The 144,179-nt window shown below is 48.0% G+C and overlaps 1 protein-coding gene and 1 long non-coding RNA gene across 3 annotated transcripts; one reads left to right on the top strand and one right to left on the bottom strand.

Moving 5' to 3' along the window:
• Window positions 1–39,386: 39,386 nt before the first annotated feature.
• Window positions 39,387–109,249, bottom strand: LOC119955278. The gene is made up of 3 exons (XR_005458421.1): window positions 109,037–109,249; window positions 62,924–62,973; window positions 39,387–39,901 (listed from the first exon to the last, which is right to left on the bottom strand). It is a non-coding gene; the product is annotated as an uncharacterized LOC119955278 (long non-coding RNA).
• A 98-nt stretch (window positions 109,250–109,347) lies between these two features.
• Window positions 109,348–113,381, top strand: LOC119955163 (amphoterin-induced protein 2-like). 2 transcript variants are annotated; one of them, XM_038781117.1, is made up of 2 exons: window positions 109,348–109,682; window positions 110,112–113,381. In XM_038781117.1, the coding sequence occupies exon 2, from the start codon at window positions 110,190–110,192 to the stop codon at window positions 111,741–111,743; it is 1,554 nt and encodes a 517-aa protein (XP_038637045.1). In that variant the 5' UTR covers window positions 109,348–109,682; window positions 110,112–110,189; the 3' UTR covers window positions 111,744–113,381. The 2 variants fall into 2 exon arrangements, with proteins under 2 accessions (XP_038637045.1, XP_038637044.1); XM_038781116.1 differs by having other exon boundaries at window positions 109,349–109,682; window positions 110,068–113,381.
• The last annotated feature ends 30,798 nt before the right edge of the window (window positions 113,382–144,179 follow it).

Raw genomic sequence — 144,179 nt, 5'->3', positions numbered from 1 at the left:
GGTGAGTGGTTTAGGTCTCCATGGGTGGATTCAAAATGTAGGAGGGGCAATCGGCGCCCATTCTCATTCTGGATGATCTTTTCTCCTCTTTACTGAGGAGTATATCTCCTAAATGCTATGAAGGAAAGATTTCAGGGATAGCCCCACAGGTCCTCACATGTATTGAGGAATGTTCCCTTAGAATTAGTGTCATTGCAAATTTTTTGTATTTTATTATTTTGTGGTTAAAGAATTATTCACTGGATGTACGAGGAATACATCACCTTATTAAGAGAGAAAAAAAATGTCATGCCTTAAAAAAGAGAAAGTTGACATAATTTTATTGCAGAACACTCGTTTAGATGACAAAGAGCACTTAAACTTTAGACGGGACTGTGTAGGGCAGATTTTTTTTAAGCTTCATTCCCGACTGGTAGCCAAGGTGTAGCAGCGTTAGTCAACAAAAATGTGCCTATCAAAATAGAGAACTGTGTGAAGGACAAGGGGTTAGCAATGTGATTTTATATGGGGATTTTTTTCTCGCTAATGAATGTGAATAGTCCTCCAAATTATTCCCCCGATTTTGTTACTTCATGAACATTGCTGACCTGGAGTTGGTTAATTCTTTACAGCTGGTGACTTTAATTGTCACCTTAGCCCCTTGATGGACATACTCCCAATAAACAGAACTCCGCCCACACCCCCATACCCAACAGGCAATGTCATCAATGTCATACTAGAAGTGACTATTTCCTCATGCCAAGAACAATCCTGCACTTGAAGGCTTTCTACTCCATAGACAGGACCGTGATTTCTGATCATGCTCCATTTTTCTAGAGTTTGTACTTGAGGACTGATTAAAACTGAGGATATCACCAAAGCATTGAAGAGTTTTTCATCTGATTTATATAAATCACACCAGTCTGAGGATGCATTGACCACTTTCTTCTCTTAATATCCCAGCCATCTCTGAGGGCCAAAGGTTGGTCCTAAACACTCCTATTGAAGGAGATTCAACCTGCTAAGGCCCCAGGGCCTGATGGGTTTCAATGTGAATTTTACAAGGAATTTAAAGACTGATTGGTATGAATAGTCTGAAAATTTATGTCTCGAAAGAGGGACTGGACAGAGGTGCCTGTTATCCCCGCTATTGTTTACAATAGCCATTGTGCCCCTTGCAGAGGCAATTAGACAGGACCCTTCAGTTTTTGGGCTACAAAGCAGGGGAAGCAACACAAGATCACGCTATACGGCTACAACATATTGCTGTTTGTGTTGAAACCGAATGTTTCTGTCCCCAGTATGATTGACATAGTTTGAAAGATTTAGCCTTTTCTTGGGCTACAAAATTAATTTTACAAAGGTCACTTGGTGGGCTCAGAGGGAGACATCCCCCATTTCCTAATTTTCCTTTCAAATGGTCCACTTTGGGATTTACTTATCTGGGTACAATGGTTACCCCCCTCCTTTAAACATTTGTATGGAGCAAGTATCCCCCCGTTAATTGCGTCTATTAGGTGGGATCTGCTCTATTGTTCCTTCTTGCCAATTTCATGGTTGGGCAGGATAGCATTGATTAAGATGAATGTGTTGCCTAGGTTATTGTATTTACAACACTGCCAATCTTGCTTTATGCTAAGGTCCTGAAGGAAATTAACCGGCTGCTTAATTCTTTTAAAAGGAACAAGGAAAAACCTTGTTTAAAACTAGCCAAACTGCAGCTTCCGAGTTCAAAGAAGGGGTTGGGGTGTGGAATATTAAAATGTATCAATTAGCCTCACACGTAGGTTTAAAAGGGATTGGGTGAGAGGGGATCCCTCCTCTATTTGGCTCAACATTGAAGCAGGCCAGCCAGTACACTCTTTACAGGGGTTTCATGACTGGGTCCTATAATTATCAACATTAGTGTGGAGGATGGTCGTTAGCTGGAAGGGGGAATCAAAATTAACTTCCGCTTTTTCTCCCATTCAGGGCAACCTGGATTTCCCCCCAGGTCTTATGGACCACAAATTCAATATCTAGAGGTATTTGTAGGCTGGGAAATATGCTCAGTGGTGCTTCCTTGTCATCTTTTGAGCAGCTATGCCTGCTGGTTGACATCCCGAGATACTCCTTATTTTAAATATCTGCAATTTAGAGACTTTATCCTTAATGAGAGAACTGTGCATCTTGACACTTCAATCTCCCCAATGGAAAAAAATCCTGATTTCAGTGGAAACTAAACAATTAGTTAGTAAATTTTATGACACTCTGTCTTCTAGATCCTGTGTGAGTTAAATTAGAACACTGCAGTCTTAGGAAAAATACTTCTTAGTGAGTATTGATGAGGAGACCGGGGGTAATCAATGGGAATATAATGAAATATTTCAGCCTGCAATAGAATGAAAGAGACTCAATTTAAAATATTACATTGTCTGCATATCACACCAAGCTTGAGATGTAGCTTTGACTCTGCTATATCCTTGTTGTTCCAAAAGTGCAAGGTAGTCGACGGTGACTACACTCACTGTGTCTGGTCCTGTGTCAAAGTTCAATCCTACTGATCTGACTTAAAGAGCTTGAGAAGATATTCAGTACAACATTAGAATTTGATTCTTGGGCAGCACGGTGGCACAGTGGTTAGCATTGCTGCCTACGGCGCTGAGGACCCGGGTTCGAATCCCGGCCCTGGGTCACTGTCTGTGTGGAGTTTGCACATTCTCCCCGTGTTTGCGTGGGTTTCACCCCCACAACCCAAAAAGATGTGCAGGATAGGTGGATTGGCCATGCTAAATTGCCCCTTAATTGGAAAATAATTGGGCACTCTAAATTTATAAAAAAAAAACAAAAAAAAAAAAAAAAGAATTTGATTCTTTATTCCAAATTCTGGAGCTCCAGATAGGAGAATCATTGACACTAATGAAAAAAGGCTGTTTAACATCCTCACCATTGTGGGATGGAAGATCATCATTTGCTCGAGGATTAGCGATAATTATTCTTCAATTCAGAATTGGCATAAAATTATCATGGAATGTATCCTAACTTGTACATTCCATTTTAAATTGAATGCATTCCAAAAAGCAAGGGGCTCCAATCTCAAATTTATGGGCTCCGCTCTGTCTGTCTTGCCCCTACAATGTTTTTAATAACTCATGTAGCACCGTGTCGAACGTAATACCAATAATATTTATTATTGTCATAAGTAGGCTTACATTAACACTGCTTTGAAGTTACTGTGAAAATCCCCCAGTCTCCACACTCCGGCGCCTGCTCAGGTATAATGAGGGAGAATTCAGAATGTCCAATTCACCTAACAGGCACATCTTTCGAGACTTGTAGGAGGAAACCGGAGCAACTGGAGGGAACCCACGCTGACACGGGGAGAACATACAGACTCCGCACAGTGACCCAAGTGGGAATCGAACCTGGGACTCTGACACTGTGGATCAACAGTGCCAACCACTGTGCTACCGTACTATACGTGTTGGTGTATAAAGAAGTGCTGCTACTGTTCTTTTAAAACTAATATGTGGCCAGCAGTACAATTTGGAACTAGGAGATGCACATTGCACCCTGTAGACATCTGTATCTTTCATCTGTAACATCAGACAGAAAATTCACATTCCTAGATCAGGATAAAAGATTGCATCCTTTTAGCTAATTGACTGGGCACTACTTAAAAGTAAGGAAAGGATTAGCACAACAAAGTTTAGTTGATTAAAGTGGTCAGGATAGATTAGAATTTCTTTATACCTAATGTGATGTAATTCTGTTGCATTTTTTACAAATGCCGACTCTTTGGCTTGATTTTACTCTTGGATCTGAAACTCAGGGTTGGAAAAGTTCTGGCGTCGCAATGCTGACTCGGGAAAAAGTGCCTTGGTCCTTTGAATATTCATTCAGGAGGGAGGCGATAGCAGATATTAGCTGGACTTTTGTCTGCTACCCCCAAAATCAGTTCAGAGACTGTAAAAGAGTTGCTGGATGGGGAGATGAGCTGCGTGAATAACCCACCTTAGTGGTCAGGCACTTCCCATTAAAACCAGAAGCAGCCCTCATCCTTCATACGCTCTCATCCCAATATGAACTCCCCATGACACATTCATGGAAACATAAGCCACCTCATACCACCCCCCCCCCCCCCCCCCCCCACCTACCTTCCCTGCCGCCCAGACTCTCCAAGCCAACCAATGACCCTCTCTCCACTCTCTTTGACCCTTTATGGCCCCTATGCCAGCCCATGCCCCCACCAACCTTTACCCTAGAACACTCCATGCAAACTCATCAACTATACATCATTAGCAAACATCAGGATTCATATTGAGAGGGCATAAAATAAAGTTCTAAGTGTCTTTTGGTGAATTCACAGTTTAAAAAGCACTCTCATTAATTAAAATCCATTCACATATTTAACTTCCCTCAACTATTTAATCCCTGACAACAGCAAGCGTTTGTATTCTAAGCCCCACATCAAGCACTTTAGAACCACTTGGAGCTGTCAATCAAACTGTGAACCCCACTGTGATAACGAAAGGTTGCAAAATCAATCATACAGCACAGTCATCATGAGAATACCACTAAGCCACTCACCATCCTGATTTGGAAAGTATATCACTGTTCCTTCATTGTCACTCAGTCAAAATTCAAGCAGGAGAGATCAGTGCTGACTCAGTTTGAGTAACCTGGCTGGACTTTGCAACGAACCAGTGATGATTTGTTCTGATTTCAATGGAACGTTTCTCAGTGTAATAAGGCTGGGTTTTTGGTTTTGATTTTTGTTCTGAAGCTGGAAGGAATAGTTCTGCTTCTCTCCCTCTCTTTGCTATAATAAAATCTCTCTAAATATCCAGTGTAAGAACTCTTTCCTCTCCCCAGCAAAGCTGCATGTCATTTTATTGAAATTGCAAAGGATTAAGATTAATACTCGGGCTAGAAGCTTGGTTTGATGCGAGGCAAAGAGTCTTAAGAGTGAGATAGACTCTAGGTGGAGCTTAGAATTGAAGGATGAGTTTAATAAAGGTTAAAGTGTCTCTCCAGAAAAAACCCTACTGTCTGGGAGTACTGAATGAATGTTCCTGCAAGAAAACCATTGGCAAATGAACACCAGTGGCTTTGATCAATCAGTGTGCTGGGAGAAAGCCTACTGAAAAGAATTACAATATCAAAAGTACAGACCCTTTTTATCTTAATCCTTATTAATTTGACCCCTTTCCATCCCTCTTTATCTTAATCCTTATTATTTTGACCCCTTTCCACCCCTCTGTGATTGCCTGTCCTGTGTGTGTGGGTAGAGGGTGGGGGAGTAGAAGGTGGGTAGTAGGTTAGCTTGCCATTATTCAGTTGTAATTACTGCATATTTCATCTTTATTCCTATGATAAACAAACAGTAATTGTATTTCAACTTACAAACCTGCTGACGTAAATTATTGGGATGTCAAGGCCAAAGATTTCGGGAATTTTTTAATGAATTATTGGTTAATTCACTGGGACTCTGGGGCCTGTGGGACTGGAATTGATTGCACACCAGCCCGGGGTGGCGGAACAACTCCATTAACAATTTGACGGTTTCTTGATAGTTTACTTGTGAGCTCCTTTGATAGTTCTCTTAAGAGCTTGACAGTTCCCTTGACAGCTCCCTTATCCCTTCCTGGGCAGCTCCCATGATAGCTTAACCGTCCCAACAAGTTTACCCACTTTGTGTCCAGGGTCTAGGGATTCCTTTAGGAGAGGTAAGATGCCCTTTGGGAGAGATCAGATTCCCTTTGGGATTGTTAAAAGTGGCCAAGAATCTGTGTAATAAGTGAATAAACCAAGAGATTTCTGTCCTGAGATTACACTAAGACACAAAAAACATTTGTGTCAAACAGGACATTTACAACCTCAGGATAGTTCGAGGAGGTATGAAGAGACAACCTTGTTGAATTAACTCAAGAAATCTCAACCCTAATAGGAATCTTCACAGCTGTACTCAGACCAAGCTAATTGGTCTGTGGCTCTAGCTAATCAATCTGGATGACAAGAAACTCTGCATAAAACATGTAATGCTGAATTTTACCAAAAAGTGGTAAAGTGTCAGTTCCGATGAGAAAAAATGCAATTTGGAACCTCTTAAAGAAAAGTTATTTTCTCCCATGTCAATCATGCCACACTCTTGCAGTCCTCCCACTGATTTGCTCGCCACAGGGAGACTTGATCACTGAGCGGCTCCATTAAAAAAGCTGCCCAGCATTGCCCAGCACTTGTTGCAGATCCATGGGAGGATGTCACCACGATAGCCATCTCTGAGTTTCTTAGAGGGAATCCCTGACCAGACTGCTGATGGAGTGCATTGGAAGTGGGATGTCCTGTACCAGCACTCCAGGAAGCAGTCCATCAGCAAAGTGGCCACCCCTGCCTGGGAGGCAATAGCTGCCTTGGTGAGTGCAAGACCATTGCCTCTGTCAATGGAGAAGTGGGGACAATAATAAATCATTAGAACCCTGAGGACAAACAGTCATTCCTCAAACCTCAAGCGAGTGAACATCTCACAACATTTATCCCACATGATATACTTATTGTCATCTCCTTTTCAGGGCAATTAGGAGAGCAGCCCAGGCCATACTCACGCCCCATGCAAACTACAGACCAGAGCAACTCAGGGGGAGTTCTCAGACATCATCACAGAAGAGGCGTCACATCTGTAATCCGTACCCTCCACCAGTGCAGACACTCACACCTCGGTGGGATTGAGCAGTAGGCAGGCTTCTGCTGGTCACTCATTGGTGGGCATCTAATGGCTGATAATCTACATCAGGTGGAGACAGGGACATCCCAGGGAACCGGCACTCGGAGGGATTCCGGAGCCCAGGACACTGCTGAGCCCCGAACCGATGACGTGCCCCTGGATCCAGTCAGCCCTGAGTTGCTGGAGCTGCAAAGGAAGAGTTGCGGGCATTTGGAACGTGTGACAGCATCCATCCTCAGATTGGGCGGCACGATAACACAGTAGTTAGCACTGTTGCTTCACAGCTCCAGGGACCCAGGTTCGAGTCCCACTGGGGTCATTGTCTGCGCGGAGTCTGCACGTTTTCCCCGTGTCTACATGGGTTTCCTACGGGTGCTCCAGTTTCCTCCCAAACTACAAAGATGTGATGGTTAGGTGGATTGGCCATGCTAAATTGCCCTTAGTGTCCAAAAAGGTTAGGTGGGGTTACTGGGTTGAGGACCTCAAAGGCCTGGTGCCAAAGGATTGAGGGGCTTATGGATCCCTGGACGAAGTGTAATAAACTGTAGGACCTAGTGAACACATCTGGGCAGAGGCACTAGTTAAGATAGGTCACCTTTAGAAAAAAATACTTGTAAATTAACATCACCTTGTTCACCAGCAGATCCTCCTCCCAGTCATTCCATGGTGCCAAGGTACATGAACCCCTGGACATACTCAGCGATTCATGCCTGTACAGAATGAGAGCCGCTCTCCTCGACATCCTCATCATCCAAGGATATGTGGTAGTTCTCCATCACCTCCTGTTCCAGGTGGTCTTCCCTCAATAGCACCAGGTGGACAGTGCAGCAACCCACAGTTACACAGGGAACCTTTGGGGGCTGTATTGGAGGGCACCCTCCGACTGGTCCAGGCACCGGAATCACATCTGGAGCAACCCAATCGTCTGCTCCACCAGCACACACATTGAAGCATCAGCCTCATTGTAGCCAATCTCTGCCTCAGTCTGGGGCCTCTGAACAAAGATCAAGAACAAAGAAAAGTACAGCATAGAAACAGGCCCTTCGGCCCTCCAAACCCATGCCGACCATGCTGCCCACCTAAACTAAACTCTTCTACATTTCCTGGGTCCGTATCCCTCTATTCCCATCCAATTCATGCATTTGTCAAGATGCCCCTTAAATGTCACTATTGTCCCTGCTTCCACCACCTCCTCTGGCAGCGTGTTCTAGACACCCACTACCCTCTGTGTTAAAAACTTGCCTCGTACATCTCCTCTAAACCTTGCCCCTCGCACCTTAAACCTATGCCCCCTAGTAATTGACTCCTCTACCCTGGGGAAAAGCCTCTGACTATCCACTTTGTCTATGCCCCTCATAATTTTGTTGACCTCTATCAGGTCGCCCCTCAACCTCCGTCAAACCAAGTTTATTCAACCGCTCCTCATAGCTAATGCCCTCCATACCAGGCAACATCCTGATAAATCTCTTCTGCACCCTCTCTAAAGCCCCCACATGCTTCTGGTAGTGTGGCGACCAGAATTGAACACTATACTCCAAGTGTGGCCTAACTAAGCTTCTATACAGCTGCAACATGACTTGCCAATTCCAATATTCAATGTCCCGGCCAATGAAGGCAAGCATACCGTATGCCTCCTTGACTACCTTCTCCACCTCTGTTGACCCTTTCAGTGACCTGTGGATCTGTACACCTAGATTTCTCTGACTTTCAATACTCTTGAGGGTTCTACCATTCACTGTATATTCCCTACCTGCATTAGACCTTCCAAAATGCATGAGATCACATTTGTCTGGATTAAACTCCATCTGCCATCTCCCCGCCCAAGTTTCCAAACAATCTAAATCCTGCTGTATCCTCTGACAGTCCTCATCGCTATCCGCAATTCCACATACCTTTGTGTCGTCTGCAAACTTATTAATCAGGCCAGTTACATTTTCCTCCAAATCATTTATGTATACTACAAACAGCAAAGGTCCCAGCACTGATCCCTGCGGAACACTACTAGTCACAGCCCTCCAATTAGAAAAGCACCCTTCCATTGCTACTCTCTGCCTTCTATGACCTAGCCAGTTCTGTATCCACCTTGCCAGCTCACCCCTGATCCCGTGTGACTTCACCTTTTGTACCACCTTCTGCACTGGCATCATCAGCCACCTCCTTATTGGATAGCCCTTGTCGCCAAGGAGCCATCCCTCTAGATTCTACTCTCTCTCTCAAACACGTCTGGGATCTATGAGCACTCCAAGATATACCTGTCATGGATGCTCACCAGGAAACGGGCATACACCTGCATGATTCACATTGTGTGGTCACAGATTCATTGCGCTTCATAAATGGTGCAGCATGGTGCCATGGAGAGCTCAGGGCCACGTCGGTGCAATCTATCACATCCTGCACCTGGGGCATGCTAGCTGAGCGGGCAAAATCCATGGCTCTGGAGTCTTGGCTCACCTGATCACGGTCCAAATTGATTTACATGTGGGCCCTTAAAGGTCATCTGCAACTTCCCTAATATATTTGTATGCGGCTATCTGAGAGATGCTACACATATCACCAGTGCTGCCCTGAAGCAAGCCGCTGGCATAGAATCCTTACAGTGCTGAAAGATGCCATTTGGCCCATCGAGTCTGCACCGACTCTTCGAAAGACCACCTTACCTTTTCCCAATCCCCCGCCCTGTGGTGATCCCACCCTAAGGGGCAATTTAGCATGGCCAATCCGCCTAACTTGAATATCTTTGGACTGTGGGAGGAAACCACAGCACCCGGAGCAAACCCACGCAGATACATGGTGAAAGTGCAAACTCCGCACAGTCACCCAAGGCCAGAATTGAACCTGGATCCCTGGTGCTGCGAGGCAGCAGTGCTAACTACTTTGTCACCATGCCCCCTAACCCCACGTGATGCCAGTTCTTACAAGACATGGAAAATGTGGTCCACCATCCCCCGGGCAGATGCAGTCTTCTCCGGCACTGTGGCTCTGACAAATGTAGATAGGGAGCCAAACGTTGGAATACCCTTGGCCGGTGCAGTCTCAAAAGGGCTGTTCCCTCTGTGGTGCTGCTCCTTGTACAGCCATATGCCCAACCTCCCCCCCTCAGCAGGGCACTGATCCTGGCTGCTTGTCACAGCATGTCTCTGTCTCTGCTGCTGCTCTATCACAAGTAATAGAAATACCAAGTCGAGAGGCTCCATGATTCTCCAGAAACATGCACTGAAAAGAGAAGAAAACCAAAGTGAGGATTGAGGTTCCCGAGAAAGCCCCACCCCACAGCCCTCTACTCTGGGTCCTCCACCCCTGCACCTTCTGCTTAATGAGGACCCATTAACTGTATGGAAATCGGGCTTAAGTGGTGATAACTGGTTTCTCAACACACTACGCCGAAATCCCGATTTTGCCTACGGGAGTGGGCCTGTTGCATTCGCAAACCGTTTGGCTCCTGGCACGATTCTCTTTTTCTGCCTCTCCTGCTATTCAGCGGCCTCGTTTCGCTTGAGCGAGAACATAATGAGGCCGGAGAATCATGCCGAGAGTCCAGCTATTAGGATTCAATTTCTTTGATTTTAGCATAGTAAAATTAGTTTGTTTTAGACTGTGAACCTTGTGGCCTCATTCTTTGAATAAATAACTGGATTTTCAGATTCTAAATTTTTTTTTTAAAAACCATTACAAATCTCCGTTGAGATCATAGCCATAATGAACTTGCAAACATGGTTGCATTAAGACATTAATTTTGAATCTGAACTAGAAATTAGGAATGCTTAAATTTCGATGTATTCATGTTATACCCAAAACCCAGACAATCGCATGGAGTAGATGTACATACAAATAAATCTTCCATCATTTAAACGGGCTTCAATCCTCAATCTCTTCTCCTCCTTCGTCTCAGTAATGACAAAGGTAAATCTTAAGATCTAACAGCAGCTCTGAAGAAGAGGCATAATTCGCTAAGGGTTAAGTGAAGTATCTATTTGTTTCTGTCTTACTACCAACCAGCTTTGCTATTAACAAAGTGGTTCCTTTTCAAGTGTTTAATTTCCTTCACATATGAGTGCAAATCATCTTTGCGTGGACACCTGTTTCTGCATTGAATCATCAAACGTACAGCACAGCAAATATCTGCTAAATTAAAGAGCTGCTTCATTACGAGTCATGTCGCCGGAGTAAACCTCTCCCCAATATTTTAGTTCAATTTATGTGGTAAATAGAATATTGAAATTAATGCAAAAGTATTTCAATATATTGAAGAGATCACCTTAAAATTGGTAAGTCAAATAACTATGTTCACATAACTAATGACAATACAAATAGTTCTGAAGCTAAGGCAATCTATTATTTAGTTTGATCGTGTGACTGTGAGATAAAAGCCGCTGTACAAATGAATCATTTTGACATTATATTGAGCATTGATGATGAATGATACAACTTGTATTTATGCATTTCCTTTCATAAATAAAACCACTCCAAGCAATTTACAATGTGCGAGTTAATAATGACTAAAATCACAAGAAACAGACTCCCATCACTGCTGTTAACTTTTAAGATCATAAAGTACATGCATTAGTATAATATTAACTAATTATCTTTTAGGTTGATGGTGCATTGTTCTCAGGTCCCAATCACATTAGTTTTGCTTCTTTAAGGATGCTTCCAGGGGGTAGTGTGAGGGGCAGTGGCGGGGAAAGTGCCAGGGGGCGCTGCTGGGAAGGGGGCTTCCGTTTGGGAAATCCATGTTTGGGGGGAGGGGTTCTATATCCATGTGGGAGGAGTGGGTCTCCTGTATCCGTGGGTGATTTCCCTGGGGAGGAGGGTTTTCTTTTCTTTATGCGCTCATGGGATGTGGGCGTTGCTGGCCAGACCAGCATTTGTTGCCCATCCCTGAGGGCATTTAAGAGTCAACCACATTGCTGTGGGTCCGGAGTCACTTATAGGTTAGACCAGGTAAGGATGACAGATTTCCTTCCCTAACGGACAGTAGTGAACCAGATAGGTTTTTACAACGATTGATAGTACATTTATGGTCATTAGACTTTTAATTCCAGACTTTATTGAATTCAAATTCCATCATCTGCCCTGGCAGGATTTAATCACATATTCCCAGAACATTACCCTGGGTCTCTGGATTACTAGCCCAGTGAAAATACCACTACGCCACCGCCACTGGGTGGGAGGGACTGTTCCCTGTGTCCAGGGAGAATCCTTTTTTAAAAAATCTTTTAATGGCACCGTGATCTCTTGAAAACCAAGGTTGCTGGTGGGGCGGGGCCTTTCACAGCCCACCCTGCCAAAGAGATGTCGTGAAACCCGCCTCCAGGATTTTTTTTCTCTCAGTGTCAAAAAATATGTTGGAAAAAACTGACCGTAGAGCCAACGGGCGATCACCGCTTTCCCGCCTGAGTTGTCGCTTAGTCAGAAAATTATAAAATTCCGCCTAGTGTGATTTTGCATCCACACTAAGATTAAAAGCATTGATAAATAGACAGAAGTGACCACACATAAACAACTGATGCATTCTGTGTTACCATTTTTTTTTCCATTTTTTAAAGAATACATTTAGAGTACCCAGTTCATTTTATTCCCAAATAAGGGGCAATTTAGTGTCGCCAATCCACCTACCCTGTACATCTTTGGGTTGTGGGGCAAAACCCACGCAAAACCCACGGGGAGAATGTGCAAATTCCACACGGACAGTGACCCAAAGCTGGGATTGAACCTGGGACCTCGGTGCTTTGAGGCAGCAATGCGAACCTCTGCGCCATCGTGCTGCCCAACATTCTGAGTTACTATAACTTCAACCATACTATAACCCTTTATTTAAAATGAAAATGTAACATATAGGAGCATATATGGTTGAATAAGTTAATTGATTGCTGGGCACTGTTGAATATGACAACTTGAATGTGACAACTTAACTCAATATAGGATACGGAAAAATTCTTCATGTGCCAAAACTAAATCCAACAACACGAAATCTGTTCCATTATTTTAATTTTGGTTTACTTATAGAATTAAGCAATTAGGGTAATTGTACCAGAGTAATCTTATTAGGAGGTTCAGATGCTCAAGTTTCAACCACAGTCTGAACCCATTTTCTCATGGCTGCTGATGTATTCTCACTTACACAGTTTCAAACATTCCACCAGTTTTATATTGTTTGTAAGATCAGTTTTTGCCAACCAGCAAGGGGCCTACACCTCTAACACCTAGTGATACTATTTATACAGCAGACTAATAAGTTGTGACAGCATTACAAAATTGGCAATTGGTTATGCATTCTGTATGAAAGCTGAATGACTTTGATACTCCAGACATGAGTTTTCTTGTGCTTCAGTTTAGGAAATCAAATGAACTGCTCTTTGAATTTGCAAGTCCTAAAATATTCTGTTTTGAGTCAAAATGCAACACATTTTCTTTTTTTTCCATAAATTTAGAGTACCCAATTATTTTTTTCCAATTAAGGGACAATTTAGCATGGCCAATCCATCTAGCCTGTGCATCTTTGGGTTGTGGGGGCGAAACCCACGCAAACACAGGAAGAATGTGCAAACTCCACATGGACATTGACCCAGAGCCGGGATTGAACCTGGGACCTCGGCACTCCCAGGCAGTAGGGCTAACCCACGGCGCCACCGTGCTGCCCTGCAACACATTTTCAATACTAATTCTGAATCCAGAAACCAGGTCTGAATTTGGTTGAATTATTCAAAATACAAGCGTGATTGCTGATTTGAATGAGGTAGAAGGAGGAATTTCATTCCGTGTGTTGGAAAGAAAGCACGGTAGTACAGTGGTTAGCACTGTTGCTTCACAGTTCCAGGGCGCCAGGTTTAATTCCCGGCTCAGTAACTGTCTGTGCGGAGTCTACATGTTGTCCCCGTGTCTGTGTGGGTTTACTCCCACAAGTCTCGAAAGATGTGCTGTTAGGTAATTTGGACGTTCTGAAATCTCCCTCTGTGTACCTGAACAGGTGCCGGAATATGGCGACTAAGGGTTTTTCACAGTAACTTAATTGCAGTGTTAATGTAACCTGCTGTGCGAATCATAAAGATTCTTATTATAACAAACAGCTGACCTCTCTCTGAATGACAGCAGCCAGGCTTGGCTGATTTCAATCATCGACTTGTCACGTGAGGACCTCTGACCAGAATGGCCAGGAAATTGGTGTTAAGTAGCTGTCTGGCTGTTAAAAGTATAAGACCTAAGGATGTAGGAGCCGAAGTAATTACTGAACCCATTGAGTCTGCTCCACAATTGAATGAGATCATGGCTGGTCTGATATAATCCTCAATTCTGCTTTCTCAATTTATCCCCATAACCTTTGATTTCCTTTCTGTCTATCTCAGCACTTGAACACACTTACTGACAGAGCCTCAAAAGCTCTCCCAATAAAGAATTCCACAGATTCAATCTCTGAGGTAAATAATTCCACAGATTCATTACCCTCTGAGATAAGAAAGTCTACCTTATCTCTGGCTTAAGTGGGCTTACTCTGAGATTCTTCCCACTAATACGAGACTCTCCTACAAGAGGAAACATCTTCCCAGCATCTACCCTGCCAAGCCTCCTGAGAATCCTATATGTATTAATAAGTTCATCTCTCAGTCTTCGATACTCCACTGAGTACAGGTCCAACCTACTCAACATCTCCTCATAAGAAAATCCCTCCATATCCAGGATCAACCTCATGAAACGTCTCTGGGCTACCTTCAATGCCATTATATATTTTCTTAGAAAAGGGACAAAAACTGTTCACAGTATTCCAGATGTGGTCTAACTAGTGCTTTGTATAGGGCGGGATTCTCCGAATCCCCGTCGGGTCGGAGAATCGCCGGGGGTGGCGTGAATCCTGCCCCGCCGCTCTGACGCCGGCTGCCTAATTCTCCGGCACAGGTTTTTGGGCAGGGGATCACGCCATGCGGGGGCCGTTGGCAGTGGCCACCCCTGCCCCCGCGATTCTCCGGGCCCCGATGCGCCGAGCGGCTGCCCGTTTTCGGCCAGTTCCACCGCCGTGAATTAGACAAGGTCCATACCGGTGGGACCTGGCTTTGAGGGCGGCTTGCAGAGTCCTCAGGGGGGCGCAGGGGGATCTGGTGGCCTGGCCCGCGATCGGGGCCCACCAATCTGCGGGCGGGCCTGTGCCATGTGGACACTCTTTCCCTCCGTACCAGCCTTTGTAAGGCTCCACCATGGCTGGCGCGGAGAAGAAAACCCCTACGCATGCGCAGGAAACATGCCAGCAGTTCTGCGCATGCACCAGAACATGCTGATGCTCCTGCACATGCGCCAACTCGCGCCAACCCTTTGGCGCTGGTTGGCGCGGTGCCAACCACTCCAGCACCGGCCTAGCCCCCGGAAGTGCGGAGGATTCCGCACCTTCTGGGCGGCCTGATGCCGGAGTTGTTCACGCCACTCTTTCACGATGGTACGGCCCACCCTGCCGATTGCGAGAGAATTCCGCCTATAGTGTTAGCAAAACATCCCTATTTTATACTCCATTTCCTTTGAAATAAAGGCCAACATTCCGTTTACCTTCCCATTTCCTGCTGAATTTGCATTCTAGCTTTTTTTGATTTATGCACAAGACCCCAAATCACTCTGTGCTGAAACTTTCTGCATTTTTTCTCCATTTAAATAATATTCAGCTCCTTTATTCTTCCTACCAAAGTTCATAAATTCACATTGTCCTACATTGTATTCCAAGTTTTTGTTCACTCACCTAACCTGTCTTTGTGTCTTCGTCACCACTTGCCTTACTACCTATTTTTGTGTCATCCGCAAACTTGGCAATAGTACATTCATTTCCCTCTTCCAAGTAATTAATATTATTTGTGGCTCCAGCACGGATGACTGTGGCACCCCACTAGTTACAGGTTACCATCCTGAAAATGCCTCTCATCCTAACTCTCTGTCTTCTATCAATTAGCCAATCCTTTATTCATGCTCCTATACTACCTCCAACACCATGGCGCTTATCTTATTAAGTAGTCTTTTGTGGACTTTATCAATCTCTTTTTGGAAATCCAAGTATATTACATCTGCTGGTTCCCCCTCATCTACCCTGCTCGTTACCACCTCAAAGAATGCTCATAAATTTCTGAGGAATGATTTCCCCTTCATGAAGCCATGCTAATTCTGCTTGATTATATTATGCATTTCTAACTGCTCTGCTTTACACCCTTTATAATGGACTCTAATATTTTCCTAATGACAGATGTTAAGCTAACTAGCCTATAGTTATAGTTTTTTTGTCTCTCTCTCTTTTTGAATAAAGATGCTACATTGGCAGTTTTCTATTCCACTGGGACTTTTCCAGAATTTAAGGATTCTTTGAAAATTACTACCAGTGCATTCACTATCTCTGTTACTACTTCGCTTCATATCCTGGGATGAACCCATCAAATCCAAGGGATTTATGGGTCTTTAAATTCATTTGTTTCCCCAATACTTTTTTCAAGGATCACTAGTGATTGCTAATGTATTTATTTCCTCCCCCTCTCTCCCACCCTCTCTATCCCTTGATTATTAACTTTTGGAATGTAATTAGTTTCTTTCACCATGACGACTGATGCAAAGCATTCATTTAGCTCCTCTGCCATATCCTGGTTCTTCATTACTATCTCCTTAGTCTCATTCTCTATGGGCCTATGTTCATATTGATCTCTCTCTTCCTTTCTATGTATTTAAATAAACTATCGATGTCCATTTTTATAATACTTGCTGATTTACCCTCATAGTTTATCTTCTCCCTCTTTATTATTTTTCTGGACACCTTTTGTGAGGGCCACGAAGAATCCAGCACAAGTTTGCAGAATAGAAAGAAATAACATTTATTTACAATTACATATATATACACCACAGCAGCAGCAGTACTCTCTTGCTGCTCACTCCTCTCTAGCTGGTTCCATACTGGTCACCTCTATTTAGCCCCAAAATCTATACCTAATTCCTTATTGAAATATCACAATGTTACGATCTCAACTACTTTTTGCACTAGTGAATTCCACAGGTTCACCACTCTCTGGGTGAAGAAATTTCTCTTCATCTCAATCCAAAAAAGTTTACTCCTTACTCTCAAACCGTGACCAGAAATTCTGGACTCCCCCGCCATCGGGCATCCTGTGTTGGTCATCCCGTAAATTGGAAAGCCATTTTCAGGGTAGGCATGATTAAATTTCAGTTCAGCAATTAAGAAAGAATGCAAATAAAAACCTTGCATTTAAATAGCACCATCCAGTCGATGAGGCTCTTTGCATGGAACTTTATAGTCAATAGAGCTCTTTTGAAGTGTAGTCCCTGCTGTAATTGGACTTTACACATTCTGCGTTATGATCTTTTGTGTCCATGTTAAAGGAGCAGACACCAATTTCCCATGCTCCTAAAATTGATTCAAACAGCAAATTGAGTTTACTGTGCCCTTAATGGATGCACCATATTTCACACAATGGGCAAGTGCCCCAGATGACATAAACACCTACATGTAGGCGGTAGAGCCTGTAAGATCATCAAGGTCAAAGCCATCAATTGTATTGCTGTGATAAAGCATATTTGTACACAAAATTCTGTAAAATTGCAAGGCTCTTATTGTGTATGTTAGCACTGTTGCCTCAGCACCAGGGACCTGGGTTCAATTCTGGCCTTGGGTGACTGGCTGTGGGAGTTTGCCCTTTCTCTCCGTGTGTGCATGGATTTCCTCCGGGTGCTCCGGTTACCTCCCACAGTCCAAAGATGTGCAGGTTAGGTGAATTGGCCAAAAGGTTAGTGAGGTTACAGGGGTAGGATCGGGGCACGGGAATAGGTAGGATATTCTTTTCAAGGGCCGGTGCAAACTTGATTGGCCAAATGGCCTCCTTCTGCACTGTAGAGATTCTATGATAACGTACTCAGGGGAGACGATTCAACGGGACAAAAACAAAGTCCCGTTTCGGATGCGTTTAGTGGGGTGTTTCTCAGCGTCTGCAGCACCGAGAAAGGCCCCGCTGTTCAACGGCACTTTGCCGATTTTTTTGGCCTCGGCGGTAAATGCCCAATCGAGGCTGCACTTACTCAGCCCGCCAGTGCAGGAAGTGTACCCGCAGATCGGAGCGCCATTATTAAAGGCAGCCCCAGTTTTTCGACACTGGATGTCCGTGGTAGTGCCAGAGTCTGCCATCCAGGAGTTTTCAATGGCCAGGGAAACCCCCTCAGGTGCCGTTATGTCTGATCCATGTTTGTCTGAACCAGTGCTAAATGGTGTCCTGGTGAGGTCTCCCAGCGAGGGTGAAATCCAGAACATAGTGCCTCCCGAGATTTAGCGTTTTAAGCATCGCCAATCTCCCAAGAGGCCTCTCTCGATATTCAGCGTCTTTGCCGTGTCACCATGTCGGGCACGTCGAGGCCCTCAAATCGAGGCCTGCAAGTGATGTCTCTCTCTCTCTCTCTTCAGGTAGCACACTGAGAGGCGTTGGCAACTATGGATTTCTATGTTAATCTTGCTCTGGAGGCGTGAACCTGTTCTCAAGGCTCTTTAAAAGAGCATTTTTTGTCCATCTCGAGCTCTCTCACCATCAATAGCTGGGATTTCTGCTCAGGGCCTAAGTCCTATGGCAGGGCAGAGTTCAATGGGAAACTACACTGAATTGTGTGGAGCTGCACTCATTCGTTATACAGCCAGAGTTTCCCCAACATTTTAGTCGTCAGGGCAGGCAGATGTCCTACCGTCAGGTCCAGGATCTATATTTAAGTGGAGCCCAGTTAGCTGCTGCTCTTGCCAAATCTGAACAGCGGTCTCGGAAATGGCCTGGAAACAGCAAGCTGCACTGCCACCCAGATTTAGTGATGCATCCCTGGCGGTACTGCTGAACACAGTGGAGGAGAGGAGGGATGTCGGTTGTATTTCAAGGATGGAAGGAGGAGGCCCACTTGACTCACCTATCCTGCACGGCAGCCGTTGCCAGGTGATGAGAGCAAACAACACATACAGAGGCGAGCTCTGCAGAGCAGGAAAAGCAGATGAATGCCCTCATCTGTGTCGCAGGGTTAGTGACCCCTTTTCTGCTCCAACCTGCCTGCAAAGTGGGAAATGGGTGCTCGGCCTCAGTGGACACCATTGGTGTTTCACATGCATAAAGGGCGTCTCAACGTGAAGCGCTGAGTCCTCAGAGCTATTTTTTAGTCCCTCTAGTCTGCAGGTACAGGGACGACTGTGCTTCACTGACCCTGCCACACAAAGAGCACATCTGGTAGAGGGGGGTGCCAACTGATTCCATGCCTCCTCAGGCCTATTCCTGCCATGCATAAGCTCACCATTATGGAGGGTGCTCTAAGAGAACCCTAGTGGTCTAGGTACAGTGGACCTTTCACATGACCTGCCAGTGGGCTATTGCTGTTGACTAGCAGCATCTGTACACCACCAACTGCTCTCACTCAAACTTTCTTCTTAAATAAAATCTTATTATTGTTACAAGTAGGCTTACATTAACGCTGCAATGAAGTTACTGTGAAAAGCCCCTCGTCACCACATTCTGGCACCTGTTTGGGTACACTGAGGGAGAATTCAGAATGTCCAATTCACCCAACAGCACTTCTTTTGGGACTTGTGGGAGGAAACTCGAGCACCTGGAGGCAACCCACACAGACACTGGGAGAACATGCAGACTCCGCACAGACAGTGACCCAAGCTGGGAACTGAACCTGGGACCCAGGCACTGTGAAGCAACAGTGCTAACCACTGTGCTACCCTGTCTCCTTGTGCAGGACAAATCGGCATACCACATGCAAGAAGCGAGAGAGAGGACTTGCGGGGGTTTGACTGAACTCTCCAACGCCATGCAAAGAGCAAGATGCTGAGCTGGCAGGAAAGGATTGGGACTGGGCATGTGGAGATGGCAAGGTTGGTGTCTGGCCTTCATCCACTGAGGTACAATGCTTAATGACTATCTAGAAACCTGGCACCACATTGGACCCAGCCCATGCAGTCACTCACTCTGTCCTCTCACAATGGCAAATGTCACCAAAAACAAGGTGAGACTAAACCAAGGTGAGCGAGGACGATGAGGGTGAAGAAGAAATTTCACCTGGAGAGCCAAACAGTCACCTGAACCCTTCACCAGCCCAGCCACCCACCCACACACACACACACACACACACACACCTCAGCAGGTTCCAGAGTTAGTCCAGGGAGAGTCCCACATTCCGCTGTCAGAGCACATGTATGTTTCTGCAACTGCTGGAGCACTGCTGAGGAAGAGGCCGTACAGATGATGAGCTTCTGAGGGCGGTCCTAAACAAGATGCATGAGATTCTGCAGGAGGCAGGAGAACCACAGGCAGAGTTATCAGAGGTCCTCAACAGAGTGGCACGTGAGATGGAGGAGTCTGTCCACCTTCTCTCTGATGAAGTGGTACCAACCTGCGGGCACATGAAATGAAATGAAAATCATTTATTGTCACAAGTAGGCTTCAAACGAAGTTACTGTGAAAAACCCCTAGTCGCCACATTCTGGCCCCTGTTCGGGGAGGCTGGTATGGGAATTGAACCCTGCTGCTAGCCTGCCGTGGTCTGCTTTAAAAGCCAGCTATTTAGCCCAGTATGCTAATCCAGCCCCTAATCGAGGTCTCCATGGGGAGGGTGGCGGATGCCACAAGGAATCTGGTCCAGGAAACAAACAGTTTCTGCCAGGGATGCACACAGACCTTCATTCGATGCTCCTCAAAATTACAGCTTATCCATATCCCGCGTGTCAGAGACTTTCAACTGTAATGGCCAAACCACTTATGTGGATAGCACGTTTAGTGCGTTGGTCACACCGCAGGTGAAAATTACAGCGGGAGATAGAAAATGTGTGACCAAAAGACAGAGCAAGAGTAGGAAGGCAGTGCAGGTGTCCCCTGCGGTCATCTCCCTGCAAAACAGACATAGCGCTTTGGATACTGTTGAGGGAGGGGAAAGCAGCAGCAGCCAGGTTCATGGCACTGTGGCAGGCTCTGCTGCGCAAGAGGGCAGAAAGAATAATGACAGGGCTATAGTGATAGGGGACTCAGTCGTAAGGATAATAGGCAGATCTGCGGACGCAATCGAGACTCCAGATTGGTATGTTACCTCCCTGGTTCAAGGGTCAAGGATGTCTCGGAGTGGCTGCAGGACATTCTGTAGGGTGTGGGGGGAACAGCCAGATGTTGTGGTGCACATAGGCACCAATGATATAGGTTAAAAAAAAGCAGGATGAGGTCCCACAAGCTGAATTCACGGAGTTAAAATAAAAAGTAGGACCTCAAGAGTAGTAATCTTAGGATTGCTACCAGTGCCCCGAGCTAGTCAGAGTAGGAACGTCAGGATAGTTAGGATAGGGGAAACCCCGGAGCGCAGAGACCCGACCGCATGGGGAGAGCAGTGACAGTGGCCATCCTGCACGGCACCCTAACAAAGGGAAACCTCGGAGGGCAGGGGCGCGTCCACCAGATAAGTATGGTTAATCCCACAGGAACGAGGGGGCAGAAGCCCCCCACCAGGATAATCACCTGGAACGTAAGGGGACTTAACGGCCCAGTGAAGAGATCCAGAGTCCTCACCCACCTCAGAAATATGAGGGCCGACATAGTCTTCCTCCAAGAGACGCACCTGAGGGAGCAGGACCAACTGCGGGTAAGAAAGGGTTGGGTGGGACAAACCTACCATTCCTGTTATGGGACAAGAGCCAGGGGGGTGGCGATCATGATCGGCAAGAGGACACTGTTTAGGGCGACAAAGACGGTTACAGACCCAGGGGCACCGGTAGTTCTAGTCAACGTGTACGCGCCCAACTGGGACGACACAGCTGTGATTAAAGAGGGCACGATAGAGGATTCGAGCCCTGAGGCAATATGGGTGGAGCTAAGAAATAGGAAGGGTGCAGTAACATTGTTGGGACTTTACTGAAAAAGTGAGCATGAAGTAGAGGTACAAATATGCAGACAGATTATAGAAAAATGTAGGAGCAATAGGGTGGTTGTGATGGGAGATTTTAACTTCCCCAACATTGAATGGGATTCGTGTAGTGTTGGAGGCGTAGATGGAGCAGAGTTTGTAAGGAGCATCCAGGAGAGTTTTTTAGAGCAGTATGTAAATAGTCCAACTCGGGAAGGGGCCATACTGGACCTGGTATTGGGGAATGATCCTGGCCAGGTGGTTGCTGTTTCAGTCGGTGATTACTTTGGGAATAGCGATCACAGTTCCCTAGGTTTTAGAATACTCATGGACAAGGACAAGAGTGGTCCGAAAGGAAGAGTGCTAAATTGAGGAAAGGCAGAGTATAACAAAATTTGGCAGGAGCTAGGGAATGTGAATTGGGAGCAGCTGTTTCAAGGTAAATCCACATTTGAAATGTGGGAGTCTTTTAAGGAAAGGTTGATTAGAGTGCAGGACAGACATGTTCCTGTGAAAATGAGAGATAGAAATGGCAAGATTAGGGAACCATGGATGATGGGTGAAATTGTGAGACTAGCTATGAAAAAGGAAGCATATGTAAGATCGAGGCGACTCAAAACTGATGAAGTTTTGGAGGAATATCGGGAAAGTAGGACGAATCTCAAACGCGCAATAAAAAGGGCTAAAAGGGGTCATGAAATATCTTAGGCTAACAGGGTTAAGGAAAATCCCAAAGCCTTTTATTCGTATGTAAGGAGCAAGAGGGTAACTAGGGAAAGGATTGGCCCACTCAAAGACAAGAGAGGGAATTTATGCGTGGACTCAGAGGAAATGGGTGAGATTCTTAATGAGTACTGTACTTTGCATTGGTATTCACAAAGGAGAGGGACAAGACGGATGTTGAGGCTAGGGATGGGTGTTTAAATACTCTAGGTCAAGTTATCATATGGAAGGGGGAAGTTTTGGGTATTCTAAAAGACATTAAGGTGGTCAAGTCCCCAGGACCGGATGGGATCTATCCCAGGTTACTGAGGGAAGCGAGGGTCGAAATAGCTGGGGCCTTAACAGATATCTTTGCAGCATCCTTGAGTACCGGTGAAGTCCCAGAGGACTGGAGAATTGCTAATGTTGTCCCTTTGTTTAAGAAGGGTAGCAGGGATAATCCGGGAATTATAGACCTGTGAGCTTGACATCAGTGGTAGGCAAACTGTTGGAGAAGATACTGAGGGATAGGATCTATTCACATCTGGAAGAAAATAGACTTATCAGTGATAGGCAGCATGGTTTTGTGCAAGGAAGGTCATGTCTTACAAACCTAATAGAATTCTTTGAGGAAGTGACAAAGTTAATTGATGAGGGAAGGGCTGTAGATGTCATATACATGGACTTTAGTAAGGCATTTGATAAGGTTTCCCATGGCAGGTTGATGGCAAAAGTGAAGTCGTATGGGGTTCAGGGTGTACTAGCTAGATGGATAAAGAACTGGCTGGGCAACAGGAGACAAAGAGTAGTGGTGGAAGGGAGTGTCTCAAAATGGAGAAGGGTGACTAGTGGTGTTCCACAGGGATCCGTGCTCGGAACACTGTTGTTTGTGATCTACATAAATGACCTGGAGCAACGTATAGGTGGTCTGATTAGCAAGTTTGCAGATAATATTAAGATTGGTGGAGTTGCAGATATCGAGGAGGACTGTCAGAGAATACAACAAAATATAGATAGATTGGAAAGTTGGGCAGAGAAATGGCAGATGGAGTTCAATCCAGGCAAATGCGAGGTGATGCATTTTGGAAGATCAAATTCAAGAGCGGACTATATGGTCAATGGAAGCGTCCTGGGTAAAATTGATGTACAGAGAGATCTGGGAGTTCAGGTCCATTGTACCCTGAAGGTGGCAACGCAGGTTGATAGAGTGGTCAAGAAGGCATACAGCATGCTTGCCTTCATCGGACGGGGTATTGATTACAAGAGTAGGCAGGTCATGTTACAGTTGTATAGGACTTTGGTTCGGCCACATTTGGAATACTGCGTGCAGTTCTGGTCGCCACATTACCAGAAGGATGTGGATGCTTTGGAGAGGGTGCAGAGGAGGTTCATCAGGATGTTGCCTGGTATGGAGGGTGCTAGCTATGAAGAAAGGTTGAGTAGATTAGGATTGTTTTTGTTGGAAAGACGGAGGTTGAGGGGGGACCTGATTGAGGTATAACAAATTATGAGAGGTATGGACAGGGTGGATAGCAACAAGCTTTTTCCAAGAGTGGGGGTGTCAGTTACAAGGGGTCACGATTTCAAGGTGAGAGGGGGAAAGTTTAAGGGAAATGTGCATGGAAAGTTTTTTATGCAGAGGGTGGTGGGTGCCTGGAACGCTTTACCAGCGGAGGTGGTAGATGCGGGCACGATAGCATCATTTAAGAGGCATCTAGACAGGTATATGAACGGGTGGCAACAGAGGGAAGTAGACCTCGGAAAATAGGAGACAGGTTTAGATAAAGGATCTGGATCGGCGCAGGCTGGGAGGGTCGAAGGGCCTGTTCCTGTGCTGTAATTTTCTTTGTTGTTTTGTTGACACGGGTTTCATCAAAAAGACTATGGCAGAAATCCCGGACATAGCGACACATCGACTAATCATGGGGGGGGACTTCAACTGTGTACAGGATCCAAAGACGGACAGATCAAACCCCAAAACAGGGAAAACCTCAAGCATGGCAAGGGAACTCAGTCACTTTATGGAGCTGATGGGAGCAGTGGACCCCTGGAGGTTCGCCCACCCGGGGGAGAAAGAATTCTCCTTCTTCCCCTCAGTACACAACATGTACCCCAGAATTGACTTCTTTGTGGTGGGGAAAATGGTGCTTCCAGGGATAGACAAAGTGGAATACTCCGCAATTGTGATATCAGACCACGCTCCACACTACATGGACGTGCGGCTAGAGACGGGAAGGGCCCAGCGCCCCACATGGAGGTTGGACGGTGCCTTACTAGCTGACAAGGCCTTCAGCGAAAGGATAGCGCGGGCCATACATAGTATACGGAGAACAACCAAAACGGGGAGGTCTCACCCTCCACGTTCTGGGAAGCGCTTAAGGCCGTACTAAGAGGGGAAATCATTGCCTTCAAAGCGCAAAGAGATAGGGAGGAAAGGGTGGCTAGGCAGAAGCTGGTCGACTCCATACTGGAGGTAGACCGTAAATACTCCGAGGCTCTGACCGTAGAGCTCCTGGCGGAGAGGAAAGAACTACAAAGGAACTTTGACCTGCTCTCCACCAGGAAAGCAGTGCACCAACTCCGCCAGGCGCGCGGGACCCTGTACGAACACGGAGACAAAGCCAGCCGCCTGTTGGCACACCAGCTGAGAAAGCAGGCAGCCACCAGAGAAATTGCGCAAATCTGGGGTACCGAGGCACGTTGGAAACAGAACCAGAGAGGATTAACAAAACCTTCAAGGCCTTCTACCAAGAGCTGTACACCTCAGAGCCCCCAACGGGGAAGGCTGAGATGAACCGGTTCCTTGATGGACTGGACATACCAGTCGTGGGACAGGGCAGAATACGGGACCTGGAAGCACTACTAGCACTGGGTGAGATCATGGACAGCATTAGCTCCATGCAGACGGGGAAGGCGCCGGGACCGGACGGACTCCTGGCGGACTTCTACAAAAAATTTGCGACAGCGCTGGCCCCGCACCTGTGGGAGATGTTCACAGACTCGCTAGCTAGGGGCACACTGCCACCCACGTTAGCACAGGCCTCAATCTCGCTGATACCTAAGAAAGACAAAGATCCAACGGAATGTGGGTCATACGACCCATCTCTCTGCTGAACGCAGACGCCAAAATACTGGCCAAAATCCTAGTCAAAAGGCTAGAAGACTGTGTACCTGAGGTGGTCACAGAGGACCAGACGGGCTTCGTCAAAGGTAGACAGCTTACCGCGAACATCAGGCGCCTGTGAACGTGATAAATACCGCCTCCGGGGAGAGAACACAAGAGGTGATCGTCTCCCTGGACGCAGAAAAGGCCTTCGACAGAGTCGAATGGAAATACCTCATATAGGTACTGGAGCGGTTCGGGCTTGGAACAGGGTTCACCGCTTGGGTAAAGCTCCTATACAACGCTCCCATGGCGAGCGTACGGACCAACAAGACCAACTCCCAATACTTCCAGCTGCACAGGGGCACCAGACAAGGATGCCCAATGTCCCCGCTGCTGTTCGCACTAGCAATCGAACCGCTCGCAATCGCGCTCAGGGCAGCAAAAAATTGGAGGGGGATCCGAAGGGGAGGTAGAGAGCACAGAGTCTCACTCTATGCAGGTGACCTGCTCCTCTACATCTTGGACTCACAGAGCAGCATGGACGGAATCATTGCGCTCCTGAAAGAGTTTGGAGCCTTCTCGGGCTACAAACCCAACATGAGCAAAAGTGAGATCTTCCCAGTTCGCCCGCAGGGGGGCAGCACTAAAGGGGCTGCCGTTCAAACAAGCCCGACACAAATTCCGCTACCTGGGGATCCAAATAGCCCATGACTGGAAAGGGATCCACAAATGAAACCTCACCAGTCTGACGGAGGAAGTAAAAAAGGACCTGCAAACACACTCCCACTCTCCCTCGCGGGGAGAGTCCAGACGATCAAAATGAAAGTACTGCCCAGGTTCCTCTTCCTGTTTAGATATATTCCGATCTACATCCCCAAGGCCTTTTTCGAAGTGCTGGACAAACTAATCATGGCGTTCATATGGGGGGGGGGGGGGGGGGGGGGGAAGAATGCTAGGATCACAAAGAAGGTCCTACAAAAAACAAAATCCAGGGGGGGGCTAGCCCTCCCGAATCTACAATTCTACCACTGGGCGGCAACAGCCGAGCGAGTAAGGGGATGGATCCAGGAGCCAGAAGCCGAGTGGGTGCGTGCGGAGGAGGCCTCCTGCATGGGGACCTCCCTCCGGGCCCTCGCCACGGCAGCACTCCCATCCCCACCCAAAAAACACTCCAGCAGCGCAGTGGTGACAGCCACCCTCCAATCCTGGAACCAACTGCGGCAACAATTTGGCCTGACCAAAATGTCGGACAAGGCTCCCATCTGCAACAACCATAGGTTCACACCAGCACTAACTGACGCCACCTTCAAAAGGTGGAGGCAGGACCGAGGGACACTGACAGTCAGGGACCTATACACGGACGACAGGATCGCAACACTGGACGAACTGACAGAGAAATTTTGACTAGCCGGGGGGGAACGAGCTACGGTATCTGCAGCTCAAAAACTTCTTACGAAAGGAGACAAGGACGTACCCACAACCGCCACGACAGACACTACTGGAAGACCTACTGGACGCAAGTATCCTAGAGAAAGGGAACTGTAGCGACATGTATGACCGACTGGTAGAAAGGGCCGACACCGTACTGGACGCAACAAGAAAGAAATGGGAGGATGACCTGGGGATGGAGATAGGGTGGGGACTCTGGAGCGAAGCACTGCATAGGGTCAACTCCACCTCCACGTGCGCAAGGCTCAGCCTGACGCAACTAAAAGTTGTACATAGAGCCCACTTAACAATAAACCGTATGAGTAGGTTCTTCCCGGAGGTGGAGGACAGATGTGAACGGTGCCAAAGAGGCCCGGCCAACCACGCCCACATGTTCTGGTCTTGCCCCAGACTTGTGGAGTACTGGACAGCCTTCGAGGCAATGTCCAAAGTGGTGGGGGTGAGGGTGGAGCCATGCCCGATAGTGGCGGTCTTCGGGGTTTCAGACCAGCCAGATCTATTCCTGGGGAGGAGAGCGGACGCCCTTGCCTTTGCCTCCCTGATCGCCCGCCGTAGAATCCTGTTTGGCTGGCGGTCAGCAGCACCACCCAGAGCTGCAGACTGGCTGTCCAACCTCTCGGAATCTCTCCAAATGGAGAAAATCAAATTCGCCATCCGAGGGCCAGACGACGGCTTCCACAGAATGTAGGAGCCATTCATGCAATTGTTCTGGGACCTGTTTGTGGCCAACGAACAAGAGGAAGAATAGTCGGGTGGCCAAGAATCGGGGGAAAATGGACGGGAATTGGGAGAAGGTAGCCCCGGGGGGGGCTACGGGTTCGTTATGGGGGTTTGTTCTCATGGTTTTATGCTTATTTCTTTTTCTTGTTAATTTATTGTTTTTGTATTGGAGGGGAGGGGTTACTGTTTTTCTCTGTTGTGATAAAATTTGTTGTTGAAAACTTGAATAAAAATTATTCCAAAAAAAAGGAAGGAAAAAGCCGCAAGCGGCAGTCTGATGGCAAGCTAAGGCCCAAAACCAAATTGTAAATAAATGCCTATAAACATGTGCCTCGCCCATATTGAGGAATGTAAAATATGTATGCCGGTTAAAGGGGGTGGCCACATTTGTTATTATGAAGATGATTGCCTGTAAATATACATGTTAATTTTTGCGTGTTTTTTTTCTAAAAAATGTGCTGTGACCATCAATTCACACGAGACACGATTGGAAGTAATCTGTGGTTTTAATAGACTTACAACTGAGCCTGCCTGCGACCAGAAGAACTGAGGGCAGGCTCACATGGCTGCAGCACTTTATACTTCCGGTAGTGGGAGAGGCCATGGGCGGAGCCATGGGCGGAGCCCAGGGTGGAGCCCCGTACAAGCTCCTCGTCTCCCCCTGTGGGCAGAGCCGCGCAACGGCTCACAGACAGGGCCCACAAGGACACAATACAATACAATACAATACAGTGTGAATTACATTCACCACATTCACCCCCTGTAAAAAAATCAAGTCCGGCGGGGGTGACGGGTCTACAGGTTGAGCCGGTCCGGTGGCGGAGTCCTCCTTTGGGATCGGCGGAGCACCGGGGTTGCAGCCTCTTCGGGTGGCTGGGTGGTGGCGGTCGGTTTGGATAGGGTGGACTCCGGGAGTTTTTCGGTCTGAGCTTCGTTCCTGTAACGGGCGCAGGGGGGGGCGCAGGAAATCTATATGAGTGGGGCGCAGGGCATGGGGGGTTGGGTGGGGTGTAGTGTGAGGGGTACCTCGGCAGTGGTGGTGGTAGTGGTGGATCCTGCAGGCACCAGGTCCCGGAAGGAAATGTTGTCCTGACGGCCATCGGGGTGTTCAATAAAGGCGTAGCGTGTGGGTTCGAGTGAAGCAGTAGTACCCTCTCTACTAGTGGGTCCGTTTTGTGTGTCCGGACATGCTTCCGGAGGAGAACCGGGCCCAGTGTCCTCAACCAAGATGGGAGCGAAGCCCCCGTGGTAGTGCCCCTAGAGAAAACAAATAGTCGTTCGTGAGGGGTCTGGTTAGTGGCAGTGCACAGGAGGGACCTAATTTGATGGAGCGCGTTGGGGAGGACCTCCTGCCAGTGGGAGGTCGGGCGATTCCTGGACCAGAGGGTCAGTAGGACGGTCTTCCAGACTGTCGCGTTCTCCCTCTCCACCTGCCCGTTCCCCCTGGGGTTGTAGCTGGTAGTCCTGCTCGAGGCGATGCCCTTGTCGAGCAGGTACTGATGCAGCTCATCGCTCATGAAGGACGAACCCCTGTCGCTGTGTACATAGCTGGGGAAACCGAACAGGGTGAAGACACTGTGCAGGGCTCTGATGACTGTGTGGGAGGTCATATCGGGGCACGGGATGGCAAACGGAAAGCGGGAGAACTCACCGATGACGTTCAGAAAGTACACATTTCGATTGGTCGAGGGGAGTGGCCCTTTGAAATTGATGCTCAGGCGTTCAAAGGGCCGGGATGCCTTTACCAGGTGGGCCTTGTCTGGTCTATAGAAGTGCGGTTTGCACTCCGCGCAGATCGGGCAATCCCTGTTGATGGTTTTTACCTCGGTGGAGAAAGGCAGATATCGGGCTTTGAATTAGTGGGCGAGCCGGGTGACCCCCGGGTGGCAGAGGTCGTTGTGGATAGCCTTTAGGCGGTCGTCTTGCGTGCTGGCGCATGTGCCGCGGGACAGGGCATCTGGGGGCTCGTTGAGCTTCCCCGGTTGATATATGATGTCATAATTATAGGTGGAGAGTTCGATCCTCCACCTCAAGATTTTATCGTTTTTTATTTTGCACCTTTGTGAGTTGTCGAACATGAAGGCAACCGATCTTTGATCGGTAATGAGGGTAAACCTCCTACCTGCGAGGTAGTGCCTCCAGTGCCGTACGGCTTCCACAATGGCTTGAGCTACTTTTTCGACTGAGGAGTGTCGAAGTTCCGAAGCAGAGACGGCGGGAGAAGAAGGCGACTGGTCTCCCTGCCTGATTCAGAGTGGCGGCGAGAGCGACCTCTGAGGCGTCGCTCTCCACCTGAAAGGGGACAGATTCATCCACCGCCCGCATGGCGGCTTTGGCGATGTCCTCCTTGATGCAGTTGAAGGCCTGGCGGGCCTCTGCTGAGAGTGGGAAGAGTGTGGTCTTAAATAGTGGGCGGGCTTTGTCTGCATACTGAGGGACCCACTGGGCGTAATAAGAGAAGAATCCCAGGCACCTCTTGAGGGACCTGGGACAATGACGGAGAGGGAGTTGTAAGAGGGGGCGCATACGGTCCGGGTCGGGGCCCAGGACTCCGTTTTCCATGACATTGCCGAGGTTGGCTAGTCTGGTAGTGCGGAAAACGCATTTCTCCTTATTGCAGGTGAGATTGAGTTTCTGAGCGGTTTGGAGAAATCGGTGAAGTTGGCGTTGTGTTCCTGCAGATCATGGCCGCAGATGGTGACATTGTCCAAGTACGGAAACGTGGCCCGCAGCCCGTACTGGTCCACCATTCGGTCCATTGCTCGTTGGAACACCGAGACCCCGTTTGTGACGCCAAAGGGGACGCAGAGGAAATGGAAGAGGCGGCCATCTGCCTCGAACGCCGTGTAGTGGCGGTCCTCCGGGCGGATTGGGAGCTGGTGGTAAGCAGACTTCAGATCCACCGTGGAGAATATGCGGTACTGGGCGATCTGGTTGACCATGTCTGCAATTCTGGGAAGGGGGTACGCATCGAGGTGCGTGAACCGGTTAATGGTTTGGCTGTAATCAACCACCATCCGGAACTTTTTCCCGGTCTTGATGACCACCACCTGAGCTCTCCAGGGGCTGTTACTGGCCTCTATGACTCCCTCACATAGGAGCCACTGGACTTCGGCTCGGATGAATACTCTGTCCTGCAGGCTATACTGCCTGCTGCGCGTGGCTACTGGTTTACAGTTAGTCGTTAGGTTAGCGAAGAGTGGAGGGGGGTCGATTTTTAGAGTCGCTAAGCTGCATATATTGACAGGAGGTAGTGGTCCGCCGAAGCTGAGTGTGAGGCTCTTGAGGTTGCATTGAAAGTCGAGCCCGAGTAAGAGTGGGGCGCAGAGATCGGAGAGTACGTACAGCTGGAAATTAGTGTTGCTGGCGCCCTGAATCATTAGGGTCGCAACGGTGAGCCCTTGTATGTGGACTGAGTGTGAGCCCGAGGCAAGGGAGATAGTTTGCTGCGCAGGGAAGATAGGGAGCAAACAGTGTCTTACCAGGTCAGGATGTACGAAGCTCTCAGTGCTCCCGGAGTCGAAGAGGCACGGTGTCTTGTATCCGTTGATCTGAACAGACATCATCGAGCTCCGTAGGTGCTTCGGACGCGACTGGTTCAAAGTGACTGCGTTGAGTTGCGGGTAGTCGGCGGCTTGATCAGCAGTGCTGGAGTGGCCCCATGATGACTGTCCGCTGAGGTCGTAGCCGTCGAGGTGAACATCGGGTGATGGCCATGATGGCGGCCCCCGTTGATCGCACGTGGCGGGCGGCGAGGAAGATGGCGCCCAAGATGGCGGCCCCCATGACTCGCACATGGCCGGCTGCGTGGGGGAGGATTGCCAAGATGGCGGCCCCCATGAGTCGCACATGTCGGATGGAGGCGGTGTCGGCAGACAAGCTGCAACGTTGCAGGGCCTGCGAGTTGGGGGAGTGATTGTTCTGGACTGCGGAGGAGTTAGAGGGTTTCGATTTCGCCAGGCATGCTTTGGTATGATGTCCTTTTCGACCGCAGCTGCTGCAGGTCACGTTGCGGGCCAGGCAGTGCTGCCGTGGGTGTTGGGGCTGGCCACAAAAATGGCACGCTGGCGCTCCATAGTGAGTGGGTGGCCACGCGGCGCAGGCCTGGGGCAGTCGCTGGTCGGGGGTCCACGATGGGGTCACTTGGTCTGCAGGGAATGAGTTGAGACTTTGGAACGTGACCTCCATAGTGGTTGCTAGCGCTACCATGTCCTCCAAGTTCTGGGCCCCTTTTTCGAGTAGTCGCTGGCGCACATAGTTAGACCGGACCCCCGCAACGTACACATCACGGACAGCGAGTTCCATATGCTGGGAGGCAGTTACAGCCTGAAAGTTGCAGTCCCGAGCAAGGGCTTTTAAGTCGCGCAGGAAGTCCTCTAGCGACTCTGCGGGGCTCTGGCGGCCGGTAGCAAAAATGTGCCACGCGTAGACCTCGTTTACCGGCCGCACATATACTCGGTCGAGCATAGCGAGGGCCTCAGTATAGGAGTCGGTACAGTTGAGTTATGTAGAGATGCGATGGCTCACCCGTGCGTGCAGTAGGCTGAGTTTCTGCTCCTCTGTAGTCTCGGAGGTGGTCGTTGCAGCCAGGTAGGCCTTGAAACACCGAAGCCAGTGTAGAAAGATTTCCTTCGCCTCTGCAGCCTGCGGGTCGAGTTCTAGTCCATCAGGTTTGAGGGCTGATTCCATAGTAGTTTTCTTAAGTCTATTAAACTGATGTGACCATCAATTCACTCGAGACACGATTGGAAGTAAACTGTGGTTTTAATAGACTTACAACTGAGCCTGCCTGTGACCAGAAGAACTGAGGGAAGGCTCACATGGCTGCAGCACTTTATACTTCCGGTAGTGGGATGGCCATGGGCGGAGCCATGGGCGGAGCCAAGCGTGGAGCCCTGTACAAGCTCCTCGTCTCCCCCTGTGGGCAGAGCCACGCAACGGCTCACAGACAGGGCCCACAAGGACACAATACAATACAATACAATACAGTGTGAATTACATTCACCACAGCAGGGTTGCATTGTGTGTAAGGAATGAAGTTAAATGGATAGCAAGGAGCGATATAGGATCACAAGGCAGTGAATCTCTGTGGGTAGAGTTGAGGAATCACAAAGGTAAAAAGACCATGATGGGAGTTATGTACAGGCCCCCTAGCAGTAGTCAGAATGTGGGTAGAAAATAAATCATGAGATAGAAAAGGCATGTAAATAAGGCAATATTACAATAATCATGGGAGACTTCAACATGCAGGTGGACTGGGAAAATCAGGTTGGTAGTGGATCCCAAGAAATGGAATTCATGAAATGTCTAAGAGATGGTTTTTGGAGCAGCTTGTGACAGAGCTGACAAGGGAACAGACAATTCTGGATTTGGTGATGTGTAATGAGGCAGACTGTATTAGGGAACTTAAGGTGAAGGAACCCTCAGGGAGCAGTGATCACAATATGATAGAATTTACCCTGCAGTTTGAGAGGGAGAAGCTGCAATCAGATGTAACGGCATTACAATTAAATAAGGGTAACTACAAAGACATGAAGGAGGAGCTGGCCAGAGTTGATTGGAAAAGGAGCCTAGAAGGGAAGCCAGTGGAACAGCAATGGCAGAAGTTTTTGGGGTTATTAGGGAGGCACGACAGGAATTCATCCCAAGAGGAGGAAACATGCTAAGGGGAGGAAAAGGCATCCATGGCCGACGAGGGATGTCAAGGCCAACCTAAAAGCTAAAGAAAAAGCATACAAAGTGGCAAAGATTAGTGGGAAACCAGAGGATTTGGAAGCCTTCAAAAGTGAGCAGAGAACAACTAAAAGGGCAATAAGAGGGGAGAAGATCAAGTATGAGTGCAAGCTAGCTAGTAATATAAAGGAAGAAAGGAAGAGATTTTTTCAATATATAAAAGGTAAGAGAGAGTCAAAAATTGACATTGGACCACTAGTAAATGTGGCTGGAGAAGTAATAATAGGAAACAAAGAAATGGCAGATGAACTGAATAGTTACTTTGCATCAGTCTTCACGGTGGAAGATAGCAGTGGGATGCCAGAGCTCCAGGAGAACCAGGGGGCAGAGGTGAGTGCACTGCCCATTTCTAAGGAGAAGATTCTGGGGAAACTGAACAGTCTGAAGGTGGATAAGTCACCTTGACTGGATGGACTACAACTCAGGGTCCTAAAAGAGATAGCTGAGGAAACTGTGGAGGCATTAGTGATGATCTTTCAGGAATCACTGGAGGCAGGAAGGGTCCCAGAAGACTGGAAGGTGGCTAATGTAACACCACTGTTGAAGAATGATATGGAGATGCCGGCGTTGGACTGGGGTGAGCACAGTAAGAAGTCTTACAACACCAGGTTAAAGTCGTACAGGTTTGTTGCAAACACGAGCTTTCGGAGCGCAGGTCCTTCCTCACCTGAGGAAGGAGCTGCGCTCTGAAAGCTCGTGTTTGAAACAAACCTGTTGGACTTTAACCTGGTGTTGTAAGACTTCTTACTGTTTAAGAAGGGAGAGGGCAGAAGACGAGAAATTATAGGCCAGTTAGCCTGACTTTGGTCATTGGTGAGATTTTAGGGTCGGTTATTAAAGATAAGATCGCGAAGCACTTGGAAGTACATGTTGAAATAAGACAGAGTTAGCACGGCTTTGTCAATGGGAGGTCACGTCTGAGAAATCTGTTAGAGTTCTTTGAGGAGGTACCAAGAAAGTTAGACAAAGGAGAACCAGTGGACATGATTTATTTAGGTTTCCAGAAGGCCTTTGACAAGGTGCCAAATAGGAGACTGTTAAGTTAAGAGCCTATGGTGTTCAGGGTAAGATCCTGGCATGGATAGAGGATTGGCTGACAGGCAGAAGGCAGAGAGTGTGGATAAAAGGGTCTTTTTCAGGAAGGCAGCTGACTAGTGGTGTGCCTCTGGAGTCTGTGCTGGGACCACAACTTTTCACAATATACATTAATGATCTGAAAGAAGGTACTAAAGGCACTGTTGCTAAGTTTGCAGATGATACAAAGATCTGTAGAGGGTCAGATAGTATTGAGGAATCAAGGGGGCTGCAGAAGGGCTTGGATAAGCTAGGAGAGTGGGCAATGAAGTGGCAAATGAAATACAATGTTGGAAAGTGTGAGGTTATGCACTTTGGAAGGAGGAATTTAGGCATAGACTATTTTCTAAATGAGGAAATGCTTCGAAAAGCAGAAGCACAAAGGGATTTGGAGTCCTTGTCCACGATTCCATTAACATGCAGGATCAGTCGGCAGTTAAGAAGGCCAATGCAATGTTAGCATTCATGGCAAGAGGGCTAGAATACAAGACCAGGGATGTACTTCTGAGGCTGTATAAGGCTCTGGTTAGACCCCATTTGGTGTATTGTGAGCACTTTTGGGACCCATATCTAAGGAAGGATGTGCTGGCCTTGGAAAGGGTCCAGAGGAGGTTCACAAGAATGATCCCTGGAATGAAGAACTTGTTGTATGAGGAACCTTTGAGGACTCTGGGTCTGTACTTGGAGTTTAGCAGGATGAGAGGGAATCTTATTGAAACTTACAAGATACTGCGAGACCTGGATAGAGTGGAGAGGATGTTTCCACTTGTAGGAAAAACTAAAACCAGAGGACACCATCTCAGACTAAAGGGATGATCCTTTAAAACAGAGATGAGGAAGAATTTTTTCAGCCAGAGAGTGGTGAATCTGTGGAACCCTTTGCCGTAGAAGGCTGTTGAGGCCAATTCGCTGAGTGCCTTTAAGACAGAGATAGATAGGTTCTTGTTTAATAAGGGGGTCAGGGATTATGGGGAGAAGACAGGAGAATGGGGATGAGAAAATATCAGCCATGATTGAATGGCGGAGCAGACTCCATTGTCCAAGTGGCCTAATTCTGCTCCGATGTCTTATGGTTTTATGGCCTCGCATATTTTGTCTCGCTGTCTCTGTCCCCGTGTTGAAAACAAAAATTGCCCTTATTTCTGCAGAAGTTCTTCCAATCCACGCCACCCAAATCACTGAAGGCAGAATTTTCCGAATCCAGTTGAAGTGAATTGAATTTGGAACAGCTCACTACATTTCACAGCCCTGCTCCTGCCATGATGGGACTGTAAAATTCTCTTCTGAATACTCCATTAATCCTCCTCATGGGAGATCCATGAAGAGATCCGCCATAAAAATTCCAGATGCTTCACTTTCTGCTAACAGTCCATTTTTCCTTTCTTGTATTTGAGAAAGTCTTCATAAATGTATGTTATTGAATGTTGTTACCTCCTGTGATGGACGATTATGTTGGCAATAACGTTGAGGGGGGGATTTTCCAGGCCCGATCGCCATGGATCGCAAATCCAGTTATCGCCAATAACTCTCGCCAGAGGGTCAAAAGGGGATTTGTGGAGGGAGATCAGTGAGATCTTCCCCCCCCCCCCCCATCCCTCCCCCTCCAGCAACAAAATCAGGATCATGCCCAGCGAGTGGCGTGAACCTGATTGCCATCCATCGAGTTAAATTATTTTAAATAATGCTGTATCTTCCAGGGATGTCATATGATTTACAACCCCACCCCAGCCAGTTTGATATCACGACAGCAGGAATCACAATGCGATTCTCCAAGCCCCGCGCCGGGCCGGAGATTCGCTGCAACCGCGCCATGACGCCCCGACACCAGCATGCGATTCTCCGAGTTGCGGAGAATCAGCGCCATTTGCGCCGGCGCGGGTGGCACGGTGCCAGCCGTAGGAATCACCAGAGCCGCCTATTCTCTGGCCCAGATGGGCCGAGCGGCCGCGCGGATACGACAGTTCCGCCGGCGCCATTTACCCCTGGTCGCTGCGGGAACTCTGCGCGAAGGGCCGGGGGGGCAGCCTGTGGGGAGGGGAAAAGCGATCCTTCACCCGGGGGGGGCCTCCGATGGGGTCTGGCCCACGATCGGGGCCCACCTTTCGGCGGGCCGGCCTCTCTCTCCCCCCCCTCCCGGGCCTACTTTCCTGCGCGGCCGACCTCTGCACACTGACGCCATGTTGAGCCGGGGCCAGTGCGTGGAAGAAGTCCCTCACGCATGCACAGGTTGGCGCAGCCCAACTGCGCATGCGCCAGTTGGCGCGGCACCCATTTGGCACCGGGAAGGGAGGCTGAAGCGGTGTGAACCACTCCAGCGCCATGCTGGCCCCTGTGGGGGCCAGAATCGGTCAGCCCCGTGCCCGTTTTGCGCTGTTGTGAAACACGACGGCGCAAACACTTGGGCTCCATTTGGGTGAATCGACCCCCACTGCTGCCCTTTAGCAGCCAAGATTATCACATAGGGGGTGCGAAGGTGGCATAGTCCTCCGGTGATCAAGGACACGGCCGGGCACTTGCCAAATGGGACCAGAGGTGGGACCAGGTATTTGGATTTGTTTATTGTCACGTGTACCGAGGTACAGTTGAGCGAGCAGCACAACAGATCATTAAGTACATTGAAAGAAAAGTGAATAAAAGAAAATACATAATAGGGCAACAGAAGGTATACAATGTGACGACATAAGCACTGGTATCGGATGAAGCATACAGGGATGTAGTGTGAATGAGGTCAGTCCATAAGAGGGTCATTTAGGATTCTGGTAACAGCGGTGAAGAAGCTGTTTTTGAGTCTGTTTGTGCGTGTTCTCCGACTTCTGTATCTCCTGCCCGACAGAAGAAGTTGAAAGCGTGACTAAGCCGGGTGGGAGGGGTCTTTGATTATGCTGCCAGCTTTCCCCAGGCAACGGGAGGTGTAGATGGAGTCAATGGATGGGAGGCAGTGTATTGGACTGGCCGGTGTTCACGACTTGCTGAAGTTTCTTGCGGTCCTAGGCTGAGCAGTTGCCATACCAGGCTGTGATGTAGCCAGATAGGATGCTTTCTATGGTGAGGATGCTTTCTATGGCGTGAGCGGGGCAAGGGGGCAGAGCTTCCAGGGAACCCCAATGCCAATACTGTTGGTGGGGGGGGAAGGGACAGTGCGGTTACTGAAGCCCTGATGCCAGCAATAGTGGTTGGGGGGGGCACTGAAGCCACGATCCCAGTGGGCGACACCGAGTCCCTGATGCCGACAATGGTGAGAGGATGTGTGGGGGGAACTTAACAGAGATCGGAGCACCATTTTTAGAGTTGGGCTTGCCAGCTTACCACCCTACCAGAGTGACTGCGCAAAACACGCCCCCACTATTTTCTTTTGACAAAGGGTCAGAAGACCTGGAGAGTCAGCCTGGCTGTGTGTCTGTGGATAAACACGCAGGGAGATTTTTCTGCGTGCCAGTAGAACCTTGTGGTCCTGCCGAAGGTACAGTTCCGCCGCAGGTTTCCTGGCGCTGTCGGATAGATTCAATGGGAAATCCAATTGACAGCGGCGGGATCAGAAGATCTCGTCGATGGCCAATGGATATCTGCCGCCTGCCACCGAGAAACAAGCCATGGAAATGGACAGAGAATCCCCCCACCAATTTTCAGTCAGAATCCAGCACTTGTCATTTTCGGGAAAATTCTGCCCATTATTTGCTTTTACTGATCGGTCATATTTTCCACTGTTCTTCTCATGCATTATACATAATTGGTAATTGTCAGTCCGACAGATGTAGTTGATTAAAATTTAAATTGAGTACCTAATTCTTTTTTTTTGCCCAATTTAGCGCAGCCAATCAACCGACCCTGCACATCATTTTGGATTGTGGGGGGTGTGACCCACGCAGACACGGGGAGAATGTGCAAACTCCACATGGGCAATGACCCGAGGCCAGGATCGAACCTGGCTCTTCAGCGACGTGAGGCAACAGTGATAACCATTGTGCCACCCTGAATAAAATAAACCTAAAATCTATACTCTATCTTAAGTTAATTTATACACCCATGCAAATAAGTCACAGTTACAACTGAGATAAACAGACATGATAAATTTATTTGCAATTATATTACTTGCATTCATATTTGTAGAATCTTCAATTCGCTAACAGTGGCTTCACAATAGCAAAAAGATTACATATGGCGAGGTGGATGAATAAAATCTCCTGAAAGAATTTATTGACAATGTGCACACATATTGGCTTTAACCAAGTTGCAGATTGTTTTATGCTACTGCCTCTTTGTAAATCAACAAAAGGTATGACACAAAATCTAATTAGATACAAGAAGTCAAGAGAACTCTGCTAATGAGAGCTACACAATGACTGTGTTCCTCAGGCTGGGGAGTATCAGGGAATCAGTGCACCCAAGATTTACGCCATAGATGCTTTCTACAGCTAACTACTGTTATTATCCAAAGGCATCTCATGAAAACGCACTGCACCTAAATTGTTTGTGCCGATGACTAGAAAGGAGGGGATCTATTCAATGAAGACACATGCTTTTGTGTAATGTGTGCAAGAAATACCCATCCTCAGTATGTGAGTCATTCATTCTGTCCCAGTGCAGTGAAAGGGGGAGGTGACAGCCAACACGGACCATCTACTGGGAGATTGCAGGTTTGGCATGAAGCCATCATGGCCAATGGACTGCACTGTGTCAACCACAAACTCCTGCAGAGCACAGATAAGAGGAAGTACATAAATCCATGTGGTCATTAATTGATTGTGGCCAGTTCCTGAAAGAGCATTTGAATTTCTGTAGGTGCGGTCCCATTGTTTGGATCGTTCTTCAGTGCCAGGAACAAAAGGTCTTCATAATATTCTCCAGTATGCCCCTTCCAATTTGACTACAGAATCTTATATCAGTAGGGATCTATTAGCGAAAAGGATGTAATCCTTAACAATGACAAGCTACAATAGTTTAATTATGGTGATGCATTTGCATTGATCAGGGACATATAAAAAATTTCTATCCACGCATGTTTTTTATTCACGGAGAAAAAACAGACAAAAACTGCATGGATTATAACTAGCTTTCCTTTATTAATCAGTTAATATTTCCAATGAAATATGAATAAACGTCCTCAATTTTATCATTCAAACTATTTTTTTGACATTCAGAGTACAATACAACCAGTGAAAATATTAGGCAAACGTTCTTAATACTTCTTCATTTCAGTATACATAAATCCTACTCCGATCAATACATTTTGACATTCACATTATACTGCAACGATATTTCCATTGTAATAGTGCTTTTAAAAAAAACGACAATGAAGTGTATTCAATGCCTTTGTTTCCACGTACTCCTCCTCACTGGGTGCTCAGTGGGTTATCTTTGGGTCCCTTTTGTGTTACTGATGATGGTGCGATGACTGAAGAGAATAAATGCATCAACCTCCCTTGTAAATAACTGGGTGAAGGCAAACAGATGGAATAATGCTGTTGATCACCGCCTCACCCTTATCATCAGTCCTTTGTCAATATACAGGAGTTGGACAATCCTGAAATAGGCCATTACTCTTACCAAGTATATTTCTGCAGAGAAAGGGTTTGAAAAGAATGCTTAAATGTCATTTTTAGGCAAAACATATTCTTGCATTTTCTTTTCAAAAAGACAACTAAATAAAAGATGGTTGTACTAAAATGGAAGCTGATTTTTCCCAAAGCCCAAACACCAGTTTGTCCGCGTAGCCATAAAACATTCCAAACCCATTACATTTGAAAGTCATTTGATTCCTTCCTATATGCGAAGAGAGAGATAAATCAAAAGACATAAGGATACAAGGAGAGAACAGCTTATTGATACAGGAGACATATGAAGAAAGCTCAGTTTGTTCAGCCGAAATCTGGAAGAGCTTTTGCTGAGACCGAGAGGGTCAGAATTGTTGGAGGATTTAAAAATTGATTCAATCTCTCAATGGTTGACCGAGGTCAACTAATAATATGGGCACCATTTGATGGAGACATTTAAGTATGATTTTGGGCCTGTTTGGCGGGATGTTTCTCGAGGGAGACTTCAAACCACTGTCGTCATCTTGGTTGCAGGCCCTGGGTTGGTCTCCAGTGCTACCTCCTCCCTCCTCCCTGATGGTGTCCATACGGTGCTGGGGGTCTCCATGGGACGGAGGGGTAGTTGGAAGGAGCTCCAGAGGCCTTTGATTCTTCTGGTTCTGCCAGCCCTAGTGGTTCCCCACTCAAGTCACGGACATCGTCCTTTCCACTGTGGTTGCCACCCTAGCAGTGTTGCTAGGGCCGTGTTGGCGAGATCGTGGAACGCATTTTATGGCACGTAAGTGCCGGAAATGAGCGCACGCGAGCTTCTTGCCATTACTGGCTGTCTCGTTGAATGATTTACCAGACTCATGCCTCAGCGTCTCGCCACTGACAAAGGGATCCTGCTTTTAAAAGCTCTCTCCACTCACTCCCAGTCAACACACAAGCATGGCAGCGCACAGACCTGCCCCTTGATTTGGCGGTGCCGACCTGGTCAGTTTTATCAACGCGGTCAATGCGAGACGGGACATCCTGTTCTCTTGAGGGGGTCAGAGAAGAGCAGCAGGATCACCAATGCCACCTGGGAGGCAGTGCCAGCAGCTGTCAGTGCGGGCAGCATGACTAGGAGGGCCATGGCAAATGTCGGAAGACGACAAATGACCTCCACTGAGCTGCAAGGGTAAATTACCGCCTCTCTCCTGGCATCAGTTCTGCCTGCTACCCCTCAAATTCTCAAACACCCTTCGTCCCCCTGCAATCCACTGGCTGACACCTCGCAATCTTCCCACATCTGATCTTCATACTTGCTCACTAGAACGCACCGGCACCCATCAGCACAACTCCTTCATGCCCAGATGTGGTGAACACACATGAAAACTGCGGAAGGCCCCCTGATCCTTCAAACATGGGGCTCACAAAGCCCCCGCAGGAGATGATAGAGCCCACAGTAAGCGGAAAAGGGGAAAATGGTCAAGAAGGAGGTCGGCGTGGCAGAGACTTGAGTCCTCGCAGCCTATGAAGAACAGACCCTAGAAATCACAGGATTATCAGAGGAGAGAGTAACCAACAGCAAGGTTGGCCTGCACCAGAGGTGAGGATCCACTGCCCCTTCACCCAGATGACCAGTCTCTAGTGAGTTGTTCATATCAGACAAAATGATCCTCCCCTCTCACTGACCACATTTCCATTGTCTCAGAGGATCCCCATCTTATGGGGCCTGGCCAACAGGAGTCATCCCAGCACTGACACCCAAGAGACCACCTCAGAGGAGAGCTCCGAGGAGACCACCATCGAGGCATCAGAGCTATCACCGCCACATTCCACCACTGCCAAATGCCACTAATGCCGCCCACCACTGTGGGCCACATTAGTGGACAGGCTTCTGGGGTACAATCTGGTGAGCTCCACAAATTTGCTGATGCACATCAGGTGGAGGCAGGAAATACAAGCGCCTCAGCAATCAGAGATCTGCTGGATCCCAGGACTCAGCTGAGTCTCAGGCAGATGCTAAGCCTCTGGACAAGGTTCACCCAGAATTGATGCAAATGATAGGACAGAGACCTGACATTCATGAAGGGAATGTCAGCAACATTCCAGCAAATGCTCAGCCAATTGGAGGAGTCCCAAAGACTATGGGCACATGAGATGATGACAACAATGTATGGCACTGAGGCCAACACTGCTAGGGTGGCAACCACAGCGGAAAGGACGATGTCCGTGACTTGAGTGGGGACCCACTAGGGCCGGGAGATACAGAAGACAAAAAGGCCTCTGGAGCTCATTCCGACTACCCCTCCGTCCCATGGAGACCCCCAACACTGTATGGACACCATCAGGGAGGAGGGAGGAGGTAGGACTGGAGACCAACCCAGGGCCTACAACCAAGATGACGACAGTGGTTTGAAGTTCTTCCGAATCCCTCCCTCCTGACACAAGCACATCTCATGGGCAGCAGGCAGAACAGGGTGGTATGGCGATGCCAGTGACATCAATAAGACGGACAGAACCCCATGGCTCTATGCCCTCCAGAGGACGGCGCCAAGTGACGGTTCTCAGAGTTGAACACAATACTCCAGTTGTTGTTAAAGTTCATCATACTTCCTTACTTTTGCGCGGTGGTACAGTGGTTAGTCCTTCTGTCTTACAGCACCAGCGACCCGGGTTCACTTCTGGCCTTGACTGTCTGTGGAGTTTGCACTTTCTCCGTGCGTCAGCGTGGGTTTCCACCAGGTGCTCCGGTTTCCTCCCATAGTCCAAAGATGTGCAGGTTAGGTGGATTGGCCATGCTAAATTGCCCCTTAGTGTCAAAGGATATGCAGGTGACAAGGATAGAACAGGAGAGTGGGCTTGAGTAGGCTGCTCTTTCAGAGGGTTGGTGCAGACTCGATGGGTTGAATGGCCTCCTTCTGCACTTTAGGGATTCTATTCTGTTTATAAAGCCTGTAATGCCCTTTTCTCAGGTTTGTAAACCTGCCTGGTCACCTTCCGTAACTTTTTGAATTTTGTTTTATTTTATTAATCAAAGTACAAATTATATTTTGAACTGTGCCTAAATTGGTACATTTTTGAAAAAGGGCATAAAAGAAATTACTATCAAGCCTAGATCACGAGGGATTGCTACTCTTATGATGCTGACTGTTCTATTGCACAAGTTAGAAGGAAATGAGTCAGCTCCCATAGACGAAAAGACTCAAGGCACTAACAATTTGTAAAAGCATGACAGATCAATATGAAAGTAAAAAGTCCAAAGCATCCTACACCTGGAATTTGAGAGATAAAACCACTGGTCCATCGTCCAGCCACTGGCAGTTTATGCAGGAAATTACATCTCAAAATTGAGAGCAATGTTTTTTGGGTCCGTTAGCTGCCGGTTCAAATCCCAAGAGAGAGCCATAATGGGATTTGCGCTGGCGAGATCTCGGTTTGAGATCTGCCCCACCCACCTTCCACCCACGAGTGAAATGGTCCCACATGCATTTAAATATAATGAAACACTTTTATTACACCATAGCTTCTAACCCTGTGGAATGCTCACCTCCCCCCTCCAGCAGAATTTCTGATAATTAAACCAGTTGTGATGACCATACCAGGGGTAGAGAGATGCCTGGAGGACCCAGGGTTGAGGACTAAGGCTGGGCACAATCCCTTGGCATCCTGGCATTGCCCCAGCACCAGCGAGCAATGCCAGGGGCGAGAAAAGTAAACTCACTAACAGAAAGCATAGCAGAGGAGTAGGCCAGCTAACATTCCCATTGTCTGACTCCAAGCTACAGAAGGAGAGCAAACAAACTCTAACCCTTCAGGCACTTTGCAGCAATCAGCAGACACACCCTGCCATCATTTGAGAGCTGTGAAGTGCTCATATAACTAACAATGCCAATTCCCTATTAGCACTGGCCTTCAGCTGCTCAGCCTGTGGCTGTTCACAGTCAGAAGGAGTTAAAGTGACCTCACTATCTTACTATGCATGGGCTCTATCCTGGAGGTGTTTGGCGTGACAGACAGGCAGTAGCTGCCCTTGTTATGGGTACACACAATTTGGGGGATGGCCTGTAGGACCCTCAGGCGCTGAGCTCCTCAACCTCCCCACCCAGGGCGATCTCCCTAACTGCCGCCACCCCCCTCCCGCCCGCCCCCGCCACCAGCACTGCAGCAGCAGCTCTAATGCCCAAAATCGAAAATGGATACTCACCTCCTCCAATCCCCATTACACTAGGTTCCCATTTTTAAATAGGTGTTCTAAAGCAAACTTTTCCGTGCAAGGGCCACATTCAGAAATTCACGATTTTAAAGGGCCGCATAGTATATTAATTAATAGTCCCGGTTGTAACCAATTAGCGTGCGGCATATACCTCAGCGCTTCCCCCGGCGGCATCCTGCCTTTAGCCCTTTTTTTCTCTACTTTTCAAAAATGGCGCTTCACCCGGTTATGATTCTGGGCGCCTCATATAGAACATAGAACATAGAACAGTACAGCACAGAACAGGCCCTTCGGCCCTCGATGTTGTGCCGAGCAATGATCACCCTACTCAAGTCAACATATCCACCCTATACCAGTAACCCAACAGCCCCCCCCCCCCCCCAATTAACCTTATTATGACTTGATCTTGGTGGACTGCATAAAAACCTTTGGCGGGCCGCATGCGGCCCGCGGGCCGTAGTTTGCCCACCCCTGTTCTAAAGGGTGCCTGGGTGACCACCCGCTGGGGAACTTGCTAGAAACCAGGGGGCCCATCTCGTTAATGAGATTGCCCTTAATTGGTGTAATTAGTTTCTCGCCACATCCATGTGGGATCCAGAACCAGCCAGCAGGAGCTGGCCGGTTAGACCGCAAACCGATTGGCGTCCGATGCGGATCCTTATTTCGGCCTATCCAGCGATCTAACTGGCACTACACGACCGTTAAATTGCACGCAACGCGTGGTGAATACCAGTCTGGATCTCATCCACCAAACTCACCCAAAATGACACTTAGAAATGATTTCTTTGAACTGCGCCCTTTGCATTTTTTTTGGAAAATTCTGTCCTGAATGACTAATTACGGCACTGTATATGCTTTTGGAAGATGGCAATTGATAAGCTGTCAACTGAATTATTTTTGTTTTATGAAGATGTTGTTCAGCAGCATAAGGTTCAGGAAACAATGATTCCTGAACCGAATGATGGCCTATTCAGATCCATTAGTGGTTGTACAGAACATACACTAGGGAGACTATGTAAACCTCCCCTTGACATTCAACGGCATTGAATCACCCACCATTAACATTACAGGGATCAGTGAGCCGGAACCTAATTGTACCAGCCGTACACATACTCTCTCTGGAAGAGCAGATCAGAGGCTGGGAATTCTAAGCCGGAACCTAATTGTACCAGCCGTACACATACTCTCTCTGGAAGAGCAGATGAGAGGCTGGGAATTCTAAGGGGTGTAACTCATCTCCAGATTTCCCAAAGTCTGTCCAAAAAACACAAATCAGTATGTGACGGAATACTCGCCATTTGCCTAGATTAGTGCAGTACCACCAACAAGCTCTAAACTATTCAGGAGAAAGTGACCCACTTGATTGGCACTCCACCCACCATTAAACACATTCACTTCCTTCACTGCTGATACACAGTGACAGCAGTGTGTGTACCGTATTCAAGATGACTTGCAGCACCTCGCCAAGGCTCCTTTGACAGCACCTTCCAAACCCATGCCTCTAACACTTAGAAGGACAAGGGAAACACATATGTGGGAACTCCACTACCTCCAAGTGCCCCTCCAAGTCATACAACATCCTGACTTGGAACTAAATCACCGTTACTTCATTGCCACTGGGTCAGAAAGTTAGAACTCCCTCCCTAACAACTCTGAGTATAACTTCATCACATAGGCTGCAATACTTCAAGAAGACAGCTTATCTCCCACTCTTCCATATAGCCAGCCCACTCGGAATCCCATGTGATTTTAGTTTTTGAAACTATCTGCCATTGGGGCCTTGTCAAACCCCTTACCAAAGTCCATATAAACTACATCCACAGCTCTCCTCTCATCAATTTTCTTTGTCACCCCTTCAAAAAACTCAATCACGTTGGTAAGACTAGATCTTTCCTGTCAGGGAAGCGCAGTGGTTGATAATCACTTATTGTCACAAGTAGGGTTCAATGAAGTTACTGTGAAAAGCCCCAGTCGCCACATTCCGGCGTCTGTTCGGGGAGGCCGGTATGATTATCACTGTTGCTTCACAGCGCCAGGCTCCCAGGTTCAATTCGCACTTGGGTCACTGTCTGTGCGGAGTCTGTACGTTTTCGGCGTCGCTGCATGGGTTTCCTCCGGGTGCTCCGGTTTCCTCCCACAAGTCCCGAAAGACATGCTGGTAGATAATTTGGACATTCTGAATTCTCCCTCTGTGTACCCGAACAGGCGCTGGCAACTAGGGGATTTTCCACAGTAACTTCATTACAGTGTTAATGTAAGCCTTCTTGTGGCAATAAATATTATTATTATGATTATTACTTCGAATGGACATTTAGGGTCGGCAACAAATGCTGGCCTTGGGAATGATGCCCACACTCCACAAAAGATTCATATTCATATAGAGTATGAAGTAGCACCATTTATTTATTTTTAAAGACCAATAGTTCATCTGGACAAATATGAGGAAACCTCATTTCGTGACTCACACTCTGACTGAAAGGGAATAATTTGAACAAATTGATGACTTTTTACTTGGTTACCAATTTTATTTTTAAGTGGCGATAGTAAGGAAAGTGGGGAATCAAATGGCTGAAACTAGATATTTTTAAAGGATTTTGATTGTATGAAAGAAAGGTTTTGAGTGGTAATAAATCAATTAAGAGAGTCCAACAAGAGAGGATCTAATCATCGGCCCTTGACATTCACTGGTACATTACCATTGCTTCATCCTCAACTAACAATATCCTGAGGATTGCTATTGACCAGAAAATGAACTGGACTAGCCATACAAATACTATGGTGACAAAAGATCAAAGTCTAGGAATCCTGCGGTGAGTAACTCGCCTCCTGACTCCCCAAAGCCTGTCCACCATCTACAAGTCAAAATCTGGAATGTGATGGAATACTCTCCACCTATGAAGATGAGTACAGTTCCAACAACACAACACCTTCCAGGACAAAGCAGCCCGCTTGATTGCTCCCCCTCCCACAAAATTCAATCCCTCCACCACCGATGAACAGTGGCAGCTGCGTGTATCATCCTCAAGATGCACTACAGAAACTCACCCAAGGTTTCTTCAGCAGCACCTTCCAAACCCATGACCACTACCATCCAGAAGGACAAGGGCAGCAGATACCTGGGACCACCACCGCCTGTAGGATCCCTTCAAATTCACATCCCACTGTGACTTGGAAATACATCGCAGTTCCTTCACTGTCACAAGGTCAAAAGCCCAGAATACCCTCCTGCACAGCACTGTGCGTGTACCTACACGTCAAGATTGCAGAGGTTCAAGAAGACATCTCACCATCAGCACCTTCGCAAGGGCAGCTATGGGTGGGCAATAAATGTTGGCCTAACCAGCAATGCCCATCCTTTAAATTAATGAAAAAATAAGAATGTTGCAGTATTTTATTGATTTTTAAAGGAATATGGAACCTGGGCCAATCAGTGTGATTTGTGATCTGGTGAAACATCAGACATTTTGCCCTGTGAATATTTTGTCATGTTGGCTCTTTCTAAAATGTTTAATTAGTTATATAGGTCACAGAGAATTTGGTCTCAGGATACACCTCCAGGGGCATCTTCCATCTAATTTTGTTTGAATGGACAGAAAATGTATCTCAATATAGTTTTGCTGGTCTCGACGGGGAAAGCATTGTAAAATTATTTGCAATATTCTGTAAATGATTTGTCATTTGAATGCTGTGACTGGGAGCTATTTAAATGGTCCGTGACATTGTTGCTGTGATGTGCGACTCCCTCTACTCCAAGGCAAGGTTTCCCAGTGAAGCAAAAAAGGGGCTGAATTTTCAAAGGCCTGTGAGGGTGGGGTCAGGTGAGTGCACACTTTGCGTATCAATCTTCCAACATCTCCGGATCACGTTGCAATGTTCAAGCGAAAGATCGTTGCCGGTAACCTATATGCTTCCAATTAAGTGCCTGCAAAGCTGCTTGAAGAGGTTGTTAACAGGCTGGATGGGCACAGAAGGCAATTTTCACCGCTGAGTACGGGAAAAGTGATTGGTTGGTTCACCTCAGGGCACAGCTGTTGGGAGCACAGAGGGCGGAATTCTCTGATCCTGAGGCTAAGTGTTAACACCGTCAGAAACGCCGTCGCGTTTCTCGACGGCGTCAACACGGCCTCAGGATCAGCAATTCTGGCCCCTACAGGGGGCCAGCACAGCACTGAAGCGGCCCACGTTGCTTGGCGGGGGGGCCGCGCAGAATGGCCCCCGACCGGCACCGTGCTGACCACGCCGGCGCCATTGGAGAATCGCGTCCCGGCATCAGGGCAGCGTGGCCCGATTCGCGCAGATTCTCCGGCCCAGCCCGGGCTGAGAGAAGTCGACCAGAATTCGTTGCTGCTGATTTAAAGCTTTGGAGCGAAGGGGAAGTTGGAACGGAGATGATCAAGCAGGCAGACAAATTTGTCATCATTTGAGCAGACTGGAATAAGAGTATTTCTGACCATTTGGACACATGTTTGGACCACAAGGCTGCTGGTTTGTTGCTCTCCTACCTACTCCATTCCACAAGGCAGCTGCACTCATGGGGTGGGATTCTCCCAGCCCTGGGCCAGGCCGGAGAATCCCCACGAACGGGACACGCCACTCCGACGCTGGATGGGCCGAGCGGCCGTAAGAAAAGAGCTGAAACCCGCCGGCGCCGTTCTAACCTGCTCTGGGCCAGCGGGACCTCGGCGTGTAAGGGTCAAGTGGCGGCCTTTGGGGGGGGGAGGAGGGAGGGTCCGACCACGGGGGGGGGGGGGGGGGGTCCTCCGATGTGGCATGGCACGCGATCGGAGCCCACCAATCGGCGTGCCGGCCTCTGTAGCTGGGGGCCTCGTTTCCTACCCGCCGGCCCCTGGAGTCCTGCGGCATGTTGCGCAGGGCCGGCGCGTTGAAGGAGGTCACTGCGCATGCGTGCATTGGTGCCGGCGCAACTGCGCATGCATGGATCACGCGGCACACAGTTCGCACTGGGATCTGCAGCTGGAGTGGCGTGAACCTCTCCAGCGCCGTGCTGGCCCCCTGTAGGGGCCAAAATTAACAATAAGTCGTGGGAGCGGCCCGTTCACGCCGTCGTAAAACGTGGCGCCGTTTACGACGGAGTGGACACTCTGCCACGGGATTGGAGAATCCCGCCCATGGTTCCTGTCTGCTTTTGTTTTACCTTCAGAGCCAGCCCTGTCTATTTTCCATAAAACAATTAACCTGAATTAAATAAACTGAGGCAGCCCCTTAAAGGAGTGTTGCCTTAAATAAAAACAAATCACAAAAGGAAGCTTAAAACATCAAACTGAAATGTGATTAAAAAGGTCAATAAAGCACCCCGGTTCCTGTGGGCCCAGTGGGCATGGATGGCCTCGATCATGCCCTTGAACACCACATGTGGACACCAGGGCACCCGGTCACAAATGTAACTGCAGTCAGTCAAAGGGCAGACAGGTGGACGACCCCAGCCCTGTCTTTAAACTTGACGCCAGCTAAAATTAGTAATTTTTTGGATATAAAAATAAGATGTCAGTGTTGCAGACACAGCGTTAGGGTCAGAACACAGAAATGATCCAGGCATCAAGTTCCCGATCCTGGATTGAAAATCCAGTCCTAAATGTCATTGAGATGGGATGCATGTCAGCTGTGGCTCAATGTCAGCTATGGCTCAATACGTAGCCGTCTTGCATTTAATTAAAAAGAATGGGAGTTCAGATCTCACTCCAGAGACATGAGCGCAATGTCTAAACTGGCATTCCAGAGCCATACTGAGGGACTATTGGAAGCGTTGGGTGGAACTTCCAAGAAGCCAAAAATTAATTTCCCGATCACAGGGTGAACTTTAGTAACTATTGTCTCGGAACTTTAAAGGTGGGTGGATTTTCCCAGCAAATAAAGCTCCCCCTCCAAATTAGGTTCCCCACCAATGGGATATTAGAATGTTCACTCTCACGCAGCAGATAGGTGGCGTGCATCTGGTCAGTTTATTTCATCCATGGTGAACAGTGAGAGCGGAATCTTCCCAGAATTTGGCAAAATGTTAGGCTCACACAAAACTGGCATGTCACTCTCCAGTTTCACAGTCCAGCTTTCTCAGAGAACCTTGAGCCCCTTTTGCAAAAGAAACTGAGTGGGCCTGGTTTACACCAGCACTCTGGTGGGACGGGGCCACTTAGAGTCAGGAACCAGCTCCAAACAGATTGGGGCACTATCTTTAAAGGGTACAGTCCAAAGATGTGCAGGTTCGATGGATTGGCCATGCTAGATTGGCCCTGGATTGTGGGGATGGGACAGGGGAGTGCGCCTCGATGGAGTTCTCTTTCAGAGGGTTAGTATAGACTCGATGGGCCAAATAGCCTCCTTCAGCACTGTAGGAATTATATGGTTCTATGGCGCTCCAACAAGCTTTGAATTCAAATCGCCCCCAGCACATAATGGAGGTCACATGGGCTCTCCTCCTCCCCCCTCTCCTGCCGCCCAGAAAAATTCATCTCAGGTATCCACTTCCCCCCACCTCTCCTACATTCAACGCCAGCACCTCCCCACCATCAAATGCCACTCCCTCCCCTCACTGCCCACCACACATCAGGCCTCCCACCTGGGCTCACCCTGGCACAGGTTAGCATTTCCAGGTCAAGCTGACAGTGCAAGCATGTGCTGGGGGTAGTGCCAAAGCACTGGCCGGGTATATCCTTTACCCCCCCCTTCCCCCCTTCCCGAGGGACTATACTTGCATTTGCACGCCCAGAAAGATCCTCTTGTCTGCCTGACGTTGACCCAACCTGTTGTAAACCTCGCCGAGGTGAATGAATATTTAGTGAGGGGGGTCATTTGCCAGGAGGGCCTCCAAGTACATGGAACTGTATTAACATTTATTTAAAAATTCATGTCCCTTCATGGGCATGAATCTCATGATGTTGCCGGCAGGGGGAGAGGAAAATGGGTAAACGTGATCTCTCCGACGAGAATTGGGATTCCCAATTTTCCACCTCACCGCTTATCCTGCGGGCAGCGAGTACGGGCTCAAGATTCCGCTCTGAGTTTCCAATGCATGGTCCCCTTTGGAGAATATCTGTAAATGCCAGTCTATGCACGAGACCAAATGGTGGCAGGACAAGTTGTGTGAAGGATGGCCAAGGAAGGCGGGGGGGGTGGTGGAAGAGTTAGTGGAGAATATGGAGCAAAAGTGTAAGGCTGTCCGGGTGCCCTTTAAATATGGCACCCATACCTTCAAACTCGTGAGATATTGGCAGAGACGGTAACTTCCTGCCGGACCCAGCACAAGAATCGGCGAGCTTCTGTTGGACGCCAATGCCATGGGCTGAACAGCGCAAGATTAGCTGTGGACAGCCATCCTGCTACTCACAAGTGAAAATCACTCCCACTTCCACAGCCACCACCGAACATAAATTCCAGAGAGGAAGCTCCTGGCCAGTGCCTTTTGCACAAACCAAGTTGGAAATGTGGAGTTAAAGGACACTGCTGAAAATTTAACCCCTCAAACTCTCTGTTGAGGAGTCTGGTGAGGGAGCGGATTAAAAACAAGGTTCTACTGTAAAAACTTTGGAATGCTGTAAGCGTCCATATCACCATTCATCCCTCAAACAACATTACTGAAACAGATTATCTGTTTCATTTATCTCACAGCTGTTTGTGGATATGTCCTGTGAAGAAATTGGCTACCATGTTTCCTTCAATACACTTTAAAAGTAATTCAATAGCTCTGAAGAGTTTATGGGTGTCCCTGAGCCATGGAAGGAGGCATATGAATACAAGCCTTTCTTATTACATAGATACATAGATACAGAAGATAGGAGCAGGAGGCCTTTTGGCCCTTCGAGCCTGCTCCGCCATTCATCACGATCATGGCTCAATTGCCTAATCTTGCTTTCTCCCCATAGCCTTTGATCCCATTCTCCCCAAGTACTATATCCAGCCGCCTCTTGAATATATTCAAAGTTTTAGCATCAACTACTTCCTGTGGTAATGAATTCCACAGGCTCACCACTCTTTGTGTGAAGAAATGTCTCCTTATCTCTGTCTGAAATGGTTTACCCTGAATCCTCAGACTGTGACCCATGGTTCTGGACACACCCATCATTGGTAACATCTCCCCTGCATCTATCCTGTCTAGTTCTGTTAGAATTTTATAATTCTCTATGAGATCCCCCTTCATTCTTCTGAACTCCAGCGAGAACAATCCCAACCTAGTCAATCTCTCCTCATACGACAGTGCCATCCCTGGAATCAGTCTGGTAAACCTTCGCTGCATTTCCTCGAGAGCAAGAACATCGTTCCTCAGAGAAGGAGACCAAAACTATATACAGTACTCCAAGTGTGGCCTCACCAAGGCCCTGTCCAATTGCAGCAACTCATCCCTGCTTCTATACTCAAAACCTCTTGCAATGAAGGCCAACATACCATTAGTCTTCTTTACCACCTGCTGCACCTGCATGCTTACCTTCAGCGAATGGTGCACAAGGACACCCAGGTCCCGCTGCACACTCCCCTCTCCCAATTTACAACCATTCAGGTAGTAATCTACCTTCCTGTTTTTGTTTCCAAAATGAATAACCTCATACTTATCCAAATTATACTGCATCTGCCATTGGTTTGCCCACTCGCCCTACCTGTCCAGATCTTGCTGTAGGATTCAATTCACCTCATCACAATTCACCCTCACACCTCATTTGGTATCATCTGCAAACTTTGAGATGTTACATATTGTTCCCCCATCCAAATCAGTAACATATATTGTGAATAGTTGGGGTCCCAGCACCGATCCCTGTGGTACCCCACTGGTTACTGCCTGCCAATTCGAAAAGGACTCATTCACCCCTACTCTTTGTTTCCTCTCTCCCAACCAGTTTTCTATCCACCTCAATACATTTCCCCCAATCTCATGTGCTTTAATTTTGCACAATAATCTGTTATGTGGGACTTTGTCAAACGCCTTCTGAAAGTCCATATATACCACATCAACTGGCTGGTCCCCCTTGTCGACTGTATTGGTTACCTCTTCAAAGAATTCCAACAGATTTGTCAAGCATGATTTTCCCTTCATAAATCCATGCTGACTCCGACTGATCCCGCCACTGCTTTCAAAATGTTCCGCTATAAAGTCCTTGATAATGGATTCAAGCATTTCCCCCACTACCGATGTTAGGTTTACTGGTCTATAATTCCCTGCTTTCTCTCTACCTCCCTTTCTTTGAATATCGGAGTGACGTGAGCTCCCCTCCAATCTGCAGGGACAGTTCCAGAGTCTATAGAATACCGGAAGGTGACCACCAATGCATCCACTATTTCCAGAGCCACCTCCTTTAGCACACTGGGGTGCAGATTCTCGGGCCCTGGGGATTTATCCGCCTTCAATCCCATCAGTTTTCCCAGCACTGTTTCTCTACTAATGTTGATGTTATTGCTTAAATTTAATCTGTAACCAGCTTGATCTGTGGTATTGACAAGTTTACATGGGGTTTTATAACCATATTAACACATTTTCCTGTGAGAAACACACCCTTTGTCATTGAGTTGCCACTATTTGCTGACACCGGGTTTGCCTGTCCGTTGTTTGGGAAGGAAGATTTAAATATACCAGCTCCAATGTTACTCAATGCGGTTCATCATTTCTGAAGTGGACCAGTGCCTGAGTGAATGGGGACCTAAATCAAAACCAAGGACAAACATGTACAACCATCTCACTTGCAGTTTGATGGGTCCATGAATTGGATGAAAATTGTACAAACTAAACTTACAGCAAACACCACTTCTATTTTAAAATTAACTAGACAATCTCTGAAATCCTGTATTCCTCTGACATTTGAAGTCAAGTGATTTCATTTCCAAAATCAAGTGCACATCAATCAAGACTGGAATCAAAATGGTGAAATAATTAATTGCATGCATTTGTACTGAGCAATTGAATGACTATTTTCGAAGCAGACAATTAGAAAGTGCTAACTATAGATTAAGTATAATTTACTTCATGACAGTCACTTCCATGATGAGTTGATGCACAACATTGCATATACCCAGCTCTCCCTCCCCCCCCCCCCTCCAGTGAATGTTCCAATTGCACAATGTTACTCAATGCATGACGTTTAAAAATACTTTAATTTTCAATAAATAAAAAAAGTTGCAGATGTTATATTTTACCTGGCAGCATTGGTATGTTGTCCAGATTCACGAGTATATCACATGAATAGACATTGCCACAAGCTTCAGTTGCGCTTTCTCTCAAAGTTCTACAAGATCACTGATCAAAGCCAAACACTTTGCAGTTTGATTCAATATGGAAACCTTTTAATTCTTTATCGCTTCTCTGGACATGCTTTCCAGGTGTGTGTGTCACTAAAGTAAATGCACAGTGAAAGCCATTTATGTTGGACTCGTTACAAATGGCATATTATCCTGAGAGGCGGTTATCCAATATATCCATCAATGAGCTTTGATCAGCTTTTCCAGTGTTAGGAGGATAAGCTGCAGTTTCAACTGTCACATGTCTCTTTTTAGCCTGGTGAGATAGGGAGTACTGTAGTAGGCTAGATAGAACAGCTGTTAAATACTAGGAGGATCAGATGTGACATCAAAGTCCTGATGGATAACTTGGAAACCAGAGTTGAGCATGGGACAGGTGTTCACAACAGCTTGCTCCAACATGCTGGCATCAGTATTGCCTGACCTTGGTGGCAAAGCTGCGTTGCCTGGTGGGTGATAGATGGAAATTCTTTAGAAGCAGGCAGCTGTTAAGGACCAAGGAAAATGGTCTTCAGCAAGACAAGTGACGAGAGTGAGATCTGGTGGGGGGATTGCAGGGTATAGGATATACGGTTAATGGAAGGACAGTTTTGGCAGGTAAGGACAGGGTTCTCTTTGGGGCCCAGAGGAGAACATGTGCTCATCCTGGCTCATAGAATAGAATAGAACCCCTACAGTGCAGAAGGAGGACATTCGGCCCATCGATTCTGCACCAACCCATGCTGATGAAGGAACTCATTCAATAAAATGTAAATGTGCTTACCTGGATCTGATCAAACCAAAATTTCCCAGGTGGCACTGCATGTGACTCACATGGCCCCAGGAACATTATGGAACTATATTAGTGTGACTGGTCGAATGTTAGCATAGCACCTTCCCTTGGCAGTAGAAATGGCAACTAACAGTAAAGTGGAATGAACAAGCAATAAAAGGGTAATTTTAACACTTCCAATTCCATCTGTTTAAATCAGGGCTCAGCTATAAAAACACTTGCAGCATACAACAAGGAGCATCAAGAATAACTGTGAGTAGATTAGTAACAGTCATAGCTGTGCGCCTCCGAATGAATCACTTACAACTCTCTGAAAAATCAAACTTCTCTTCAATTGCAACACACTGGGAGGAGTAACAGTAGACACTGAATGGAACAGCTAGCAACTGGGTCGATCAACTGTAGCCACTGAGTTGATAAGCCAGCCACTGGGATGATCAACTGTAGACAGTGGGTGGATCAGCTGTAAACGCTGGGTGGACCTATGAGCCATTGGATGGATCAACTAGCCAATGGGACAATCAACTAGGCACAGGGTGGATTAACTAGCCCTGGGTGGATCAACGAGCCACTGGGTGGATCAACTATAGATACTGGGGGATCAGCTAGCCAATGTGGGGATCAACTGGAGCCATTGGATTGCCAGTTAGGCACTGGGAATATCAACTGTAGGCACTGGGAGCATCAGCAAGGCATTGGGAAGATCAGCTGTAGACACTGGGAGGGTCAGCGAGGCATTGGGAAGATCAGCTGTAGACACTGGGAGGGTCAGCGAGGCATTGGGAAGTTCAGCTGTAGACACTGGGAGGGTCAGCGAGGCATTGGGAAGATCAGCTGTAGACACTGGGAGGGTCAGTGAGGCATTGGGAAGATCAGCTGTAGACACTGGGAGGGTCAGTGAGGCATTGGGAAGATCAGCTGTAGACACTGGGAGGGTCAGCGAGGCATTGGGAAGATCAGCTGTAGACACTGGGAGGGTCAGCGAGGCATTGGGAAGATCAGCTGTAGACACTGGGAGGGTCAGCGAGGCATTGGGAAGATCAGCTGTCGGCACTGGGAGGGTCAGCGAGGCATTGGGAAGATCAACTGTAGACACTGGGAGAGTCAGCAAGGCATTGGGAAGATCAGCTGTAGACACTGGGAGGGTCAGCGAGGCATTGGGAAGATCAGCTGTAGATACTGGGAGGGTCAGCAAGGCATTGGGAAGATCAGCTGTAGACACTGGGAGGGTCAGTGAGGCATTGGGAAGATCAGCTGTAGACACTGGGAGGGTCAGCGAGGCATTGGGAAGATCAGCTGTAGACACTGGGAGGGTCAGCAAGGCATTGGGAAGATCAGCTGTAGACACTGGGAGGGTCAGCGAGGCATTGGGAAGATCAGCTGTAGACACTGGGAGGGTCAGCGAAGCATTGGGAAGATCAGCTGTAGATACTGGGAGGGTCAGTGAGGCATTGGGAAGATCAGCTGTCGGCACTGAGAGGGTCAGCGAGGCATTGGGAAGATCAGCTGTAGACACTGGGAGGGTCAGCGAAGCATTGGGAAGATCAGCTGTAGACACTGGAAGGGTCAGCAAGGCATTGGGAAGATCAGCTGTAGACACTGGGAGCGTCAGTGAGGCATTGGGAAGATCAGCTGTAGATACTGGAAGGGTCAGCGAGGCATTGGGAAGATCAGCTGTAGACACTGGGAGGGTCAGTGAGGCATTGGGAAGATCAGCTGTAGACACTGGGAGGGTCAGCGAGGCATTGGGAAGATCAGCTGTAGACACTGGGAGGGTCAGCGAGGCATTGGGAAGATCAGCTGTAGACACTGGGAGGGTCAGCAAGGCATTGGGAAGATCAGCTGTAGACACTGGGAGGGTCAGCGAGGCATTGGGAAGATCAGCTGTAGACACTGGGAGGGTCAGCAAGGCATTGGGAAGATCAGCTGTAGACACTGGGAGGGTCAGCGAGGCATTGGGAAGATCAGCTGTAGACACTGGGAGGGTCAGCGAGGCAATGGGAAGATCAGCTGTAGACACTGGGAGGGTCAGCGAGGCAATGGGAAGATCAGCTGTAGACACTGGGAGGGTCAGCAAGGCATTGGGAAGATCAGCTGTAGACACTGGGAGGGTCAGTGAGGCATTGGGAAGATCAGCTGTCGGCACTGAGAGGGTCAGCGAGGCATTGGGAAGATCAGCTGTAGACACTGGGAGGGTTAGCGAGGCATTGGGAATATCAGCTGTCGGCACTGGTTGCATCAGCCTTTCCATGCTGGTATTAGCAGTTGTTGCAACTGTGATTGCCCACTGGGACCGTGAATATGTAGTATTAAAGTGGCTGGGCATTGTGCTAATTGAAACTGCAAATTGCAAACCAATATGTTCCACATTAAATTAGTTGTTTACAATCCTGATTATTATCTGCTTAAAGCAGGAATAGTGTTTGTTTTCAGTATTATGTTTCACTAATGAGAATAAAGTGTATTTGTGATTTATGATCTTGTTCCGAGTAACTTGATTGTCCATGTGTATTGTGTGGGAACATGGACTGGAAAACAAATCCATCATACCTACATCTGGTACACTAACAACAAAATGTATTTCAGCACACTCACGCTTAATGGTGTCCGTGGTTTGAGTTTGATTGCTCTCCCAGTGCATGTTTCCATACACAAAACATTTGAAGCTAAGCTCCAGAGAGGCGACCAAATGTGAACTAATAGAAAGTGTCGCTAGATTAAAATATATTCTCAATTCATTAACATCAGTGCTTCATGATCCACAAAGATTGCTTTGGCTTCGCCTTAATCATATTTTCTCGTTAAAATGTTTGAACACTCCTAATCAATTATAGTGAAACATTAAAGAAAGCCTCGAACAATAAGCAATCCTATTGTGTCAGGTGCAAGCATATGCTGAATAATTATAGCCTGCAGACTGATTATTTTCTTATTTTTGCCTCAATTGCATTGGAAAGCAAGTTCCTGTAATTTCCACATAATTATCGTAATTTTCTGGCACTCTCTATGATGGACAAAAGTGCAAGGACCAGCTGTGCCTTTTCAGTGCATAAAGTAATCTTTACATTGGTAATAAGCACTTGACTCTGAATGAAAAGGTTTATTTTTCAGTCACTCTTCGCATACAAGCCCATCGTCTTGTCAAATGGAATAGAGGACGAGAAGCCAGCGAAAGGCATATGCTGCTCGGAGTTCATTGTAAAATATTTCCAGCCTGGTCAGTTGATAACGATGTTGGAGTTAACAGCTCTGTTGATTGGTGACTGCAAAGGGTACTTGACAGACCCTTGTTCCAATGTATGCTGATGTGAGGTCTGAGTCAGGCCAAAACCAGCAGCTTGGAACACTGCACAGAATGGTATAGCACAGAAGGGGGCATTTCAGCTCATCATTCCTTTGCAAACCCTTTGAGAAAGTTGTCTAATTAATCCCATTCCCTTGCCTTTTCCCCAAAACCCCCCACCACCCCCCTTTTTGAATATATCTAGTTCCGTTATGCAAGTTCCTATTGAATCTTTTTTTACCAGCTTTTCAGTTAGTGCATTCCAGATCATAACACCCGCTGAATGGAGAATAATTTTCCTTAATCTTCTCGCCTGTTTACAAATTATCCGCAAATCTGTTTCTTTTGGTCTTCCACCCTCCTGACAGTGTCAACAGTTCCTTCTCTACTCTATCAAACCCCTTCATAGTTTTGAACAGCCTTGTTAAATCTTTCTTTAACCTTTCTGATCTTAAGACAGCAAAGCCCGCATCTCTAACCTCTCCTGATACATTGATGCATAGGCAGCTTTTGGGAGCCATACAGTTCATTTTTAATTTCAGGAAAGTGTCAGTTTCTTTTTCCAGATCATTAATGTAAATTGTGAAAAGTTGTGGTTCCAGCACAGACCCCTGAGGCACACCACTAGCTGCCATCCTGAAAAAGACCCCTTTATCCCCACTCTCTGCCTTTTGCCAGTCAGTCAATCCTTTAGCCATGCCAGGATCTTACCCTTAACACCATAGGCTCTTAGCTTATTTAACAGTCTCCTATGCGGCACCTCATCAAAGACCTTCTGAAAACCTAAATAAATCATGTCCCCTGGTTCTCCTTTGTCTAACTTCCTTCTTCCCTCCTCAAGGACTTGTCAGAAATGACTTCCCCTTGACAAAGCCGTGCTGACGCAGTCCTATTTTATCATGCACTTCCAAATATTCCGCAAACTCATCTTTAATAATAGACTCTAAAATCTTAGCAATGACCAAAGTCTGGCTAACCGGCTTACAATTTCCCGTCTTCCGCCTCCCTCTCTTCTAAAACAGCAGTGTTACATTAGCAATTTTCCAGTCCTCAGAGACCCTCCCTGCCTCCAGTGATTCCTGAAAGATCACCACCAATGCCTCCACAACCTCCTCAGCTATCTCTTTTAGGACCCTGGGGTGTCCATCCGGTCCAGGTTATTTATCCACCTTCAGACCTTTCAGTTTCTCCAGATCCTTCTCCTGAGTGATGGCCACTACACTCACCTCTGTCCCTTGATTCTCATGGAGCTCTGGCATCCCACTGGTGCCTTCCACCGTGAAGACTGATGCAAAGTAACTATTCAGTTCCTCTGCCAATTCTTTGGTTCCCATTATTACTGCTCCAGCTACATTTTCCAGTGGTCCAATATCTATTTTTGCCTGTCTCACCATTTATATGTGGAAAAAACTCTTCCTATCTACTTTTATATTACTAGCTAGCTTACACTCATATTTCATCTTCTCCCCCCTTATTGCTTTTTTAGTTGTCTTCTGCTCGCTTTTAAATGTTTCCCAATCCTCTGGCTTCCCACTAATCCTCACCACTTTGTATGCTTTTTTTTTTTGCTTTTATGCTGTCCTTGAATTCCCTCATCATCCATGGATGCCTTGTTTTCCCCTTTCCTCCTCCTTGGGATGATTTTTTACTGTGCCTCCAAAATAACCACCAAGAACTTCTGCCATTGCTGTTCCACTGTCTTCCCCGCTGGGTTCCTTTTCCAATCAACTCTGGCCAGCTCCTCCCTCATGTCTTTGTAGTTACCCTTATTTAATTGTAATGCTGTTAGATCTGATTCCAGCTTCTCCCTCTCAAACTGCAGGGTAAATTCATATTGTGATCACTGCCCCCTAAAGATTACTTAAATTCCCTAATTAAGTCTGCCTCATTACACATCACCAAATCCGGAATTGCTCTGTCACAAGCTGCTCCAAAAAAACATTTCTTAGACATTCCACAAATTCCTTTTCTTGGCATCCACTACCAACCTGATTTTCCCAGTCCAACTGTATATTGAAGTCCCCCATGATTTTTGTTTTTTTTACATGACTTTTCTATTTCCTGATTTATTTTCTGCCCCACATCTTGACTGCTGTTAGGGGTCTGTACATAACTCCCATCAGGGTCTTTTTACGTTTGCGGTTTCTCAACTCTACCCACAGAGATTCTGGGCGAGATTCTCTCAGGCCGGAGAATCCCCGCAACTGTGGCAAATCGCACCACACTGCCCCGGCACCGGGAGGCGATTCTTCGCAGAGAATCCGCAGAGCGGAGTATCGGCGCCATTGGTGCTGGTGTGGTTGGTGCGGCACCGGTCGGGGGCCGTTCTACGCATCCAGCCCGCCGATTCTCAGGCTGGGATGGGCCGAGCGGCCGCATAAAAATACCGAGTCCCGCCGGCGCCGTCCACACCTGCTCTCAGATGGTGGGAACTCGGCGTGGAAGGGTCGGGGACGGCCTGTGGCGTATGGAGGTCATCTGACCCCCGGGGGGCCTCCAATGTGGCCTGGCCCACGATCGGAGTCCACCATTCGGTGGGCTGGACTGTCTGGCTGCGGGCCTCGTTTCTTCCGCGCCGGCACCTGGAGTCCTGCGTCATGTTGCGTTGGGGCCGGTGCATTGAAGGAAGTCACTATGAATGTGTGCGTTGGCGCCGGTGCCATGGCGCATGCGCGGTTCCCGCGACGCCCAGTTCGCACCGGGATCAGCAGCTGGAGCAGCATGAACCGCTCCAGTCGTCGGGTTGGCCCCTTCAAGCCGTCGAAAAACGTGATTTATGACAGCGTGGACACTCTGTTGCGGGATTAGAGAACTCCACCCCCTATACCTTCTAATCCTATATTGCTCCTTGCTATTGATTTTACTTCATTCCTTACGAACAACACCGCCCCCTTTGCTCATTTGCCTGTCCTTTCGTTAGTACACATATCCTTGTATAGGACACATATCTTTGTATATTTAGATCCCAGCCCTGATCCCATTGCAGCTATGTCTCTGTGATACCCACAACATCATATCGGCCAATTTCAATGTGCGCAACAAGCTTGTTTACCTTGTTCCGTGTACTGCGCGCATTTAGGTACAGCACCCTCGGTCCTGCATCGACCACCTCCCTTCTCACCTTTTTTGCTCTGCCTAAGCGTGATGTTGTTCTCTTATTTTTGTTCTCTATTTCCCCTTCAGTTATGACACCTCCTAAGCTAATGCACTGGTTCACACCCCCCTGCATACTAGTTTAAATCCTCTGGAATGACTCTAGCAAACCTCCCAGCGAGGATATTGTTGCCCCTCCAGTTTAGATGCAACCCGTCCTTCTAGTACTGTTCCCACCTGCCCCGGAAGAGATCCCAATGATCCGGAAATCCGAAACCCTCCCTTCTACACCACTGGTTTAGCCATGCGTTTATCTGCACTATCCTCCTATTTCTAGGCTCACTGGCACATGGCACAGGGTGTAATCCTGAGATTAAAACCCTGGAGGTGCCGCTTTTTAGCTTACTGCTTAACTCCCTGAACTCCTTCTGCAGGACCTCATCACTCTTCCTGCCTATATCGTTAGTACCGCTGTGTATTATTTCCTCTGGCTGTTCACCCTCCCCCATCAGGATGTCCTGTGTTCATTCAGAGACATCCTTGACCTTGGCACCAGGGAGACAACACACCATCCTGGAGTCTCTTTCATGTCCTCATGTCCGTAGAAGCGCCTATCTCTGCCCCTTACTATAGAATCCCCTATAACTATCGCTTGCCTGCACCTTGCCCTCCCCTACTGAGCAACAGAGCCAGTTGCGGTTCCACTGTTCTGTCCGTTGTTGTTTTCTGCTGATAGGCTATCCTTCCAACAATATCCAAAATGGTATACCTGTTAGAGAGGGGGACGGCCACAGGGGATTCCTGCACTGACTGCCTTCCCTTTCTAGTGATCACCCATCTGTCTGCCTGCACCTTGGGTGTGACCACATCTTGTAACTTCTATCTATGACACTTTCCGCCACCTGTGTGCTCCTAAATGATTCCACCTGCTGCTGTAACCGAACAATTGCTGTTTCAATCCTCACTCAGGCTGTCTCTACTTCATGTGCTCAAAACTTACTGAGTGTGCACTTTTTGGCTCTCTCTTACACAGAGCCCAGCTAAACTGAGATGACTCACACTAGTTAAGCTTCAAACAGCACCATGTGAGGATCTATCATTGGTTACACTTCCTGTAGACATAGCTGACTGGAACACTGGAAGTGTCACGGATCTCCCACATCTCACAGTTAGAGCACTGCACCCCGATGAGTGAAATTTATGCACTGGTTAATTCATTCAAAATAAATACTTAAATTGTTATTAGGTTAAGTTACAATTAACTATATGACCCTGGTGCTACAATTTTGCTGTAAAATTAAATGCTAAATACAAATCTCTCCCCTCAGGTTCAGTTACTCCTAGTTAATTAATTCGTTTTTCAATGTTATTTTTTTCAAATTTAACAGATTCCCTACCAGCAAATCAGGTTAAAGTTTTACTGTGATGTCACTTCAGTTTGTTTCCCCCCACAATTTGAAAAGTCTTTAAATCACTTACCTTCCCAGGATGCTCTCTGAATCTCTCCCTGCAGATTACCGGTGACAAAGCTAGAAGAAAGAAAACAAAATGAAAGGGAAGAAGCATCTCCTCCCACTCTGCAACAAATTACCACACTGCTCCAAATTACCAAGTTTCAATCCTCACTCAAGGTGTCTCTACTTCATGTGCGCAAAGCTTACTGAGTGTGCGCTTTATGCCTCTCTCTTATATAGAGCCCAGCTAAACTGAGATGACTGACACTAGTTAAGCATCAAACAGAAGAATGTAATTTACACCTTTGCCTCTGATCAGACTTCAGGTGATTAACAGATAACTGCCACTCAGCAATTAGAGTGGGGGCAGCTCCATCTATCTAGTCCACTGAAGTTTTAACTGAAAAACAGGAAAATAAAATTCACCACTTACCTCTTTAATTACCACACTGCTCCAAATTACCAAGTTTCAATCCTCACTTGGGCTTTCTCACTCCCAGGCTGTCTCTACTTCACGTGCGCAAAGCTTACTCTATGAATTGGGTCAATGAATTATGATAAAATATGTATCCTTAACAAATGTTGCCACGATAAACTGTACACCCTTTCCTGATTTTCCGAACACATTGAAGATGTTTGGTTTACATAAGAAAAAATCGATGGTGTAATCAATTGTGCGTTCTTTTCCCCACCAAGTTTATACGATAATGGCGCTGGGTTAACAGAATTATGAGGGGTTTTTTTTGTCCTAGTTTGTTGAATCACCAACTTCCAATGTTTATTTGTGTTTTGAATCCTATTACTGTGTTACTTCTTGAACTATATAGCTGTGCTAAATCAAACATACCTCAGTCACTGAGCAACACCATGGTGAGTGAGTAGACTATTTTAAGCTCTTCTGCACATCATTATTTATTGATGTCACGAATCTACCCTGAAGTCACGTGTTGACCACTTTTCATGTTAAAAGGAAAGTCCTTGCGAGCAGTCCTAAATTAGCCTTTTATTGGATTAAAGCGGTCCTGATTTCATTGAAATAATTTTTAACTCAGCTTGTGTGTATCATTATTATCCTTTACAGCCTGATATGATATGCTTTACCATTAAGGGTTACTTTTGCTCAGATAGCACTCACTATATGTATTTAACCTGCATGCTTAGCATGAATTATTGTTGAACATATCCCACCCTCCCCCTCAATTTACTGAGCTGCTCCCTTATTTCTTTGATGTTAACCCTTAGAACATAGAACATAGAAAAATACAGCACAACAGGCCCTTCAGCCCACGATGTTGTGCCGTACCTTTGTCCTAGATTAATCATAGATTATCATAGAATTTACAGTGCAGAAGGAGGCCATTCGGCCCATTGAGTCTGCACCAGCTCTTGGAAAGAGCACCCTACCCAAGGTCAACATCTCCACCCTATCCCCATAACCCAGTAACCCCACCCAACACTAAGGGCAATTTTGAACACTAAGGGCAATTTATCATGGCCAATCCACCTAACCTGCACATCTTTGGACTGTGGGAGGAAACCGGAGCACCCGGAGGAAACCCACGCACACACGGGGAGGATGTGCAGACTCCGAACAGTCAGTGACCCAAGCCGGAATCGAACCTGGGACCCTGGAGCTGTGAAGCAATTGTGCTATCCACAATGCTACCGTGCTGCCCTTAAGAACAAATTAATCTACACTCCATTATTCTACCATAATCCATGTACTTGTCCAATAGCCGCTTGAAGGTCCCAAATGTTTCTAAGTCAACTACTTCCACAGGCAGTGCGTTCCATGCCCCCACTACTCTGGGTAAAGAACCTACCTCTGACATCCCCCCTATATCTTTCACCATTCATCTTAAATTTATGTCCCCTTGTAATGGTTTGTTGTACCCAGGGAATAAGTCTTTGACGGTCTACTCTATCTATTCCCCTGATCATCTTATAAACCTCTATCAAGTCGCCCCTCATCCTTCTCCGTTCTAATGAGAAAAGGCCTAGCACCCTCAACCTTTCTTCGTAAGACCTACTCTCCATTCTAGGCAACATCCTGGTAAATCTCCTTTGCACCTTTTCCAAAGCTTCCACATCCTCCCTAAAATGAGGCGACCAGAACTGCACACAGTACTCCAAATGTGGCCTTATCAAGGTTTTGTACAGCTGCATCATCAGCTCACGGCTCTTAAATTCAATCCCTCTGCTAATGAACGCTAGCACACCATAGGCCTTCACAGCTCTATCCACCTGAGTGGCAACTTTCAAAGATCTATGAACATAGACCCCAAGATCTTTCTGCTCCTCCACATTGCCAAGAACCCTACCGTTAACTCTTTATTCCGCATTCATATTTGTCCTTCCAAAATGGACAACCTCACACTTTTCAGGGTTAAACTCCATTTACCACTTCTCAGCCCAGCTCTGCATCTATCTATGTCTCTTTGCAGCCGACAACAGCCCTCCTCACTATCCACAACTCCACCAATCTTCGTATCATCTGCAAATTTACTGACCCACCCTTCAACTCGCTCATCCAAGTCATTAATGAAAATCACAAACGGCAGAGGACCCAGAACTTATCCCTGCGGTACGCCACTGGTAACTGGGCTCCAGGCTGAATATTTGCCATCCACCACCAGTCTCTGACTTCTATTGGTTAGCCAGTTCGTTATCCAACTGGCCAAATTTCCCACTATCCCATGCCTCTTCACTTTCTGCATAAGTCTACCATGAGGAACCTTATCAAATGCCTTACTAAAATCCATGTACACTATATCCACTGCTTTACCTTCATCCACATGATTGGTCACCTCCTCAAAGAATTCAATAAGACTTGTAAGGCAAGACCTACCCCTCACAAATCCGTGCTGACTATCCCTAATCAAGCAGTGTCTTTCCAGATGCTCAGAAATCCTATCCCTCAGTACCCTTTCCATTACTTTGCCTACCACCGAAGTAAGACTAACTGGCCTGTAATTCCCAGGGCTATCCCTCTTTTTTGAACAGGGACACGACATTCGCCACTCTCCAATCCCCTGGTACCACCCCTGTTGACAGTGAGGATGAAAAGATCATTGCCAACGGCTCTGCAATTTCATATCTTGCTTCCCATAGAATCCTTGGATATATCCCATCAGGCCCGGGGGGCTTGTCTATCCTCAAGTTTTTCAAAACGCCCAAAACATCTTCCTTCCTAACAAGTATCTCCTCGAGCTTACCAGTCTGTTTCACACTGTCCTCTCCAACAATATGGTCCCTCTCATTTGTAAATACTGAAGAAAAGTACTCATTCAAGACCTCTCCTATCTCTTCAGACTCAATACACAATCTCCCGCTGCTGTCCTTGATCGGACCTACCCTCGCTCTAGTCATTCTCATATTTCTCACATATGTGTAAAAGGCCTTGGGGTTTTCTTTGATCCTACCCGCCAAAGATTTTTCATGCCCTCTCTTAGCTCTCCTAATCCCTTTCTTTAGTTCCCTCCTGGCTTCTGAAACATAAGATTGGTTCTGCATTGTTTCCACAATCTAGATGATATCCACCATGATCATTCTTGACCATTAAGTGGAGAAAACAAAACCCTTATGTTTCCATACTCAAATACCAGCATCAACGTCCTGGGAGTTATCATTGACCAGAAACTGAACTGGACTAGCCGTATAAATACTGTGGCTACAAGAGGAGGTCAGAGACTAGGATTTCTGCAGAGAGTAACTGACCTCCTGACTCCCCAAAGCCTGTCCACCATCTACAAGGCATAGATACCTGGATGAATGCAGCTCCAACAACACCCAAGATGCCTGACACCATGGAGGACAAAGCAGCCCACTTGATTGGAACCTCACCCACAAACATTCACTCACTCCATCACAGTAGTAGCAATGTGTACCATCTACAAGATGTTCTGCAAGAACTCACAAATGCTCTTGAGGCAGCATCTTCCAAACCCACGAGCACTACCGTCGAAGGACAAGGGCAGCGCATACATGGGAATAGCACCAGCTGGAGATTGCCCTCCAAGCCACTCACCATCCTGACTTGGCAATATATTGCTGTTCCTTCACTGTTGCTGGTATAAAATCTTGGAACTGCCTCCTGAACAGCAGTGTGGGTGTACCTAAATAACATGAGCTGCAGCAGTTTAAGAAGGCACTACCTTTTAAAAGGCAATAAATTCTGGCCGAACCTGAGAAGCCAACATCGCATGAATGAATTTTAAAAGGTGTAGTTTGTACAGTAGTTTGCAATGTTTCAAATGATAAAGGAAGATTTGACAGGTATCCAATGCAAAATTTAGAATTTTGACCACAGGAACAGGATTTTGGGGCCGGATCCTCAGCCTCCGGTAGCAGAGTTCCCAATGCGGCAAAGAAACCAGCTGCGGGGAAGAAATGCTCCAGTCCTCCACTGGCAGCAGCATCGAGGTTCGCACCCCATGCCAGCGGGAGGATACAAATGAGTGAAACTGCTGTGAAAGTAACCGCAATGTGTATAAACATTTAGACATTAAGTGCTTTCACTTCCTCGTTTTTCTCAGCAGAAAGCACTTAACTGCTTTTGATGTAGTAGTGAGTGAGCTGTCAGTCATTAATAGATGTTTACAAACATTTTGCCAAGGGTGTCAGGGTGCCACCCTGCCTGGAGGTCAACTGCCCACATTTCTCAGATGGACGTACCATCAGGGTCTGCTGAGAAATGAGGAGCACAGCTGCTCCTGGAATCCTTGCGGTGCAGTGAAGGGTCGTCAGGGTAAGTGAATGAAAATGAAATGGAAATCGCTTATTGTCACGAGTAGGCTTCAATGAAGTTATTGTGAAAAGCCCCTAGTCGCCACATTCCGGCGCCTGTCTGGGGAGGCTGGTACGGGACTCAAACCGTGCTGCTGGCCTGCTTGGTCTGCTTTAAAAGCCAGCGATTTAGCCCAGTGAGCTAAACCAGTCCCTAAGCCACTCTCCCTTTTTTACAGCACTAGCTACCAAAAAGTGGTAAGTTGATTGTCCCAGTCACTTTGACAGCAATGATTTTATGCACCTTTATAGCAATTTTTAAAATTTCAAAAGACACGTGTCCTCCACCAAAGGTGCCCCAGGACCAGATCCAAAGGATCAAAGAGGTATCCGGGCTATCCAAATAAATCCACAAAGTTTAGTACTGCCCTCACCTCGTCTATGATGCATCCTCTGGGTTTCACACTCCTGGTCTAATGAATCCCAGTTCAGTGGAGGCAGCTGATGATTTAAATCTCCTGCGCCCTTCCTTATCCATGCATTAGGTTCTTGAGTTGGATGATCAGCCATGATCATAATGAATGGTGGAGCAGGTTGAAAGGGCCATGTGGCCTCCCCCTGCTCCTATTTTCTGTTTCTATGCATTAAACACTTCCGCCCTCCCATTCCTGCTCCTGGGGGAATGGGAATCTCCGTGTTCGGGGCAGCACTTATGATTTTACAGCAAATTCAGCCTTTTTCTCGCTGATGGAGGAGGCAAAAATCTGGATCCCAGATTTGATTTTTCAGAATTAATGGCTGACAATAGAATATACCTTAATATTTTTATGGAGGGAAGAAAACAAAATCAAAAGTTGTATTGCTTCACTTTAAATATTATGCATTTTGTTTTACGAGACAACGCCTACCCTGATTGTTTGTCCTTTACATCTCCTTTTCTGAGGCCAAATGACTAGCTGGTTAAAGTCAGATTCCAATACCATACCACGCCTTTTAGCTTTTCCTGTTTGGAACAGACACAATTCACAGCCTCGTCGCTATTTAAAGCACTTTCAGCTTTGACAAAGTTATTTGGCTCATATCCATGGGCTGCTACACTATAAATTATCAGGACAAGAGTTACACTGATAATGCGTTATTCCTAGAATTTACAGTGCAGAAGGGGTCCATTCGGCCCATTCAGTCTGCATCGGCCCTTTGGAAAAAGCACCCTGCTTAAGCCCATGCCTCCACCCTGTCCCCGTAACCCAGTAACTCCACTTAACCTTCTTGGACACTAAGGGCAATTTAGCATGGCCAATTCACCTATCCCGTACATCTTTGGACTGTGGGAGGAAACCGGAGCACCCGGAGGAAACCCACGCAGACACAGGGAGAATATGCAGATTCCGCACAGACAGTGACCCAAGCCGGAAATCGAACCTGGGACCCTGGAGCTGTGAAGCAACTGGGCTAACCACTACGCTGCCATGCTGCCCAATTATTCTTCCAGTTTGAGCCTTGTAGTAAGCTGCCTTTGGGCTTTCAATTTGTTAATTTCAGGACGAGAAAAGTAACTGTTTCATGGCAATAGTTACTCGTAACCACGTTATTCATTGAAATGGAAACTAATTGGCGGAGGTGTCAGTTTCTGGAATTTGGTGCAGCCACTTGAGCTATGGTTGATACATAATGCAGAGTTATTTGCCAATTTGGACACAAAAGGGAAAGCGTTGTTGCTAATATCCTGCTCGTCAGATTTGGCTCCACAGTTTGTCTTGTTCTGAAACAATAAAGTATTTATAAGAATCCCCTTAGATCAGTCTCATAGATCCATCTGTACAAATCGAGAGAGGAGCTCAAAGACACTGATCGATGTTTACACCATAAAATGCTCAGAAAAATTGGCAATTCTAATATGAGCAGCTGTGAACAAGTAGCAGGGCAAGTGAAATGTCAGGAGGACTTACTGGTCAGATGTGGACTTTATCATAATTCTTTTGTGTGTCCAAAATAGAGAAAAAAGTACATTGATTTTCTTTTAAAAAGTCTTGACCTAAACGTTCAGCTGCATTCCACACTGTTGTTTCCCATTGCTCCAGGCCTCATAGTGCAGCCTTCGGAACTGGAGAACAAGGAACAAGCAGCAAGAAAGATACCACAGAGCAAGAGAAACTGCCATAAGGAGGAGGGCACTGAACTGGAAACCATATCCCAAACGGAATGTATGGATGGAGGAACAATGCTTCATTGAGCCAAGGAGGTTGCTAACAAAATACACCACCTGCTTCAGTCAAAACTGCAGCCTCAAATCACAGCTCATTAACTGTCAAATTCACCATTTCCCTCAGACTTTAAGCCATGGGGTGGAATTTTACGGTCCCCTGCTAGCAGGTTTGAACTTGGGGAAGGCTCGAAAAGCAGCGTGTGGCCTCCAAGCCACCTCTCGTCCTGCCTTCGCACTATTGCTCAAGGGAGTGCATTGGAAGTGGCATGTGGCCCACTGCCCTTGGTCTATTGAGGTCCATAAGTGAGCAATTAATGGCCACTATGTGGTTTATTCAACCAATGGCAGATGGAGACCCAAGCCGTACAGGTGCCCAGCAGCTTTAACTTCATGGGCTAGTGACAGGCAATGCTGTGAAATGATTGATGTGTTGGGTACTCTGGATCTGTGGAGACTGTGTTTACCTCAGCAGTAACACATACAGGCTACCAACACTTGAAATAGTACAACACTATTTTATTAAGCTAGAAACTGTTGAACATACTTTCACCATGGGTTGACATTATGCTAGATTAAACTGAAGACCTCTGCCTATCCTAACTAGTCTATACTATCAGCACATGGTAAAGATCTGTGCTACAAGCTGTGAGCTCTGTCCTTCTTAGAGGCTGCATCCCAAATGAGCGGGAAAACTAGTGCCCTCTGTCTTTATAGTGAGTGTGCTTTAACTGGTGATTGGCTGCTGTGTTGTGTGTGTTGATTGGTCTTGCAGTGTGTCAGTCAGTGTGTGTCTGCACCATGATATACTGATGTGTGTATTATGACAATGATCCCCTTTGGGGGGGGCCCTTGTGCCCATGAGGCAATTCCTCTCATGGTCTTAGCCCAATTTAACCCTTCCCCTTGGCTCTTCAAACCCAGCTCCCAAACCCCCTCATTCCCCTCGCTGTCGATACCCTGGGCTTATCTTCAGTCTGGTCTCCATAACCTCCTCTTCTTTAGGGACTGGTGTAGCCCCAGCAGTGGCCACCACTCGAAGCTGGTACAGTTGTATCTAATTGGATAGACGGTAGCTCTGTAAGGTGGGACATCCTCCCCAAATAGAAATAGCAGACTCACATTTAACCAATTATCACCCTGTTGATCATTAAATGCAGAGCAGCCAATATCGTTGACGATGAGTTCTCCATTGATTCTTTGGGTGGATGGTTGAGAAATTCTGCCATCAGAAAAATCCTGCCGAGGAAGGGATAGAGGCGGGCTGGCGCTGCCCAACCTTCTGGGGTACTATTGGGCAGCCAATGGGTCAATGGTGCGTAAATGGGTAATGGAGGGGGGAGGGGCGGCGTGGAAAAGAATGGAGATGGCGTCATGTAGAGGTACGAGCCTGGGTGCCATGGTAACGGCACCGTTGCCGCTCTCCCCTAAGAGGTTTACCACGAGCCCGGTGGTGGCGGCGACCCTAAGAATCTGAGGACAGTGGAGACGGCATCGGGGGGAAACAGGGGGCTCGATGGAGGCTCCACTGGGTGGCAACCATTGGTTCATCCCAGGGAACAAGGATGGGGGATTTAGGGGGTGGCAAAGGGCGGGCATCAGCAAATTGAGGGACCTGTTTATTGGCGGGAGGTTTGCGGGCCTGGGGGAACTGGAAGATAAATTTGGGCTTCCCCAAGGGAACATGTTCAGATACTTGCAGGTAAAGGCGTTTGCTAGGCGACAGGTAGAGGGATTCCCTCTGCTGCCGTCGCGGGGGACGATGGACAGAGTGCTTTCGGGGGTGTGGGTCAGAGAGGGGAAGGTGTCTGACATCTATAAGGTAACGCAGGAGGTGGAGGAGTCGGCAGTGGAGGAGCTGAAGGCTAAATGGGAGGAGGAACTTGGGGAGCAGATCGAGGACGGGACTTGGGCGGATGCCTTGGAGAGAGTCAACTCTTCCTCCTCATGTGCGAGGCTTAGTCTCATCCAATTTAAGGTGCTGCATAGGGCCCACATGTCCGGGACTAGGATGAGTAGGTTCTTTGGGGGTGAGGACAGGTGCACCAGATGTTCGGGGAGACCAGCGAACCACGCCCATATGTTCTGGGCATGCCCAGCACTGGAAGAATTCTGGAAGGGGGTGGCGGGGACGGTGTCGAGGGTGGTTGGATCCAGGGTCAAACCAGGGTGGGGACTCGCGATTTTTGGAGTTGCGGTAGAGCCGGGAGTGCAGGAGGCGAAAGAGGCCGGTGTCCTGGCCTTTGCGTCCCTAGTAGCCCGCCGAAGGATTCTGTTACAGTGGAAGGATGCAAGGCCCCCAAGCGTGGAGACCTGGATCAGTGACATGGCGGGATTTATAAAATTGGAAAGGGTCAAATTTACCCTGAGAGGATCAATACAAGGGTTCTATAAACGATGGCAGCCTTTTCTGGACTTCCTGGCTCAAAGATAGTTAACTTGCTCAATAGCAGCAGCAACCCGGGGGGGGGGGGGGGGGGGGGGGGGGGTGTTCCTTATTGTAGTGTCTATTCTGTAACTTTATATTGTGTTAATTTGCGTTGGTGTTAAAATGCTGTGTTGTTCATGGAGGTAGGGCGAATGTTTATGATTGTTAATATTATTGTTATTTTTGGTATTTTACTATGGTGCGTTATTGTTGTATAAATTCAAAATTTTTCAATAAAAATTATTTTTAAAAAAAAGAAAAATCCTGCCCACCGATTCCTTTCAGACTGCAGCAGGCAATATTTCACTATGCTGGACTAATTGTCAGGCAAGTCACTGAGACTCTCTTTGTCTAGAAAAACACTATCATCTCTTTTTTTACTAATAGCCCGAAGCAAGTCAATGGAACTCCAAGTTTCACCAAGGCTTCCTCGGGATGCAGGGTGTCCACAGCCTGCGTACTCCCTATCTCCAGCCTGGCATCTTTACAATTCAAAAGGGATTCCACTCCTTCAAACTATTATGAGATGTAGTGCATCATACAGATCTGTACCCCCATCAACTACCATTATTCTAAACATGCTGCCAACGTGCTAATCGATGACAAGGGCTATCCTCTAGCAGAGCTCATGGTTTCTGTTGGTAATCTGCATGCCAAGGATGAGAACCATGTTACCACTAGGGGCATCAATGTGCAAACACTGTCTTCAAGCAACATTGCTGCTGCTCAGGGGTCTTGTGGCACAGTGGGTAGCACCCCGACCTCTGGACCAGCAGCTCTGGGTTCATGACCAACACCTGGACTTGTTGGCCATGGAAGGAGAGTCCATTACGCAGTTCAATGGGCTGATAATCTGCTCTGGAATCCTTTCACCACTTCCTCACCCAAAGGATAAAAAAACTGTGTGCATGAAGATACTCTTTAAAACACACTGCTGCCCCTTTGGCCTTCCTGGAGGAACATTGCAAGCTACCATGGTCAAATATCCAGATACATCTGTTTTTCACTCTACATCTTCACCATAATGAGGGAGTAGCTTTCCCCACCTGCGAACCAACTAGTACAGGAAGAGGAGCAGGAATAGGAGAAGCAGAGGTCAATACATCAGCTGATCGTAACTTCCTGGATATTTCATGGAAAAGGACAACAGTCTTCAGTAGTCTGTTCTCAGGGGGAGATTTTTTATTGAACTGATCTTAAGTTGGCTGCCTCCTGAAGAAGAGTGCTTCATGGCACTATCACATGATTCAGGAAAGCACAATTAGTCAGTGTAGGATTGCATTTCCAAAACCCAAGCATCTTCTTTTTCATATCAAAAAATGTTACAACCCTCGTCTTTTTCCGAGTAATCAAAAAATCAACAGGTGCAAACACAACCCTGTGTGACTGTGAGTTACCCAAGTTATCCACTATATATTGTTCTAACGCATTGGCAACTATTTGGTCTCCTAGTTAGTCTTTGCACATGCTTTGCACACATATTGTGTAGGTCCCTTAATGGAATGCATGCGAGTTATCATTGACTATTTGTCTATTTGACTATTTGATGCTCTTTGTCCAGAGAGTGTTGGTCATATGGCCCTTATTGCCTTGGTGTCTGTTGTTGTACCATTGTGGCTGTTGGGGACTCATGGATCTATGAGGTTGATGGTAATTCTGTACTCAGTACAGCTGGTGTTATCCCTTCCCCCCAACCAGCCAATTGCTGTGAAGGAACAGTTTCATTGAGCACATATGTCTGCTGTTGCGCCTGTATATTTGCTTGAGATTTTTCAACTCCCACTTTGAGCTGCCAACTCTGGAATTGTGAGTCATTCTTTTCACCTGGTGCCTTTGTGCTGTCCTGGAAATTAATTTGGTCAGATCTCACACAGCTGGGTTCAACAAAGATTTCAGTTCATTGTGTGTTTATAGTGTGTTTTCAATTATATCATCTTGCCCTTAAACCCTTCCAGTTCAGTTCTGATGTGAACATTTTCCTGCCAAACATTTTCTTTCAGCTCATGCATTTCATTGCACTGACGTGGTCAGCAACCACCTTGTGGTTTACTCGATTATTGTCTCCGTCTCTCTGCGGTCTCTTTTTGCACTTTTTCGGGGGTCTTTTGACGCACAGTCGTGTCCCGTCTGGAACTCAAGGTAGCTCCTCCGGAGTCAGAGTACCTGATAGCAAAATCACATGACTATAGCAAGCCAACTAGTCAGTACAAGATCACAGTTCCAAAACCCAAACAATGGGTATAATTTACTTAAGTTTTCAGAATTGTTTCTAAATCAATGCTGGTTAATCATGTGTGTTGATGTAATTTGACTTGATAGCTTAATGTGAGTGCTTTGAAGAATAATCCTCATTACCTGATACTTAGCGAAGTACAATGTGAAAATTTTAATTAGTATCATCTTAATTATTAATATTTCATCACAGGAAAAGTTTTGTTTCAAATTTTCATTCATGAGCAGCATAAATACCATTTCATAGCTTTGGAGACAATTCAACAGGTGAGCATTCATGTGAGGCTACTTACGATATAAATAAGACATGTGATATAAATGACAAATTGGAAAACTGGGCCAGGATTCTCCCCTAGCCGGCGGGGCGGGTGGGTCCCTGCGTGATGGAGCGGTGGGAACCACTCCGGCGTCGGGCCGCCCCAAAGGTGCGGACGTCTCCGCACCTTTAGGGGCCAAGCCCTAACATTGAGGAGCTAGGCCCGCAGCTGAAGTGGTTGGCGCTCCGCCGGCTGGCGGGAACGGCCTTTGGCGCCACGCCAGCCGGGGCCGAAGGGACTTCACCGGCCAGCGGAAGTCCGTGCAGGTGACAGAGCGCCAGCGACGCCATCCCCGCACATGCGCAGGGGAGGGGGTCACTTCCCTCTCCACCATCGTGAAGATCATGGCGAAGGTGGAAGGAAAAGAGTGCCCCCGCGGCACAGGTCCGCCCGCCGATCGGTGGGCCCCGATCGCGGGCCAGGCTACCGTGGGGGCACCCCCCAGGGCCAGATCACCCCGCCCCCGCCCGAGGGCCCCGGAGCCCGCAGGCGCCGCCTGGTCCCGCCGGTAAGGTAGGTGGTTTGATCCACGCCGGCGGGACCAGCATGACAGCGTCAGGACTTCAGCCCACCGCAGGCCGGAGAATCGCCAGGGGGGGCCCGCCGACCGGCACGGCGCGATTCCCGCCCCCACTTAATCTCCGGTGCCGGAGACTTCGGGACACGCTGGGGGCGGGATTGACGCTGGCCCCCGGCGATTCTCCGACCCAGCGGGGGTCGGAGAATCCTGCCCCTGTTTTGCAAACCTGGACTTGACAATAGGAAGAAGGTTTGAAACAAAACCAGTTCTGCCCCGGGACCGAAGACCAGTAGATATTTATGGGTGTCGGTTCCAAGCTTATTTACTAAGTGTGAAATTTATATGTAGGTGGCCGCATTGCCCATGCCTTATGCAGTGTCATAACCCGAAAGTAACTTATGGAGTGGGAACACTCAAACTTCCCCATGAACCTTTCAGAATACCAGCTCCCTCGTTGAGGGTCGGGGTCCTCTAATCAATGTTTAACTGTTTTATATAAAGCCAGCCAGTTAGGCACTAGCAAGGCAATCCTGCTTGGGATCAACCGTGTGATGTATATAATAGTTATTGTAAATGAATGACGTTTCTTTGAACTCCTCGGTGTGGACTCCTTTGTGGCTTTATAAAATGCAGATTCAGTTGAGTGTCGTCCTTTGTCTTCAAGGCAGGTCAAAGTCAGGGACCTTTATTGTTGGGGATTAAATGTGTATATCCAGCTGCAGCTTGTCAGCCTCCTGAGTGTCAATCACGGACCTGGTGAAACCGTTTTTCATTGGAATCGATTGTGTTCCACGTGGTGCCGGTGCTAGCCCCTCCACAGTCGCTGAATCAGACCAGGTTTGGCGCCAGTTTTGCTGTCGTGGAAGTCCAGGAATCCTGCCCCGGCATCAATACTTAGTCTCAGGAACAGAGAATCGGGGCAGCACGGTAGCGCAGTGGGTTCGCCCTGCTGCCTCACGGCGCCGAGGTCCCAGGTTCGATCCCCGGCACTGGGTTATTGTCCATGTGGAGTTTGCACATTCTCGTAAGTTTCGCCCCCACAACCCAAGGATGTGCAGGGTAGGTGGATTGGCCATGCTAAATTGCCCTTTAAGTGGAAAAATGAATTGGGTACTCTAAATTTATTTTTTTTAAATGGAGAATCCAGCCTTTGGATTTTTGCGAACTATTGATTATGAGTCAAACCAAGTCATTTTATTGTTTTGTAAGTCAATAATGTGTCACATTTAATATCTCTGTTCAGTTTTGATTCCTGTTTTTTTATACAAAGAGAGTCAAATAGGATTCAAGGACTTAATGTTCCGAAGCGATCATTAACACAAGTCTGGATCTCCTTTAACCAGAGAGGAAACACAATTCAGCTCCTTAAACTGCTAAAAGAGAAGATATTGTAGATGTCAGCAAGTTATTAGGCCGGCACTGTGAAAATAGAACTGAAACTGTGCGCATAAAATGAACACATTTTTTCGGAAAAGTAAATTTGTGAAACAGACTCAGAAATATATCAATTGAGACTTCTTAAAACATAGCTCAAAAGTCAACCAAAACTTGCATCGATAGTCAGGAAGTGCTTCAAGATCATTGTATCAAAATGCCTCTTAGCTCCTCCTCTACATGTTAATCAGTTATAATTTACCCAACAACCTCAACCTCAGTTGAATAAACTCGGTTTGTTCTCACTGGAACGACGGAGGTTGAGGGGCGACCTGATAGAGGTCTACAAAATTATGAGCGGAATAGACAGAGTGGATAGTCAGAGGCTTTTCTACAGGGTAGAGGGGTCAATTACTAGGGGGCATAGGTTTAAGGTTTAGGGTAGATGTACAAGGCAAGGTTTTTACACAGAGGGTAGTGGGTGCCTGAAATTCACTGCCGGAGGAGGTGGTAGAAGCAGGGATGATAGTGACATTTAAGGGGCATCTTGACAAATACATGAATAGGATGAGAATAGAGGGATACGGACCCAGGAAGTGTAGAAGATTGTAGTTTAGTCGGGCAGCATGGTCGGCACGGGCTTGGAGGGCCGAAGGGCCTGTTCCTGTGCTGTACTTTTCTTTGTTCTTTGTTCTCATAAGTCAGAGGACAACTCTGTTCTGACGATGGTCCATCTGATCTAACAGCGCACGGATAGATCAGCAAATATGCCCATGTTATCTTTGTTGATTTCTCTTCAACTTTTAGTACCATGCAACCATTAAAGCTTATTGAAAAATTGAAAAATCCTCATGTCAATTCTCCTCACCTACTTTGGATATGTGATTTCCTTTACAATAGCATCCAATGAGTTTGGCAAAGAGTCATCTAGACTCGAAATTCTCTCTCCACAGATGGTGTCAGACCTGCTGAGATTGTCCATCATTTTCTGTTTTTGATTCAGGATCCAATAGGTATTAGTCTCTGGCTTTTACTCAGAGCCCATCTTACCATACACTGGATCGCCCCAGGGCTGTGTACTTTCACTTTGGCTTTTCATCCTTTGTAAGAATGATTGTTTTTCAGATATATGGCAACATAATGCTCCTGAAGCATGCTGATGATATGTTACTTGTGGGTCTCATAAGGAACGATGAAGGAAACCATAGGAATCCAATGGTGATGTTTGTAAAAAGGTGCGATAACAATGCTCTTAAATTGAACAAAAACAAGATGATAGAACTATTATAGACTTGAGGAAAAAGCCAGTTTATGATATTGGTCCCATGAAGATTCTGGATGTGGACATTGAAATAGTTATTAACTGCAAGTACCTAACTTTCAAAGTAGATGATAAGGTGAATTGGAGGAAGCAGCGTAAAGATGTGGTGGCTACGGTCTACGCTACCTCAAAAATTAAAATCCTTGCATGAGGTTTCTACAATGATGAAACTCTTCTATATGCCGGTAACTGAGAGCTTTATTCTTCTTAGATTTCTCGCTTAGTACTGTTGAGTTAGCAAATCAGACTCTTTAAGGATGCAGAGATTATTAAACCAGGCAGGGAGGGTATTTGATGAGCAGATCAATCTTGATGAAATCTGCTCTTGAAGAATTTGGACGAAAGTAAAGAGTGTCATGGCCATTGAGAATCGCCCGTCTCCGTATTATGATTGGATGCATTCAGGGAAAAGGCTGCAATTCCTCAGATGCAGGACAAATCAATTTTAGAGCTAGTTTGTACCCTTCCCTAGAAGAACCTTTAATAGGAATTTGATGTATGGATGAGGACATGCACTCAGGGTGGACTCACTGATTAATTATTTCAATGCATCGGAATAGTTTTAATGCATTCTTAATTAAAATTAGATCTTTGTGACAGGGTCATTTTTTCTTTCTTTTATTGATATTATTCATTTATATATACTATTTTAATGATCGAGCAATGTACCCGAAACAAATTTCCCCATTTGTAATAATGAAATTAATTGAATAAAGTTGCTTGATGTAAATCTTGCGAGTGTGCATTATAATGTAGAGATGTAAAGGAGACTATTGGGATAGTGCCTGAACTAAGATAACTGAATACTGTGGGGAGATGGTCCAGCCTGGATCTTCACTCGCTGAAAAATGGAAATTTGATCATTGTCAAGCAAATTTTAAAAATTAAACAATATAATGCTTTGGAGTAGTGTGCATAATTATGTTCCGTTTTATGGAAAGGTGTAGAGGTACAGAAGAATGTGCAAATAAGATTCACAAGGGTCCTCTAAGAACGACAGCTATACTTCCCAGAAATGTCTAACGAAGTTGGAGCTCTTTTCGCTAGAAAAATGGAATCCGGGTTCCCGACATAACCGGGGGTGGTGCCGCTTTCATGATGGTCTGCTCCCTCCAAAGCAGCGTACTGTAGCAGTACGCCACGTCACATACTGACGGCCTCAGGACGTTGCCTGAGGCCCGTCTCCGATGCTCCACCCCCGACCGGCCGAGTTCCCGTCGGTGTGGGACACGTGTGGTTGCACCCGTCGGGAACTTGGCTTGGCAGCTGCGGATCAGTCCAGCGCTGCCGCAGTCGGGGGAGGGCCGATCCGCAGGTGACCGGGGGAGGGGGGGGGGGGGGGGGGGGAGAGGACTTTATTTGGGGCTGGGGACATTGTGCGGGTGTAGCCCGGGGCACACGAGCCGGCCAAAGGGGGGGACTATTTCACAGGTGTCAGATCCGCGAGCAGTTGCTGCGTGCGCATGAGCAGCCATGGACTTGGCAATTCTCCTTGGCGTATCAGCAGCTAGAGCCGGATGCTCTACGCTGCTGGCATGTGAGCCCCCAGCAAAACGAGGAATCGGTGGCCATTTTGGGTCATTTTTTCTGACGTGACATAAACGACACCGTTCCCACACCGGCGTGGTGACGTAACCCCAGAATCGGAGAATCCAGCCCAAGGTTTTGATATGGGCATGTCGCTGGCAAGACCATCCCAAATTATCTTTAAACCAGATGGTAAGAATGGCAGATTTTGTTCCTTAAAAGCATTATGAATCGCATGAGCCTTTAGAACAATTGACCCTGGTTTACCAGTCACCATTACTGTTTTAATTCCAGATTTTATTAAACTGCCATGCTGGGATTTGAACCCATGCCCCCAGAGCAATCCTCTGGATTACTAGCCCTGTGACACTTGGGACACAGTTCTCCAGCCTGGTTGCGCTCAAGCGAGAGTGAAATGAGGCCGCTGAATAGTGGGAGAGGCTGAAAACAAGAACCACGCCGGGCACCAAACTGTTTATGATGCAACCAGCCCAGAGCGGGGTGAGGCAAAATCGAGATTCCGCCATCGCGTGGCAAGAAACCAATTAGCAGCACTCAAGCCAGCCGTGGGCATCACGGTAGCATGGTGGTTAGCATAAATGCTACACAGCTCCAGGGTCCCAGGTTCAATTCCCGGCTGGGTCACTGTCTGTGCGGAGTCTGCACGTCCTCCCCGTGTGTGCGTGGGTTTCCTCCGGGTGCTCCGGTTTCCTCCCACAGTCCAAAGATGTGCGGGTTAGGTGGATTGACCATGCTAAATTGCCCGTAGTGTAAAAAGTAAGGTTAAGGGGGGGGGGGGGGTTGTTGGGTTACGGGTATAGGGTATACGGGTATAGGGTGGATACGTGGGTTTGAGTAGGGTGATCATTGCTCGGCACAGCATTGAGGGCCGAAGGGCCTGTTCTGTGCTGTACTGTTCTATGTTCTAAGCCCTATTTCCAGAAAATTAACGGGAGCCACCCCATATCCAATGGCCTGCCATGATCCACATGCCTCCCCAGTAAGTGGTCACGCTGGCGCCGATTTGTACTCCTTTTGAAAAACGTGAAGCTGGTAGATGGGCTTCTGTGGGGAGCCAAGGAGATGACCAGCCATATTTGCTCACAGACAATGAGCCTGGGGGCACTGGGCTTCCTGCCCCTGTGCTCGGCCAGGAAGGGTGGGAGGGGGGTGGGGGGTGATGGGGGAGGCAACCAGAGGGCTGGTAATTGGGGCTGGTTTAGCACACTGGGCTAAATCGCTGGCTTTTAAAGCAGACCAAGGCAGACCAGCAGCACGGTTCAATTCCCATACCAGCCTCCCCGAACAGGCGCCAGAATGTGGCAACTAGGGGCTTTTCACAGTAACTTCATTGAAGCCTACTCGTGACAATAAGCGATTTTCATTTTTCATTTTCAGAGGGTACAGCCCCTGTTGGGGTTTGGGCTGCCATGGGTTTCTGGGGGAATCAGGGCTGGGGGAGGTCTCTGCTGGTGGGGGGAGGGTTCGGAAGTGCACTGGTCCACCGTGCCAACCCCTGGACCCTGTGTTCCCGTTCCGGGGGCAGCCCCAGCTCCTTCCTGCCTACCCCACCGACCGCCCATAACTCCCACTGACTGTAGAGGCTTCTGGCTGTGCGGCTGAAGGCTGTTTCTAATTGGGAATTTGCAATTGTGGTTAAGTGCGTACTTCACGCATCCTAAGTGCATCGCCGTGGGCGGACGTGCCAAGATGTGCGGCTCATTGCCTCGCATCACAATCACATCCCTTGATGCATGGATACTGTATCTGAACACTGCGGGACGCAACACCACAGATGCAGCAGCCTTCGATCACCCAGGGGATGGGCCCCAGTCCCGGGCACATGTCCGCAGCCAGGTGTGCATGGGCAGGGTGTCTCGGGTGGTGGGTACAGGGGGCGGATGGGGAGCAATATGTGGGAGAATGGGGCATAGGATTGGTGATCGACCCGCATCCTGGAAAAAAGAGCCATGGGCGTCAAACTGGTTGTGTTGAGGGTATTTTAATGTTACTCGTACGAGTGTACCATCGGGGGGCTTAGGACATTTGGGGACACATATGTACATAATATACTGCCTATTATCCGCAAGGTATTGGAGAGGGTGTTAGATGGCCAACCAGTGGTGTCTTCCACCCCACAACCCTCCATTCCCCTATGGCTCCCCGCAACCCCCCCCCCCCCTCCCCCGCCACCATACCCCCTGCCATCCTGCAGGGTACCATCCGACACGCCCTGCCCACTCAACCAGGCCACAGTGACCCCTGGTCACCAGACCTCAGACCCTATACCCCAGACACCCACACATAGGATTGCCTGGACTGGGTGCTGGCCCACTCCCCGGTGCACCCACCCATCCTCTGGTCGCAGAAATGCCCAGGTGCTGGGGCCCAGCCGCTGGGTGTTTGGATGTTGGCTTCTGAGTCCATGGTGTTTCTTCCTGCAGTGTCCAGGCCCCACAGTCTGATTGGAATGCTAGGCATCACCCACATGCAACGTGGCATGCCTATCCACGGGATTCCACATGGGAGCTGTGAAATGCTCACTTAACTACAATTGACAACTCCCTATTAGCAATCGGCTTCAGCCACAGCCAGACGCCTCCACAGTTAGGAGTTATGGGTAGTCAGTAGGACAGACAGGCAGGATCTCGGATGCCCCCCACTATGGGTGCACACGATCCAGGAGATGGCATAGTGGACCTGCAGGAGCTTAGGCACCCACCACCTACCCAGTCCAGAAGTGTCCCCCCCCCCACCGATGGTGGCCTATCCCCCCAGCCCAACTAATGCTGCCCCCCACCAAAGGGTGCTCCCCCACCTCGAACCACAAGCACTGAGGCAGCAACCCCAGTGCCCCCAGGCTCATTGCCCGGCATCGAAGATGGCTACTCATCTCCTCGGATTCCATCAGCTTCACGTTTTTAAAAAAGGAGTCTACTTGAGCACTTGCTGGGGAAGCCGTTACAGAGGGGGTCATTCCTGCTAATCGGATGGAAATTGGTTTTATGTGGTGATTATTGGTTTCTTACCTCGCTACGCCACGCGGGGTCCTGATTTCGGCAAGGAGAGCGGCCCGGTTAGATCGCAAACCGATTGACGCCCGGTGTGGTTCCCGATTTTGGCCTCTCCGAGATCTAACGGCCGCATCGCACCCCCGCTCAAGTATGCCGCAGCCGTAAATTTGTGGCCATGATTAGCAATGTGCTTAGCATTATCAACCACGGCTGACCTTACTGGGGTTTTATGTAGAAACTCACATTCAGACTGATTACCAACGCAAACATTCTGTATGTATATGATGTCTTTAATTCAGAAAAACATCCCAGGAAAATTGGTAGGGCCTCTGGTCAGACCAAAGAAGGGGTTATAAGGAAGGTCAAGGGATAGGTTTCAAGGTGGTCTTTAAAGTACAGCACGGTGGCGTAGAGGCAGAACAGTTTATGGAAAACATTCCGAGTGCTTGGGACCTGAGGGCTGACTGCACACAGTCACCACTCTTCAGAGTTAGAGGAACAGAAATTTTAAGGGAGGAGAAGGCTAGAGAGGTAGGGCCATGAACTGATTTAAACATGAGGATGAGAATTTTAAATTAGAATCAGGAGCCAATGTAGATCAGAGGCCCCAGGGTGAGGGATGAATGGGACTTGGTGTGCGATGGGATAGGTTCTGTTCTGGTTGAGCTGGGTGAACGATCTGAGACGATTCAGAAATTCATAAATCAGCGAGACTGATGGTATTAAAGGCTGACATGAGGGCTTTGGCAGTGTATGACCTGAGGCAAGGCAGTGTGGGTTATGGTACAGGGCTGGAGGTATGCAATCCTGCTGGTGGACTGGATATGTTCACCTCAGGGTTGTCTGGTTCAACTCAACACAATGACGTGGAAGGGGGATGTAATTGGTGGCTACGTCATAGCACGGATGAAAGATAATGGCTGGGATTCTATGTCGGCCAATGCCGGAATCAGGAAATGCGATTGGGCAGAGAATGAGTTTTGATGCCAAAATCATGCCAAGCGCCAATTTCATGCCAAATCACAATTCTCCGATGCCTCAACAGCAGCGTCAATGCATTCCAGAAGACACGGACAGAAAACGCATTTGGCATATTATTAACGGTCCTGACCCGGTATTCTCCGGGGCCTCCACAATGCTCCGCCTCCACAAGGGCGAAATCCCAATGGCGGGGTTCACTTGTGCTCGTAAAAACCATGAAACAGGCGCCGTGGCTGCTGAGTGAGAGAGAGGGGAACGGAAAGCGTCCAGCATTGCCATAGTTTGCTGACAATCATGCCAGGGGCCTTCTGTCAGGGCGGTTGTCCAGGGGGTGGGGTGTGGGGTTGGGGTGGACAGGCATGGAGCACCATTGCCTCAGCCTGCAAGGCAGCCATACAGCTGCGCACATTGCTGACTGCCCACTGTGAACTTAGGGCCACAGGCCGTATAGTTGTCCTCCCAGGGCACCTCTCCAGCTGGCCCATCAGCAGGATGGGCACACTCCAGGGCAATCAGTGCCATCTTGTTGGCTGGGATGAGTGTGTGTGGGGAGTGAAGTGTGTATATACAGCTGCCCCTTGTCAGCCTCCTGAGTGGCAATCACGGAGCCGGTGAATCCTGGACCGTTTCTCATTGGAATCGATTGCGTTTCACGTGGCGCCGGTGCTAGCCCCTTCGCGGCTTTTGAATCAGTCCATGTGCAGTGCCAGTTTTGCTGTTGTGGAAGTTCACGAATCCTGCCCCAGCGTCTACACTTAGTCTCAGGAACGGATAATTCCACTGAATTATTTCAGTCTTCTCAATGTTGATCTGGGAGAATTTCTTTTATTTTTCCAGTTAAGGGGCAATCTGTCCTGCATATCTTTTGGGTTGTGGGGGTGAGACCCAGGCAGACACAGGGAGAATGTGCAACCTCCACATGGACATTGAGCTGGGGCTGGGATCGAACCCGGGTCCTCGGTGCCATAAGACAGCAGTGCTAACCACTGCACAACCATGCTGCCCCTAAACTGGGAGAATTAACAGCTCATCTCAGAATGGATGTTGGAGATGTAATCTGACATCACAGAAATTATGGATAAATGAGGAGAAACAAGCAAGGATCTCTATTTGAAGGGTTCCTGACAGGACTCACAATGGATGAAGGATTGAATATATCAGTGGGAAGGAGGAAATTGCTGCAAGGTGGGGGCTAGATGTGGGAAGGCTGTCACCCGCCTCCTCAGTCCGGAATTCAGGCTTCTGCTTTGTTTGCTTCTGCATCACAGACTAACACGTGTATTCCACCCTGGAGGTCACAATGACTGCAGTGAGGACCAGAAGAGAAATCCTCTTCCCTGAGTTCGGGAAGAGAATGCCACCCATCTCTGCAAGCAGGCATAGCTGCAAATAGCAGTGACAATGAGCAGCATTGATCCTGCGCCAAACAAAGTTTAATGGCCTCATGAGGTCATTAAGACGAGTATCCTCAAACCTCAGATAGCAGCGATTTATTTCCCACTTCTCTGACATCCTCCAGGGTTAAAGAAAATTGTAATTGGATAACAGCTGCAATTTTCCCAAAATTGTGCAGAGTGCTCGATCAGGTGAGAAAAGGTGTGTGAAACTCGTTAGCTTCACAGATGCCTTTTCCCGACTGGTTTAACTCCACTCTGTGCAATTTAAAAGTTCTGGCAAGGATCGCATAGCCATCTCTGGAAGGGCGAGGTCTAAACTTACCAGCAACGCCAGGATTCTGAGATTGGTGCAGCATTTATAAAGGGCGCCCCAATCTCAAAGTTACATCACTCCCCCATGAACACCGTGACCTTCCGCAGACAAGGGGAACACCCCAAATGGAGGAGGGTAGCCCCCCTCACCAGAGCCCCTTGAATGTGCCTCTAGGCACTGCCAGGGTGTCGGGGGCAATGCCCAGTCTTGTCCGTCAACCCTTGTGGCCTACAGGCACCTCCACGCCCCAGCGTGATCATCACTACTGATTCTCCCTTTTGAAGACCAGTAGTGGTTCCTGCTGGCGTGATATCACACCGCTGGGGGGAGAGGATACCACGTGGTCAGACACTGTGGCATCAAGCCTAATAACATGTTCAAATATGATCATGTATGGAAATCAGGTTCATGCCCTTTCTGAGTGTGAACCTGATTGCGTCACTAATATGGGGCAGGGAAGATCCCAAACTGAGATCTCGCCGGTGCAAATCCCATTATTGGGCATTCGTGCGATTTAGTGGCCAACACGTGATTTGCGCCCACGGCTAATGGGACCACTACATCGCAATCAACGTTTTACATGACCTCAGGACATCTGAAAGTGTCTTACAGCCAGCGAAGTACGTTCACGGTTTTATTTCTGCTGTGGGAAACACAGCAGCCAGTTTTTGCACAGAAGCACACACTTGTGTTTAAGCACCATTTCATTGACTCTGCTTCCTGTGTGAATATGAATGACAGGACTGCAAAACCAATTCATCTGATTCAATCTATCACTGGATGATCTGAAAGTATTCTTTGTCAACAGATTATTACCATAGTAACACACAGCACTTTCCGTATTTAGGTTGAGCCTTTGTTGTGATGAAGAACAAAATTACATTCCAGGAATCTGCTGAAAGCTAGCTTCCCAGGAGGGTCAATGTATTCAGCCCTTGAGTATTGCTGTGATGGCTTGATTTCTCTGTATCGGTTATCGTCATGTAATACTGCAGACACAGAATCATCAGTTTATAGAATCTTACAGTAGAGGACGCGGCCAACCACCGCATCGCACCTGTGTCAGCTCTTATTAATTTAATATTCACCTGCTCTTTCCACATAGACCTGCTTAAATTCTTTATCCAATTCCTTTTTGAATGTTACTATTAAATTTGTCTGCCACACCCTTTCAGGCAGTGCATTCTGGGAAATAGAACATAGAACATAGAACATAGAACACTACAGCGCAGTACGGGCCCTTCGGCCCTCGATGTTGCGCTGACCTGTGAAACCATCTGAAGCCTATCTGACCTACACTATTCCATTTTCATCCATATGTCTATCCAGTGACCACTTAAATGCCCTTAAAGTTGGCGAGTCTACTACTGTTGCAGGCAAGGCGTTCCACACCCCTACTACTCTCTGAGTAAAGAAACTGCCTCTGACATCTGTCCTATATCTCTCACCCCTCAATTTAAAGCTATGTCCCCTCGTGTTGGTCATCACCATCCGAGGAAAAAGACTCTCACTGTCCACCCTATCTAACCCTCTGACTATCTTATATGTCTCTATTAAGTCACCTCTCAGCCTTCTCCTCTCTAACGAAAACAACCTCAATTCCCTGAGCCTTTCCTCGTAAGACCTTCCCTCCATACCAGGCAACATCCTAGTAAATCTCCTCTGAACCCTTTCCAAAGCTTCCACATCCTTCCTATAATGTGGTGACCAGAACTGCACGCAGTACTCCAGGTGTGGCCGCACCAGAGTTATGTACAGCTGCAGCATGACCTTGTGGTTCCGAAACTCAATCCCCCTGCTTATAAAGGCTAGCACACCATATGCCTTCTTAACAGCCCTATTAACCTGGGTGGCAACTTTCAGGGATTTATGTACCTGGATGCCGAGATCTCTCTGTTCATCTACACTACCAAGAATCTTGCCATTAGCCCAGTACTCTGCATTCCTGTTACTCCTTCCAAAGTGAACCACCTCACACTTTTCCGCATTAAACTCCATCTGCCACCTCTCAGCCCAGCTCTGCAGCTTATCTATGTCCCTCTGTATCCTATAACATCCTTCAGCACTATCCACAACTCCACCGACCTTCGTGTCATCTGCAAATTTACTAACCCATCCTTCTACACCCTCTTCCAGGTCATTTATAAAAATTACAAACAGCAGTGGCCCCAAAACAGATCCTTGCGGTACACCACTAGTAACTGAACTCCAGGATGAACATTTGCCATCAACCACCACCCTCTGTCTTCTTTCAGCTAGCCAATTACTGATCCAAACCGCTAAATCACCTTCAATTCCATACTTCCTTATTTTCTGCAATAGCCTACCGTGGGGAACCTTATCAAACGCCTTACTGAAATCCATATACACCACATCAACAGCTTTACCTTGATCCACCTGTTTGGTCACCTTCTCAAAAAACTCATAAGGTTTGTGAGGCATGACCTACCCTTCACAAAACCGTGTTGAGTATCGCTAATCAACTTGTTCTTTTCAAGATGATTATAAACCCTGTCTCTTATAACCTTTTCCAACATTTTACCCACAACCGAAGTAAGGCTCACAGGTCTATAATTACCAGGGTTGTCTCTACTCCCCTTCTTGAACAAGGGGACAACATTTGCTATCCTCCAGTCTTCCGGCACTATTCCTGTCGACAAAGACGACATAAAAATCAAGGACAAAGGCTCAGCAATCTCCTCCCTGGCTTCCCAGAGAATCCTAGGATAAATCCCATCTGGCCCAGGGGACTTGTCTATTTTGACATTTTCTAAAATTGCTAACACCTCCTCCTTTTGAACCTCAATTCCATCTAGCCTGGTCGACTGAACCTGAGTGTTCTCCTCGACAACACTGTCTTTCTCCAGTGTAAACACTGACGAAAAATATCCATTTAATGCTTCCCCTATCTCCTCTGATTCCACACACAACTTTCCACTACTATCCTTGATTGGCCCTAATCTTACTCGAGTCATTCTTTTGTTCCTGATATACCTATAGAAAGCCTTAGGGTCTTCCTTGATCCTATCCGCCAACGACTTTTCGTGTCCTCTCCTCGCTCTTCTTAACTCTCCCTTTAGGTCCTTCCTGGCTAACTTGTAACTCTCAAGTGCCCTAACTGAGCCTTCATGTCTCATCCTAACATAAGCCTTCTTCTTCCTCTTGACAAGTGCTTCAACTTCCTTAGTAAACCACGGCTCCCTTGCTCGACAACTTCCTCCCTGCCTGACAGGTACATACTTATCAAGGACACGCAGTAGCTGTTCCTTGAAAAAGCTCCACATTTCGATTGTACCCATCCCCTGCAGTTTCCTTCCCCATCCTATACCTCCTAAATCTTGCCGAATAGCATCATAATTGCCTTTCCCCCAGCTATAATTCTTGCCTTGCGGTATATACCTATCCCTGCCCATTGCTAAAGTAAACATAACCGAGTTGTGATCACTATCACCAAAGTGCTCACCTACATCTAAATCTAACACCTGGCCGGGTTCATTACCCAGTACCAAATCCAATGTGGCCTCGCCCCTTGTTGGCCTGTCTACATACTGTGTCAGAAAACCCTCCTGCACACACTGCACAAAAACTGACCCATCTATAGTACTCGAACTATAGTATTTCCAGTCAATATTTGGAAAGTTAAAGTCCCCCATAACAACTACCCTGTTACTCTCGCTCCTGTCAAGAATCATCTTTGCAATCCTTTCCTCTACATCTCTGGGACTATTCGGAGGTCTATAGACAACTCCCAACAGGGTGACCTCTCCTCTACTGTTCCTAACCTCGGCCCATACTGCCTCAGTAGACGAGTCCTCAAGCATCCTTTCTACCGCCATAATACTTTCCTTGATTAACAATGCCACACCCCCCCCCTCTTTTACCATCTTCTCTGTTCTTACAGAAACATCTAAATCGCTGCATAAAGAAAGTTCGCCTATCTGCCCTCTGGTTCTTTTTTACCAGTTACTTTCAATTCATGCTGTCTGCTTACCAACCGTCTTGCTGGCGGGATAACATTCTCCCTAATATATTTCCTCTATAAAAACTCTACATAATTTTGAACATCTCTATTGAGTCTACATCTTTGCATGTTTGTGTTTAAAGTGACGATTGCGTGAGGGATCGATAGCACCTCTTCTGACATTACGCCCAAATGCACGCACACACTTCCAGCAGACATAGTTGGACCATGACCCAGATTCCCTATCTCTAACCCATGGCTGCTGAATCTTATCGTACATAGGCCCCTGTGTGCTCCGGCTGATCTGCAATTAAGCATGGAGCAGAGGTTGAACCTGGATCTTTTCTAGTGAATGAATCGTGGGTGAACTCACATTGGACCCTCCTCCACTCTGATCCTTTGTAAGAAAGCAAAGGGCCATTCGCTCTTTACAATATTAAAAAATGTCACCGGCATTCAGGATGGGTCAGAGGAACTGTGTTTATCTCTAACTGAAGAGTGGTACAAGATGCCATTATCACCCTGCAGGGTAGGTTTTACCTATTGGTCTCTGATCTGGGTTTCCCAGGCAATCTGCAATGAGTACCCACCCAACTGTTATCAACCAGGTCGTGGTTGTGATTTTTCAGGGTTCTGGCCCATATTGCCAACTAATTTAGGGGAGGTTGGGAATCACATGTAGCTTATCCATGGATTGCTTGAAATGGATAGGTGATAAATATAAAGGGAGCATCCACTTAAAGCTAAGTAATGTAATTGGTGAGTTAAAAATTTTGTGAGCCATTACAAAAATTACCAATAATTTTAATCTCTGTTTCAGTGCAGTTTGTATCATGAAGTTGCCTGGCAAGACCAGGGCCTGACCTTTCATGATGGCAAGCACTTGGCACCTGTTATCTGGAGAGTCGGGGAGAGCACAGCACCATCGACTCTGACAGGCCCGATGCAATTTCACCCTAAAATGGGCATTGGTTCGCAGCAGGTGGGACTTCCGTCCCCACTTGGAAGGAAGTCCTGCTTTGGAGAGCTGTCAGCCAATCAGATTTGCTGACAGCTCTCCAGCATCATCCAGATACAGCACTGCAATGGCTAGAAGAGGTACTCAGGGTCATGCCTGAGACTAGTCCCGGGACTGCAGTGAAGGAAAATAGTAAGTTCCCGGGAAAGGGTGAGTACTCTGGTCTGAAAAGAGAGGGCATCTGCAGTTTCAAAGAGCATTCTCTGAGAGGCACGCTCCCTTACTCCCTTTTCTTACCCGAGGTTGAAGGTGAGAGCGTAAGTAGCCACTTAAGATCATTATTTGGGGCATGGGCAGGCTTCACATTCGAGGCCCTACCATAAAATTGCAACCAGGTCAGGGTGGTGGGATCCCGGAGGAAATCCTGTCCAAGCTACTTTACACCATCCCCAACCCCACCTCAGAACCCACCCGATGGGGGGTCCTAGGATTTGCACAATAAATGTGCAGGCATAAAACGGTGAGGGAGATTTTCCACTCATGTTTTTGATGGGCGGAAAGCCAGTGAATCCAACTGGCAGTAAATCCAACAGGACTCCCCAAACAGCTTTTATGCAACAGGTTTTCCTGTTCCAATTTTCCCAACCCCCACCAATGACGTAATGGAGTTCCCACCATGAGGGAACCCCATTACAATACCATTGAAGGCAGTGGCACAGTGGTATTGTCACTAAAATAGTAATCCTAGAATCCAGGGTAATACACTGGCATCCTGGGTTTGAATCTCACCATGGCAGATGGTGAAATTTGAGTTCAATAAAATCTGGAATGAAAAGCATAATGAGGGAAAATGGATGGGCTTGGCCGCTGTTCGGGTGTCCCCAGGTGCCATGGTGCTGCCCTGTTCTCCTTGCTGCCGACCAGATGTGCCAGGGACAGGAAGGAGGAGTCTGAGGTGCTGCAGTGTTCTGGCAACTCCCCTGCGGGAGCCACCGGCATGGGTCCCACCACCTCCTCCTCCGTCGGGGTGCCCAATTGTCCCTGGGATACTCTATGGGACAGGGATGCCAGGAGAGTTACCTCCTGTGGTACCCCGCTAACTGGCACTGCCAGTCTTGGAGGCCCATTCGTCTTGACCAGGGTCCGCATGGTGGCCGATATGGAGCACAGGGAGTGGACCATCTCCATCTGGGACTGCGCCACATCACACTGTGGTGTTCTTTGTGATTCTGTTATCAGGATGGATGTTGTAGTGTTCACCAAGTCCACAGAAGCTAACATTCATTTACACTACTTAAAGCTCAACCACTTACTCCTATAGTAAACAATAATCTAGTAATCTACAATCTACACTCGACTAACATTAGTTACTACACTCTATCTATAACTGTGATTAATTACGATATGGCATTAACCCATTGTGTTCTGAACATTTCACATAATGTCTCAACCCCCTTTCTTTGAGAATGTTTTAAATTCTTTCTAAAAAAATTGTTACATTGTTGAGAATGCGTTCATGCAGTTCATGCTTAATGTTATATTACATATCATAAATCCTTAGTGTTTTACAAGTCTAGTCGTTTAGGTGGTTTTCTTGTCCTTTCGACGGTCGCAATGCACTTGCAGTGTCATTGGAATTGTCTCCTGTCTGTTCTGTTTGCGTATTTGATAACAACACTGTTGGTATGTCAATGGTACAAAACATGAGGAGGGATTCTCAGACCCTCCGCCGGATCGGAGAATCCCCGGGGGGGGGGGGGGGGGCGTGAATCCCGCCCCGCCGCAGGCTGCTGTATTCTCCGGGACTCACACCCCGCAGGTGGGGTCCATTGGCAGCGGTTCTCCCCCCCCCCCCCCCCGGCGATTCTCCGGGTCCCGATTGGCCATGCGTTTATGGCCATTCCTGATGGCGTGTGTCACACATGACCTGGCTTAAGTCAACGTGGGCGGTCCTCGGGGTGCGCGGGGGATCCGACCCCGGGGGGAGCCCCCACTGTAGCTGGCCCGCGATCAGGGCCCACAAATCTGCGGGCGGGCCTATGCCATGGGGGCAATTCTTCCTTCCATGCTGGCTCCTGTCGGGCTCTACCATGGCCGGCGCAGAGAAGAGAACCCGCTGCACATGCGCCAAAATACGAAGGCCGGTCTGCACATGCGCGCAATCACTCTGGCAGCTCCGCGCATGCGCGAGATCATGACGGCCTTTCTGTGCATGCGCAAACTCGTGCAGTCCCTTCGGCTGGAGCCGGCTGGAGTGGCACCAATCCCTCCAGCATCCACCCAGTCCCCGAGAAAGGTGAGAATTCCTCATCTTGTGGGCCCATTGACGCTGGAGTCATCGGTGCCGGTTTTCCTGCCGGTGTGGGGACTTAGTCCCTGGAAGGGAGAATCCCGGCCATGGTGTCTGGGTTTGTAATAGTTGGCTCTGGAAACTGCAGCAAATTCTTTACTTTTAACAATGCTCGGCGATTTCTACGAAACATCAGTCCAGCTGCAGTTTGTACCACATACAAACGTGGTGCAACCTTATTTAACACCTTTGCAATGTCTGACCAACCACCATCTGGATTTGTATCCTGATAACTCTCCTTTCAGTGGCGGTAATTGTGTTGCATGCCTGTCATAGTATGCTGTTTGCTTGCTTTGCTGTTGCTTTACTTTTTAATGTAATAACTGCTCGTCCATGTTTGGAACTGTTATGGCAGGCAATGTTGAATGAATCTTCCTTCCCATGAGCATCTGGGCAGGCGACAATCCTGACAATAAAGGAGTAACTCTGTAGCATAACAACGCTAGTGAAAAATCCTTTTTATCATCAAATGCCTTTTAGAACAGTTGTTTTACCATTTCATCTCCTTTCTCGGAGTTCCCATTAGATTGGGGATATAATGGGCTGGAAGTTGTATCCTTCTGAAAATGACAACCATTCCCAACTACTGAAACAGGGTCCATTATCTGTCACGACTTTAAATGGAGTTCTATGTTGAGCAAATACAGACTTCGCCGCTCTTGTAACTGAGTGAGCAGTCGAATCTGACAATGTTATGACTTCAGGATAATTGGAATAGTAATCAATGACTATTAAATACGCATTCTCTCTAAAATAGAACAGATCCATTCCAACCTTTGACCATGGGTTTGTGACACTCTCACTTGCTACAAAGGTTTCTTTACACTGGGATGGTTGATTTGTTTGACAGACACTACACGCTTGCATGTAGTTGTCAACATCTCTATTGATGCCCGGCCAATATACTGACTGCCTGGCACATCTTCGACATTTCTCTATCCCTTGATGCCCTTCATGTAACTTTTCTAGAATACCAATTCATGGCAGGACGGAATTACAAATCTGTCTCCTTTAAACAGGAATCCGTTTATAACAGTCAGGTCATCCTTGGTACTTTTAAAACTGTTACAATTGCCATTAGGCCATCATTCTCTTTAGTTTTTGATTACCCATTGAATTATTGTGTCTTTTTCAGTTCCATCCCGTATTAAACGTAGCCTTGCATCAGACACAGGTAACATGCTTCCACATTGAATACTACTTGTGATGCATTCTCTTCAATATAACTTGTAGCTTTTGAAAATGCATATGCTACACCTAGTTCTTTGCCCTCAGCTTCATGCTGAGATGTGTTGGCACTCCAATTTCCTTGAACCAAATTTAATTTAATGTGTGCATCTACCCCAATTAGTGATGACTGTGTATCATTTGTACAATTTCAAAGTCCAATGGCGTACAGATGACACTTTCCTGTACCATGAGGCATCAGGAACATTTGGTCACTATTGCATTCCCATTGTAGTTTGAGAACCTATAGTTTGATTTTTTAATTCTTGGAATCTTATCCACCTGTTTTAAATCTGCCTCTGTGATTACATTTGCATGTGCACCCGTGTCCAACTTGAATGGAACATCAGACCTACAAATAATGCATAATAATAATCTTTATTGTCATAAGTAGGCTTACATTAACACTGCAATGAAATTACTGTGAAAAGCCCCTAGTCACCACACTGCCCCTAGGCACCTGTTCGGATACACTGAGGGAGAATTCAGAATGTCCAAATTACCTAACAGCATGTCTTTCGGGACTTGTGGGAGGAAACTTAGAGGAATCATTATTTGATTTTTTTTTTTTTAATTTCATGTCCTTTATTTTGTGTACTCTTTTTACATGTATGGAATGATTTTTTTAGAGTTGTTTGCCGGTATCGCTGAAGTAAAATGGCATTGTGAGGTAAAATGATTGAACTTGTTGCATGGCAAGCATTTTTTTTCTTTTGCAGGGCAATTTTTTCAATAGTGGGTGTGGCCACAGTGTGTGCACGTAATCACACTGGTGACACCATTTTCAAAATGGCCACCATCAGTGGTGCACTGACTTCTGAACTACGCCACAGTGTTAATGGTATTGGCCACATTTCCCAAGCTTGCGCCTTTTTCTTTGGACTGAACTCTGCATGTTCGTTTGTAGATTGCTCACTGGCCTTCCAAAGATTAACGACTTTTTCTAACAGCAAAATCGGTCTTCTTAATAATCTTTCTCGCAATCACTCATCATTTATACCAAACACTATTTGATCCCGCAACATCGGATCTGCAACAGATTAAAAATTACATGACTGTGCTCTCAGTCTTAAATCAGTTATAAATGAATCTATCGATTCTCCTTTTAGCTGCAGCCTTTTTCTGAACATGTAGCGCTTGTACGTTTCATTCACCTGCACTTTGCAATGAACATCAAATTTGTACATGACCCGATCAAATTTCTTTCTTAACCTCACTGGCTGTGAATTCAAAGGAACTAAATAATTCTAATGTCTGCAGTCCAGCCAAATTGAGGAGCAGCGCGATGATCAGGGGCTGATTCTAACGCAGAGGCAGATAAAAAGACTTCAAATTGTTATTTGAAATTTTTCCAGTTTAGATTTATTTTACCAGTTGTCCTGAAGTATTCTGGCTTTTTCAGACCTTCGATCTTATGATCAGTAGCTTGGTGCTGTCTCCGAGATTGTTCTTTTTTTTGTCTTCGAAGCTAAACTCACTTTCTAAACTCACTGCTTACATTTAGAAACACGCTCCTGGTATCATGTGGTGTTCTTTGTGATTTTGTCATCAGGATGGATGTTCTCGTGTTCACAAAGATCACAGAAGCTAAGTTCATTAACAAAGCTAACATTTATTTCCACTACTTATTAAAGCTCGACCACTTACTCTTAAAGTAAACAATAATCTAGAAATCTCGAATCCACACTCTACTAACACTAGTCTCTGCACTCTAACTATAACTGTGATCTCTCGCAGTACTCCTCTCCAGCCTTCTCCCAGATGTCTGTGAATCAGTGCTTTATATAGTTCTGCATCTAGCTCCATCTAGTGGTTAATTATGAGATGACATTAACCCTTTGTGTTCTGAACATTTCCCATAATGTCACAAACGCTGCAACTGTGCCACCACCTTCTGGATTTGTGTGTCATCAGCCAGTGTCTGTGCCACCTGGGACTGGGTCACCCTCCGTCTGTGCCAGCGCCACGTTGGCCCGCACCGCGGTGCAAGGGTGGCGTAGATTTTCTGTTGTGAAAGTCCACGGAGAATCCCACCCCATGTTTTTCAAAACCTTATATATTAGTTCAATTTGCTGTGTCTAGTTGTGATCATCACCATAGCAACTAACAGAGGACTGGTTTGTCAAACGACTTCCTTGAGATTGCTGAGAAGGAACAGCAAAACACTCATAATAATATGTTGTATAGTTTAACAGCAATATTCATGCAGGCCTATAGCTTTTCTTGGAATTTTTGATAGCATTTGTATCAATAAAGAAGAAATTATGATACTTTGATATAATTACAAGTCTCATGTAGCAGCTGCTCCAGTTTCTCGGACATGATCAGATTGTGCATATTCTTTTCCAAATCACTGCAAACAAGCTCATACTTAAATAAAACGTTTGCTTGGGAAACTACAGTTTAGTTTACTGAGGCCAAAGTTCAGCCTACCCTTTCAATTACCGGCTCTATAAATCTAACCATGGAGAAAGTGCTCAAGAAGGGCAGCAGGGTAGCATGGTGGTTAGCATAAATGCTTCACAGCTCCAGGGTCCCAGGTTCGATTCCCGGCTGGGTCACTGTCTGTGTGGAGTCTGCACGTCCTCCCCCTGTGTGCGTGGGTTTCCTCCGGGTGCTCCGGTTTCCTCCCACAGTCCAAAGATGTGCAGGTTAGGTGGATTGGCCATGCTAAATTGCCGGTAGTGTCCTAATAAAAGTAAGGTTAAGGGGGGGGGTTGTTGGGTTACGGGTATAGGGTGGATACGTGGGTTTGAGTAGGGTGATCATGGCTCGGCACAACATTGAGGGCCGAAGGGCCTGTTCTGTGCTGTACTGTTCTATGTTCTAAGGTCAGATATTTGGGTTGGGGATGGGGGGGGGGGGCGGGGGGGGGGGGTAGAAATGGGAGATGTGACGGATGACCCTGGGCGGGAGGCCTGCTTTGGGGCACAAAACAATAAAACATAAAACACGCCCTCCTTCATTCACCTCTCATACCCCCTCATTCTCCCCTGCTGCGTACTCTCTAATCCCTAGCCATGCCAAACCATGACCCCTTGTACCCACTATTCCAGTCTATGCCGCTCAACTTATCCCTCATGGCTTTTTATCGCCTCCATGCCAACTTAGTGCTGACTCATACCAGTTTATGCCCTCTACACATCAGTTTTTTCCCTTCAATCACCCATCCCAACTCATCCAGTATCCATCATGTGCAGGCCTCAGATAAAATAGTTCTTAAATGACTATTTCAAATAAAAACACTTGTAATACGGACTTATACAATTTGTGCTTTCTGAATTTTAACTTTTCTTTTCCAATTTCAGATATATCAAGGTGTAACCTGTGGCTATGAGTGTCCGTGGTGGATGTGTTGAATTGAAGAGACATTGGCGGTGATCTACCGGCCTCATCACACGACTTGGGACTTGACGAGACGTTAAATCTCTCGAGAGACCTCCCCTGAGATACGACGCTTGTTACACCTCATGAGATCTATCATGATATGCAGATTTACATATTCAAGTGAGTAGTTAGTCTCACTTCACTATGTCTGCGCTGGAGTTACCCAAGGCACGGATCTAACGGCCTCGCTTCGGAGATCCCGACCGGGCACCATTTAACACTGGTTGCCACAAAAGTGGACCAGACATATCGATACTTGGGGGGGGGGGGGGGGGGTCACTCGGGCAATCTGGAGCCACCTGGTGGTCAGGCTCAGGGCAGGGTGGTACGCTGGCACTCTCAATGCCACGTGGGCACAGTGGCACCTTGGCAGAGCCATTTGGGAACCTTGGCAGTACCACCTGGATGCCACGCTGACAGTGCCAGGGTGCCCATGTGGCACTGCCAGGCTGGCATGGGCACTGCCAGAGTGCCATACTGGCAGTGCCAAGGTACCTGGATAGCATCTTGCCCATGCCAGGGATCGGGCCCAGTGGGGCGCTGCCCTTGTGAGGTGGGGTGCAAGGGGCTCGAGGATCTCTAATTTGTATGTTGGGCCATTTTGGGGGGTCTGGAGGCCACAGTGGGGTGTTCAGAGATCGAGGCCCCATTTAAAAATGATACCCCAATATCTACCTGAAATAACAAACTGAACTCATTAATGCAGGAAATGAGTCTAAGTACGACTTTGACAGGGTATTCCTCACTGAGGCCCAAAAAAGAAGCAGAGTCCTGATTAATATTGGGGCCATTCGCTAATATTGGACCCCGCTAAATGTGCTCAAAACGGGATTCTTTCTTTTCCAGTAAATCACACCTACTGACACTGAGCTTAAAAACCCATTCAGTACATTAAACTTTCTTTAATCTCTTATGAGAGAAAGCATTCGAATTCATTCTTCCACTTCAAAGAGTCGATAACCACTTGGAGTTGTCAATCACACTTTGACCTAACCAACACCTTCCTTTATAGTGGAAGTTTGTAAAATACGTCATTCAGCATGAATTGAATAATGATAAGTCTCAGGCATATGTCAGCAGACAGTGAAATGGCAAACATTGATTTTTTCAATCACCACAACATTTAAAGGGCAGGTTTTTAAATTCCTTGACAGCTTGAAAGTTCTTTTCAATAGTTCCCGTTGACAGTTCCAATGAGCTGGACATGAATTATGCACTTTTTACACACGTTCGTATCTACTTTTACAAATCCTAAAGGATACCTTATCGTTCCAAAGGGCAGCTCACCTCTACCAAGGGGCACCTGACATCCCCTAAAGTTGTCCCAGGACCATATCCAAAAGGGTGACTTACCTTTCCAAGAGTACGCATCTATCCAAGCAAAACCATAAAGTATAGATATGCTGCCAAATCATGTTGGGCACAATTCTCTGGAAAGATTTCCAAGTGCGGTTGCCAGCGTGAACTGCCGTGAGCTTCCCAGAGCTCTGCCCAGCAAGGCCAAGAACACTTTTAATGTCGATTGGTCCACTTAATGAGGTCCCACGGCTTCACGCCACAAATGCAGACTCGTCAGCAGAATCTCTGAGCTGCGTTCGCCAGCCCCCCGTTAACAAGGTCGAGCAGCATTTAAGCAGCACTTGCACAGGCAACCCCATTCAGCCAGCAGCCATGGCGCCAAGAAGACCAACCCCAAGATTTGGAGATGCGGACCTGGGGAGGCTCCTAGATGTGATAGAGGCCAGGAGGGATGTCCTGTTCCCCTGAGGGTCCCGGAGGGTGAGCCACAGGGCAGTCAAAGCCTCATGGGATGAAGTGGCAGTGGCCCAGTAGCTGGGAAAGCGTAACCAGGAGGACTGGCCTCCAGTGTCACAAGAAGGTCAATGACCTACACTGGGCAGCATGGGTGAGTTGCCATCAACTCCCTCCCCTAAGACCTTTCCGCCCCCATGCGAGCATCCACCTCCCCCACCCTCTATGAAGCCCCTAACTCTCCCTTCAGCCCCCTCCCTTCAACAGCCCCCCCCATCCCTTCCTTCACCACCACCTCCCATGTGAACCATGCATGTGGCTCTCTGTGTCTCTGCAGGCTCTCTCTCACAATCTCCGGGAGAAGGCCCAGACTGGTGGAGGGGTGCCGGACATAAGAATCCTACAACCTTCAAGGAACGGATCCTGGAGGTGGCATGGGGTGGCCAAGGACAGAGCGGTCACCAACGCACGCCACAGAGGTGAGGATCCACTGGGCCCCACCCAGAGGATCTGTCACACTTGAGTTGTTATTGCCATACACACTGACCCATCTCCCTCACTGATCACATTTTCATGCTCCTGCAGGTCTCCAGTCGACGGCGCTGATGCATCCGGGGTGGCCACTTCCCCTGCCTCCCACAAGATCACTTTGGAGAAGAGCTCCGAGGTTGCCACAATTGACGGGTCACAGTTGTCATCCCCACCCTCTACCAGTGCAGATACACACATCTCAGTGGGAAACGTTAGTGGTCAGGCTTCTGGAGCATAATCTGGTGAGCACCACACAGTTCCTGCTGTACATCAGGTGGAAGCAGTAATGCCTAGACGAGACAGCAGTCGGAGGCTTGCTGGATCCCAGGACCCAACTGGGTCACAGTCAGTGCTGAGCCTCTGGAACATGCTATCCCGGAAACATTAGGGAGTACCCAGGACATTGAGAGGGAGATGTCAGCGACAGTCCAGCAGGTCCATAGCCGATTGGAAGAGTCCCAGAGGCTATGGGCGTAGGAGATGACACCGGCAATGATTGGCACCGAGGTCAACACTGCTAGAGTGGCGACCAAAGTGGAGAGACTGGTGCACGAAGTCGGCAACATGAGTGAAGGTGTCCAAGGCGTGGGTAAGGTAGCGATGATGTACCAGGCCACGTCCTAAGTGAAGCAGGCAAGTATGAAGGCCTCCCTGGCCTTACAGACTTGCCGAACCCTCGCCACTACTGTCTCTCATTCAGCCTCTGGCTGGTCCCCCAATTCCCGAGCTCGTACTCCAGCCCCTGCTGGTCCGGCACCTCCTCATCGTCCTCGTCCACCTCCTCCTCCTCAGAGCTGGGCACATTTCCTCATCCCTAACCTCCAGCACGTCGTCCCACTGCTGTGCCTAGTTGTGGAAGATACAGCAGACCACCACAAATCAGGTAACCCTCAGGGGGCTGTACCTAAGGGCACCACCGGAACAGTCGAGTCATTGGAACTGCATTTTGAGTCCGATGCACTGTTCAATCACATCACGGGTGGTCACATGGGCCTCGTATCAGGTCTCCACTTCAGACTCCTGGCGCCATTAGCTAGATCTTCGGTGGGTACCCCTTATCACCCAAGAGACAGCCGCCTTCCTGGGGTGGTGCTTGAAGAGGTCGGGGATGACCAATTGCCCCAGGATGTAACTGTTGCACACTCCCTGGGAAACATGCACAGACATACATTATCTTCTTCTGGTGGTCACACACGAGTTTTATGTTCAGGGAGTGGAACCCCTTCCTGTTTCAGTAAGGCTCTCTTAGATGGCCCGGTGAGTGCAATCTGTGCAATCTACCAGCTCCTGGACCTGGGGCATCCCAGCAATGGCAGAGAATCCTGCTGCCCAGGCAACATGTCGGGCTTGGTCCATGTCAAAGGTTATAGAACAGTACAGCACAGAACAGGCCCTTCGGCCCTCAATGTTGTGCCGAGCCATGATCACCCTACTCAAACCCACGTATCCACCCTATACCCGTAACCCAACAACCCCCCCCCCCCCCCCCCTTAACCTTACTTTTTTATTAGGACACTACGGGCAATTTAGCATGGCCAATCCACCTAACCCGCACATCTTTGGACTGTGGGAGGAAACCGGAACACCCGGAGGAAACCCACGCACACAGGGGGAGGACGTGCAGACTCCACACAGACAGTGACCCAGCCGGGAATCGAACCTGGAACCCTGGAGCTGTGAAGCATTTATGCTAACCACCATGCTACCCTGCTGCCCCTATATAGTTCTCCACCCATGCAAACAGGTCATCTGTGACCTGTTGGATGCACCTGTGGGCTGTGGCCTGTGAGACACTGCACTCAAACCACAGAAGGATCCCAAGGTGTAAAATATCAGGGCTGCAGTGACCTTGACAGCCACCAGGAGTGGGTATTCTCCTCCTCCAAGTGGTGCCAAGTCAACGAGGACATGGCACAGGTGCTGCACCATTTCCTTGTTGAGGCAGAGTCTCCTGCGGCACGCGTTATCTGTCAGTTGTTCAAAGGACCAGCTACGCCATACACCCTGGGGCATCACGCAGGCCTCTCGCTCTGGGTCCCCCCCTGGCCGGTTGGCTGCCGGTCAAGCGTCTGGCTGCCTGACCTATGAGCAGCACCACTAGAACCTGTTCTGAGGAATTCAAAATACTGTCAATACCATTCAATATCTGTAAGGAATTGGGAGGGTGTTAGACTGAAAAACAGAGGTGGCTCCCACCCTGGGACCCTCCACTTCCCTATTGATCCCCCCCACATGTCCCCCTCCCACATCCGTATGGCCCTTCCCATGCACTTCCGGGTCAGCGGGCACCCCTCAACGGATCCCAGACTTTACCCCAGACATCCACACAATACTTCACCTGGACCAGGTGCTGGTCCCCTCCCCGTTGTTCTCACCCACCCTCTGGCCGTGGACATGTCCCTGGAGCTGTGTCCCATCCCCCATGTGTTCAGACATTGGCTGGTGCGTGCATGGTGTTGCCTCCCGCAGTATTCAGGCACAGTGTCCAGACATCACAGTCTGTCTGGGGTGCTAGGGAATAACTCCCACATGCATCATGGCCTGCCCACCCATGGGAATCCGCTTGGGCTGAGTGAAGTACCAACTTAACCACAATTACCTATTAGCAATAGCATTCTAATTTCATTAATAAAAAACATCTTTATTAGTGTCACAAGTAGGCTTACATTAACACTCCAATGAGAAAATTCCCTGGTCACCACATTCCGGTGCCTGTTCGGGTACACAGAGGGCGAATTCAGAATGTCCAATTCACGTAACAAGTCTTTTGAGACTTGTAGGAGGAAACTGGAGCACCTGGAGGAAATCCACGTGGACACAGGGAGAACATGCAGACTCCGCACAGGCAGTGACCCAAGCTGGGAATCGAACCCGGGTCCCTGACATTGTGAAGCCATAATGCTAACGACTGTGCTACCATGCCGCATGACCAGAGGCCTCGGCACTATGCGGGAGTTATGGGTGGTCGGTAGGGCAGAAAGGCAGGGTCCTGGGTTGCCCCCAGAACGGATACACACTTTAAGGGTTGGCATGGTGGAGCTGTGCGCAACTGCCCCCCATCCCAGTGCCCCCCCCCTCCCCCACTGGCCCGGTTCCCCCTTCTCAGCTGAGGATGCCCCACCCCCTGCTGAGCACTGGGATAGCCAGCCCAGCACCCCAACGTCTATCCATGTAGGCAAAGATGGCTATTCACCTCGGCTCCCTACAGCAGCCCTTCCGCCATCTTCACGTTTTTCAAAAGGAGTCCTAATCGGTGCCAGCGTGACCAATTGCTGGAGAAGCTGTTGAATGACGGGAGGCTGTTGGATATGGGGTGGCTCCCGTTAATTGTATGGAAGTGATGATAATTGATTTCTCGCCACGCTACGGCGGGATTCTGATTTTGCCTAGGGAGCGGGCCGGTTGCATCGCGAACTATTTGACGCTTGCCGTCTTTCTCCTTTTTGGCCTCTCCCACTATTCACCGGCCTCATTTCGCTCGAGCAGGAGCGCAATGAGGCCAGAGAATTGCGCTCATCGTGTTTCTCACTCCTGGCTGGAGGCTGCTCCTGTTTTACGTGGGTAGCTGCCTCCTTGAACCACGCACTTGCAATTTGGAACTCACCCCCATTCCTCCCCTCCCCCCCACCCCACGGAAATGGTAGGTGCCACGTTACGGAACGGGATGACCGGATCTGGGCCTCAACACGTTTTTTTTTGTAACATCAGAGAGGCTCTCCACCTTTACAAAAATTCAGGCTTGAGTAAAATGTACAAGTTAATTCTTACTTGTCTAATCGAGGAATTATTTTCAATACTTTGAACAAAAGATACAGTTTTGCAGATGCTGCAGTGTGGTTGACTCTTAAACACCCTCTGAAATGGCCTAGCAAGCCGCTAAGTCCAAGGGCAGTTAGGGATGGGCAATAAATGCTGGCCCAGCCAGTGACACCAACATCCCATGCATAAATACACACAAAGTTTGAAACAAAAGCAGAATATGCCAGAAACACTCAAATTCCATAGAGGGAACAAACGCAACATTTTGAGTATGAATCCAGTGGGGCATCTCTGAAGTGAAGTGAGTGGATGCCTCTGAAGAGAAAGTCTGAGGACGTGCATGCAGTGATGTGTTGTGAAGAGGGGTGATTTCATGAAACAGCAAGAACTTTCTGTTGAACATCAGGAGAATATCGGTGATTGTGGGAGGACCCAAAAATGCAGAGAGTGAAAGTTAATCCGAACCCAACTGGAATGATTCAGAGCTTGAAGCAGGTGTTGTGGAAGATGGCCCTTAAAGTTAAGCAGGGAAAGGGACAGCAATGCAGGAAAACCTGGCAAACGAGACAAATGGGAATCACATCAAAGCGAGGAGCAGCACTATTTCAATGCACACATTCCTGGAAATGAAATGGCAGTGAATTAAATGCAGTGAACAAGCAGCAAAATACTGAGATATTGCAAATGTGAAAGAAAGATCAGAAAATGTTGTCAAGGCAAGAGCCCCTATCCCAAATGGGCTTGAGTTTCTATCTTCCCTGCTGACCGTTAAAATGACAATCAAGGGGACGGTCTGGGAGGCCTTGAAAGCAGTGATTAGAGGAGAGCTGATCTCCATAAGGGCACACAGAGAGAGGAAGGAGAGGCAGGAAAGGGAGAGGCTGGTGGGGGAGCTCCTAGAAGTAGATAGGAAATATGCGGCGGCGCCAGAGGAGGGGCTATTAAGGGAGCGGCGTAGCTTGCAGGCCAGGTTCGACCTACTGACCACTAGGAAGGCGGAAATGCAGTGGAGAAGGGCGCAGGGTGCGGCGTATGAGTACGGGGAAAAGGCGAGCAGGATGCTGGCACACCAGCTTCGTAAGCGAGATGCAGCCAGAGAGATTGGGGGAGTGAGAGAGAGGGGTGGGGATGTAGTGCAGAAGGGGCAAGAGGTGAATAGGGTCTTTAGGGACTTCTATAGGGAATTGTATAGGTCTGAACCGCCGAAGAGGAGAGGGGGAATGAAGAACTTTCTCGACAAATTGGGGTTCCCAAAGGTACAGGAGGAGCTGGTGGAAGGGTTGGGGGCGCCGATAGAGCTGCAGGAGCTAATTAAAGGGATAGGCCAGATGCAGGCGGGGAAGGCGCCGGGGCCGGATGGGTTCCCGGTGGAGTTTTACAGGAAATTTGTGGACTTGGTGGGTCCAGTGCTGGTGCGAGCCTTCAATGAGGCGCGCGAGGGGGGGGTTCTGCCTCCAACAATGTCGCAGGCCCTGATCTCCTTGATTTTGAAGCGGGACAAGGACCCGGTCCAGTGCGGGTCCTACAGGCCTATCTCCCTCTTAAATGTAGATGCCAAGCTGTTAGCAAAGGTCCTGGCAACCAGGATAGAGGACTGTGTGCCAGGGGTAGTCCATGAAGACCAGACGGGGTTCGTGAAGGGACGCCAACTTAACACAAATGTTCGGAGATTGTTAAATGTGATTATGATGCCAGCAGTGGAAGGGGAGGCGGAGATAGTGGTAGCGCTGGACGCGGAGAAGGCATTTGACAGGGTGGAGTGGGAATACTTGTGGGAGACGTTGGAAAGGTTTGGGTTTGGGGAGGGATTTATCAAGTGGGTAAAACTGCTCTATTCAGCTCCGATGGCAAGTGTGGTAACAAACGGGAGGAGGTCAGAATATTTTGGGCTCCATCGAGGTACTAGGCAGGGATGTCCCCTATCTCCCTTACTCTTTGCATTAGCGATTGAGCCGTTGGCGATGGCACTGAGGGGTTCAGGGGGGTGGAGAGGACTGACAAGGGGAGGGGAGGAACATCGGGTCTCGCTCTATGCGGATGATTTGTTGTTGTATGTGGCAGACCCGGAGGGGGGAATGCCGGAGGTAATGGGGATACTAGCGGAGTTCGGGGACTTTTCGGGATATAAATTAAATCTGGGGAAAAGTGAGGTCTTTGTAATACACCCGGGAGACCAAGGGGAGGGAATTGGGAGGCTCCCCTTCAAAAGAGCAGTTAAAAGTTTTAGGTATTTGGGGGTGCAGGTGGCAAAGAACTGGGGGACCCTACACAAGTTGAACTTTTCCAGACTGGTGGAGCAGATGGAGGAGGAGTTTAAGAGGTGGGACATGGTGCCGCTGTCGCTAGCAGGGAGGGTGCAGTCAGTTAAAATGACGGTCCTCCCGAGGTTCTTGTTTTTGTTCCAGTGTCTGCCCATCTTCCTCCCCAGGGCCTTTTTCAAGAAGGTAACGAGTAGTATCATGGGGTATGTGTGGGCACATGGCACCCCGAGAGTTAGAAGGGTCTTTTTGGAGCGGAGTAGGGATAGTGGAGGGCTGGCGTTACCCAACCTTTCCGGATATTACTGGGCGGCAAATACATCGATGGTACGAAAGTGGATGATGGAAGGGGAGGGGGCAGCCTGGAAGCGCATGGAGAGGGCGTCCTGCGGCAACATAAGCTTAGGGGCACTGGTAACGGCACCATGGCCGCTCCCTCCCACGAGGTATACCACGAGCCCGGTGGTGGCGGCCACCCTCAAGATCTGGGGGCAGTGGAGGCGACACAGGGGGGAAGTGGGAGGTCTGATAGGGGCACCACTAAGAGGGAACCACAGATTTGCGCCGGGAAACACAGGAGGGGGATTCCAGAGCTGGCAGAGGGCGGGTATTAGACAACTGAGGGACTTGTTTATAGAGGGGAGGTTTGCGAGCCTGGGAGAGCTGGAGGAGAAATTTGGGCTCCCCCCGGGGAACACGTTCAGGTACCTCCAAGTGAAGGCATTTGCCAGACGACAGGTAGCGGGGTTCCCCGCGCTCCCCGACAGGGGGGTGAGTGATAGGGTGCTATCAGGGGTCTGGGTCGGGGAGGGGAAGATCTCAGACATCTATAAGATTATGCAGGAGGTGGAGGAGGTACCAGTAGAGGAGCTGAAAGATAAGTGGGAGTTAGAGCTGGGGGAACAGATAGAGGACGGGACATGGGCAGACGCCCTGGAGAGGGTTAACTCGTCGTCGTCATGTGCGCGACTAAGTCTCATTCAATTTAAGGTACTGCATAGAGCCCACATGACGGGGACAAGGATGAGTCGGTTTTTCGGGGGTGAAGACAGGTGTATTAGATGTTCGGGAAGCCCTGCGAATCATGCACATATGTTTTGGGCATGTCCGGCACTGGAGGAGTTCTGGAAGGGGGTGGCAGGGACGGTGTCGAGAGTGGTGGGGTCCAGGGTCAAGCCAGGATGGGGACTTGCGATCTTCGGGGTGGGGGTGGAACCGGGGGTACAGGAGGCGAGGGAGGCTGGAATATTAGCCTTTGCGTCCTTGGTGGCTCGGAGGAGGATCCTGATTCAGTGGAGGGACGAAAGGCCTCCGAGTGTTAACACCTGGTTAAACGACATGGCAAACTTCATCCAATTGGAAAGGATCAAATTCGCCCTGAGAGGGTCGGTGCAGGGGTTTTCCAGGCGATGGCAACCCTTCCTAGACCTCTTGGATCAGAGATAGAAACTGAGGCCATGACAGCAGCAACCCGGGAGGGGAGGGGAGGGCGGGAGGGGGGAAAACGACGAAGGAAGTACGGTAGCGGCGGTGGCACGGGCAAGGCCTGCCCGAGGACGCTGCTAGAAATGATAAGTTGGTCTGACTGTCGGTTCGCCGGCGGGGGGGGGGGGGGGGGGGGGGGGGGGGGAAGCGCGGGTAGGGGGGGGGGATCCTTTTTTTTTCTTTTTCTTGTTAAGTAGGGGGGTTTGACTTTGTTTTGTTATAATTTAAATGTAAATGTAGGGGGGGTTAAAATGTTTGTATTTTGAAAAATTCAATAAAAATTATTTAAAAAAAAAAAAAAAATGACAATCAAGGAGTGTCCAGGCACTTCATCTCAAGGATTTCACTGGTTGCTGAAGCTGATCCCCTAAGGGAGGCTTCAAACAATGGGTGGGATTCTCTCAGCCTGGGGCCGGGCCGGAGAATTCCCGTTACCGGCGCGAATCGCGTCACGCTGCCCCGACGCAGAGTGGAGAATCGGCACCAGTGTAGTCCGCATGGCGCTGGTGGGGGCCGTTCTACGCGCCCCCCCCCCCCCCCCCGCTGATTCTCAGCCCGGGATGGGCCGAGTGGCCGTAGCAAAACACCCGAGTCCCGCCAGCGCCATTCTAATCTGCTCTCAGCCGGTGGGACCTCGGTGCGGAAGGGTCTGGGGGCGGCCTGTGGGGGGGGGTGGGGGTGGAGGAGGGGATTAACCCCGGGGGGGCCTCCGTTGTGGCCTGGCCCGCGATCGGGACCCACCGATCGGCAGGCCGGCCTCTCTGGCTGGGGGCCTCCTTTCTTCTGTGCCGGCCCCTCTAGTCTAATGCCATGTTGCGTCGGGGCCGGCGCAGAGAAGGGAGCCACTGCGCATGCGTGCGTTTGCACCTGTGCCACTGCGCATGCGCGGACCCCGTGCCGCCCAGTTGACACTGGGCTCAGCAGCTGGCCGCTCCAGTGCCGTGCTGGCCACCTGTAAGGGCCAGAATTGCTGATCCTGAGGCTGTGTTGACGCCGTCGAGAAACACAACGGCGTTTCCGACGGCGTCAACAATTAGCCTCAGGATCAGAGAACGTTGCCCAATATACAAGGGCAGAAACAGAAGAGGGAGGAAAAGGCAGAGGGAAAACACAGAGGTTGACAAATCTTATAAGAACTCTGCTATAAGCAGGCGAAAGGGAACAAAAGCAAATAGCTGAGAGAGGAAGAAATTAAAAGAAAGGTTAAAATCAACACAAGTATTAGTGGAAAGAGGAGAATAAACAGAAAAAATGAAAAGCAAAGTTGCATGCGTTAAATCTAATTATTTTTCCTTGGATCAAAAATATCTTCCAGTGCTTTCACTACATATTCTCACTTGAGGAAATGCACTAGAGAAATAAATACATGGAAAAATACTGGAAGCCAAGGAGAAGTCGAACCACAATCTCAGAACTGTCTGAGTTACAATAAACTGTCCTCATTGAATACCAGCAACTGAATGCTGCTGAATGTTCATGTTATTTACTTTAGCATATATATTATGTCTCTCAGTATCATATATTCTTTCCTCATATTGCTTCAGTCTATTCCCAAAATCCATAGGAATTGTTTCCATTTACAAAATGGACATAAGTTTATAAAACTTCCTCTCCACAACGTTTTACAGAATATGACTGTTAAATCAGCCAGTAAAATACGTTTTATTTATTGATGGAAGAACAGAAAATTAGATATGATAATTGAATGTGAAAACTATTTGAAAGCCATGAAATTTTGAGGGACTTGCAGATACAGTTGAAATAAATTGATGTCCTCTTATTTTATACCGATATGTATATATAAATATAATACTGCATAAGCTGTGGTGCCAACTGCAACACTAACAGTGGACAATTTGCAACAATAGCAGCCCTTTACATTTTGGCATTTTAGGGACAGATTGGAAATCGCAAGTAACCCGATTTCTTTTTAAAAGAACAGCCCAAGAGTATTTTAAATAACTAACGATGTGAACAGAAAAGACCACCTCTTCTGAATGTTTTCATCCATTTGGTGAAACCCCAATACTTCCTGCAAATGGCAATTCCGAATCTTTTCAAGAAGAGCTGGTTGCTGTGAGCAAAGGATGGCACGTCGCATGTTAATTAATCCCTTACCCAGACAGGAACCTCCTGCGATCACTCTAAATCACTTGCTGCTGGTTGCTTGAGCATTCTCTGCGCCTAAAGGAGCCAGTCTAAAGCCTACTTATATCAGCTCCATTGCTTCTGCAGCATGGTCAAAAGGGAAGCAGCATCGAAATCAAAGCCTGTGGAAAGTCAGCATGAAACGGTAGGGATAGAGCTCCAGTGCTTTCTGCCAATCAACATAATGTGATACCTAAAACTCCGCCTCCCCCCCCCCCCCCCCCCCCCCCCCCCCCCCCCCCCCCCCCCCCCCCCCCCCCCCCCCCCCTCGCTCTATCTGCATCTGTAATCTTTGACAGGTTCCCACCCTGATGTGTTCAGCCAATCTCAGTTAACTGATGATAGGCAGTCGTCACTTGCTGGCTCTTCGCTTGTCTCCCTGGTGTTACATACAGCAGTCAGTTGTAAAATGGAATACGAGGGAGACAGAATCCAAACACAGTCTACTCTGCCTATGCACTTTGAAAGTTCAGAAAATAGGATAAAAATAGATCGGTGGCCAGATCCTCACAGCAGCAGGAGATATGTTCATTGTTGAAACATAACATTTCTATGATCTGCAATCAAACCATTAGCGGGATCTTTCAGCCACTTCTTCATTTTCTTCAGATCTAAGGTAGTTCTTTTATACTACATGTTCAATATGATTGTGTAATCTTCCCTAACTTTACTTCTTTTATTGTTATCATTCATTTGTACAAAATTTGAACAACCCTTTCGCTGATTCATTCGTGTTTTACCTTAACCCTTAGTGAGTTAAAATCTGGCGAAAGTCTTAAAAGTAATTTTCAGAGTGAAAGGTAAATATGTACAAGGGTTTACATGCAATGTTGAAATAGTGGGCACCCACCTGCAATGACAGGGTTTATCTGGAATATGAATCTCGGCTATAAAATACAGAATATTGTTTAAAATGATGTTGCATAAAGTGGTTTGCACAAGGGTAGATTATTTGCTAAATATACTTCAATTACTAATTTGACTCTGCTTGGTTGTTGCAGTTTATTGTGTCTGGGATGAACTTGGCGGTGTTTCTTTTTCCCAGTGACACACTCAGTCCTATGGGATCGGCTCCATGCACACCCTTCGGCAAGGACCACTGGAAGACGGTTGAGAGGTGGCCATGATGTGCTCAGACCACCCAGCCTTCTCCTCTGGTCTCAGAGCTTTCGCCTTAAAATCTCAAGGAATTGTGCTGCTGCTGTTTTGTGCCTGTATGGCAGGCAATGCTTCTGTGATCTGCCCTTCAGTCTGCATCTGTGCCAGCGATATTATAACGTGCACAAATAAAAACCTGACCACCGTGCCAAGGACACTCCACAGAGTTATGACCAGTTTGGATGTTAGCTATAACAGTATCAGCACGCTTGGTTCTAATTGGGCACCGGCCATTTTAGACAGACTGAAAACCCTCATTCTCAACCACAACAGCATTGATTTCCTCTCCAGAGGGGCCTTCACCTCCACCCCACGACTGAGGTATTTAGACCTGTCCTCCAACAAGCTGAAAAAGTTGGACGACTCATTGTTTCTAGGTTTGAATTCCCTGGAGATCCTACTTCTTTACAATAATCAGGTGGCACAGGTCAGCGCCGGAGCTTTCGAAGGTTTGTACAAACTCCAGAAACTATATCTCAGTCAGAACCTGATCTCGCACTTTCCCTTGCAGTTGTATGAAGGAAAGTCTAAACTTCCGCTGCTCGAACTGTTGGATCTGTCCTTCAACAAATTGACTTCTGTGCCAGTCCTGCAGTTAACTGCACTGCCAATTAGGCTGCAGAGTGGTTTGTACCTGCATGCAAACCCATTCGCCTGCGATTGTTCTTTTTACACAATGGTCACCTACTGGTATAACCGGCAGCTTAAGTCTGCAGTGGATTTTAAAGATGATTATAGGTGTTATTATCAGCTTGACTCCAAGAGAAGTGTTAGTGTTTTACTGATCCACGGTGACCTTTTCAACTGCTCCAATAGTACTGTGAATGGCTCTTTTCATGCCTTGGGGCTGATTTACGAGGCCCACCTGGGGGAAAGGCTGGTGATAAACTGTGACAGCAAGATACTGGATTCAAACACAAATGTCCTATGGGTCACACCCAGGAATGATACGCTGCAGCCAGGCGTTCAAGATCAGGGGCTGCAGGTATTATTGAATGGAAGCCTTGAGATTCAACAGGTCCAACCTGAAGATGAGGGAATCTACACCTGTATAGCAATTAACAGCAGACGAATGTTAAACGAGACGATAGAGGTGTCACTGAAGGTGCACAACTTTACACAAAACGGGCAGCATTCACAAACCTTTAACACGGCCTTCACAACCCTCTCTGCCTGCCTGGCTAGCATTATTTTGGTCTTGATCTATCTTTACTTGACACCTTGCCGCTGCTGGTGCAAAGGCAAGCAGAAGCACAGAAGGACAAATGGAAACAGCGCTCACTCTTCAATCCTGAGCACCACTCCCTCACACGAAGCAGGAGGAGAGAGGAAAGCCAGCACTTGCAAGCGGGTGGCTTTCCTGGAGCCAGTCAAAGAGCCGCCCAAGGGACAGAATGGGAAAATGAAACTGCTCCCTACCAATCACAGCATGGCTGAAAAGACCCTGAGAGCCAACAGAGGAAAAGCTGATGTTGACTCCATCAGTTCTGTGTTCTCAGATAAGCTGATCATGGCGTGATCCAAATATCGTGGATGTAGCTTCATCAGAAGCTAGATTGCTGCCAATGAGACACATTGAGAGGATCTGTCACCTCCCAACGTTGGTATCTACCATCAATATCCTTGTCTGTGGAAATGTGAAAACCAGGTTGTAGAAACATTCTGCTGTCTTGAATGTGAACATGGCTATGTCACCTTGGAGAGGAGTTTTCACAAATCGACTCAATGTTTGGAATGTGGAAGAGCATGGCAATACACACCACTCTAGCTGCTGAATTCTGCAAATTATCCTGGCAGTTTTGCTTGTCATAGATTATAATCCCCCTCTCTGCAAACAAATCAATTTGACACACAGGTGAGGTGCTGTGATGGAGTTGTTTGACAACAATGGCTAGGCTGCATGTTTACAAGTCTTCCTTTCAGAGCCCTTTTAAAGGACGCATTGTGACAGAATAAGCCTAGTGCTGCTTTACTACATTCTTAGAAGCCGTGAATACAATGAAACCTCATTCATGGTCCTGCATCTGCTTCAGGCACACTGGCAAATAATATACAATGCTAATTTTGCCCTAATAACCAAGGAAGCTATGTAAAATGATTAATCTCTGCCACATAAATTCAGCACACAGTTATGACATTCAATTTTTCATAAACCTTTAGCCACAAATTACATTTTTTAAAATTTCAATGCCAGACCCATTATTCTAGCCAGCCTGTTGACTATAAACATGTGCAGCATCATTTGTCTCCTCAGTGCTGTACTCATATTGACTACGAGCCTAAGTTTATATTGGGGGAGAATAAATTAAACTTTTGGACAAAATTTTAAAGCACTGCCTACACCTTGTTCGCACTTCTAATATATGTTGTAATGAACAACACATTAATTTAGCCCATGGCAATAGAAAAGGCAGATTTCAGTGACCTCAGTTCTCAGAGTCAGTTCTTTCCATCTCATTGTAGCATTATTGAAAGATTACCAGCATTAAGAGCAGCGGTTCATTGTCGCAAATATTGAAGTGCCCACGTTGAAAGCCTGCAACAGGAGGATTCTAATGCAATGACCCAGTTAATGTGTGATGAAAAATTTGGGCTCATAGCTGAAAAATGCCAGGTTTAACTCCAGTCTCAGAAGATGCTCATGTTCAACATTCCCAGCCGGGAAAGCTTCATCAACTCAGCTTCAGCACAAGACTGTCTAGGGAGTCTGGTGGGAAGCCTCCAGTGGTTCCGTCCTTATTTCGGGCATCGTTCTCAGTGCTTACAGCCAAGGAATAGACAGTTCTGTTGAACTCAGGTGGATGGGGAAATGGGATGAAATTACAAAAATAAATTAAATAATAAGAGATTCTATAATCATTTATTCCATGATACGCTATTTTTAAAGGATTTATTCTAAGCATCAAAATGGATAGTCGAAAACAAAGTACTCTGAATGTGAAATGAGTAGTTTGTACTGATGTAAATGCAGTATTTTGTAGTATCAACTTACTGTAATTTAACTTTGCTAACTTAATCCTAGATATTTTATTGTATAATCTGTATATCTAGAATGGCCTTTGCTACCCATTGTCTTAGTTTGTAATATTTGTTTTTCAAAATTGTAGATTTGAAACAGAATTATGCCATTGGAAATACAGAAACAGGCAAAAAGGTTTAACAGTTTCCTCACATTTTATTCTATTTTGTCTTCCATTACATGTTGCTTAACTGCACTCTTAAGCAGAATTTAATGCTACCCCCACTCACATGGGGTTCCCACCATGGTCCAATCTTGGCACTGCCCTGTGTTACAGCTTGCCAGGTGACTGCCCAGGAATATCCCTGTACACCCCCAGGGGCTATACTTTCCTCTGGGCCCCCAGAGGAGTCACCTCGACTGTCTCGTGCCTGGCCAAACTTGTTATAAACCTCACCGACCTCGTGAGAGGGGAGATCATTGGGGGGGGGCGCTAATAATATTGAAATGTATTAAAATGCGATTCATGCCCTTCATGGGTGTGAAAAAGGGCGTGAATATAGAACATAGAACAGTACAGGCCCTTCGGCCCTCGATGTTGTGCCGAGCAATGATCACCCTACTCAAACCCACGTATCCACCCTATACCCGTAACCCAACAACCCCCCCCCCCCCTTAACCTTACTTTTTAGGACACTACGGGCAATTTAGCATGGCCAATCCACCTAACCCGCACATCTTTGGACTGTGGGAGGAAACCGCAGCACCCGGAGGAAACCCACGCACACACGGGGAGGACGTGCAGACTCCGCACAGACAGTGACCCAGCCGGGAATCGAACCTGGGACCCTGGAGCTGTGAAGCATTTATGCTAACCACCATGCTACCGTGCTGCCCAATCTCATAATCTCGTAACATCACCTGCAAGGGGCAAGGAAAATTTGGAAACGGGATATCTCTGACCAGAATCGCGTTTTCCAATACCTGCAACATTTTCCGACTACGCCTCTAATCACATGGACCTCGAGTGCGGGTTCAAGGTAACAGCCTCAGTCCATGGCAGCAAGACTCATGGATAGCCTTCCCATCCTGCCATCAATTAATGCTCACTTAATGAGCGTCCTATCCCACTACCACTTGGGTTCACCCAGTGGCGCATAGGGGGCTTGCCATGTGGGAAGCACACAAAAACACAAGTCTGCCTTCTTTCCTTGCTGGCTTCCAGGGAGGGGTTTTGGAGATGGTCCCTCATCCAGTGGTATTCAGTGCTGGATCAGGGGAACTGGGTTTGGGAAGGCAATGTCCCCTGACAGACACCCCCCCCCCCCCCCCCCCCCCCCCCCCCCCCCCCCCCCCGAGTCACTGCTGCCAACCCCATTGCCCCCACCCACCCTGCAAACCCACATCAAGAGATCTTGGTCTCTGGTCTGGGTCCTTTGCTCATGCTGGGCCTTGGGTGGGTGCTCTTTACCAGCAGCATCCAGCACCTCCTCAATGGCACTGCCGATCAATGAAGATCTGCCAGCCTTTGATTGTTCGGCAGCTCGGTGGGAAGAACCTCTGCACCCAGGGTCCTTGGTCCCAGCGAAGGCCCGCCATTGCCCAGTTAAGTGCTGATAGGCACTTAATGTGGTGGACCTCCCAGAAAAAGAAAATGGCAGTTTTTGCCGGCTCTCCAGTTAGTAGGCAAGACCTCCATCACTAACATTAATTTTGCCCTTACTTTCTCACTGGAAAAGAGAGAACACCATTTATGTCCTGTAACAAATATACAAAGGAGGGAATACTGTTACTGACCTCAATTAGATGGTGCTCCCCTAGGCCTCAAATACAGACACAGCAGACTACACCAACACACATATTTACATACAAACTTAGGAATTAGGAGCAGCAGTGGGCCACTCAGTCCCTCGAGCCTATTCTGCCAGTTAATAAGATCATCTGATTGTAACCTCCGTTCCACATTACTACCTATCGTAGAGAACCTTTCATACCCCTTGTCAATCAAAAATCTGTCCAGCTCTGTCTTATAATAATAATTAGAAAAATATTTACTTGTGTCACAAGTAGGCTTTCATTAACACTGCAATGAAGTGAAAATCCCCTAGTCGCCACACTCCGGCGCCTATTCGGGTACACCGAGGGAGAATTCAGAATGCCCAATTCACCTACAAGCACATCTTTCGCGACTTGTGGGAAGAAACCGGAGCGCCCGGAAGAAACCCGCGCCGACATGGGGAGAACGTGCAGAATCCGCACACACAGTGACCCAAGCCAGGAATTGAAGCAACTGTACTAACCACTGTACTACCATATAAATGTTCAAAAGGCAGCACGGTGTCGCAGTGGTTAGTCCTGCTGCCTCACTGCACCGAGGTCCCAGGTTCGGTCCCAGCTCTGGGTCACTGTCCGTGTAGAGTTTGCACATTATCCTCGTGTTTACGTGGGTTTCGCCCCCACAGCCCAAAGATGTGCAGGGTAGGTGGATTGGCCATGCTAAATTGCTCCTTAATTGGAAAAAATGAATTGGGTACTCTAAATTCTTTTTAAAATATATTTTTTAAAATAAAAATGTTCAAAGATTTTGCATCTCATCCACTGCCTTTTGAAGAAGGGAGTTCCAGAGACACATAATCCTCCTGGAGAAAAAAATTCTCTCATCTGTCTTAAATGAACACCCCCTTATTTTTAAACCATGAGCTCTGGATCTGGATTCTCGTGCAAAAGGAAACATCCTCTCCAAATCCATCCTGTCAAGACCCCTCAGGATTTTAAAGGTTTCAATCAAGTCGTCTCTTACTCTTCTCAACTCCAGTGGACCAAAGACTAACCTGTTCAAAGTTTTCTCCTAAGACAACCTGCCCATTCCTGGTATTAGTCTTGTAAATCTTCCCTGAACTGCTTCGAACATATTTACATCTTTCCTTAAATAAGGAGAGCAACACTGTGCACAAAACTCCAAATCTCGTCCCACTACTGCCCGGTATAATGGAAGAATTAGATTCCTACTTTTGTAATCAATTCCCTTCACGATAAGCAATGACATTCTATTAGCTTTCATACCCACCTCCCCGAACAGGCACCGGAATGTGGCGACTAGGGACTTTTCACAGTAACTTCATTTGAAGCCTACTTGTGACAATAAGCAATTTTCAGCTTTCCTAATTACTTGCTGTACCTGTATACCAGTACTAGGACACCCAAATCGCTCTCAATCTCAGAATGTTATTCATTTGGATTATATCCTTTTTTATTCTTCTTTCAAATATGAACAATTTTACATTTCCCACATTATACTCCATTTGCTATATCTTTGCCCACTCACCTAACCTATCTGTCTCAATTTGTATCTTCCTTATGTCCTCTTCACAATTTACTTTCCTACTTTTCTCCACATCATCAACAAGTTTAGCAACCATGGGCAGGATTCTCCGACCCCCCCCCCCCGCCGGGTCGGAGAATCGGCCGGGGCCGGCGTCAGTCCCCCCCCCGCCGGGTCGGAGAATCGGCCGGGGCCGGCGTCAGTCCCCCCCCCCCGCCGGGTCGGAGAATCGGCCGGGGCCGGCGTCAGTCCCGCCCCCGCCGTGTCCTGAATTCTCCGCCTCCCCGAGATTCGGCGAGGGCAGGAATCGAGCCGGTCGATGGGCCGCCTGCGGCAATTCTCCATGGGCCGAAGTCCCGCCGCTGACAGGCCTCTCCCGCCGGCGTGGATTAAACCACCTACCTGACCAGCGGGATTGGCGGCGTGGGTGGGCTCCGGGGTCCTGGGGGGGGGGGGGGGGCGATCTGACCCCGGGGAGTGCCCCCACGGTGGCCTGGCCCGCGGTCAGGGCCCACTGATCGGCGGGCGGGCCTGTGCCGTGGGGGCACTCTTTTTCTTCCGCCTTCGCCATGGTCTTCACCATGGCGGAGGCGGAAGTAACCCCCTCCCCTGCACATGCGCCGGTATGACGCCAGCAGCCGCTGACGCTCCGGCGCATGTGCGGACTTACGCTGGCCGGCGAAGTCCTTTCGGCCCCGGCTGGCATGGCGCCAAAGGCTGTTCATGCCAGCCGGCGGAGTGGGAACCACTCCGGCGCGGGCCTAGCCCCTCAATGTGAGCGCTTGGCCCCTAAAGGTGCAGAGACGTCGGCACCTTTGGGGCGGCCCGGCGCAGGAGTGGTTCACGCCACTCCAACATGCCGGGACCCCCCGTCCCGCAGGGTAGGGGAGAATCCCAGCCCATAAGTTCATTGACTTAATCCAAGTTATTTATATAAATTCTAAAAAGTTAATTCCCCAACACTGATCTCTGTGATACACTACTTGTTACATTCTGCCAACCAGAAAAAGACCCATTTATGGCTAACCTCTGTTTCCTGTTAACTAGCCAACCTTCTAACCATGCCAATATATTATGCCTTACACCAGGAGCTTTTATTTTCTGCAATACCCTTTGATGTGGTATCTTATCAAATGCCTTCTAGAAATCTAAGCACACCACATCCACCGGTCCATCTTCATTCACAGCACATATGACTGCTTCGAAGAACATGCTTCCAACATGTTAATGTTCATGCTCCACTCAGTGGCTCCTTGCACCATTCACTCCATCATTATCAGCTTATCTTCTATTCCATTTGCCTCTGTGTACTTATCTAGTTTGCCCTTAAATGCATCTATAATATTTGCTTCAAGTAGCAAGTTTCACTTTCTAACCACACTCTTAAAAGAGAGTTCTCTTGAATTCCTTAGTGACTACTTTTACACATATGGACCTTACAATTGTATCACTGCATGTGGAAACATCTCTTTCACATCTACCCTGTCAAACTCAGAACGCAATTTAGTTTGACCAAAATTTTCAATGTGGCCTGTTCATTAAGCAACTAATCTGCCTGCTCATCAGATGAAATGCTATGTGCTCACTGAATAAATGTTAGTGGCCCTCTCAGAGTTAATGGCTGACAAGCAGCTTTTTAAGGTAATACCTGAATTGCCTACTTCTGCTCCTAATTCCTATGTTCCTATGTAATACCCCTTTGGTCATTATTAATCTCACAATAATGTAAGTTTATAGACTGGCCTACTTACAATTAGCTGAAGGTCTTTGTTTCTGTGTCCGTTAAAATATTATTGGTCTTCTTTGGAGACCAAGGGAAAATTCCACCTTGACTGATGTGCCAGATCTGCCAGTGTGCTATGTTCCATGAGATCTCCTTGATTTATAATTATCGCGAAATATGTACTGTCACTTACTTGGGCTCATTCTTTTGAGAGCTGTGCCATGTACTATTTTTACTGCTATATTTTATTCTCCCCACCAGACTATAGCAGCCTTATGTACTTCCATTTCATAAAGTGCCTGATGACAAAAACTACAAGCCCCTTTTTTTAAAAAGCGAGAATACCTCTTCTCACTTAGTCAAGTGGCTTGTTTAATTACAGAAGAGTTCAAAGTCCTGACATGTTTCCAATCATTTCCTCTGTAAACCTGATCTCTTAATCAAATATATTTGCATAAACAAAAAGCCTTTGCCCTCAGGCGGACCCACATAATTATGATTATTCATTTCATCACTGTTGCCCTCTTACCTGACAACCATCCACACATTCTCTGAACTGACAGAGGGAAAAAAGACAACAGCAATGATTTAACAGCCAAAACAAAATCACAAATCAAGAAGATAAAATGAAAGCTAAACAATTTATTTTTCACTGACGTTTGCATTCATTTGGAGTAACAAAAATGGAACTGTTTATATACTAAAAATTTTTTAAAAGGAACATAAAGATGGAAGAATGATTTAATGTAGAGTTCTGCCTGAGAGATTGTCCCATCGTTTTCATTTTTCACACGTTGGATCAATCAACACCATTTTCTTTTTTTAATTTCCGATTTCCAGGATGACATTTATTCTCTTTTATATTTCTCGGCTTCATCTGATCTCATTCTGATCATTTTGACAGGGGTTATTTATTGGGACGGTTCATTTCAATGGTATGAACTGTCTCATCTCAATGTTATGCAATTAACAAAGAAATACTGCCTAAAAACAATAAAACCTCTCACCCATCATGCCTGTTGCAGCTCTATTTGAAGAGTTATCTAAATAGTCCTACTCCTTTGCTCATGTCCCATAGCACTGCCAATTTTCCTTTCCAAGTACACATCTGATTCCCTTTTGTAAGTTACGATTGAGTCTGCTTCTACCGCCCTTTCAGGCAGTGCATTCCATCTCATAACAATTTGTTGTCTAATTTGTAAAAATCCTCTCATTTCCCCTTTGATTCTTTTACCGATTACTTTATCATAGAATCCCTATAGTGAAGAAAGAGGCCATTCAGCCCATCAAGTCTGCACTGACCCTTCAAAAGAGCACTCCACCCATGTCCACTCCCCCATATCCCCATAACTCCATGACCTAACTTGCATTTCCCTCAACGCTAAAGGGAAATTTATCATGGACAATCTACCTCGCTGGCACATAGAACATAGAACAGTAGAACAGTACAGCACAGAACAGGCCCTTTTGCCCTCGATGTTGTGCCGAGCAATGATCACCCTACTCAAACCCACGTATCCACCCTATACCCGCAACCCAACAACCCCCCCTTAACCTTACTTTTTAGGACACTACGGGCAATTTAGCATGGCCAATCCACCTAACCCGCACATCTTTGGACTGTGGGAGGAAACCGGAGCACCCGGAGGAAACCCACGCACACACTGGGAGGACGTGCAGACTCCACACAGACAGTGACCCAGCCGGGAATCAAACCTGGGACTCTGAAGCTGTGAAGCATTTATGCTAACCACCATGCTACCGTGCTGCCCCCTAACATCTTTGGACTGGAGGAAACCTACGCAGGCACGGGGAGAACGTGCAAACTCCACATAGACTGTGACCCAAGGCCAGAATTGAACACGAGTCCCTGGCGCTGTGAGGCAGCAGTGCTAACCAATGTGCCACCCCTTTACATTGGTATCCTTTAGCTACCAGCCTTCCACTCATGGCACATCATAGTTTTTTTTAAAATGTTGCTTCTTTTTTACTCATAATGCGTAACTAACATCAAACCTATATTTAAACATTTTCTAGATTACTATTTTGTGTAGGTTAGCACTCTTCCTTTAAAAGCAACCCCTCTTCATTGGCAATGGATAGTCATTACGATTAATTTGTCCTCTAATGTGGCAATTGCATTTGGATTTGATTACAATGTATTCCTACAGGAGTCTCCTCCCACTCTTCTTTATCTAACCCTATCAATGTATCATCCTATTTATTTGTCACTCATGTACATTTTTAGCTCACCCTTGCATACATCCATGCTATTTGCTTCAACAGCTCCACATGGTTGCAGGTTCAATATTTTAGCCACTCTCCGAGTGTAGGTGGTACATCTAAATGGCATCTGGAGTTCATTGACAAGTAAACAGTATGAATGACTTAATTGTCGCTGCGATGCAACATAAATTATAAATTGACCAAAAATGTTTTATTTGTATTCACCAACAGCGAAAAACCTAAAGGTGTCAAATTAAATCAATAATAAGGTTCTTCTTTTGAATTATACCAGATAGCATAAATAATTAGATTGAATATTGAGACAGTGGGATTGAGTCCCAGATAGACCTCAGTTATTGATCATTTCACACTGCAATCAAAAATCAACCGAAATCAAGGTTTTGTGCAGCTTTCGTCAAAGGAAAGTTGAATTTTCACACTAAACAAAAGTTCTCATTACACATTACAGCACTGACACCTCAGGTTGACTGTTAATCTGCAATTTTCAGTAGAACTGACAAGAGATTCGGCAACTGGCACTTTTGGTAATCATTTTTTTGCAAATTATACTTACTATTCTTAAAGGCATCGGGCCAGATTTTGGTGCCAAAATAACTGTGATTTTAATGGCACTTGCTGTTATTATCATGTTTAAAGTGCACAGCAGACTTGTTGCAAGGGAGAGATACTCCGTGAATTGCAGATAACTGCAGGTTGCGGGGAGATTTGCATTGCCCCTCGATAATGGTAACTCGCCAGCAACCAAAATGTGCAGGTTAGGTGGATTGGCCATGCTAAATTATCCCTTTTTTTCCAACAGGATAGGGTGGGGGTGTGGACATTAATAGGGTGCGCTTTCAGAGGGTCGGTGCAGACTCGATGGGCCGAATGGCCTACTTCTGCACCGGAGGGATTCTATGGATTTAACCTCCTTACAAGTTTCATAAAGTACTGCATCTGAGCATTAATTGCTAATGAAAGTTGCCACACAAAATTAGGACTGGATCTTAACAGCACCTTTTTAATGTGGAGATTTATGTTGCTGCAACACCATTATACCTCACCAGCCTCAGCCGAGCAAGGAACACTTGAAAGTTTGGAGCCTCATTCTTGCAGATAATAAATTTTTGTTAGATTCTTCTAATTTTTTTTCCCTTTTCTGTTTTAATTTTGTTCTCAACTCAATCTTTCTTTCCCTCTCTTTATTTCTCTTTCTGAATATGATGTCAAAGAATCATAGAATTTGCAGTGCAGAAAGAGGCCATTTGGCCCATCGAGTCTGCACCGGCCCTTGGAAAGAGCACCCCACCTAAGTCCACCCCATCCCCGTAACCTTACCTAACCTTTTTCTTGGACACTAAGGGCAATTTAGCATAGCCAATCCATCTAATCTGCACATCTTTGGACTGTGGGAGGAAAGTGGAGCACCCGTGGAAACCCATGCAGACATGGGGAGAACGTGCAGACTCTGCACAGACAGTGACCCAAGCCAGGAATCAAACCTGGGTCCCTGGAGCTGTGAAACAATTGTGCTAACCACTGTGCTACCGTGCTGCCCATTTTATTTTTCTAATCCACCCATTTCCATCTTCCTTGTGCCTCTGCTTGTTTTTCAATCATTAAATCTCATTGGTTATGAAGACAGACTGCTGGTTCCATTGTCCACCATGGTCCCAAATGCTGTATTGCTCTTTCCAGGCGATTGTCAACAATTTATGGTGCAGAGAAATTGCAGGTTGAAAAGTGATGATAAAAATCAAACCCATGTTAAAATCCTGCAAAACGTGGGCCATTACAATTCCTCTATTGTTCTCCCCACACATCACTAGTTGAAAAGCTGCCAGCTCTCTCTGTCTAATGCTTTTCCATCCGTGACTAACTTGCCTTTTGCAGCCTCCACGCAGCCTCCAGGCATCACAGTCCCACTGAAACTGAGAGGAGATCGAAGGAGGTGGTCAGTGGGGGAATGTGGGGTCGGGTGGTGTGGGGTGGGAGGGTGCAGGAAAGGAATTATTTTCTCACATGCCCTAAGTAGCCAAATTAGAAAGCTCTTCTCTTTAATTGGTTTCTGATTTTGTGATATAGAGAACAGCAGAAATATTTTCCATAGTGTGGGCAGCATTGAAAAGACGACTGAATCCAAGAGCCACTCGTCAAAGCAGGCCACGGTGGGAAGAAGAATCAGAGGATTTACGTCACTCATATCAAGCTATATTTTTCATTGATACATAATTCAGACGGGGATAAGAAATAAAGAGGCTGGAATTTTACAAGAACAGTCCTCACCCCTCCCCCACCCACCCCACCCACGCCTTCCTAGATTTGGATTCATAACCAGTGGAGGCCATGGCATAGTGGTATTTTAGATTTAGATTTATTGTGACGTGTACTGAGGTACAGTGAAAAGTATTGTCGTGCGTACAGTCCAGCTAGATCATACCATACAGAAAAACTTAGGCCATACGATAGGTACACAAAGTAACTACATAGACATTGGGTGAAGCATACGGAGTGTAGTGCGACACAGTACAGAAGATACATTTCAGGACCATTTAGGGCTCTGATAGCAGCGGGGAAGAAGCTGTTTTTGAATCGGTTAGTGTGTGTTCTCGGACTTTTGCATCTTCTGCCTGATGGAAGAGGTTGAAAGAGAGAATATTCAGGATGGGAGGGATCCTTGATTATGCTTCCTGCTTTCCTGAGGGAGCTGGAGATATAGACAGAGTCAATGGATGGGAAGCGGTTTCGCGCGATGGACTGGGCTGTATTCGGGACTCTCTGTAGTTTCTTACGGTCTTGGGCTGAGCAGTTGCCATACCAGGCTGTGATGCAGCCAGATAGAATGCTCTCTGTGGTGCATCTGTAAAAATTGATAAGAGTCAATGTGGACATGCTGAATTTCCTTAGTTTCCTGAGAAAGATATGAAGTACATATTTAAGTATTTCACTGAGGACCAGAACCATGTAAGGAATGACTGCCTGTATTATTGCAGAGCTGTTAATAAAGTCAATAAAAGACAATCTGTTGTTGGGAGCTTGATTCTTTGGTGTCTGAAACCAGAAGATTTAATATTTAGTGTCAACAAGATGAACAAGGAAATACATCAAGGCCCAATACTCCAGCTCAATATTCATAGGAGAAAGTCTGTTATTTAACACCTCGAATGGACAGAACACAGAAAGATCCCACCTCTAAGAAATTCTCGAATCATTTGTAAATATCTTTCAAATGTTGAATTGAATTGAATTGAATTTGATTTATCGTCACGTGCACCGAGGTACAGTGAAAAGTATTGTTCTGCGTACAGTCCAGACAGATCGTTCCATACATGAAAAACATAGGACAGGCATTAATACACAATGTAAATGCCTAGACAGGCATCGGGTGAAGCATACGGAGTGTAATAGAGTCGATGTGTGAAGAGATCAGTTCAGTCCATAATGAAATGATAAATGAAATGAAAATCGCTTATTGTCAAAAGTAGGCTTCAAATGAAGTTACTGTGAAAAGCCCCTAATCACCACATTCCGGTGCCTGTTCGGGGAGGCTGGTACGGGAATTAAACTGTGCTGTTGGCCTGCCTTGGTCTGCTTTAAAAGCCAGCTCTTTAGCCCTGTGCTAAACCAGCCCCAGAGCATCATTCCGGTCAGGTAGCAGCAAGGAAGAAGCTATTTCTGAATCCGTTAGTGTGCGTTCACAGACTTTTGTATCTCCTGCTCAAAAGAAGAAGTTGAAAGAGAGAATAGCCCGGTGGGAGGGGTCTTTGATTATGATGCGCTTTCCAAGGCAGCGGGAGGTGTAGACAGAGTCAGGGGATGGGAGGCGGGTTCGCTTGATGGACTGGGTTGTGTTCACGCCTCTCTATTTCTTACGGTCTTGGGCTGTAATTGGTATTGTCACTGAGCTAGTAATCCAGAGACCCAGAGTAATGCTCTGGGAAATTGGATTTAAATCCCGCCATGGCAGATGGTAAAATTTGAATTAAATGTTTTTTAAAACCTGGAATTAAAAAGTCTAATCATCAACATGAAACCTATGTCGATTGTCATTTGGTTCACTCATTTCCTTTAAAGAAAGAAATGTGCCATGCTTACTTGGTCTGGTATGGGCTGACATACATGTGACTCCAGAGTCACAGAACTGTGGTTGAGTCTTAACTACCCTCTGAAATGGCTGAAAAAGTCGCTCAGTTCCAGGGCAATTAGGGATGAACAATAAATGCTGCCCACAACAAATGAATAAAAAACATTTAAATCAGATAGCCTGGTGGGGGTCACATGCTATTGCCATCCCCTCTCCTGGTATGAGGCAAGGCTGCCAGGAGGTTTCATGCTATCTATGAAGAAGCAACAAGAAAGACTATTGTGTTTGTTTCGTCCTCCACCAGACCTGGATGCATTGGCACAGCAGTCAGGATGCTGATTAACTTTGAGGGAACTTGCCATATGCTGGTGTTCCCATGTCATGGTATTCCCAAGGGGTATGGAAGGTGCTGTCGAAGGAGCCTTTGCGAGTTGCTGCAGCGTATCGTGTAGATACTTCTAGATGGTAACAGGTTTTGAGGGGTCAGGAGTTGAGTTACCCGCTGCAGCATCCAAGCCTCTGATTGATTCTCATCTACAGTATTTGCATAGCCGGTCAATTTCTCATCATCAGATATACAAAGGATGTGATGACAGGGGTGATGTGACCGTCAATTCACTAGAGACACGATTGGAAGTAAACTGTGGTTTTAATAGTCTTACAACTGAGCCTGCCTGCGACCAGAGGAACTGAGAGCAGGCTTACGGCTGCATAACTTCATACTTCCGGTAGTGGGAGGGGCCATGGGCGGAGCCAAGGGTGGAGCCCTGTACAAGCTCCTCATCTCCCCCTATGGGCAGAACCACGCAACGGCTCACATACAGAGCCCACAAGGACATAATACAATGCAATGCAATACAGTGTGAATTCCAATACAGTATGAATTCACCATAAGGGGATTCAGCAATGGTAAAGCCATTGAATATTAAAGGGAGATGGTTTGATTCTCTCTTGTTGGACGTGGTCATTACCCAGCACTTGTGTGGCACAAATGTTACTCGCAGTTATCAGCCCGAGCCTGAATATTGTCCAGATCGTCCTGCAGGTGGAATCGGCGCCCATTCCAATGATCCGGTTACCTGCTAGCGGTAGCATTGAGGATCGTGCCCTGCACTAGCAGGAGGAAGCAAATAGGTCAAATTAAGCTATTTGCATCCTACTAACGGGCTGGACACTGGATTCTCCCAAAATGAGACAAAGTGTTTACGCCGTTGTGAAAACCGTGGAGTTTCACGACGGCGTCATCGGGCCCCCAGGTGAAGCTATTCAACAGCCCGCGAGGGGCTAACACGGGCGCATCATGCAACGCCTGACGGACCGGAGCCGATTCGTCGGTTCTGTCATTGACGCGACGCCATGGCTGAACTTAATTATTTTCCACCCACACACAACGTTGCAGGAAAGATGGCCGCCAAAAGAGCAGCGCCGCAATTCCGGGACGGCGAACTGGAGACCCTCCTGGACGCCGTGGAGGAGAGGAGGCTGGTGTTGTACCCCAGGCCGGAACGGAGGTCAGCAAGTGCCTTCGTTCGCTGTGCCTGGGCAGAGGTGGCAGACGCTGTCAGCGCTGTCGGGGTGGTGGCCCAGACTGCTGACTAGTGCAGGAAAAAACTGTACAACCTCCTCAGGACAGCCAGGGTGAGTATCCAGCACTGTGCCCTTGGAACCAACCTCCCTACCCCCCACACACACGTGACCCGCCCCCACCCTGACCTACAGGGCTGCACCCACCCTGCCAGCTGCAATGGTCAGGCAGTAATGCCATCGGAGACCAAACCCCTAGGCTGCATGCGCCAAACTGTCTAACACTGTTGCTGTTTGTGTTTGCCCATCACCCCCCCCCGCCCCCTGCTCCCCCAGGGGAAGTCCACGCATAACCACCGGGAGCGGGAGAAGACTGGGGGGTGGTCAGAAGACCTGCGTCCCCTCACCGTGGCCGAGCAGAGGGCACTACACATTGTCGGCGAGCCGAAGGAGAGGGAGGTCGCCGACGCGGATGTCGGCGCCGTGCCAACAAGTGAGACCCCCTGCCTGGTTGTGGGTCTTCACGACACATGTGTGCCCAACCCTCACACCCTCACCCTCTCACCCCACACCCCTCACCCTAAACCCCTCACCCCACACACCAACAGCTCTCACCACCTCACGTCTCACACCCGTCCGACTGTCTAACCATATATGCTGTCTTGTGTCTGACAGGACAGTCAGCGATGGGTCCAGCCCACTTGGGGACCCCCGCCCCAGCCAGTGCCAGGGCCGGTGCCCCCCAGGACCCCAAGCATCGACAGGGAGAGCAGCCGGAAGCACCAGCTCTCTGCCCGTGATGACCACACAGGGGACAGACACACAGGGGACAGACACACAAGGGACAGACACACAAGGGACTGACACACAGGGGACCATGACCCAGGGGACATACACACAGGGGACAGACACACAGGGGACAGACCCGCAGGGCACAGACACACAGGGGACAGACACACAGGGGACAGACACACAGGAGACAGACACACAGGGGACAGGCATACAGGGGACAGACACACAGGGGACAGACACACAGGAGACAGACACACAGGAGACAGACACACAGGGAACAAACACACAGGGGACAGACACACAGGGGACAAACACACAGGGGACAGACACACAGGGGACAGACACACAGGGTACAGACACACAGGGGACAGACACACAGGAGACAGACACACAGGGGACAGACACACAGGAGACAGACACACAGGGACAGACACACAGGGGACAGACACACAAGGGACAGACACACAGGAGAGCGACACACAGGGCACCATGACCCAGGGGACAGACACACAGGGGACAGACACACAGGGGACAGACACACAGGGGACAGACACGCAGGGCACAGACACACAGGGGACAGACACACAGGGGACAGACACACAGGAGACAGACACACAGGGGACAGGCGTACAGGAGACAGACACACAGGGGACAGGCACACAGGAGACAGACACACAGGGGACAGGCGTACAGGAGACAGACACACAGGGGACAGACACACAGGGGACAGACACACAGGGAACAAACACACAGGGGACAAACACACAGGGGACAAACACACAGGGGACAGACACACAGGGGACAGACACACAGGGCACAGACACACAGGGGACAGGCGTACAGGGGACAGACACACAGGGGACAGACACACAGGGTACAGACACACAGGAGACAGACACACAGGGACAGACACACAGGGGACAGACACACAAGGGACAGACAAACAGGAGAGAGACACACAGGGCACCATGACCCAGGGGACAGACACACAGGGGACAGACACACAGGGGACAGACACACAGGGGACAGACACACAGGGGACAGATCCACAGGGGACAGACACACAGGGGACAGGCGTACAGGGGACAGACACACAGGGGACAGACACACAGGGTACAGACACAGGAGACAGACACACAGGGACAGACACACAGGGGACAGACACACAAGGGACAGACAAACAGGAGAGAGACACACAGGGCACCATGACCCAGGGGACAGACACACAGGGGACAGACACAGGGGACAGACACACAGGGGACAGACACACAGGGGACAGACACACAGGGCACAGACACACAGGGGACAGATCCACAGGGGACAGACACACAGGAGACAGACACACAGGAGACAGACAAACAGGGGACAGACACACAGGGGACAGACACACAGGAGACAGACACACAGGAGACAGACACACAGGGGACAGACACACAGGAGACAGACACACAGGAGACAGACAAACAGGGGACAGACACACAGGGGACAGACACACAGGAGACAGACACACAGGAGACAGACACACAGGGGACAGACACACAGGGGACAGACACACGGGACAGACGCACAGGGCACAGACACACAGGGAACAGACACACAGGGGACAGGCGCACAGGGCACGGACACACAGGGGACAGACACACAGGAGACAGACACACAGGGGACAGACACACAGGGGACAGACACACAGGGACAAACACACAGGGGACAGACACACAGGGGACAGACATACAGGGGACAGACACACAGGGGACAGACATACAGGGGACAGACATACAGGGGACAGACACACAGGGGACAGACACACAGGGGACAGACATACAGGGGACAGACACACAGGGGACAGACACACAGGGGACAAACACACAGGGGACAGACACACAGGGGACAGACACACAGGGACAAACACACAGGGGACAGACACACAGGGGACAGACATACGGGGGACAGATACACAGGGGACAGACACACAGGGCACAGACACACAGGGGACAAACACACAGGGGACAGATACACAGGGGACAGGCGTACAGGGGACAGACACACAGGGGACAGAGTCACAGGGGACAAACACACAGGGGACAGACACACAGGGCACGGACACACAGGGGACAGACACACAGGAGACAGACACACAGGGCACAGACACACAGGGGACAGACACACAGGGGACAGACACACAGGGGACAGACACTCAGGAGACAGACACACAGGGGACAGACACACGGGGACAGACACACAGGAGACAGACACACAGGGGACAGACACACAGGGGACAGACACGGGACAGACGCACAGGGCACAGACACACAGGGACAGACACACAGGGGACAGACACACAGGGGACAGACACACAGGGGACAGACAAACAGGGGACAGACACACAGGAGACAGACACACAGGGGACAGACACACAGGGGGCAAACACACAGGGGACAGACACACAGGGGACAGACACACAGGGGACAGACACACAGGGGACAGACACACAGGGCACAGACACACAGGGGACAGACACACAGGAGACAGACACACAGGGCACAGACACACAGGGGACAGACACACAGGAGACAGACACACAGGGCACAGACACACAGGGGACAGACACACAGGAGACAGACACACAGGGCACAGACACACAGGGCACAGACACACAGGGGACAGACACACAGGGGACAGACACACAGGGGACAGACACACAGGGACAGACACACAGGGCACAGACACACAGGGGACAGACACACAGGAGACAGACACACAGGGCACAGACACACAGGGCACAGACACACAGGGGACAGACACACAGGGGACAGACACACAGGGGACAGACACACAGGGCACAGACACACAGGGCACAGACACACAGGAGACAGACACACAGGGCATAGACACACAGGGGACAAACACACAGGGGACAGACACACAGGGCACAGACACACAGGGGACAGACACACAGGGGACAGACACACAGGAGACAGACACACAGGGGGCAGTCGCACAGGGGACAGACACACAGGGCACAGACACACAGGGGACAGACACACAGGGGACAGACACACAGGGGACAGGCGTACAGGGGACAGACACACAGGGCACAGACACACAGGGGACAGACACACAGGGGACAGACACACAGGGGACAGACACACAGGGAACAGACACACAGGGCACAGACACACAGGGGACAAACACACAGGGGACAGGCACACAGGGGACAAACACACAGGGGACAGACACACAGGGGAAAGACACACAGGGGACAAACACACAGGGGACAGGCACACGGGACAAACACACAGGGGACAGACACACAGGGCACAGACACACAGGGGACAGACACACAGGGGACAGACACACAGGAGACAGACACACAAGGGGCAGTCGCACAGGGGACAGACACACAGGGGACAGGCGTACAGGGGACAGACACACAGGGGACAGACACACAGGGGACAGACACACAGGGACAGACACACAGGGCACAGACACACAGGGGACAGACACACAGGGGACAGACACACAGGGGACAGACACACAGGGGACAGACACACAGGGACAGACACACAGGGCACAGACACACAGGGACAGACACACAGGGGACAGACACACAGGGGACAGACACACAGGGCACAGACACACAGGGGACAGACACACAGGGGACAAACACACAGGGGACCACGACCCAGAAGACCCCGGACGTCGGGTCGGAGGGGGACATTGACTTTCCAGCACTACTATCTCCTACACCCTCCACCATTTCAGAGATTATCACCTCGGTTGGGCAAATTAATGAGGAGGCTTGTGGGACACTCACTGGTGTGCACCACGCAGCCATTCCGGTACAGCAGGTGGAAGTAGGAGCAGCCGAAGGGCCGGACAGTCGGAGAGCAGCCCGGCCCCAGTAACCAGCTGCCACCCATACGGGTTCCGGGCTCCTGGAAGACCCATTCCCACCCATAGTGCAGACACAGGCAGAGACCCAGGAACTAGAGGCCGGCTTCCAGCACCTGCAGGCGCAGGTGGAGGAGTCCAACCACCTGCTGGAGCAGAGTGTGGTGCCGCTCATGCGTGCCACCCAGGCCCACACCGCACAGATGGCATCCACAGTGGAGGCAATCGAGGTGACAGTGTCGGGCATGGGTCAGGTTATACAAGGCCTGGGGAATTCCTTGCAGGCGGGGGCCGTGGCCCAGAACAGGGCTGCCAACTCACAGGCAACCATGTGCGAGAGCCAGCTGGTGATTGCAGCGGCACCCCTCAGCATGGTCCAGTCACAGCAGGCCATTGCTGAGAGCATCGGTGCCAGTGCCTAGGTGCTGGCCGGCGTCGCACACACAGAGGGAGATGCCGCAGTCCCAGAGGGAGATGGCCCACTCCCTGTGCTTCATGGCCGCTAACATACAGTCCCTGGTCGATACCAGATCAGGCATCCAGGATTGGCAGCGGCAGGTGTTGGGGGGCCTCGGGGGTTGGCTCTGTGCACACCCCCATCCCATGGAGAAGCCTTGGGGCCATCGGGCACCCCGCAGGAGGAGGAGGTGCTGGGGCCTGTGCCGGTGACTCCTGCAGGGCAGATCCCGGAACCCCGCAGCACCTGTCCCTGGGGCATCTGGTGGGCAGCGGGCAGAACAGGGTGGCACCATGCCACCTGGGACATCCAAGGGGCAGTCAGCCCCATCCACGCCAGGCCACCCCAGGAGATGAGCACCAACGCACCTAGTCACAGGGCAGGAGTCTCAGTAGTCCGCCTCCACTCCTGTTGTACCAGCTGGGGAACCAATTAGGTGTAGTGTTAGGGCCCGTAAGGCCAGAAAGCTAAACACTAGTTAAGTTGGCACGGGTGCAGGGCATTCTTTAGTTATAGGGGCTAGGGCACAGACTGTATATACCTCTTCACATTAAACACCTATTATCACCGTTCAAACCTGCCTCTGTGCTCTGTCTGATGGGAGCGGGGATGAGGAGTTCAGTGATGGCCACTGGGGGTGAGGGGTGGTGGACGAGTTAGGCCCAGTGGATGGGCCATGCAGACCCCCTCCCCCTTCCGTCACCATCACCCTGACCCCAGCAATTCGACAGGACTGTGTGATGGACTGGCCAGCTCGCATGCAGTGATCACCCAGGTGGAAGGTGCTACTGTGGGCATGAGTCAGACATTGTCTAACGATGTGGAGCATGGATCTCATCGCAGAGCGGGCTGTCATCATCCTCCATCCCATGGACCAGACCCACTGTCACTGCCAACCCAGTGTTTGTTGTGCCGCAGGTCTATATAATGGAGAGGGGTGTGCATGCGGGTGGTTTGGTGGTGTGGGAGGTGAGGGTGGTCGGTGGTGTGGGAGGTGAGAATGGTCGGTGGTGGGGGAGGTGAGGATGGTCGGTGGTGGGGGAGGTGAGGATGGTCGGTGGTGTGGGAGGTGAGAATGGTCGGTGGTGTGGGAGGTGAGAATGGTCGGTGGTGTGGGAGGTGAAAATGGTCGGTGGTGGGGGAGGTGAGGATGGTCGGTGGTGTGGGAGGTGAGGGTGGTCGGTGGTGGGGGAGGTGAGGGTGGTCGGCGGTGGGGGAGGTGAGGGTGGTTGGTGGTGTGGGAGGTGAGGGTGGTCGGTGGTGTGGGAGGTGAGGGACGTAGATGGTGTGGGAGGTGAGGGACGTCGATGGTGTGGGAGGTGAGAATGGTCGGTGGTGGGGGAGGTGAGGGTGGTCGGTGGTGTGGGAGGTGAGGATGGTCGGTGGTGTGGGAGGTGAGGATGGTTGGTGGTGTGGGAGGTGAGGGTGGTCGGTGGTGTGGGAGGTGAGAATGGTTGGTGGTGTGGGAGGTGAGGGTGGTCGGTGGTGGGGGAGGTGAGAATGGTTGGTGGTGTGGGAGGTGAGGGTGGTCGGTGGTGTGGGAGGTGAGGGTGGTCGGTGGTGTGGGAGGTGAGGATGGTCGGTGGTGAGGGAGGTGAGGGTGGTCGGTGGTGTGGGAAGTGAGGGTGGTCGGTGGTGTGGGAGGTGAGGATGGTCGGTGGTGTGGGAGGTGAGGATGGTCGGTGGTGAGGGAGGTGAGGGACGTCGATGGTGTGGGAGGTGAGGATGGTCGGTGGTGAGGGAGGTGAGGGACGTCGATGGTGTGGGAGGTGAGAATGGTCGGTGGTGTGGGAGGTGAGGATGGTCGGTGGTGTGGGAGGTGAGGGTGTTCAGTGGTGAGGGGGTGTGGTATTGTGGTGTCCGTGCCCCTGCCGAGCAACCCCCCCTCCCCACCATGTGTCGACTAAAGCGGCCCGTGCTCGCTGGCCCTGCCGTAGTGCAGCCTCCCGTGCCTGGCCAGCCGCCATGTCCCGCTCATTGTCTCCCTCATCCTCCTCGTCTGGAGAGGCCTGACCTTGCTGCCCATACTCCTCCAGCACAATGCCCCTCTGCTGTACTATATTGTGGAGTAAGCAGCAGACCACAACGATGCGGCCGACCCTCCAGTGCGGTCCAGGCACCTGAAGCGCATCTTCATGACCCCAAAGCACCACTCGACCACACCCCTGGTCGCACAATGGGCATTGTTGTATCGGATCTCCGCGTCGCTCTGTGGCCTCAGTATAGGCGTCATCAGCCATGACTGCAACGGGTAACCCCTGTTGCCCAGCAACCAGCCCCGCAACAGGGGGAAGGGGGGATGGGGGGGGGGGGGGCGTCCCTCGAACATGCCGGGGATCACAGGTTGTGCCAGTATGAAGGAGCCATGCACACTGCCCGTATCGGGCGCAGATGTGCAGAATCCTCATTTGGTGGTCACAGACCACCTGAATGTTCATCAAATGGTAGCCCTTTCGGTTGCTGAACAGCTTGTTATCCACTGGTGGCCGTAGGGCGACATGCACCCCATCGATTACCCCCTGGACCTGGGGCATCCCGGCGACGGCAGCAAAGCCTGCTGCCCGACCATCCTGGTGGGCCCTGTGTGTACAGGTCCGCAAGGGCATACAGGGTTTTGATGATGGTACGGATGCACCTGTGCAGCGATGCCTGGGAGATGCCGGATAGGTCCCCACTCAGCGACTGGAATGACCCCGTTGCATAAAAGCTCAGGGCAACTATCACCTTGACGGCCACCGGTAGCGGGTGTCCTCCCCCACTCCCACGTGGTGCCAGGTGTGCCATCATGTAGCAGATGTGTCCGACAGACCCCCGGCTCATCCGCAGTCTCCTCCAGCATGCCCAGTCCGAGAGTTCCTCAAAGGACATGTGGCGCCGGTACATGTGGGGCCTCATCCGGCACCTCCTTGGCACCACCACCACCTCCTCCCCCTCCTCCTCATCTTGTTCCTCCACCTCCTCCTCGGCCTTTCGGGTGGGAGGCCTTCCAGCCTGAGCGGCTGCCACCTGTGCCTCTGCGGCCCGCTCCTCTGCTGCAGCCTCCGCCTCCTCTCTGCGCCACCTCCGCCTCCGCTGCCAAAGGGCTGCATGCAGAGCAGCAGCCCCCGCCACGGCGGCCAACATCGCTGGGCGGTTACCAAACATGATACTCTGTGTCATAATATCCACTCATGTATATAATGAGATGCAGACAGGCAGTGATTGACACATAGGATGACCAGTAAGCAGACAACACAGTACAGCCAATCACCAGACAGGACACTACCACTATAAAGTCAGTGGGCACTAGGTTTCCTGCTCTCTCGGAACCCAGCTACTGAGACAGTCAGAGTCCACGAGCTAGCCAGCGCAAACACCATGTGGTAGCTAGTAAGTCTGGTCAGGCTAATACCAGGTCACCAGTCAGATCAGTATAGTGTCGACCCACAGCTGAATATGTATAGCAGTTCTATAGTTGAACAAAACAGTGTTGGATCTTCTCCAGTGTTAGACGCCTGTTTCTAACTTCCCTGCATTGAGTGCAGTCCACATCGAACCAACCTGCCTAACATGTCACTCTGCAGGGGGTGAGGGGAAAACATGTTATCATGGCGCATACACCCGTGCACAACCAGGTACCATGGGCTACATGGTCACCCCGGTTGACACTGTGCGCTCCAGCAATTCATGCCCCCCACCTCTGCCCCTGGCACATGTCCCTGCTGTTTGATGGCACTGCCCTCACCGGGGGCTGCCGTATGTGTGGCCCTGGGTGTTCCCCCGGTGGGTTTGCCGGTTGAGTGTGGTGGCCGTGGAGGGAAGGGCGACGCCCACCCATACGCCCGATAACCCTGCGTTCACCCAGCACCCGGGATGGGTGGGCAACGAGATGGCCGCCATAATGGCGTTTGTTACGTGTGCACGCCGTGTCATGCACAGGCTCCCTGTCTGCTCACGTCCCCCATGGAAAGCACGGCCGGTGTCCGTTATGGGAGAGCCCACGCCAACTCCTACCTCCTCTCGCAGCCACCTCATAGGTGGTTAGACCAATGCCATCAGGAAATCAGCCCATCCGGGCCGCAGAATCGCTGGGGTCCCAGAGAATCGGCGTCGGGGCGGATAATGCGATTCTCCGGGCTGCACCGCAGGCACCGCCATCCCTTCGAGTTGGGGGGTCCGGAGAATCCGAAATTGCTGCGAAACCGGCATCTAGCCCGGTTTTGGCATCGGAGCCAATTCTCCGACCAATTGTGTTTCATGATTTCGGCACGATGTTTGGGAGAATCTAGCCCCAGATTCTTCACATCTCCATGATTCTCCGGTCCTCTGGGCCGGGATTCGTGTGGATGTGTATTGGTGCAGGGCGTGAATTGGCGCAGGCATTGTCAGCATAGCCCTGGCACATTGGAGATTGTGGTGAGCCAAAGGAGGAAGTCTTTAAGGTAGGTGCCTCTGAAGTCCATCAGAAGTCCCATTCCCCTCCACAATGCAAATCCTACCCACCAGAGCCCCCCCCCCCCCCCCCCCCCACCCCAACCACCACCTAATTCCCCTACTGTCATATTTTGAGGTGCTTCTAAGATTGTTCACATTTTCTTTGCATAAATAACTTTGTCAATTATATGACCAAGATAATTTACGGATAACTTGATAAAGTCACATTTTTCCTTGTTAACTCTCAGGTTGTGACCGCTTCAGGATGCCTTCCAAATTCACTATTGTTCCTGTTCACTTGAACTGGTGATGAGTATGTCATCTGAATAACATTGCACTCCATTCAACCCATTTAGAATTTGATCCATGGATCTTTGAAAAAGAGCATGTGTAGATATTATTCCAAACAGGAGTCTTCTGCATTGAAACCGACCGTTGTTCAGTCCGATGGTGAGCAGTGGTTTGATTCAGCAGCTACATTTACCTGTAGATAGGCCAGTAAAAGATCAATTTGACTGAATTTGTGTCCTCCAGAAAGTCCGGCAAACAAGTCTTCAATCAGCGGCAGTGGATCTGCGCACAAAACTGCGTAAATAGTAGTTTTAACACCGCCACACATTCTCACTGAGCCATCCCGTTTTAATACAGGAACAATTGGTGTTGCCGAATTAGTTCTTCCACAGGTTCAATGACCCTTGCCTTACTATTCTTTCTCGTTCTTCTTCATTTTTAGGATTGATGGTTTCTAGCTTTGAGATATTTGGGTATGCTGCCCAGCTTAATTTTTAGGAGTCGCTCAATTCCAGTCATAGAGCCGAGTGAATCTTCGAAAACCTTCTGTGTTACAAGTTGCTCTTTGAATCCGCAAATTGGCTAACTGTTTCACAGTTAAGCCCAATCTTAGCCAATCATGCTCCACATATTGAATAGGAAAATTTCCAAGGACAATGTGAAGAGGCAACTTCTGCTGTCTGCCCATTTGCATCTACTTTCACCATGGTGCATCTGTTTAATGGTATAATCTCGTCAGAATACATCCTTAGGATCACATTTGATGGTTTTAAAGACATGCTTTAGCTTTTGATGGTAAATTATCTCTGGAATTAGCGATAATGCTGCGCCTGGATCCACTTCTATTTTAATTTCATGACCTTCAAGTATATGCCCAAAAATATTGTTCATCGCCCTACATTGTCAAAACGCTGAGTTTGGCTCTTGCAGTCGCTCGATTTTGTTGCCTTTTGAGTGACTTTGAGCTTCAACCATTCATTTATGACATGACTAGATTGTTTAACTGTGTTGATCTTCTTACACTTCGTTGGTGTCGGAGGATTTTTCTGAACCCAACGCGCCTTGGCAATATGGCCATTCTTGCCACAGTCATTGCATGTATTTGATTTGATTTTCCCACAATGTGTCCAACCTGTCCGCAACAGTGACATAGTTGCACCTTTGTTCCTTGAGGTGTACCTTTTGCAGATCTTCGCCCTAACCCCTATCTGCAAAGCTTCTCTTGTTACAAGCTCTATAGATGTGACAACTTCCACAGCAGTTTTCAGAGTTAAATACTTATAGTAAGCAGCTTCCTCAGAATTGCTTCACTGCAGACCAGCCTGTCTCAAAGAGTATCATCGACTGTTGTACTAAATTAACAATATCTAGCTAATCTTCTTGAAGATGCTGGACACTGTAAAATACTTTCACCTTCTTCCTGACGGTGGAACGCAACCCTTCTGAAATCAATAATGGTTTCGGTGAGACGTGTCCCTCTAAGATTTTCATAAATTCACTGAAGGTTTTGCTAGGTGAACAAGGTTCTGTAGCAGCAGAAAAGCTTTACGGTCAACTGAGCTGTGAAATGTTGCAATCTTTAAGTCCTCTGGTATCTGATTAGATATTAAAAACAATTGTACTCTTTCTTCTTATGAATTCCAAGTTTCATAATCCTGATCAAACGTGTCCATGACGCCCGTTTTTCCCGTCATTTCTAGATTCTAGCTTCTGGGATTTACACTTCCTCCCTTCCGACTGTGTTGAAAAGTATGGCACAAACAATTCCTGGAACAAGAAACTAGGAAATTTTTCGCTTTTATTCCTAAGTATTTTGACTTTCTACTGAATAATGACCCTTGCAGTCGAAATCCCCATTCCCCACATCCTGTGTTGTTTCGCCACGTGCATGGTTGTTGCAGCCCAAACCCCACTTACTTCAACGCAAGCAAGTCTTCCCCAAGTGTCGGTCTTCTTACTCACGGCTTCTGCTGAAAATTTTATTCACATCGGCAGCAGTGCTTCACCCAACGTCTATGTGAGTGACTCCGATCTGAAGAATCTTCCCTATCTCCTGATACCGTCCCGCAGTTTGTCGGTGAAAATCAATTGGTCCTGCAACTTTCAATGACTTATGCACATATACACCCAGGTCTCTCTGCTGCTCCTCCACACCATTTAGTGTTGTACTCTTTCCTTTATATGGTCTCACCACGTTCTTCATACCAAAATGAATATTTTCACATTTCTCCATGTTGAACTTCATCTGCCATCTAGCTGCCCATTCCACAAACCTGTATCTGTCAACGTTTTACACTATCGTCCTCAGAGTTTCTAATGCACGCACGTTTTGTATCGTCTGCAAATTTTGTAATCGTGCTCTGTACACCAAGTTCCAGATCATTAATTTATGCCAGGAAAAGCAAAGGTCCCAATAATGACCCCTAGGAAACAAATCTTCCTCCAGCTCAAAAATATCCAGTAACTATTACTCTCTTTCTGTGTCACTCGGCCAACTTCCTATCCATGCTGTTACTATATCTTTTATCGCTTGCACTATACATTTGCTCACAAGTCTGTTGTGCAGCATTTTGTCAAGTACTCCAGCAGAAGGGCTGTATACCATTTGGGACAATCCTCTCCGGAAATTCTGAACCAAGGAGAATCTTGATTTGAACCACCCTTCTGCAAAGTGTCTAACTCACTGGGAGAGCATAGCCTTCCCACTTGATGATGGAATATTGGAGCCCAAGAGCCAAAGACATGATGATCTCACTGGAGTTTGACTGAGCAAGTTCAATAAAGTACAAATACACTCAAATGAAACAGAGAATGGGGACTTCAATTGGCACTTGAAAAAGACAGAACAGGATAAGTGTGGAAAACCTGACTGTCTGTTGCAAAGAAAAAAGCGCGTAGAAAATACATTCACCCTTACCCTCGCCATGGCGCCGAAGAGAGAACGGAGACAGGTTTGTAGATTTAATTTAAATGTGCTCATGTATTGAAGCCTACAGTGAAGTAATGTGTTTAATTTGGTGAATCTTCCATGAGGTTACATAACTGCTGAATAGGATTTAAATTAAAAATGAAAATGTTCATTGTAATATCTTCCCTCTGTATTTCTCTTGAACAAATTGAATTTAAATCTGCCTCTCTGTCAGCAGCTGATGCTTCCTGAGGCACCGCAGTTACCACTTGTTCCTTGGAGAAGCTACGCTCCATGTCCTCATCCATCAAATCTGTTTTATTGTATCACATGTAATCCTCTGGCAGTTGTACCTATTCGCCATAATGAGGAGTGATTATGTGTGATGCCATTTCATAAATCCTCAGCAGCTGCATAATCTGCTTTTGGGCAAGCTTCCTTATGGCTTGCCTCAACTAGTTTCCCATCACAACTCACCTTCAAAAAGGTCAGTTGTAATATGATGTACTGTTGCCACGTTGTGAATGATATAAAAAGCAATTTAAAAATCAGGTAACTCAGTCTATATTGTGAGACGCAAGAATCTAGATTTAAAGTAAGGAGCAGGAGATTTAGAGGGGATTTGAGGAAAAACATTTTCACCCAGAGGGTGGTGGGAATCTGGAACTCACTGCCTGAAAGGGTGATAGAGGCGGGAACCCTCACAACATTTAAGAAGTATTTAGATGACCACTTGAGACGCCATAGCATACAAGCCTACGGACCAAGTGTTGGAAAGTGGGATTAGAATAGAAAGGTGTTTGATGGTCAGCACAGACACAATGGGCCAAATGGCCTCTTTCTGTGCTGTAAAACTCTATGACTCTAATCCAGAAGAAATTTAAACTGCCAAGTGCATACTTTATCACCAGATGTGAGGTAGTTCACAATCTGCTTAAAATTCTGATCAGGATAGAAATTTGTCACTGCTGTCATTTTTGAAATGTTGCCTCCTGTTTCACAACAAGTAAGAATGTCCATCTTGTGTTGCGAGAACGTAGATACAGACTAAAGAGAGTGAGAGAAGCTAATCAAGGTCTCTTTCTGTAACTTCCTGGGGCATTGATAATCAATCAGGCAAATTAATTGTGGGTGCTGCTGCCATTGAAATTTTCATGCATTTTAGTATGCAATTTCTACCAACAAAATAGCTTTTCATTGTGAGAAGACATGCGAGTGGATTGATCTATCAGCACATTGTTAAATTCAACTAATTTTTATTGTTCTCTGTTACCTGCAAGATGGGCAATGACACAGTAGTATACATCTTTCGGAGTTTCTGCCAAATATCTAAGGTTAATATTGATGGGATGTGGTCTGAAAGATGCCAGGACTATAAAAGAAGTCACTGACACCAGCGATGAGGTTAGCTTTATAATCTTGGCACTCATGTCTCTTAACTCCGAACATAAATCAAAAATCGTGAGCTGATAAATCTAGATCTGTGTAAAACAAAAGTGCAGGTCTATAAAGCTGCAGAAACATCTGGAAGCCAGGCTAATTGCAACATGATTGTGAGATTGATTGATATCGCTCTGTCATCAAGTGCACTGTGTATTCCTCACAAAAATATGGAACAATTGGACTTTAATATTACTTGTACTCATTGTAATTTTTGAATAAACCAATTGCACAGATTCTTTGGTGAGATTCAGTGCTGTGCAGTTTAACTGGGCTTCTGACAATCTGGTCTTTTCCCAATTTCAAGCCTTTGCACACCCACTCTGGGTCAGATTGGGTACTGCCCAAAATGAATGAAAATGCCACATTCAGCATGATTTTCAAAAATAGCCCTTTTTTAAAGCAGCATAATTCACAATCAAAGGAGCGCGAGCGAATGGCCATATTGTGCCTGAAAGGCAACGTGACACGGCGCAACTTGTCGATAAAACCCATTGTGGGCGGGATAACCTTTTGGCAAATCTGCATATTAAAGTGAGACAACTGGTTTCATTTTAATATGCAGTTTCCATGGCACGTGAGGCGTTGGGATCTATCCCCTTTGCCTCAGAGGCCTCAAGCGCGCATCATTCAGTACAGGTCTCCATAAAGCGGTGGCACCACATGGGGCACTCCCAGGGAATTGCCCACCCCAAAGTGCTTTCCCTCTGGGAAGGGTGGCACCCAGGCCCTGCTTGTCTGGCACCCTTGCAGTGCCAGTCTGTCACCCTGGCAGTGCAACCTGGGTGCCTGCCTGACACTGCCAATTATCCCAGGTGGCACTGCCAGCTGGCAGGGGCACTGCCAGGGTACCAGATTGGCACTGCCAAGGTGCCAAGTTGGCATTTATTGCATGGCAGCAATCGGGCCGGGATGCCCTGCGCAGGTGTTGGGGTGCAGAGGGCCCAGGGACCGCCTTATAGTGAGTTGAGGCTTTGGGGGTTTGGGGGTGCATTGGGGGCTTCAGAGATTGGACGCCATTTAAAAAGGGAGTCCTGATCTCTTGCTACACTGAGGAGTTCCGGCGAGCGGAGCTCCTCAATGCAGAAATGGGGCTATGTGCAACCCAGGCCTTGCATTCTCTGCTGAGGCCCCCCATCTAACCGTTAAATAGAGGGGTATTTCTTGGCACAGTGAATGCCGGGAAACATGCGGCTAAACGTGCCAGCTATGGATATTGTTCCCATTTTGTTCAATCGCGCCCATCATGGTAAATGGCCTGCTATGATGTTATGCGTAATTGTTGAAATAATCTGATCATCCGCTATGTCTGCTGAATAGAGAAGACAGTGGCCACTTTAAGTGAGTTAAGGACATTATCCAGAATGCAGTGTGATCCTTTCTAACGACCATGTAATGTTTTAAAAAATCGTATTAGGAAGACAAATAAAACACCGCAAACACATGATTGCAAAATATCTTCTTAAATAAAATGATAATAAGTGACCAGGATGTTTGATTTTGCTTTTTTGATATGACCTGTCAGCACTATGCTGATTATGGGTGATGTAATATAACTAGGTAGCTATTGGTAACAGAGCTAAACCACATTTTACATGAGGTTGCTAAGGACCATGCACGAACATTCATAAAGACCTGCTCATAGAGGTCTGTTTTAATGTCTTATGTTTTCATAAAATGTCCGCATCTGTGAATGTGTGCTCAGACAACTTTTGCATTTGCACTCTGACAATTAAGTATTAAAAGTTTGCATAATGCTAATTGATATAATTTGTGATGGGCTGCATGCATAGTTTCTAATTGGAAACACAACATTGGATTGGTTCAAAATTATTCATAAGGGTTATGACCCACTTCAGATTTGAGTGAACTTATAAAGAAACGTTGGGCAGTGTGTGCACAATGGAAAATGTTGCTGGTGTCTGATTGGCTCCGTTTTCTAGCACTCTCACCTTAGAGACTGTGGATTCCACCCTCCAGAAGGAATACAGTAGTGTTGTTGGTGCTGGTCTTTGAGTCAGATGTTGAACCTGTCTTGTTTGTCTGTATTAAAAAAAGAAAACGGTACTGGTTGAAGAAGAGTAATCCTAGTGTTCTGGCCAGTACATTGCTTCTCTCAACCAAAAAGAACAACAACTTGGCATATAGCGTGTTTAACACAGAAAACATCACAACGCACTTCACCATCAAAAAGCAAACTAACTGTTCATTCAACTGACTCACTGTTCCTGGTTATTTGAGTGTGTGGTAGCATGGCCCCTTTAAGGGGCGAGCCCCCACGGTCCACGTGATCGGCTCAGGGCCTATCGTACGGGAGCTCACAAACCCTGACCAAGAGGTTCACCTGGTTAGGAGTCCCGAGCAGAGTGGACTCTGGAGCCAGAGAGTGAAGGCCTGTTTAGTGACTCTGCCACAATGGAGAAACTGCTCCAGGGTATCCTGAAGGTTGTAGTCTACCTGGATGACATTCTACTAGCAAGAATATCATATGACGAGCACCTCACAAGCCGAGAAGGGTTGCTGAGAAGATTGAGATATGCGGCAATCCAATTGACGTACGTGAAGTGCACTTTTCAAGCTAGTGAGGTTACTTACCTAGGGTTCAAAGTGGACTCAAAAGGCCTGCATCTACTCAAAGGAAGCTGAGAGCCATAAGAAAAGTCCTGGCACCTAAGAACATGCAGAATTAAAGTCCTTCCTTGGGATGGTGGACTACTATAGTCGTTTTCTTCTCAACCTCGCAACAACACTGTTGCAATTTCACTTGGTCTTAAGAAACCACCAGCGTTGGCATTGGAAGGAACCCCAGAAGCAGTCCTTCCAGCACGACAAGCAGACCGACAGTCACCGAGCGTATTAGTTCATTTTGACCTGGGTAAGCCAATCATCTTATCTTGCGATGCATCATCATACGGAATGGGGGTGGTCTAATCCCATAAAATGAAAATGGCACAGAGAGGCCAATTGCCTTGGCTTCTTCAACTCTTTCCGATGCCGAGCGTAAATACGCACAGATCAAGAAGGAACGCCTTTTCGTAATCTACAGTGTCAAGAGATTTCGCGAGAATGTCTATGGGCGCGCTTCACAATAATAAGTCTCTACTGAGACTCCTTCGTGTACACAAGCTGATACCTCCAATCACCTCCACCAGGGTACAACAGTGGGCCTTGTTGCTGACGGCATATTATTACATCTTTCAGCAGAGGCCAAGCACATAAATTTCAAATATTGATGTGTTGAGTCGACTCCCAGTTCTAAAGAACCTGGTACCACCACCGCTGCCTCAAGAAATCGCCATCGCACAACACTTTCTTAACACTTTGCCAGTATCATTGGGGCATATAAGAAATTGGACACAATGCTGCAATGATCTCTATGTGCATGTACATAAGGAGTTAACGTGTAATCAGTAGCACCCGATGATCACTACAGGACGGACCAACAGGGGTATAATAGCGACCGCATTGTGCTCCTCTCTCTCTCTTTCAGATGTGCTGTGACCAGGACGGGTGTATCAGATTAGCTCAGATGGTTAGTGTAGTCAAGATCAACTGTAATTAGATCTTGTTAAACTCATCACTAGTATCAATGTTAAAGTAAAGAACTCACGCAATTATTGTTATAGTTACTCAATAAACCTTTTGTTACTACTGGACGAGTTTGAGTCTTCTTCATCGAGATTCAGAAGACCTCATCAGTAACCAAGGTTTGAGTAACACATATTACACTCCGTAGTATAACAAGACACACGGAGAAGTGTAATAAAAGATGATGCAGAAGTGTAATAAAATATGGTACCAGGACTATTGGCTTTAAAAGAACTAGTTAGATTAGGTTAGACAAAAAGAAAGGAAACAAAGTACCAACTGCTTGACTGTGGAAGACTTCGCAGCAGATGGATCCTCGACGACTAACCGATTCGAT

Source organism: Scyliorhinus canicula, chromosome 20 (genome assembly GCF_902713615.1).
Source record: "Scyliorhinus canicula chromosome 20, sScyCan1.1, whole genome shotgun sequence".
Lineage (NCBI taxonomy): Eukaryota > Metazoa > Chordata > Chondrichthyes > Carcharhiniformes > Scyliorhinidae > Scyliorhinus > Scyliorhinus canicula.
This window is presented reverse-complemented; position numbering and strand designations above follow the sequence as displayed.

Excerpts from the sequence above, each read along its gene's own strand:
- LOC119955163 (XM_038781117.1), top strand. The coding sequence starts at position 110,190 with ATGATGTGCTCAGACCACCCAGCCTTCTCCTCTGGTCTCAGAGCTTTC.